The 144179-nt window shown below is 35.4% G+C and overlaps 1 protein-coding gene across 5 annotated transcripts; it reads right to left on the reverse strand.

Annotated features, from left to right (window-relative positions):
* Positions 1–21047: 21047 nt before the first annotated feature.
* Positions 21048–70755, reverse strand: LOC149532175 (protein MOS2-like). Of its 5 annotated transcripts, none has more exons than XM_089808580.1 (3): positions 68428–70755; positions 21854–22349; positions 21048–21725 (listed from the first exon to the last, which is right to left on the reverse strand). In XM_089808580.1, exon 1 carries the CDS (start codon positions 70601–70603, stop codon positions 68507–68509), a length of 2097 nt encoding a protein of 698 aa, XP_089664706.1. In that variant the 5' UTR covers positions 70604–70755; the 3' UTR covers positions 21048–21725; positions 21854–22349; positions 68428–68506. The 5 variants fall into 5 exon arrangements, with proteins under 5 accessions (XP_089664706.1, XP_089664705.1, XP_089664707.1 ...); XM_089808579.1 differs by adding an exon at positions 35835–35889 and having other exon boundaries at positions 21048–22349; XM_089808581.1 differs by adding an exon at positions 44912–45043 and having other exon boundaries at positions 21048–22349.
* Positions 70756–144179: the final 73424 nt, after the last annotated feature.

Here is a 144179-nt window from a genome sequence, read left to right on the forward strand (position 1 = left end):
GTTCACTAGGGCTCATTGAGGATTGCAAGAGGGACCTACTAAAGAGTTTGAGATGAAGGATTTGGGACTTATGCACTACTTTCTAGGCATGGAGGTGTGGAAAACTAATGGAGAGATTTTCCTTGGTCAAGGGAAATATTGCATTGAAATCTTGAAGAAATTCAGGATGGAGAATTGCAAAGCCATGTCTACACCCATGATCATGAATTAGAGGAAGGTAGATACATCTAAGGAGAAGGATGTAGATCCCACCTTATATAAATAGTTGATTGAGTTGCTTACGTATTTGGTCAACACTAGGCCAGATATAGCATTTGCAATAAACTCTCTTAGTCAGTTCATGGTTGAACCAAAGAGAACGCATTGGACAGCAGCCAAGCATGTATTGCATTACTTACATGGTACAATTGAGTATGGGATCAGATATGTCCAAGGTGAAGGTATCAAGTTGATAGGCTATACTGATGTAGATTCGGCAAGAAGTACAACGGACAAAAGGAGCACTTTAGGGTGTTGTTTTAGTTTGGGATCAGGAGTTGTATCTTGGTTTAGCAGGAAGAAAAAGTTTGTGGCTCTGAGTTTAACAGAAGCAGAATACATAGCAGCTAGCATGGTGACATGTGAAGCTATATGGCTTTGGAAGTTGTTAGTAGCCTTGTTTGATCAAAAGGTTGAGACTACTGTGATACATTGTGACAATCAGAGTTTCATCAAGTTGTCTAAGAATCCAGTGTTTCATGATAGGTCTAAACATATAGATATCAAGTTTCACTTCACTAGGGATTGTGTACAATGAGGTATTGTTCAGCTACAATACATACCTATAGATGACAAGGTAGCAAACATTCCAACGAAGGCTTTGGGGAAGGCCAAATTTATCTTCTTCAGAGATAAGATGGGTTTCATGTAGAACAGCGTCCTTACTAAGAGGAGTGTTAATTATTGGTAGTTGGATAGCTATTATTTCTGACCCAAAAATAGCAGTAGTATTTATGGGTAGTTTGGGTAGTTGTTTGTCCACTAGCCGAGAATTAGTAAATGGTTGTTATGAAAGGATAATTATTTACTAATTTAGTGATTTCCTTTGTGGGCACCTTGCAACCAATTCTATTATTGGTTGTTGAGTTGTCTTAATCTCAATTGTTGGTTTGATTTAATCTCAATCATTGGTTTTCCAATAGAGTAGTATAAAAAGGGGTCATTGGGTCATTTGGAAAGACAAGTTTTGTAGAAGCATTTGCAGTGATAGAAAATTGTCTTGCAGTGGTAGCAAGGGCACAGTGTTCGCATGGGAATAGCAATGGAGAATATCAGCAAGAGAAATTAGGAGGTTGTCGGAGTTCTACCAATGAGAGGCAAGGAATTTTGTATCTCTAAATTTGTTGAAGTTTAATAGAATTCCTCATCTATAAAACTGGTTTTCCCTTAGTGGTTCTTCCGAGGATAATTTGTCCAAAAATATTGTGTTATTTCTTTTTGTATTTTTATTGGTGAAGTTTTAGTTGTGTTATTTTTTGATATTAGTTGGAAATTTATTTCCAGTAGTTTAATAATCGTTTACAATCGAAGATTAATAATCAATGAATGCAATAGTGTTAATCTTCATAGCTCCTCTAACAGCATAATTCACTGAAGAGATTTTGGGGATCTTTAAACATTTGCATTTTTATATGAAGATACCTCTTCATTCTGTAATAGTTGGAACCTCTATTATCTTCATTGATGCTAAAAATATATAAATGCCTAACGGACCTGTCAATTTTTATACTAGACACATTAGTTCGCATATTTTCCTAGGAAACTATATTTCCATTATCCTACAAATGTATCATATCTAAGTTTGCGTACATTTTTCAAAAAGACATTGACATCTAATTATGAAAAGGTCCTACCAACCTAGAATTATTTTCTTTAGAACTTAAAATTCAACCAATACACTTGGCCTCAGGTACGACTACAAGTGAAAGGATAAGAATATAACTCATCACTCGATGGCAGATCAGTGCAAATCTCTAAGAATTTGAAAACAAAATATTCAAGATTTGAGTAAAGCATTACGAATTGCCTAGCTTATGAGAAAGCAACCTCAAAGGAATAGACTTTTATCAACCAAGCTACCAAATAGTCATATTTATTATTAGAATGTAGAGGACAAATTTCAAATTTCAAATGGCCCAGCTATCCTCCTTACAAACTGTTCAATTGACCAATTTTCAAAAAATCGAAAACATCATAGATTTTTCTGAAAATTTTAGCATTTGGTCTTCATCATCTGCATAGTTTGTAGTCGAAAACAACAAAAAAATTTGAAAAAAAATCTTACATTTTTGTGAATTTGGGAAAAAAAAATTGACTTTGTTTCTCTTTAGCCTGTCCTAATTTCAAATAAAATTTTGCAAAAACCAAAACCATCATAAATCACAAGTAAAGAGTTCAAGCTTAATGGAATTGCAGTGAATTCTTGACTATATGTGGCTTTTGCAAAATGAATTTAACATTTATATTACAATTCTACAAAGCATAGAATGTTATTATCATTTGTCAAAGTTGTTCTTGTAGCCCTTTTCTTTACAAGCATAAAACTATTTTTTCGTTTAAACAAGAAAAATGGCCTTCTCCAAAGGTTGGCTCATTTTTAAAGATGCGGGATCTAAAATTGCTTGCCCCATAAATCAGCATTTCTAGCCCAACATTGGGTGTATCATTTTCAGGCAACAACAATTTTCTGACACACTTGATGCAACTTCATTATTGACACCCTTATCAATGATTTTCTTGTTTGTTGGGTCTTCTTTTTTAAACAAAACCCTTTGAACAATTTTGTAATAGCTTAAGATTTGACAGAAATCTTGACAAATCTATTTTCTTAAGAAAAGTATCACACATGCTACACTCATGGCATGGTTTTTGGATTAGAAATCATAGATATTTGTTTTACTACAGCATTAATATTCACCGGTGACTCTATGTTGTTGAACCCTTATGCTCATAATTTACCACCTTTTTCTATATTTATGCAAACCTGAGTGTTGTACCACTAATTGATTTTCATATTAACACCCTCCTCACTTTCACAAAGGTCGTATGCACAATACAAGTGCCCCTACATGTGCTTGTCATGTTTGTCAAATGGACCCGCGGGATATATCTTGCCCAAATGCTTTTATGAACAGTGTAACAAATGGAATTCTAAAGCAAAACTAATTAGATGTCAGTTCAGAAAAGAAAGGCTTGCAGAAGTGTGCAAAAAATGAGCGATGCCTAGATGAGATGAAAAGAAATCAAGAATAGGAAGCTCTACTTGCAAAAGAATAAGCCGAGAAAAGAATTCAATTGTTTAAGTAAAGGTTTTTTTTTTTTTTTTTTAAAGCTTTCTTCTCACAATAGGAGAAATTGAGATTTTCATAGGGGCATATTTTCTTGCTCCTTAGTCCACTTTTTTATTATCAAGAATAAAGGTAAGTACCCAATGAACAAGTAATTCTATCTCCTGGATCATTCGGCTTTCATGTTAGATATGGTCCTATTTTCAACGATCTTCATAATTATAATCATGTGATTTCAATTTATTGATTTCATTTTTTAAGGAATTGATATAATTTTTTTCATCTTCTTATTATAATTGTGTATGTATTTTATTTTCAATATTATCCACATTGTCTTGATATTAGATATGATTCCTATAGCCTTTTAGAGGATTGGTCCATATAATGTTCTTGGTTCCATGTTATGCCTTATGATCTCGATTGTTGGAATTTTAGATTTAACATCTTATTAAAACTATTGTATATTATTCTATCTTCTCTATGTCCTCGTATTATGTTCAGACTTCATGTTATTGATATCCAAGGGTTTGTTATCCCTTATGTCTCGTATGTAGACAATCTTCTCATAGGAGATTATATTTCAAAAGATTAAGTATGGAAAGGAAGGTTATTTTCCTTATCCAATCTATTTTAGGTATATTTATTCGAGTTTATATGGAGGCCCACGTATATACCCAAATAAATATACAAGGTATTGTCATTCTACTAATTCGTAAAGTCTATGTTTTTTTCATCTAAAATACTTGTGTTCAAGACTTCAATGTATAAAATCACTTAAGTACCCCTATTCACCCTCAATGGAGTTTTCCTACTTGATATCCATATATTTTTATGCATTGCTTGTTGCTCTTCAAATTTATCTCTTTGTATTCCTCAAATAAATTTGGGATTATGAGTTATCTTACACTATTGCTTTCAATATTACTATGATCTATTGATTTGCACCTAGTTGTGCAATTTCATGCTTTTATAGCATCTTTTTATGCCCATGTTGGTACTTTATGGTTTTATACCAATGATTTATATGAAGTTACTTGGATCTTTTTTGTAAGTTGCATAGGGAATCAATTTTTCAAGGTTAACTATGAAGGTCCCCTTAGTATAATTGATACACAATTTTCTTATCTACCCATGGAGTATAGCTGCTTCCTATAATAGTGTGCACTTACTTTATATGGAGTTTCCCTTCATTTGGTTCCATATGTTCCACTTTGAAAGATGATATTTATATGGAGTTTCCCTCCATTTGGTTCTATCTATTCCACCATGAAAGGTGATATTTATATGGAGTTTCTCTCTATTTTGATCTATCTATTCTACTTTGAAAAGATGAAATTTATATGGAGTTTCCCTCCATTTGGTCCTATTTGCTCCACTCTGAAAGATGATACTTATATGGATTTTTCCTCAATTTGGATATACTTGTTCCTCATGAGGAGGATGTTATTCTTGGATTTTTCCTCCAATTTCAGTTAATTTGACTCATCTTGAAGAAACTATACTCTTATTTGAAGGCAATATGTTGTTAATACTCATAATCCTTCCCTTTGGTATCTTAAAAAATCATGATATGATAATATTAATGCGATAAAAATGTCTCTCATATTAATTAATTCAAATACTAATGTGATAATGCTTTGCATGCTTCATTTCTTAGATCATGAGTCGTGCAGGTTATGGAGTCATGACCCATTTACATGTAGTGAAATGGCTCATTAGTGGGTTGTCTATATCTACATGATTGATGCATTGTTGATGCAGGTTTCATTAGTTGGCCCTGTCTGTGGTCATGTGTGCATTAATATATACCTTTCATGAGAACACCGGTCAATCTTTTCAATCAATTTGTCCTTTTGATATTTTGGAGCATATGATTTATCTTGATATCAAGTTAACTCCATTGTTGTGTGGTGACATGTCACATTTTCATTTCTATTTTATTTTTTCTCTATGAGGGTTTTCTTATCCTTATTCAAAAGGATTGCTAATTTGAATATCAGATGAAAGCCTCATAGTTGTCTTTTTTCTTGTGTCTATTTTTCAGGTAATCAATCCAGGCACATACAAAAAATTATTATTTGCATATCTTATGCACCATGATTCAACTTGAAGATGTAACACATTTGAATGACCTATCCACTTCTCTTGGCTCTACAAAGATCTACCCACACTCACAAGAGACCTCTTGCACAATTGAAGACATTCTCAAAGATCAAGTTGTTGATATATTGACAAAGCCACTTTCTAGAGAAAAATTAGAATTTCATTGTAAAAATTTAGGTTTAATACCCTTTGATGTAATCTCCCCAAGTAAAGGTTAAAGGGAGATGTTAGAAGTAGTAACCTTTCCTTGGTTGTATTTATTGATTTAATGGGATAAACCAAGGTATCCGTCATATAGTTTGTTAGAAATAGTGATTTGTCCTTGGTTGTATTTATTTATTAATTGGGATAAACCAAGGTATCCCTTATGTAGTTTGTCCTCTAGTCCACATGTGAAGGACGTGTCATTTACTTGTCCTATTGTCCATGTTTGAGGACAACTCATTTTTTGTAATTCCTTTATCAAGAAAAATAGGTATTCCTCCTTAAGAGGATATTGACACTTGTTATGCACACACTTATGAATGTGGCAAGTGTTCACATGGGAGTTACTAAATGACTCGTCTTCTCACCTCTATAAAAAAGATGCTCATCTCTCATCCTATACAATACACCATCACTATGTAGTTCTTGTAATAAACCTATGGCTCCATTTTCCATCTCCCTCTCTCTCTTCCAATTCTTTAGGCACTTGCCTCATTCATAAGTGTGTGCATAACAAGTGTCAACATCCTCTTAAGGAGTAATAACTATTTTCACTAATAAAGGAATTGCAAAAAATGAGTTGTCCTCACACGTGGACAATAGGACAAGTAAATGGCATGCCCTTCACATGTGGACTAGAGGACAAACTACATAAGGGATACCTATTTTATCCCAATTAATTAATAAATACAACCAAGGACAAATTACTAATTCTAACAAACTATATAAGGGATACCTTAGTTTATCCCATTTAAATAATTGCAACCAAAGAAAGATTACCACTTCTAACAAAATTGATGCTCATCCTATAGAGAGATACCTGTCTGCAAAAAAAAATGAACTTATGCTTCCAAATATACAAAGTGTGAGAGATGTCTTTGAGTGGAAATATTGAGCGTTGTAATGTAGAATATGAAGGCTACGAGATACCTTGGAATTGAAAAGTAAGGCTTTGCTTGAAATATAAAGACTAAAGAGATGCCTTAGGGCCCGTTTGGTTCATGGATTTGAACAAGAATTGGCATTCATAATTCCTAAAAATTTCTAATCTGTTGTTTGGGTGTGCAAAATCATAATTGGAATAGAAAAAAAAAAATTAGAATTTGGTATACCCTCAAATCTAAGATTTGGTCTTCCATCTAAATAGGTGGAATTGCTCAAATTCTCGTTCTAATTCCAATTTGACAAAAGTGAGCATTGGAGATGAAATGAAATCAAAATACTTTCAAGTTTGCCTGACATGTTTCAAAACAAATTTGTGGAGGATGCAGAGAAAGCTTGCAACAATGACGATTCAAATTAAAAGAGGACTCAAAAAACAATCAGATTTCTAGTTGCTCAGTTCAATTATGTCTTTTCTTTTCGTTTGTGTTTTTTACAGTCATTGTGTATGCTCTCGTCATCGTCAATGCTATTAGAAAATATATTAGTTTCTTAGGGGTAGTAATTGTTTTTGTTTGAGTTCTCATTTTGTCATCTCAACTTGACATCATTACCACATCATTTTTTTTGAGTTTATAGTCAAACCTGTCTGTAAATGTTTACAGATTCATGTGGTTTACAAACTTTCAAAATAAAATGCAAATCAGGAAAAAATTACTTAAATGCAATCATTTTGTTTTGTTTGAGTTTTCTAAAGTGTTCCACTAAACCTATCCAACATAAAATCTCCGCAAATTTCTTGAAACCATAACATGCCAGACTCTATCAAGAGCGATCTTCCAAGTTGAGAGCATACCCCTATCGAATCCCAAGTCTTCAAACATCTTCAAATCCTTTGTTTCGTGTTGTGAGAATTGTTTTGTCAACATAATGATATGGCTTCAAATTTGCAGGAAAAAAGACAAAAAATAGAAGATTCTCATAAAGAAAGAAGAGAGACTTGTGACCATATTTATATCAATTGTATTGACTTTGGACAAGTCATTGCACTCATGACATTATGCTCAAACTCAACCCTCTCTCCAACAGATCTTTTGCCCAAAAAAATCCTCTTCCTTAAGTTGAGTATGTAACCTTTGTTTAATGTGATGGTCTTCTTTGTTTTCATCTCAAATTGAGGGTATGTAAAATTTAAAATATGCTTTTTTGTGTGATATCTCAATTTTAGAAATGTACAACCAAATGGAGGAAATGTCTTTTGGCATTATGAATTCTTGGTGAACCAAATGGTCCCAAATCAAATTCCCAAAATCGTAATCTAGATTTTAAGTTCCAGAACCCAAATCTAGGATTTTGAATGCCAATTCTCAAATCATATTCCAACAACCAAATAGGCCCTTAGGGTAGACAAAAAAAAAAAACAGTATATGAGACATACTTCTAGCACTATAGACATGAAGAAAAAATACAGAAAATGCTGCTCTATATTTTAAAAGTGCATTCTAAGTGCAGCTCCCATAGAAGAATATTTTGTTGTTTGGTGTATGTTTTCTCAGTTGTGAATGAAAAGGAATCTGAAGTAACGAATCCCTAGCAGACATATAGTTTTGTCAAGATAAGTTTGTATGGTCTAACACCTTTTAAAAGCCATTCAAAGAAGCCATTTCTAAAGAAGAATGCATCGCAAAGACATTTTTCAACAAGTGGTGATCTCCTTAGATTTCAAGCATGCTCAAGCGGGAGTAGCACTAGGATGGGTGACTTCTTGGGAAGTCTCAGTGCTTCATCCCTGTGAGCATCACCTAGATCCAATGAGTGCTAAGTGTTCCATTTATTCTCATGAGAGATGGATTCATGTTGAATCACTACTCATGAAACATGGGTCAATGAGTTTGACTCAAAATCACATAGTTAAATCTTGATAGCAATATCACAATTTGACTTGTGGAAATTATCTCCTACTTATCAATTGATGAGCTTAAGGGGGCTTTCTAATGAATGTTTCATAAGGCACAATACTTGGTGAAGGCTTTGCAAATGGGGTTGCAAGCTTTGGGTTTAACCTTGGAGGAAACTCTGTAGTTAAGCACGCTCAAGCTGGAGTAGTACTAGGATGGGTGACCTCCCAGGAAGTCCCAGTGCTTCACCCCTGTGAGCATCACGTAGATCTAATGAGTGCTAAGTGTTCCATTTAATCTCATGAGAGATGGATTCATGTCGAATCACTACTCATGAAACATAAACATAGATCAATGAGTTTGACTCAAAATCACACAGTTAAATCCTTATAGCAATATCACAATTTGACTTGCTGTGGAAATTAACTCCTACTTATCAACACGAACATTAGTTTCAAACTCTTACTATAGAAATTTTCAATAGTTTGGGGGATCCAAATGCAATTCAAGCCATCTTTGAACTATTCCTTATGTCTTTCATTAATAGACACCCTACTATTCGGCAAGCCTAGAGACTTTGAAGGGGGTGTGGCACTCTGCCTGTAGACCGCCCCTATCTATATAGATAGCTCGTAGGGGCAACGGTATTGTGTTGGTTAGGCCTGGATTGAAGTGCCTTACTATTCGATAGGCTCACTGGTGCAAAGTCTAGCATGGATGTTCTAACAGGATGGAAGGACCCCACTTAGTTCAGTGGGAGGAGTTAAACTTCAATTATCTACTTCCATTTTTAGGGTTGTGAATCTGATGCAGGAGCATCCTAGGGAAGTTGGCAATCCTGTATGTGGAGTTTGGTTTTGACTCGATGATGGGAGTTGATGTTGCTCAGTCATCTCTTGGAAATTCTTGGTTTGAATATGTGTGGTTTTATCAAGGACTCGGTGACTGAAGGGACTCAGTGATCTTTGTGGTGCTTGACTGGTGTCCTACTAGGTGAAACTCGTGCTCAGTGATCTTTGTGTAGCTCAATTGATCTTTAGCTCAGTGGATGTTCAGTTGCTCAGTGGTTCTAGTGTTCTTTCACCGAGTGGTTCAATGGCTATTTGCTTCACTCCGTTTGTATCATTGCTCGATGGTTTGGTTCACTGGAGGGTGCAGTCTTGGTTGTTTTGGTTGACTGACCTATGCATTTAATTTGTGTTGCATAGATCATGACGTGGATAGATCTTGGGATATGTAAGGACCTATTTTGGCCTTGGTTCTTTCTCATATGTGTATTTAATGATCGTTGTAAGTCTACTTAAGGCATATTGTGTTTGTCTTGAGTTCTAGAAGTTTCTATTTGCAACAGGGCGACTTGCGGTCTTGCAGTATAAAGGAAGGGTTTGGGTAGTGTTGTAGGCATGTAAGGAGGAAACGGATTGTGAGAGTTGTAAGTGGTGAGAAGAGCTAGAAGCTAAGTGTGGACTTAGGAAACAAGAGAATTTCTTGGTGGCTTGCAAGCACAAGTTTAGATTCTTCTTAGGGTTTCTACCAAATTGTTGTCGTGTTACAAATCTGGACTAGTTAGGGTTAGTTTGGATCTTGCAAGATCTTGCAAACCTATAACTGTAATTGCTTAAGTATTTGGCCATAACCGGAAAGAGCTTACAACCTAGCACATTGCATGTAATGAGTTGTTATTGAATAAAGCATTGGATTTCTGTTATATCTTGCTTTGTGTTGTGCTTATGCTCGTATTGTTTAGTAGCTAGGTTGGATAGTCTGCTTTTAGACCTTCCAACGTAGTGTGTGTTGCATTAGAATCCTCGCCCAGACAAATTTGACGAGAGCAATTCATGGCATGTGAACAACAATTCAAATATAGGCAGTTTACACAAGCAGCACATGAAATGGCAAAGAAATTCAATTGCTTCTTGGTTTTATTCATCCAATGCCTCTGTTATTGTTGTTCATCAAAGCATCCACGCTCATTTTATATCATCTACTAGTAAGAAGTTGTCTCCTTTCCCCACAATGGTTTTCTTTCCAATGTTAATTAGTAGTTTTTCCCCTTTTCACAAATAAGATAGCTTCTTGGTCTAATGTTAAGAAAGTTCCGTCTGGTTTATTATTTTGTTTTGTGTAGGAAGTGTTGTTGCATGCAAACAACATTTTTCCATTTATGCTTTGACTCTACTTCTTTTCTTGAAAAATCTTTTGCTAGTTGGTGCATGCTCTTAATTGCACTCACTTCAAATTACAAGATTTACTGATAACAGAATTGTCATAAGCTATGTTACTGGGATTGCCAGATTTATGGTTGGGCCCGAGTTCAGTTCAAACCAAGTTTGGATGTGGTTGGATTCATGGTTCTCAAGGTTGTGCAGGCAAGTTAAATTTCTTTATATTTGCTCTAATGACGGTTTGTAAAACTCCCCATGACAATTATTAGTTATTTTTGGCATAGTTTTTGGAAAAGGAATAGTTGGTCTGGCCTGCACACCATGTCAAAAAATGATAGTGTTGGGTCAAGCTTCCACTGCTCAATGTGTTTTAAACAATGGCCCTTGATTGATTAACACCTCCATGACAAGTTCCAAATTATTAACAATAGGAAGTATTAATATCAAAAACAATCGGAAGTACTATATTTTAAACTATGTTAATATTGTTTTATTTTAATAATTTAATGTATTTTTATTTTTAATAACTTTAACTTGAATAAGTGAAAAATCGGCAGAGTAATTAAATAAATATCTTAACAAACCATATAGGAGAAGTACTATTTTAAAATTTTGTTAAATTGTTAAAATTATTTTATTTTTAATAAGAATAAAATAGAGTAATTTTAAGTTGAATATTATATTGCTTAATTTATATAGATAATACACTTGATTGTAATATTTAATAATATATTTTTATTTTAAATCTATTGGAGACTTGGTGTGTACATAATATATATGACTAGAAGTTCACAGTATTTTTGGTGTTTATATGATACACTATGACATTCTAATCATAATTCATGCTTCTTGACTATATGCTTCTTGACTATATATATATATTGATTTAACAAACCCAAAAGTTGAGAGCTCACTCGTAGTGTAGTGTTGAATTGGGGTGACCATATAGGTCTTAAGTTCCACTCTCACCTACCAAATATAGGTGGCATGGCCCACTTTGCCTATTTTTTAAAAAAAAACCAAAATCCATTTCAAAATTTTGTTGCACGCACCTACACGCGTGCATGTACACACACACACCCACACACAGATATATATAGTTTTGTAATAACAAACGCAAAACCTGAGAGCTCACTAGCAGTCTAGCGGTGAATTGGGGTGACCATATAGGAGGTCTTAAGTTCCACTCACCTACTAATATAGGTGGCCTGGCCCACTTTGCCTATAAAAAAAATTTTTTAAAAATAAAATTTAAAAATTTAAAAAAAAAACCATTTCAAAATTTTGTCTTACCAAGATTCAATTTCTTTGATCATGTATCTACAACTGAACTCGAATCGGCAACTTACCCTTAAAGGTCTTGCAATTCAAGTTAAAGCATGCCCAAAAGTTCTCTTGAAAACCTAATGAAGAAGGATTCCTAACTGCTATCTTGTAAGTCTGAAATTCTAAGCTAGCAGCCACTTAGGTTACTCAGAAAATTTATTGCAATCTTCAAAATTGCTCTCTTCAAACTGAAAATTGTTCTAAACCCCTTTGCTGTTTTAGGTGCCAAAGAAGGGCAGAGATAATGCTCCAAGAACCAAGTGTTTTCCTCCTTGGAAACCCATGCCTATGGGGTGAGTTGTATGGCCTCTTGAAGGCTATTATTTGCTAATAAAGTTCTTGTGCACCCCTGAAAACCTTCGTCATCTACAAGTAAAAACCCTTGCAAACTTACCAACCATAGCTAAGAGTAGACTTTCAATCACTAAGGCCCAGCAAGGAAGTAGCTCACTAAAAAATCAGTTAAAACACTTAAAAATTGGTTTTTTACGCTCAAATGAAACCCCTGAAACAATATTTTCTTCCACACCCTTGGTGGATTTTTCACCATTACACATTATCACCTATGGAGGTTTCCGCCTCCATGGGTTGCTTCAAAATCCTAAGGTTTGACCAAGCTCCACTCAAGAGGCAGAGAGAAATAATCAACAAAACATAACCAAGTTTTAGATTAAGGTAAAAACAAGTTTTGAAGGGGCCCCAAAACCCTTTACATTAAAAAGAAAGATATACCATGAAGCCCTACCAAGTTTTAAAAGGACCTGAAACCAAATGAACATCTAAACCAGGTTTTACTGGGACTTGAAACCAACAGATGTGTCCAGAAAAAGCAACCAAAAAATACACTGGAACCTAGAAAGTAAGCAGACTGGAAAGCAAAGCAACCAGAAAAACCTCCCAGACTAGTAACCAACGAGCCAGTGCCACAACCTGCTTACCACCACAAAAAAACCAGTCAGAACAGGGAAACTTAAGATTTTACTTTTGATTTGAAGTTTCCCTTACGCGACCGAAGGTTCATATCTAAAGGGGGAGCAAAATGCTTAGATCTCTTACTCTTAACCGCTATCCACCCATCCTCAATCTTCGCAACCTCAGAGGAAATAGAATAGTGGAACCCGAGGGGCGCCGAAGCCGTACCAATCTCCCTATGAGAATCAGACAACAACTGGCTCTTAGGAAGAGCATCTGAAACAGGGGTAGAGACCACCTCCTCTACCACCGGCTCCAAATGAACGCCAACAGAGACCTCAGCCACAGAATCCACAGAAGTATCCAAGGATTGTTTCACCATATAGTGCTCAGAAGAGGCTCCTAACCACCAAGAAGGTGGTCACCTTGATTTAGACTTCCCAACAACACACCTAGCAGCAATGTGACCAGTCAAGTGGCAATTCCTGCAACGAAAGGGGATACCTTCCAAATCCAACATTTTTGTCGAAGAACCCCTCTAGGAATCCAAGAAAATCGCCTCAGGGAGGCCCATAGAAACATCCAACTCAACAAGAAAACGCGCACAGGTCAAGTGGAAAATATCGGACGTGTCAGAATCCACATATAAGAAATCACCAATAGCATTCCCAATAGTTTCAAAACATAACCAAGTTACCTCTATAAGCCTTCTACAATTTCTCGCACCCTACTTAGGGTTTCCCCTTTTTACAGTTTTCTTTAGTTTTTAATTGCTCTTTAAATGTAATATTTAAAGTTGACTTTTACCCTATCTTCAATGGCTCCTCTTTCTCTGTCCAGACAGAGCACCAAGTCGTAAAACCTTTCTCTCTCCAAAGAGGGCACCAAGTCATAGGACACCTCTCTCCAAAGTAAAGTGCTACTCATAGCACCTCTTTATCTCATATGTGTACTTTTTTGTTTGAAAGAATAATACTTAGGCTAAAATTGTTTAAACTTGGCAACTTAAATCATTTCAAGGTAATCACTGATACACTGATTCATGGATCTTCTATCCATCCTGTTAGTCCATGAAGACCCGGTGATACAATTGTATCAGAGCACTTGTTTTACTAAGGGAATTTGAGTTTTAGGTCATCAAGTTAATTGCATCTGCTAGATTGAGTGGCACAAGAAGCTTGGCACCCTTTGAACTTGAAAATGAATCAAAGATTATTATTTTTGGAAAAAGAGGGGTAAAACTTTATTAAGACGGAAAGAAATACAACAAGGAGCTCTATCCTGAGCAACAAGTTCGTCAAATTATTGCACCATCTCAAAGGGAAGTTGCCCTCTATCCATAATATTACAGCTCGAAGCATGACTAGAAGCCCATTTGGCTAAACAATCAGCAGCCCTGTTCCATTCACGAGGAATATAAGTAAACCTAATGACCTCAAAAGAGTTATAAAAGAGAATAATTTGATCAACAACAGTGGCCAGTTGTCAAGTAACATCCTCAAACTCCTGCGAGGAAAGCAAGTTCACCACCACTTGGGAATTAGCCTCACGAATAATCTTGCTCCATCCCCGCAAGCAACATTGTTCCATAGCATATAAAATAGCCTGAGCCTCCATGAGATTGTAAGTGTAATCCCCCTTATGTACTAAGAAAAAGAATTTAACTTCACCATAACTGCAACAAGCCACTCCCCCAATACCAACAAGGCCTGGATTCCCTCGGGAAGAACCATCAATGTTAATTTTCAAAACTCCATGGGGAGGAGTCCAATGCCCATCCCGATCCACCCAACCTTTCCTCTGATGTCGAGGTTGCCTGGACACTCTTGGATACCTTTGAGCTGCAACCCCATCCTGAAGATCAAAATTGAGGCGATTGCATATAGCAAGATCAAGTGAATCCATACCCCCATCTAGCGCACACTTCACTTATATAGTTTCCTAAAGAGAAGGTGAGATCTTCCACCAAAGATGCATAACACCAAGTCGAACATCTTGGAAGATTCGACGATTCTTCGGAAGCCAAATATGCTAGAGCATGAACGATGGGCCAACAATCCAAGCAGCGTGGAGAGGAGAAGACTAGGAGGGAGCACTGCTCAAGCGAGCCTAGAACTCAAGCAAAGAGGGAGCATGCCTACAAGAGCAACCCCAAGCACTCCACCAAAGGTGCCATAGCTAAGTAGGATAGGAGCAATGGAAGAACAGATGGGAGACAAACTTCTTCCCATTACCACACAAAACACAATAAGAGGGGCCTTGAAATCCATGTTTACAAAGATTATCCCACATAAGACAGCAATTGTGAGCCACTAGCCACATGAAAAAATTGCACTTGGACCAAGAAACTTTATTCCAAACTTGCTTCCACCAAGGGACCTCAGCATCCTCAAATAATTGTCTATTATCTCCTAATACCCAGTAGAGACATGATATCTACCAGAAAAGTTACCCACCCAAGCCAAAACATTTGGACCTAGCAAAGAGGAACACTCTCTAGAGGCCAGAATCTGAGAAAGCTCCTGGCGATCCACATATGTGCCTCCAGGAGGTCAATCAAAAGAGTGCTTCCATCTGTAACCAACAACAAGTCTCAATTGATAAGGAGACTTGTAATGAGCCACTTTATCCCATCCAACGACATGAAAAGAATCACAAAGAGTCTAAAGATGAGGATACATGGATAATATGGATGGGAATCCATCCCAAGCATCAGACCAAAACAAAGCCTCAGAACCTCCCTTACATATCTAGAACAGACCTCTCTTGACTAACACAACACTAGTCTTCAGAGTATGCCAAACCATTGAGCCAGGACCTTCAAGAGGAAGTGCAAAAACAGAGCAAGGATCAGCACCATAAAAATATTTATGGGTGATAATACGAGCCCAAAGTTGATGTTGGCCAGAGCACCATCACCAATAAAGCTTAGCAGCCAAAGCTTGACTGCTCAAGAGAGTTGATCGAAGACCAAGACCACCCTCCTTTTTAGGCCTACAAGCAGTCTCCCAACTAATCAAGCTTCATTTAGTGTTACGCAAATTACCACTCCAAAGGAATTGCCGAGAAAGATCATCAAACTCCTTGAGAAAGTAAACAAGAGCAGCCTAAACCATGCTTCTATAAGTAGGAAGAGCTTGGATAACATATTGAAGAAGAGTAACCTGAGCAACAGTACAAAGCCATCTATAAGTCCAATGATTTACCTTATCCTGAAGCTTGGTATTCAAATTTTGCCAGAAGAGACGTAGCTGCCTAGAAACAACAATAGGGATGCCAAGATAAGTCAAAGGAAGCGACCCAATCTAAAACCACAGGGTACCAGCAATCCTGTGCTGAATAGAATCAGGAGTGTTAAAAAAGTAAATGGAAGATTTGTGCTCATTAACTTTTTGGCCTGAACCTGCCAAATAAATATCTAGAGCATGTCAAAAGGCTTCAGCTTCCTTGATCCTAACAAGACCCGCAAGAGCAGAATCATCAACAAATTGAAGGTGGGAAAGAGTAGGTAAGCTATTACCCCACCACCACCCCTGAATAGAATTATGGGACACCTGATACTTAATGAATCTGCCCGAGCCCTCAGCCATGATGATGAATATATATGGGGAGAGAGGGTCACCCTAGCGGAGGCCTCTAGAGGCATCAAATAGTTAAGAAGGTTGACCATTAAGAAGAACAAAAAAAAAGGCAAAAGTAACACAACTCATAGTCCAACTTACCCAATCAAAGCTAAAGTCAAAAGTAAGAAGAATACTCCTTAGGAAACTCCATTTAACTCTATCATAGGCCTTAGCCATATCCAACTTAACAAACATTGCTCTCTCCCTTGAAGTAGCCATAGAGTGAATAGCCTCAGTAGCAATAACCACCCCATCCAAAATTTGTCTTCCAGCAACAAAATCACCTTGTTCTTCTGAGATAATAATGGCGAGCCACATTTTAATTCTCTCAGCAATCAACTTAATAATAACTTTGTAAACCACATTACATAAGGCAATTCGTCTTAAAAACTCCAATTAATTAGCACCCTCTCTCTTTCGAATAAGAGTCAAAAAAGTAGACTTCAATGCCCGAAGCATTTGCTTGCTAGAATAGGATTCCTTAACCACCTCCAACAAATCATGATTAATGATGTCCCAAATTTCCTGAAAGAACTCAAACGGAAAGCCATCAGGACCGGAAGCCTTCCCCTTAGGCACCCCAAAGACCACCTCCTCCAGCTCTTCCAAAGATATTGGTCGCATGAGATAATCATTCATTTCCTAAGTGATAAGGGAAGGAATACAAGACAAAATAATATTTTCTTCATTATCAACAGTAGGAGAGTCCTCAGAGAAGAGGGTAGAAAAGTACCGAGTAGCCTCCTAGAACAAAGCTAGCAAGGAAGTCAATTGGATACCTTAAGAATTAACCAAAAAAAAGATATTGCTCTGATTCCGATGAGATTGCACCATTTTATGGAAAAAGGCAGTGTTTCGATCACCTTCCTGGAGCCAATCAGCTCTAGCCTTTTGCTTCCAAAAAAATTCATCTTGGCATTCCCATTCTTCTAGAGCTCTAGAAGCAAGGGATTCAGCCCTTCCAAGATCCTCCGAGAAACCTCGATCTCTAATCTACCTTGTGATGACATCAAGATCCTCCTGAGTAAGCCTCTTCATAGAGTGAAGGTTCCCAAAACATTGTTTATTCCATTACTTGAGGAACCTTTTAACATATTGAAGCATTTTAGAAAATGAGAACATAGCAGTACCATATGCAAGAGCGCCATCTTTCCACCAACATAAAACAAAATCATGAAGAGAGGAGTCACGAAGCCACATCAACTGGAACTTAAAAGGAGGATGCTTTGGAATACAAGCCCCAATAGCAAAAAAATTGATTGGCCAATGATCAGAACCCCTCCAATCTATGATTTCTGAAGAGAGAGTAAGGATGCCACTAACCCAGAAACAAGAAACAAAAAATTTGTCTAGATGTTCTAAGATAGCATCAACCCTAGTCCTTCGATTATTCCAAGTATAGAGACCATTAGAAGGCTTAACATCAAAGAGATGCAAAAGTAATATGTGTTGTCAAAGAAGAGCAGAAGAAGGCCCCAATCTAGCCAAACCACCTTGCTTCTCGAGACTAAAAACTGAATTGAAGTCCCCTGCTAACACCCAAGGATGAAAAGGGTGACAATTTCTAACATATTGAATATGCCTCCAAAGTTCATCCTTCCCCACAAGATTAACAAGTGCATACACATTAGTAACCATGATTACCTCTCCTGAGTCTAAAGCAAAAGCCACCATAGAGAGAGTTGAGCAAGAAGACACCCAGCCAAGGGGAGAAATTTTTTGCGGATCCCAAAACATAGCTAAATCACCAGCACAGTCCATAGCCCCAACACATTGGCATTGCCCATGAGTCCAAATACTAGAGGCATGTTAGACCATAGACTCGACAAAGAGCTTAGTCTCTTGAATACAAAAAACATCAGGAGAATGATCAAACACCAGATTCTGAATAGCCTTTTGTCTAGGGATTCTATTCAACCCCCTAACATTCCATGAGAGAATAATCATCATTGAGTAGAATGGGAAAAATGAGCATCCAATGGTTTCACTGACCTAGACTCTATGAATATATCTCCTATGAGTTTAATCTTCTCTTGGTCTGTTTTGCACCCACTCCTTAGAGGAGTAAAGGAAACCCCACTTAAAGGGTCTATGAATCAACCCCAAGGGGAGAGGAGACCACTTACCCTTACTTGATGCTAACACATCCTTAACCAAGTCGACTAGAACAATGCCATTATCCTCTAACACCGTAGGTGTTACCACAGCATATGACACAAGAGCTACAGGGACCTCACAGTTCTAACATACCACAACTTGGGATGCCCCACAAGCGTTGTTAGGTACAAGTCCCTCATCTGGGAAAACTAGGTCAAAAGAGACAGTAAGAGGAATACCCTCCTCTAGAACCATACTATCTAGCACCTCAAAGCGATTAAAACTCGTATTAGATATTCTATCTTTCAAAGGCCTCTTCTAACTATGCCCCTTAGCTCGTGGGCGAGCAGAGGTAAATCCATCCTTATCCTGCATTTGAGCCTTTCCCTTTCCTGTAGCATCTTGTTGATTCTTCCCTTTGGTTGTATTATCCATCTAAGGTTGTCCTTTCCCTATAGTATCTGCCAAACCACCAGCATTGCCAATCGTAGAACCATCCACTCCTTTGGAAGTCAAGTTACGAGGACACTAATACTATAAATGACCATACTCCTGACAAATCCGACATCGGAAAGGGAGGGATTCATTATCTAACTGCTGCACCCAAGAAGAAGCCCCAAGACAAATTTCCAAAGAATTTGGTAATGGGTTATTCAAATTAATTTCAACACAAATTCTAGCATAAAATAACTTTTTTATCGAAGGATTGATGTGCAATCGCAGTTGGCTTTCCTAACAAAGCAGAAATTTGTCGAAGGATGTATTCTCGCTAGAATTCCAGGGGAAGGTGAGGCAAGCGAACCCAAACAGGCACTATTGAAGGGAGATCCTCAACAAAATTAAATCCTGAATGCCATGGTTTGAAAAATAATCCCACATGGTTTTAAAAATAAGGGTCTCCTTCAAAAACACGATCATGATCAGACATGCAAGAGAATACCAAAAAAAACTAGCCATTCCCTGCCAGCATGATCTCCATATCGCCTTTCACCTGCCATGAGCGACGAATTCATGCCTCAAGAGTAGATAGGGAAATCCAGATTCCAAGAAATTTGCATATCAAAGCATGTTTGGTCCAATATTCAATGTCCTCCATCACAGCCACTACGAGAATAACCAGAACAAGGCGATCATGGCTACGCGGAAAACAATCATTAACTTTTTCATCTTGGAGCTCTCCCTTGAATAAAACGATTTAGATCTCATTGCATGCACAGTTGGAGAAGAACCATCTGTCCTCCCCAATGCAGGAGAAATCCCAAGCCCTGCCAAGCAAACAATAAAAAATCCCAATCCAAAATTATCTGCAAAAGATTTCCAAAAACCAAACCCCACACAAACTTTGTCCAGCAACCGGCAATCCAAAAAGAACAAGGAAGAATATTAGTAAAGGGCAGACAACAACCACGGGCTAGGGATTGTTCCCTAGCCCAGCCGGCAACCACCGCTTCTCATCGCCTTATTTAAATTAATTTCATTGAGATTTAAATAGTAAACTTCTAAATAGTGACAAAAACTAAAGGATTCCACTCCTGAATCTATATATACAAACTCTCAAAACATTGTTTCCCACTTCAATCACAGAAAAAACAGTAATATATGGTCAAGAACACAAACGTTATGTACAACTGAGCACATCAGAGAGCATGTGAACACTATGTAGAGCCAGAGAAAACATTTAAATCAATGAGAAACTCCAATAAGAGCCTGCATCCAAGGTATCCAACGGAATGTCCTCAAATTTCTATTAAGTGACTTCATTTAAATAAATTGTTAAAGTTGTCCAAAATTTAATATTATTTCAATAGGGATGACTTTAATTGATTAATTTAATTATAATTTTTTAAGTAGATAAAATAATAATAAAATAGTCACCTTAATAAAATCTCCAGCTGTGACAAATATCTAATGAGACCTTGCAATAATTAAATGTGGGTCTAATCTTCTAACTAGAAAGTGAAGTTCTTTATAAGGAGGCTTGCTGACTCTAGTAAGCATACTTGAGAGATCTGATGTGAATTTATGAGAAGCAAAGGGCTGGAACATAGAGTGGATCAACAAGGGTTGGATGAAAACCTATCTCGTTCTGAAGGGTAAATTTGCTGTAAGTTCACAATTGGGCCAAATTTGTTAAGCCTCTATTGCAGACGAATCTTTACAGATTTAGGGTTTGATTCAGATATAAAGGAGTAAATATTTCACTAGGACGTAATATTTGTATTTGAACGGCTTATATTTCCAAAGTCTAATATTATTTATCCAGTGATTTCCACGTTTATAATGATATTTTGTCTGGGATGGGTCAATTCATGAGTAAAACATTAGTGATGTGTTTAATATAGTCAATTGGTATCATTAAAATATAGTTTGACTAAAAAGATAAATTAAGATCGAAGAGACCTAAGGTTTATTTTAATGTTTGTGTAGAATATTAATGATTGACTACGAATCTTTGTAGAAGGCATTTAATATTGATCTTAAGAAGATTATTAAAGATATTGAAATAGAGACTTTGGGTGACAATCATCCACTCCACTACCAGAGAGGAGTAGACTTCTTTGATTAAAGATATTGAAATAGAGACTTCAAGTGACAATCATACACTCCACTACCAGAGAGGAGAATTAGTGCAGAGAATAAAATTAGTACGGCACAATCTCATCTCAAGGGATATCTAAGCTTCAATGGAACATATTTGGCTATCAGGTTCCTCAAGCCTTAGACAGCTAGTGGTACAATCAAGCTGAAGACTTTGACATAACAGGAGCTTCCAGTGCTGGCTCGAGATCTTTCAACATCAGTTTGTGCAAGAAGCAGTTGTTGGGGTGTAAATATTTTACAGACTCATCCTGAATCTATCAGTATATCGCACATCTGTCATTCTTTCTATAAAATATCTGCTGTTGTTTCAGTGCAAGACATTCATTATCAGTGAATATTAAATCTTTAATCAAAATTTCGGAAATTTCAATACAAAACTGGTGCCAAATCATTTCTGCTATATGAAGTTGCTATATCCATTAGTCTATGTTTAAGCATTCTCCTCCTGGTATTTGCCGCAAGTAAAATTCAGAATCTATTTCTTTATAATCTGCTCTCTTCTGGAAATCAAAGCAAATCTTCTGTTTGGTCAAATATGCCACCTCTGTTATGTTTTGTACACAAATTCTGTATGGCATATATGAAAATCTGAAGCAAGCATAAACAGAAAACCTGAGTTTGTCAAAGAAACTCAAAAGTGAATACATTGACCTGTTAAACTAGAGAGCGATTTGTTATTTTTCTATTATCCATATTAGGAGATATCATAGTAGTACCAGAGCTGCAATTCTTGGCGACCCTTTTGAATTGATTGCGTGCTTGGAAAAGGTGGTCACAACCAGGAAAGTAATTTGATATTTCCCATTATGTCAAATATCTTTTGGCCTCACTCTATCAGAGCTGTATCCAAGGTGCAAGGATTTTAATATTCTTTTTCAAAAATTGATAAATATTTATTTTTCCAAAAATGATTTTAATATTCTTAAATTAATTTTATTTCCTCCCATTCATATGATTCTGGAGAGAGATGATTAAAATGCCTTTAATGGCACTCTTGCCATCCCCTATTGTGGCCGGTTCTCAAAAATGTTAGCTTTCTAACCTCCAGAAGTTCAAATTGCTCAAATATTGAGAAATTCTAACCTTTCAAGACCTTTTTGATCCAAAAAGTCAAAATCTTAAATTCACAAAAGCTTAGGATTGCTCAAATGCTGAGCAATTCTAACTTTTGAAACTCAACTGCTCTATGCTGTGACATGCGAACTCACCTACCTGAAAGAGAGAAAACATTGATCAAATCAGTAACAAAGTATAATCTTTTCTAACATCCTCCTAATGGATGCCAAACAGGAGAATATGTAACAGAGTATAAAAATTCATCAAATCATAATGAAAGAGGCTTTTTGTGAAATATTATAGTTGAAAATTGCTCCTGTATAAAGGTATGCCACATATGGAACTGTGAACAAAGGGCAGTGAATTGTTTACAAAATGACTTGAAGAGGATACCATTTCATGGAGATCAATGATTACAAAGTTTGCAGAAAATGGATTTGGCGAATGGACTATACAAGGTTGAAGCAGAACTTTGCAACAGGAAATATTTTTGGATGATACGGTTAGATTTTTTGGTTGACACTTGACGCATATATAACTGTGATAGCATAGACAAGGCCCACAGCCTATCTTATCATAATGACAGTGGCTCAAATGGATGTCATCTCATGGACTTAAAAGATTGCAGGTTGTGAAAATAAATTTTAAAAAAATGTTGATAAGGCTTTGGAAAATTTTCAATCAAATTCAATTAGCAGACTTGAAGCCATGTTTCACAGTCACCCCCATCTTCTGTGCCAAACTGAAAGCTTTGAAACAGAGTATGAATATCCATCTAAGCATAATGGATGCCTAAGCTTCTTAGATTGACTTAAGCGTGTATAATTCTGTGAGCTTATATATCTTTTGCGGAGCTGTTATTACTATTTGCCTTAGTCACAACTACAAGGTTCAAATTTGAGTTTGGGTTCCGCAACAATAAAATTCAGATGAGGTTCGACAAGGAGAGAAAAATCAAAAAAGAAATCAACATTAATTTGCCATGTAGATTTAATTTTAAAAATAATATAAGTCTATAGAAGTTAAAATATATTGTATATTAAATTTTAATTATTAAAGATTAATACTTCAAAATAAGATTAAATATGAATCTATTAAATGATAATTAAATAATTAAAAAATGCCTGACATTATATTTTAATCTACTAATGTTATTTTTCAATAAAAATTTAATAAAAATAAAGGAATATTAAATTTGTTTATAAAGTCAATCATACATAATTAAAATGTTATTCAACACTGCAAGAGATAAAGAAAAATAGATAAATAAATAGAAAATAGTCAACCCCTAATCCAAAGTAACTTCACTGAACAAATTCATGCGAAAGTATGTGTTGCTTGTGGCTCATCCCTCTTCCCTTGACATTCATCACACACCACAAATGAAATGATTGGCTAAGCTCTTTAGCTTTAAAAACCTATAAGAAACTCCTTACTGAAAACATCTTGCACAAATATAGTCTAATTAAAAATCTGGTATTTTCTCCATACAAACTTTGACACAAATCTTGTGAATTTCATACTCATTTTACATGTTTGCCGAATTTCAAACTTCAAGAATGAAATTTGACTAACCCTGTGACTCAACTACTTGCCAATGACTATTGTTGCATAAATTAATGATATTGACCAGTGAGAATTACTTATTAAACATAAAGATAATAACTGACACCAGAATCATATGAAATTGCTCAAAATGATGAAACAAGTCATCCACAGCTCAAGACAACAATGGGATAATATTTTATTATTATTTTTAAATGGAAACAATTTGCTTCAGATCCCAATCACTATAAATTTGTCTCTAAGGGTGACTTCACAAATTTGCAAGTAGGCACAATGTGATATATGAGGATGATATTCTTGATGGCAGACTAAGGTGGGATTGAATCACTACTGAAACTGAAAACCACCTTCAGCCTCCAGCTTCTGGCAATACAAGAAGAAATCAAATAAATTCCGTGATGATTTACAATGCCCAGTGAATCTCCTTGAAAAAGGCTCCAAGAGAAACATCTGGAAGATTATTATAGGCCATATATGATTTTGATTGATAAAGTGACTTAAGACTTTATTTTATTATTTTATCTCACATCATTTATAATCAAGGCATCTTTATGACTGTGATATTGCTATCAGGATTCAACTATGTAGTTTTTGAGTCAAACGCATTGACCCATGTTTCATGAGTAGTGGCTCACAAGAACCATCTCTCATGAGAATGAATGGAAAACTCGGCACTCATTGCATCTAGGTGATGCTCCTAGAGGCGAAGCACCCAGACTTCTCGGGAGGTCACACATCCCTATACCATTCTAGCTTCATGATTAAGAGTGCTTAAGTTGGAGTAGTGTTGGGGCAAGTGACCTCCCGGGAAGTCTCAATGCCTCGCCTCTATGAACATCACCTAGATGTATGCTGAGTGTTCCATTCATTCTCATGAGAGATGGGTTCTTGCGAGCCACTTCTCATGAAACATGGGTCAATGAGTTTGACTGAAAAACTACACATTTGAATCGTGATAACAATATCAGAATTTGGCTTGTTGTGGACAATATCTCCTACTTATCATCCTTATTAATTTAATTTAATTTTAGGACAACTTAATATATTGAGGTCATCACATAGAAATAGCTAACATTTTGCTTCCTAGATATGGTGTCTGGCAATTGTGGGGTGTTGTTCTCTGGTGTTACCTTTTGCTTGTGGTGTGATTTGGTCTCAAGCTAATGCCTTAAATGCATATTGGTCAATGAGCTGCATAGTGACAGTGTCACATTTTAGGTTCAAAAGGATGTTTAACCGTCTCCAAGACCACACTTAGAGAGTGAACTTGTTCTAGTTTCTAGTGATCTTTATGACAATGGACTGTTCAGGTCTCAAGGGACAATTATGGACGATTTCTTGTAGAAATAACAAGGTCTGGTGGTGGATGTGGAGTTTCAGGCAAGTCTGGAAAATCTGCTTCTTCATTCAGTTCCTCAATTTGAAGAAGAAATGGAGAATAAACGAGCCAATACTTCTAAGGTGTGGTACAAGGAAGCATTTACTAGAGCAGAGGACATTGTTTCTGTTGAATACAAGAATTTTAGCACTGATCGAACACATTCATGCTCTTGATTTGTTCTGTAAGATACAATCTTGGTGATGATAAGCTTGGTGTTTTTCCACATAAAGTTGCCTTTGAACTTGGAAGTTATTAGTGAGTGTTCCGTTCCTATTTTGGAAGACAGGAATTTTGTACAGCTCTTGAGATTCGCCAAGGTCAGAAAAGGTTTAAATTTCACAAGCTAGGGCTTGTAGAAGCATCCAGGTCCACAAGCACTCTCCCATCGGCCAAGAACACATCAGATTTGCTTTCAATTAGGTTCAGTGTTGGGTTGTCTCTCTAAACAGTTATCTCCAAAATCAATTTGATGTAAAATAAAGCAAAGTTGGCAAATCTATGGCCAATTAGAGGTTTGGCCTGTATAAAAATAAAAGTTGGTTCCAGGAACCCCAAGGACTGCCACCACATTTCAATTCATACTAAAATCTCCAACAGGTTGTTTTGGTTGAATAGAGCATTACCAGCAGCTGTGGCTCCCCTCTTTGAGACAAAAGATGTGATCAGAGGCTTGAAATGAGTGAAGTTTGCTCCTATTAGAGTCGAGACCTAGAGTGAATTCGACAATGCCTTGCACTGGAAGAGCAAGAGATGAATACAAGCTGATAAAGACAGAAAGAATGTCACTAAATGAGGAGCATTTTGTGTTTTATTGCTTAGAATGAGCAGGAGGAGTGATTACAAATGTGGTTGCATACTAAGATGAGCATTGGGAATAATCTGTGTGGAATATGCTTGCTTAAATCTCGGAATCTTTCGAGACATTAACACACCGCAAATACCTGTGGTATGTTGTGATGGAGTTTTAGTTTTTGCAAAAATTTAGGACATCCATTTGAGAAATAATGTTAGAAATTTTTTGCTAAACACCAATGAGTTGATTGCATCCCAGTTAAACAATTTCCCCCCAAACTTTCTGGTCTTGTAGTAGTCAAGATTAGACAAAGCTTTATCGTCAACATCCAATACAAAAGCATCACTTTCATCATCCCCCCAATTCTCAATTTCCTTGCAGAACTTACAGTTTGCTCAATGACCGCTGCTAAGTCTCATTCATAATTTCCATTCAGCATAAATATTCCCCTACATATTCCACACATTCGTCTGGAACAACTTTCAATTCTGAAGATTATTTGCTTCTATTAATCTCCAGCTAAAGCAATGTAAAGTAACAATAGCCTGAGATGATTCAGCCATGATTGAACTACAGAAGAGCAGATTTTAAATGGAGACACCATACTAACATTGATGGCAACAAGAAATTGATTGAGAAGAGAAGTCATTGCACGGAAAAGAAATCAGTGGATTAATTAACTGCGACAATAATATTGAAAGAATGATAACAATATGTCGTTATATATAGGGATCGTGTCTGAAGGGGAGATTGTAACTTTTAGATATAACATGAAAGAAATATTACAGTATGAACAAATCAGAACATAAATGATTCATTAATGAAATATGTGGATAAGATGAATAGTTAAGATAGGCATGGACAGAGTATTTACTATGGTGAAAGCAGTAATCCCGTCATGAAGAAAATATACAGGAGTCAATATACAGGCACCACCAGTCATTGTGAGCATGACGATAATAGATGCCTGTGCATACCTTAATAAAGAGTAAATTTGATGCATCTATAAAAATAATGATCACTATACAAGGGTTGACATAATCCAGTGAAGAGTCAAGTTTATATATGAATCAAACAATATCAAATTGCAATTGGAATACCATCGTGAGTGTGGAGGAGAAAGAGACAGGGTTTTACAGCAGATGAAAATGCCAGCACATCAAAATATATCATTTGGAGTATCTGAAGTGAAATCTTCTGGTAATGTTAAGGGGATAAAGATGGGAGTGGCACAACAGAATGGATTTGACTTTGTTACATCACCAGTTAGTGGACAAAGACCCGATTCAGACTATGCATCTCCCATGGCCAAGTCTCATGCATGAATGATGGACTTATTACAGTTCGATATACCGTTTCAAAAGTCAGTGATATTGATTGCATTTACACACAAGAAGCGAATTATGTCGTCAATCATGTACATGCAAGGAGTAAGAATCACAAATATATTACTCAGTTGGAATATTGTTAAAATGAAACCAGCAGGGTCTGATGCCGGGAGATATAAATCAAGACAAAACTACAATCACTAAAAAATATTGAATTAGCAAGAATACAAAGGTTGCGATTATAAGAATCAAGGAAAATGACTTAAATTAAATAAGTGCAATTATAATTAATGAGAAGGTATTATTTATTTTAAAAAGAGATGACTTTTCGAAAGAAAAGTCATGACTTCCATTGGATAGAATATAAATATGAGATATTTGAAATGAAGAACAAGACATATTTGAAAATAAGCAATTAGAAGAACATTTGTATGGAGGGATAAGGAGCTCAAATATGACTTTTTATATATATAAATATTATATTTCAATGATTTATAAAAGCCTTTGCTTTTTTATTATTTAAATGGCATGGAGATTTAAACTGCAGTTGATTCGTCCTTTATAATCATTTTTTTAATTCTATAAACAATTTATGTCAAAGAAGTGGACAAGGTCATCTAATGGCATTTTAAACTCGATCATCACAAATATTGTGAAATATTTAATTGTTTCCGAATTTGTGTCTAGTCTGTCTCCCCGACCTTATGAGTTAAAGTGCAATCTAGACTAGTTTAGAATTGTGTATATATATTTGATCCGTCGCGTCTTGATTATTAAATTGCTTATAGTTTATGTGCATAGAACATTATAAAGTTGTACATTATAATCTTCATTGTAGCTGACTCTATTGCTCGAACTGGTCTTTTTATCATTTAAGTATTGGATTTATATTTGAAGTTAAAAAATCTATAACTTCCTTCTTACAAACCTCAAATCCATTGTTTAAAACCTTATACAATTCATTCAATTCAAACACACAGCATTTGGTTTCATTTTGATCGAGTTTGAGGACCTTGTCAGTCGGAGAACTCCAAAGCTTAAATTTGCTATAGAAAAGCCTTTAACCAAGCAGTCAGCATTTGAGGTGAAGGTCTAACCACCTGGGTGTAGCGGAGCCTTAAGTGCAGGGGGATCAAAAAGTATTCTCATTCATTGGCCAGAACTGATTTGAGTATCGGAGAAGTGGCAAGCTCTTCGATTTCCAATCTGCAATTTTGGGAACAAACATGTTGTAACCCAGCCAAATTCAAACCACAAGCTGCTAAAGTTGCATCTTTGCCAATTATGAGATTGGGATTGTGAAACACCAATCATGAACTTTGTCATAAGACCCAATCATGAAATCACCAAACAGAGCAATTTAAAACACTACATTTTGTCCCCGCTTAGTGACCAATTTAAAACACTACATTTTGCCACTTCTTTAGTGAGCTGATCACCTAAAGGATGAGGTACAACAATGTTGCTAAAAAAATGTAGAACATGAAATATGCAAAGTGCATCAGATATCTTGAAAGGGATACTACAAACGATGGAGAGGTCAACTAGGTTAATGTTGTTGAGGAAGTGGTGCAACAGTTTATCTGCCAAAGATATTATATGTTTGCAAAAAATATAAGTGTTAGACTATCATGCTTTCAACACTGAGAAATTTATATGGGATAAGGCAACATGTTTTTTTAATAATCATGATAAAGGAAAGGGGGGAATTGCCATTCTAGTGGATCCTAAATGGTCTGATAAAACTGATGTAGAAGGCTCCTCTCCTTGTCAAAGGGCCCAGTGGATTACCTTTACTATAAAGGACAAAATTATTTGAATTTGTAATGTTTATGCTGCTAATGATTACAGAGAGAGAGCCACCTATTGGGATAGGTTAGTCAATAATCTTCCAGAAGCTCATTTGGTGATTAGGGGTGATTTTAACATGATTGAACATAGAGAGGATAAATGTGTTGGGTCTATTCTTCTATGGAAAGGCAATGAACAATATTTCTGAACCAAACTTACAAGGAAATTGAAAGCGGTTGAACCTGTGGCAGGAAATGGGGGGGGGGATACCAAGATATATGGTATACCTGGTGCAATAATCAAACAGACAAGGAGAGAGTTTACTACAGATTAGACAAAATTTATACAGAAACTTCACATTTGTCTTTTATTCATGAAGCAAGGCACTCACCAGTTTGAATATATCCAGCTCGTATTTCTGAGCACTCTCCTATCACAGTAGTATCAATCTTGGAGAGCATCCCATCCACACAAATGAGTAGGAAACACAATTTGTTTGAACTCAAATGTGTCTCTGCTTCAGGACCAAGACTCACTTAATGCCATCAAGATGACTACTAGCCTTTTCAAACTCTGTAATAACAATAAATCACCTCGAGATATGTAGAGTAATTTCGTGGATGCATGGAGGAGTTATTCTAGATTATTGATTAAAAGAATGCTATTGATAAACATTGTGAAGAAAATCAGTTGCAAGGGAAGCTAAATGATACTGACAAACAGTTACAGAGTCTAGGTAATGATGGGAAGGTAGAAAAAGATCTCATGCAAATAAAGGGAGAACTTAGGAAATTGCAGAATTATGAAATACAAGGGCAAAATATCAAAGCTAGAATGAATTTGTTTCACAAAGGTGACAGAGGTACTAAAACTTTCTTCAATCTTATCAGAGCCAAACGAAAAAGAGAATTGATACAAGGAATTCAAGTCAACAGCTATGTTAGCAGAGATGATAATGAAATTAGAAATGCCTTCTATGAGTTTTACAAAATCTTAATCTCATCAAAAAATGATACCAATAATCATGCAGCACTAGACAAGTGGCTAAGTTGATCCCCAAGAAAGTCTCAAAGGAAGATTGCAAAGCTTTAAATTGTTGTATTGAACTAAAGGAGATAGAGGATGCTATCAGATCAATGGCTAATTGTAAATCCCTAGGATTGGATGGTCTTCCAGTCGAATTTTACAAAGAAAACTAAGAGTGGATAAGCAGTGAACTTCTAGCTTTTTATGGGGATGCCTATCAAAAAGATCTCTAGGAAATGACATAAATAAAGGGGTAATCAAGTTGCTTCCTTAAGGTGCTGACAAGACTCAAGTAAAGAATTGGAGACAAATAACTTTGTCGAATCTCTCCTACAAGATTATTGTATAAGTCTTAGCAAGAAAGATTATAAACATTTTAAGTAAGATTATATCTATTGCTAAACTAGTTTTATCAGGGAAAGATACATTTTTTAAAAACCTGATTACTAGCTGAGAAGCTATGCATTGGGCCAAAGTTGATTGTCAAAATGTTGCTATGATTCTCCTAGTTTTTGAAAAAGCCTATGATAGAATTGAATAGCCATTTGTGGTTGGTATGTTACAGGTGTATGGTCTTCCCCCTCGTGCAACTGGATCTCCGCTCTTTTTAAAGACTCATCCACTATTGTAGAGGTTAATGTGATGTTATCAAAGTCTATTCTTCTCAGAAGATCTATAAGATAGGGCTGCCCCACTGCATCTGCCTTATAGCTGCAGATGCTTTATCTTACATACTCAAGAGCAAATGACTTTGGACCCCCAGTGAAAGGTATCACTCTTCCTAACAATGAAGAGCTTCTGAATGCTCAGTTTGCTGATGATACTGATTTGTTCCTTGAGCTATCTGATGCCAATTTTGATAATGTGATGGCAAGACTTCAGTTCTTGTGTGTGGCATCTGGTGCTAAAGTAGCACCTCATAAATCCACAGTGATTGGGTGGACCCAAGTAGCCCCTTCATGGGTTATTGGCAGAGGATGGCAATATGTTGGAACTAATTCTATTACCAGAAACCTAGGGATGCCATTTTCCATTGATCCCTCTACTAAAGATATGTGGGCATAGATTTATTCAAAGATTAAGCACGTCTTCCCATGTCATTTACTATTCTTCTTCCTAGTTGTTTGCTAAGTACCAGTCCAATAAGTCAAGAAAGATTTTGAGAGACTTCTTATGGGCCGATGGGATGGGTGGCAAAAAAAACATTGCGTCAAGTGGGATTGGTGTTGTAGACCTAAAATCATGAGAGGCCCGGGTCTTGAGGACCTAAGAGCTCATGGTTTTGCTCTTGCCTCCAAATGGATTTTTAATGCCACTCATGGGGATGAACCATGGAAAGTTTTGGTAAGAAATAATATTTGCAGATTTGTTATAAAAGGCTAAATATTGGAAAATATTTCGTTATGTGACATCATGTTTGAAGATTTTGAGTTGAAAATTTTTGGTTCTAAGGCGTTCATGTCTCTCTGGTAAGCATGGTCTCAGGTGAGGGGATTTTTATGTTCCAAAAATGTTGTTGATGGCCCTCCTATTTTCACAATATCTGATAAATTTATTTGGTGGAGGATTTATCTTCACGATAAACCACTAGCTCTCACACAAAGTTGATCTGCAAAAACCTGGAATAAAAAAGGTACTTCATACATCAATGACATTCTGGTTGACAATCATTCAAGATATTGAGAGGAGCTTGGGGATAAATATGATATTCCATCTTCTCAAAGAAAAAACTTATATTCTTATTTCTAAAGCTATTAAGTTTTCTTTTTCCTGGCAAAGTTATGGATAGCAAGCAATTCTTGATGCAATTAAAATGGTCTGATGGGACTGTATTAATGGATATCTCGACTAAGCAGATTTATAACATTCTTAACAATGACACTGCTATATTCAATTGGATCAATAGCAGCTGGGGTCTTAACTGGGCAAATCTTAAATGGCACTTTATTTTTTATTTGTTATGGCACTCACATCTTGAACCAAAAAAATCCTGCTTTTGTTGACTCTTGTTGTTAAAGAAATTGGCTATTGGGAATGTGCTTTCATATTGTTAATGTTTTGCCCAGAAATAAATGATAAAAAGCAATAAAGAAGAACAAAAGATGCAAGAAATTTATCCTAGGAAAGCCCTTCCACTTGAAGGGGAAAACCCAGTCACACCAAAAAAAAAAAAAAAGAAATCTTTTATTGATTATAAATGTTCAAGGACAATGCTTTCCACTCAATGTAGTATATCATTTTACCAAACAATCACATATATAAATTGAAATGAGAGACTCTTCATATTACACTTGAAGATCTCTTCAATTTCCATATACAAGACTTCATGTTTCCAAATGTATGACTCTTTGCATGACACGTCTCTCCAAATAATATTATCATAAATATATTTTCCAGCTATTGACACAATATTATCTCTATTTCAACATATGACAAAATCAGAGATAAAGATCTCTAGAGCAGCTACAATTTTCAACACTCCCTCTTAGCAAGAGAGATATTTTAATACAGCAAGCACACATAGCTGGAATCAATGATAAAGTTCTCATCACGTAGTTTCTCATAAAAAACATGTTATCTCAGCATAGCATAATTCACCATAGTTACTTCATAAAATTAAAGTCATGGAGTCAGGCGGATGACTTCCACCAAGCCTATTCACAAAGGGTGGTCCACCATACCTTCTCGCTAAGGGTGGAACGAGGGATTTCACCTTAGACCTCTCCCACAGAAGAATGCATTTCCATCATGCCTATTCGCAAAGGACGGATCCTCCATACCTACACACAAAGGGTGGAACAAGGGCTTTCACCTCAGACTTCTCCTTCATCACGGAGGGTGGATCCACCATACCTACTCACAAAGGGTGGAACAGGGGATTTCACCTTGAACTTCTCTCACAGAGAAGAACTCGTTTACAAGGGATTTCACCTTGAATTCTCTCATAGAGAAGAACTCATTAACAAGGGATTTCACCTCGAGCTCCTCCCTCTCAGAGAAGAACTCATTAACAGCATGTATAAAAATGATTGAGATTTCATAAACACTCCCTCTCAGCAGGGACAGCTTTGATCACCTCAATAGGATAGTTGATGTAATGTCCCTCTGAAGCTGATACATCTACCTCTAAATATCATTTCTAGTATACGATGTCATTAAAGCAACATCCTCATATTCATAATCTCACCTCATCTCATTGCTTCTTGTTGCATCCTACAACCTAGAGAGATTAATAAAATCAACCTATCACAAAGAGAGATTAATGTTAAAATCATACGCTAATCAATTTTCAAGATATAATCACACAATACTTATCTCTAATCACACACAAATATGAATTAATACACAAAGATGATTCATATCAACCAAATCTCCAAGTTCTATCTTTGACATAGTCATGAAACCATCTAGGATAACCTGGTTAATAATCATAGCATCTATCATAATATCAAGTCATAATACATATGAAACATATATATATAAATAAGGACATTAATAAAGCTCTCTAATGAATAAAAGACACCAAATACATAACCTACATGTACGATCAATACCAAGTTAAATAACTTTTGCCCTTACATAACATAGATATTACCAATCAGCAATTCTGGGAACCTCTTCTTTGCTCGATGGTAACACCCACCCATTCAAAAACTCAATCTTATAGAAAACAAAAGCCATAGGAGTCATTGAGGGAAGGCTAGAATGGTGTAGGACCCATCAAATAGGTCTAACAAAGTCTACAACCTTCACAAATAAAATCATCGTCATCCCAATTCAAAGCATCCAAATAATATACAACAACGCAACTAGTCAGAATCCCCTACATTCAAATTTGAAGGACCCCCTCCCTCTATTGGCCAATAAAATGTTTGGTTCTAATTAAGCTTGTATGAATCAAATGGCAGTCATATTTCCCACAAAGCTTCTTGTGCTCTTTAGAATCAAATCCAGTATGAATTTCGACGACGTCCAAAACCTTGTGTTTTATCTCTTCCTCTAATTGACTAAAACCCCCAAGCCACCTCGAATATCTGGCATTAGCCCCTTCTAGATGAAGGCTTCTCAATGTGTCCTCCGTATTGCCGCATCTAAATTTATATAAATGCCTCCTCTTATTAGTGCAAATAGGCCAAATGAAACGCGTATAATGCCCACCCATAGGCAAAAGATTGAAAAGCGAGGATTGAATAATTTCTGCTGCGATGCAAGAACAAGACTAAACATGAAGGCCAACCAATATCAATTACAAAGAAAAGGAAGAGAGAGAAAATGAAGAGCCCAATGATGAAATCCAACGCTGATTCACCGAGTAATAACTAATGACTCTGATAAATACACGAGCAAGAGTAAAAAGGGAAGCTTGAAAACAATGCAAGATGCAAAATCATATCATCAGGCAGTGAATGTTGGATGTTAAGTCATCACAATAAATGATAAACACTGAAAGCCAAGTCATCATAATGAACGGTGAACGCAAAAGAAAGGAGCATGCAAGCAATAGCACTCAATGCCTTTAGCATCTCGAATACCCAATGGCTTCTGAAGATGCTCTCCCAGCAATGTAAAGATATTTTTCTCTATTTGGTTTGTTTTGATAGACACAACTTCTTCCATATTTTTATTCTTTTATCCATTCACTTGCAAGAGAGGAGACAATTGCAAAGCCACAACCAAAGGTTTTAAAGCAAGCAGCTCTCACTTTCCCTATTTACTCATCCACTTTATCCTGCAATGTCACAACATCCCCATAGGTGGGAGCACCAACCAAGCTTGTGCCTACGACTGGATCATTTTTTACGAAAGAGCCCACAATGCACCACTTCTGCCCTATCCGAGGGTGAGTAATGCCAACACTCCCTTCATAGTTTATCCAATAAAACAAGGAAAAGAAACATGAAAATAAATAAATAAAATCCTCAATTACCCATCCTTCACATGATACAAACACACACACATACTACAATATGCAAGAATTTAACACAAGCAAGCAATGAACAAGAACATAACCATGGCAATGGAGATCCTATCTTCACAAAGGTTATGGTAAATGAAAGTTGAGACGAGCTAAATCCTCTCCTTCTTGCAACTCCAAACTTGACTTCTCTAAATGTAGAGGATGGGTGAATAACCTTCAACACTTCCAAGGGACTCTAAATAGCCTCCAAACTTATCTACCCAAAATAGCAATAACTCCAAACTTGACTTAAGTCTCCTATGGTCTTCCAACTTGCCCCTATCATAAAGACAACCTTTTAGAGTGGAAACTTAGGTAACCTCATGGAGATGATCCAGTTTCGCACGAAAGGGAAAATGAGATATTTTAGGGGTCAAAAATGTTGCTAGAAAGTTCTAAAAGTGTGGAAAAGGTTCCTAACCCATACACATACAACTTGAGCACTTGAATTAAATCAAATTTGGCCTCTAGGATCATTTTAGGACCTATACAAGTGGCTTCAAATATTTGATCTTTAAAAACCCTAAGGATGTAACCTTTCCACTAAACCCCAATTAAGGAGATTAATCTAGGTTACTAACTAATCCGTCTTAGATTAACAGGTCACTCTGCTAACCCTAAATTGACATGTGGGCACACATGCATATAACAAGTGTCAAATGGCACAATAAGATTTACTTTTACATAGCATTCGACATGTCACAAAATACCGAATGATACACACATTCAGATTACAATACAAATTAAACACTTGACAAGGAGGTTCGAATCACTTTATTGGATTCAACCTTAGACTTACAGTTTGCACATAGGCTCAATTACCGATTCTCCAATCAATTCCATGGTTAACTATCCTGCACACTCAATTCGAATATTAGTAGTTCGATAACAATACATTCATATATTTAAACCAAATTTGCATAATCAAATTGATCAAAATATTAAAACTTTCATTTAAATAACCTTTCTCATTTTTGCACACATATTTAATCAACACTAATTACATAATTTAACATATTCATAATTCTGAATCATTTACTAAAATACACCATCATAATGCATGCCTATACATTAAACATCAAAAAACATGATTAAAGATTTTTCAAATAAAATATCACACGACATAATAATATAGATAATGTCCAGTCCATCAAATAATGTCTAAACATATCAAGTCATAATGTGTCAAAATATGATGTATCAAATGTGATGTGATGGATTAGGGTGAGGCCTCGCAAGAGTGATAGATGGTGCCATGTGAGTATTTGATGTGATGGTGTGTGAGAATGTTATATTAAAGATTGAGAGTAAAAGTATGAGTAAAATCTATTAAGACATAGAGTTGATGTACTAAATTGGTATAGGCATATCAGATGCTACTAGTTACTTCACAATTAATTATATCGTTGTCCACATTAGATTGTCTTCCATCTCAAGGTTGGTGCCCTTGTTGTAATCTTAGGATTGTTTCCCTTTTGTATCTTTCAGCAATGATCTCTAGGCAGTTTATTTGAATGCATGTAAATTCTCCTTCTAACGTTAACAAGATATATGTGCTAGTACATTATTTAATGGGTTTGATCCCCACTACGGTTTTTCTCCTCACAGGGTTTTTATGTAAACAAAAAATGGTGTTGTGTGTTATGTCGTTGCTATCTTCTATGTATTAATGTGTATTTTTTAGTGCCAGGTTTTTGTGGAGATGAGTTTTTTAAAGCATAAAGTTTAATCCACAATTGATTCACCCCCCTCTCCCCCACTCCTTATCATTCCTAATATTTATCACTTATATTCAATGTTTTAGATTTATGTGAGTATCACGAGACGCATTCTAGTGAGAATAATGAACCAAATGTCTAGGAGTAGGATCCTAAGAAATAAATGGATGAAATAGAAGAGATTTTGGATAGAAAAATTGGTATAAGTACAAGAGCTAAGCAATATCATGAATATCTTATCAATTGGAATAATAGACCAATGGAGTATTCTTTTTGGATTTTTTAGGCTAAGGTAAATCATCTTAGTTTTTCCCTAGCATCAGAGTGAAAGGCTCACTTTTCAATAACCTTCAGTGTCTAATGAAGGAGCACCTTGAGTTCTTGACAATCTTGTACTATCTAAATATATGTTTGTTCTTATTTTCCAATTTGTTATGTCTCTAAGTTTTCTTTGGACATGTTTTTGTTGAAATTTTTGTCACATATTCTTGAAGTCATGTTGGACCTTTATCTAGAACCACAACTTGATATATTAACTCATTGAAGATAATTGTTGGATTCTTGGTGGGACCTATTTGTTCTACATGTTTCATGGCCAATTTGTGCTTTTCAATCTTCTAGAGTTATATTTTGATCAATGAAGCTTAATGGAACACATCTTGATGTTCTTGGGTCCTTGGTCAACATCTCTCTTGGATCAATATCCTTATTTCATTAAATTCTAGGAGGTCCATCTGATTCAGGTCTCAACCTATATTCGTAATATGTTTTCCTACTCTTGGGGGAATGCATTTTTCTTTTTGTCGACAAATCGGCTATCCCATAGCTAGAGGTCCTCTGCACATTTTAAACAACACTTCTTTGACATGATTAATGATTTGCCAATCATAAAATACAAAATCTAATAGGTTACCAAAGAAATATAGAGTGCTTCAGATTGAGGATTGTTGATGTCTGATAGCTTTGATCAGATAAACCTATGAATAATTATATCTGAGATATAATGTGTTCATTCTATATGAGATATAAGGTTATTATTATATGAGATAAATTTATACTAATATATATATATATATATTTGTTATTTTATTAATTATATAATTATTGAATAGACATGTCCCATGCAGAGACATGTCTCTTCATAGCCTTATTCCCAACATAAATGCAAGGGAGATTGTTGCATTTGAAAAACACATACCAAGAAGACAGTGCTATTACATTTGCAGTGGTCCTTTGGAAATCAACAAGGATCATACAAATTGCAGACAAAATACTAAAAGCAATTTGAAACAGATATACAAACTTTTTTATTGTCATTATCTAACCAGGCTCTGATACCCTATTAATGTTTTACCCAAAATGAATGATATACAGCAATAAAGAAGAAAAATAAGAATAAAAGATGCAAGAAATTTATCCTGGGAAACCCCAGCCACACCAGAGAAATATTTCTTTTATTGATAATAAATGTTCAAGGACAATGCTTTTGACTTGAAGCAGTGTATCATTATACTAAGCAATCACATATATAAATTGAAATGAGAAACACTTCATATTACACCCGAAGATTCTTCAACTTCTACATACAAGACTCTTCATGTTTCCAAATGCATGACTCTTTGCATGACACATGTCTCTCCAAATAATGTTATCATAAATATATTTTCCAGCTGTTGACACAGTCTTATCTCTATTTCAACATATGACAAAATCAGAGAAAAATATCTCTGTCATGTGGGGATCAATCCAGTTTATTGCGATATTTGTGGCTGTAGTAAAACTTTTGAACACCTCTTTTTTTATTGTAATTTGCTTGTTCAGTTTGGTCTCATTTTCTTCGCCGGGATGTTAATTGGAACACTAAAGCTGGTCCTTCATGGCATGATTTTATTGTTGGTTATTTTGATAATTTTGACTCCAAACTAAACAAATTTTGGCTTGTGCTTTCCACTGAGGTCATATGGTATCTTTGGAGAAGGAATGAGGAAGTTTTTCAGAAGATTACGAGGGATCCTACAGAGTTTAATTTTAAACTCACACATTTTACATAATGTCACAGGTCTCCACTGTTATAGAGATACCCAAAAACGGGTTTTAAATCCTGGACAGAGGAGGTGCTATGATCCTGTGTAAAGAGGATATTCAATCTGCTCATTACTTTGATGCCTAAACTAATATGCTGAATCAAGAATAAAGAACAAAATGAGAAAGCTGGACCTAGCTGGGAGGATGTGACTGTCATTCCTATGATATTAATCCACCTCTTCGAGCTTATGATTGTGTTAAAACAGAGTAGAGTAACAGTATTATTGGTCCATGGGATCAATAGCTGATGTTTATCAGTCTTTATTTTGTCTTTCTAAAACAATTGTATAATTTCTATATGCTCTGTAACAGACCTATTTCATATACTATCAGTATATCCAGTCAGTGAAATGATTGGGGTAGTGATCCATAGTACAGTGATAGACTTATTATTTTTGTTTCTGAGTCAGTCCAACAACTCTCTTGTTATCTAATTTTACAAACTATCTTAATAGAAAAAAAAAAGTACTGCAAAATTGAAAGCGAGTAAGTGTCAAAAATCAAAGGAAACTATTTTGACAAGAAGAATGCTTCAGTAGATGCAAGGGGGTCGGAAGAAAAAGCTGAAAAAGGATAAACATATTCCCCCTCTTGATTTTGCCCCCAACCAGAAGAATAAAAATAAGGAGACTGAGCCAAAACTATCACATTAAATTTTCAAAAATGGATGATTTTCAGCTATATACTTACCAAGTGGACCCCCAGAAAGGTTATTTTCACTATTCATCTGAAGGATTTTCCCACCCATTTGTATAAAGCTATATTGAAAATGTGTCCCAAAAGAGACTTCCAGCAACCTTGCATCAAGGAGTTACGCATTGTTGTGGAGATAGAGAAGCCAATGAATGAAATAGGCCACAAATTTCCTATGGGAAAACCTCAAGCGGCGCATTTGTGCTGGATGTGCGCTAGCGTGGTGGACACGCACTTCCATCCTAGGACTAAATCCCCATTGGTAACCCAAAAACAGCTAACATCTAAGGGGCCAAAGTGCAAAATAAAAATTAGAATGGTCATTTAAAATATAGAATAGATGCAGATAGAGTAGTAAGTAGAATTCTATGTTGATAGAGATATGTTTATTCAGGGCCTCACAGAATTATTTGAGCACACAAGCGGTCACCTCCTACCTTTCCTAGGCAGGAGATGTTGCAGTGGTAGACTATGCGCACCTACACCAAGCAAGTCTCTAGTGAACACATACAAGATGCCTAAGATGCATATAGCGCTCATGGAGAGTAGGATGTCGATGCAATGTCCTTCAATCTCCCTTTGATGGAGATGATTGGGTGGCCCTCTGTTACATCCCAAATTTTGATCTTTTAAAATAATCTTATAGCCGTTGTAATGGTTAGTTAAAAACTCTCGGATATCATGATCTTGTGAAATGGAAGTTATGATTAACCGAATTGATTCATGTGAAAATGATTTGTTAGTTGATTATTGTTATTTCGACTAAACATGAATGCTTATATTTTAAGATAAGTGTTAGTGGTGATTAGCCGTTGTGACAGTTAGCAGTTATTGTGTATTCTTGACATTTCAATTCAAAACAAGGAACATGTTATTATTGTGGAAATATGCACTTTTGGTTGCAGGAGCAAACAAAGGGGGGAAGCATTGCTAAACGGGATTTAAAGAATTGGGCACCAATTTAGTCCATCATCAGACCATCAGGTATGGGTTCTAACTAATTTGGTGAAGGATTTAACTGCTAGGCAACGAAGTATACCTTGGACAATCATGAGTTACTTGGTCGATTCTTAAAACAAGAGAAATATTAAACATTTAATATGTTGGGAGAACTATTAACTTTGTTTTATTTATGAGACTGTGGAATGGTCAACAATTGTAACTTTATATATATATATATATATAATGACATCACAATTTGCTAACATCTATAAGTTGCATCTACATGTATATATATATATATATATATATATATATATATATATATAATCTGTTGACGTGATTTTATAACACAGCTCCACGTGGAATCATTGTCATAAACATGGTCAATACTATAGTTGAGGTATGGTAATATGATCCCAGAATATTGCTGGAAGGAATTATGGAGAAAGAGAAGATCTTCGGCTCAGAGCAATCGCATGTGAAGAAGAACATGAATTATTGTCTTTAGTCCTCAGCTGCGGGGAGAATAAAATAAGGCCTCTCGTAGCTTCTTCAGTCAATTGTGACAAGCATGCCTCTAATCTACCTTGGCCAAGGATTTGGATGGGCAAATGAACAACCTGTTCACCACTGCTTGACCTGACAACTAAATATACTTTGATAATAATGAGCTGACGTGAACCAAACAATTCTTTTTAAATGTTCATGCACTTGAGTTACTGATTTACAGTTTGATCTTGCAAGGATACCTCTTCTCTTCACCCATTTATACTTGACCCGGCTGGTCTTGGGTGCATCTTGGGAGATTGCTGGTAACTATGTGCTCTTTATCAATCAGAATTTATGTATACCAATCTGATTCTTATCTCAACTGGTATATGGCTAATACCAGTGTACAAGTCAGATATATACGTTGAAAAAAATGAAGGAACCATCCTTATGCGTAATGTACAATATTATGTGTTATACAATATTTGTTCAATAGTCCTAATGGGACCATTTCGGATCAGACTCTATGGGTCTGTACTAGCACCCAATATGCATAGATAAAAGAACTATTGTGTATAAAGGAGAACAATGCTGATGCTTATCAGAATTCTTAATACATCTTGAGCCTTCGTTACGGCCAAGATACATAACCAAGATCATGGCTACACATTATCATAATGTTCCTTCATTCAAAAAGAAAAGATGCATCGTAAAAGGCATAGCATATGAAATATGAAATAAGACTTGCGAAATGATTTCATGACCTGAAATGCAACTCATAATCTGTTGACGTGATTTTATAACACAGCTCCACGTGGAATCATTGTCATAAACATGGTCAATACTATAGTTGAGGTATGGTAATATGATCCCAGAATATTGCAAGGAATTATGGAGAAAGAGAAGATCTTCGGCTCAGAGCAATCGCATGTGAAGAAGAACATGAATTATTGTCTTTAGTCCTCAGCTGCGGGGAGAATAAAATAAGGCCTCTCGTAGCTTCTTCAGTTACAAGAAAGGAAGCTCGATCAAGGCCAAACATCGGTTACAAGAACTTCTCATATTTTTTCAAAATTTAAATGAGTGATGCCGATATGAAGGTGGCAGATGCTCATCGATATGAAGCCATAATTAAAACATAAAGATTATACTTCTTCATGGTTTATATATATATATATATATATATATATATATATATATATATATATATATATATATATATATTGTCATCATGCTATTGAATTCTACGTGCACACGCATATATATATATATATATATATATATATATATATATATATATATATATATATATATATATATATATATATATATATATATATATATACACAGATGCTCATCGATATGAAGCCATAATTAAAACATAAAGATTAAAGATTATACTTCCTCATGGTTTATATATATATATATATATATTGTCATCATGCTATTGAATTCTACGTGCACACACGCATATATATATATATATATATATATATATATATTTATATATATATATATATATATATATATATATATATATATATATAATTAATTATGGCTTCATATCGATGAGCATCTGCCACCTTCATATCAGCATCACTCATTTAAATTTTGAAAAAATATGAGAAGTTCTTGTAATGATGACAATATATATATATAAACCATGAGGAAGTATAATCTTTATGTTTTAATTATGGCTTCATATCGATGAGCATCTGCCACCTTCATATCGGCATCACTCATTTAAATTTTGAAAAAATATGAGAAGTTCTTGTAACCGATGTTTGGCCTTGATCGAGCTTCCTTTCTTGTAACTGAAGAAGCTACGAGAGGCCTTATTTTATTCTCCCCGCAGCTAAAGACAATAATTCATGTTCTTCTTCACATGCGATTGCTCTGAGCCGAAGATCTTCTCTTTCTCCATAATTCCTTCCAGCAATATTCTGGGCTCATATTACCATACCTCAACTATAGTATTGACCATGTTTATGACAATGATTCCACGTGGAGCTGTGTTATAAAATCACATCAACAGATTATGAGTTGCATTTCAGGTCATGAAATCATTTCGCAAGTCTTATTTCATATTTCATATGCTATGCCTTTTACGATGCATCTTTTCTTTTTGAATGAAGGAACATTATGATAATGTGTAGCCATGATCTTGGTTATGTATCTTGGCCGTAACGAAGGCTCAAGATGTATTAAGAATTCTGATAAGCATCAGCATTGTTCTCCTTTATACACAATAGTTCTTTTATCTATGCATATTGGGTGCTAGTACAGACCCATAGAGTATGATCCGAAATGGTCCCATTAGGACTATTGAGCAAATATTGTATAACACATAATATTGTACATTACGCATAAGGATGGTTCCTTCATTTTTTTCAACGTATATATCTGACTTGTACACTGGTATTAGCCATATACCAATTGAGATAAGAATCAGATTGGTATACATAAATTCTGATTGATAAAGAGCACATAGTTACCAGCAATCTCCCAAGATGCACCCAAGACCAGCCGGGTCAAGTATAAATGGGTGAAGAGAAGAGGTATCCTTGCAAGATCAAACTGTAAATCAGTAACTCAAGTGCATGAACATTTAAAAAGAATTGTCTAGTTCACGTCAGCTCATTATTATCAAAGTATATTTAGTTGTCAGGTCAAGCAGTGGTGAACAGGTTGTTCATTTGCCCATCCAAATCCTTGGCCAAGGTAGATTAGAGGCATGCTTGTCACAATTGATCAATAGAGGTCAAAGTGCTAGCTGACAGATGGGAGATTGTTGGAGGAGAGCCTCAACTTTGTCTTTTGCTTAGTTGACACTCTAACACCGGAATGCTCGGATCGCTGGACTATGATGCCTCAAGCCTAAACCCGAGGTAGGGAGGGCCTTTCTTGTAAGAGATTGTGTCGGGATATGTTAAGATCCGCAGTTGGGAGGTTAAGACTATGTCAATGCTTCTCCTCTTCACTAGATGTTGAGGCTTGCACAACACATCAACAATTATTACGTTACATGTATGAATTCTTAATCTTTTACTTGTACATACTTTATATGTTACTTTGAAAGTGCATATTTGTAAATATAGTTAAAATTATTAATTTCTTTCAAAATGCAATTGTAGAAGTTGGTTATGGAAGTTATATTAGTTGTCTTTCACATGAAATGGATATAGTCGCTACTTAAATTCTGATTTCTTATATTTGTATAATAAATTCAGATGATAGTTTTCCTTTCTATATGATGGAACGGATTTCAACTACTTTATGTCATTCTGTTATGATATTCGGTTATAATTTTAGAATATGCTCTCTATTTTCAGCTAGTAAAAATGCAATGTTACACCCTCGTACACCACAAGAGTTGGAGCAGGGGAGAGTTGCAATTCCCTTGATGAGGCTCATTATTGTCACATCCCAAAATTTGGCTCCATTTGAAATGTTCATATAACCATTGAGGTTTCATGTGAAGTCTGTTGACAGGTAAAATTAGTTACAATCATGTGAAATGGTAAGATGGTTAATCGTTATAATTTTATACGAAGATTGGCATGCTAGCTAACCGTTATGATGATATTTTAATGCTATTTGGAAAGTTGGTTATTCATCATGAATTCATGGGAAGTGAAAAGGCGGTTAGCCGTTGTGATTATTTATGATTAATAACTTGTTATGGTAATTATTATTATATTGAAGAATGTGATTTAATTGTGGAGAATTTCCTTTTAGGGAACAAGTCAAAGGGGTGGAAGCATTGTCAAAAAAGAATTGGGCACAGGGGCACCATCATTGGGCAAATAGGTATGAACCTTGAATCACCATAGCTAAGGGTAAACAACTAGGCAAGCAAGAATGTACGTTGGACAATAACATGAGCTACTTGGTCAAACATATAAAACATATAGCTATCATTATCAAAATTCTCGTTCAGAACCATTACCTTTGTTGTTCTATGTTGGTGTCTTCAGTTTCTTCATCATTATATATATACACATATATGTATAAAGGTATGATGCCACCATGATATTAAATCTCCAAGCTCGTCTCTATTAGCATATGTATAAATATATACCTGCATATATATACGAGAGGATATTCGGTTAAGATAAATCATAATTCTCCAAATTACACACATTTATAAATATACATATTTTAATAAGCACGACCTTAAACATAATGATAGTGTGACGACATCATTTTGAAAATAACACACGCACACACACATATATATGCATATATATATTTATTGACATTTGTTTTAATAAACTTTCCAAAGGAGCTCTTTAATATTTCAGATTTGTAAATCTTTATGTGAGGCGTCAAATACACTTGACGCTATTTCTTTCTTCTTGAATCGGTTAGCCAAGAAGATGATGATCTTGTTTATAACTACCATCTTGAGTCATGGCTTCAGTTTAAGCTCTCTCTTGCCTAAACATATATTCCACTACATTCCTTTCTTTTCAGCTACACATTCATACGGCTTCCTCTCTTCTCTTTGTATTGTTACTCTTTCCTTTCGGCTCCCGATATTGAATGTGAAAGCGAGCTTGTTGTTTTAGACGGCGACTATATCAGGCATCCACCTTGGCTATTCAAATCAATGAGAGTCGGCCAGTCAAGACTACCCGAATTCATTCCATAATTGATCAAGTTATGTAGATAATTCTATTTTCTTATCTGATATATATTTATCCGAAATCTAGGTGCAAGTTGGTTTTAAGTGTGGCAATGTTATTCCTCAAGGCATGTCTGTGATACAAAAAGATGAATAATGATCAGTTCATTCAATCAAGCTTAACATGTATACTAACCTGTTTGAATCAGAAACATAACAGATATGCAATGTGTGTATTCTTATTCATGATCAGCTTGTCCTTTATTTGTGATAATATAATCTTCTGATTTTAAAAGAGAGAATTCCTTGACTCTCAAGGACGGCTTAATGCTAAAAATAAATTATCATCTTTACATCAGCTGAGTTTCAGCAAATGAACTGTTAATGGAAGGATTTTATTAATGAACAAACACCAAGGACTTATCTTGGCAAAATAGCCAAGAAAGAGAGTAAAGAGGTAAAGAAAGTTCTGCAAAAACAAGGAACGGAAATCAGGTTTGTAATGATAACTTAATCACTCAAACTTAAAGAACTTTCCAATAAGCTCATGTTTGTCCAATATGTACCCTGTTGCCAAGTCGAGTGGTGGAATTAAGAACCAGAATGCTCAGCAGCTGGACAAGATGTTCCATGTCTATCCCAAGTAGGGAGGGTCTTTCTCAAATAAGATTTGTGGGGATATTTTGAGGGTCCGTGGTTGGAAGGTTAAGACCCTGACAATTTTCCCCTCTCCACAAGATGCCAAGACATGCACCAGACAAAGATGAGTTATGCATTCAAACATTTGTTGGTAACAGGTATTTTACTTTTATGATGTTTTTGCAAGTAGAAGACATGATGGATTGAATTATATCATTAAATCAGTTAATTCCTTTGATGAAAGCAATTTTTCTCATCAATGTAATTGGTAACCAATTAGATCGGTTGACCTTCCAACTGAACATGAAATATATCTATATGCAAGAGATAGGTTTATCTGATGGATTGTTATTTGTCTTTCATTTATGTGAATTATGGAAATGAACGTGTCTTCTAACTATATGTTATTACCATAGTTAGCAATAGAAAGAAAGGGAATGATACAGTAGTATTTGATGACCTAAATGATACGATGGTATTTGATGTCCTATACGATACAGTGGTATTTGACATCCTAAATAAGACAATGGTATTTGATGCCCTAAATGATACAATGGTATTTGTCATTACGATAAAGTGGTATAGCTATTTGTTCCCCAAGCGGTATCTATGGACTAACCTGGGTTTTGCAAAAGCATCCCTAGATGGATTTCAGTTTTGAATTCTACGGTATGGAGATTTTAAATTCCTTGTTAAATTCATTGATGGTGTCTTCAATTGTTAGTTATGATATTTCTATTTAACTTATTGTAACCATTAATCTCCTTCACATGAACATAACTGATATAACTGTCTTCCTATGAATATGAAGTAATAATTATATTTCTTTGATATGCTACTTGTTAGTTAAGACCTGAAAACAGTGGTTGGTGCAATTATGATAATCATAATGGTATTACATGTTGTCACCACTAGGAAAGGTTCCTAGCTTCAAGTAGGCCTCATCTATTACAGACATGGACGAGCACAACACCGTGTTTGCTTGGAATTGGAGTATGCTCGCTCATATGTATCATGACCTCAAGCAGTATGTTCAAGATGAGTTCCATAGTTTACTAGCTGCACACTCCTTCAAGTGTAGACCTGTGAGTATATCACCTGCACACAATTGATAGGATTGCTCTGTCGATTACTAGTCACAATGTTAATATTTCCTTCTCAATGGTTAGAATTCCTCTTGAGGAAAGTATATAAAGGGGAAAATTTGATTTGTTGACGACATTTTAGCCACCAAAGAGGGGACGACAATAAAACAAAGAAATAAGCCTCTGGCCAGGGAGATAATTGTTGTGATTTTTTTTCACACCATCGCCCAGTAATCATGGGACCCTTGTTTCTGCAAAGCAAAGGTGAAGTGATAAACACTGGTCCACTATGGTGTTTTCCCCCGCCATGCACGGGATGCATTTCAACACCCAATATGGATGGTCAGACAAAGGAAATCCTTGACCCTCTCAAAACCTCGCTCTCCCAACTTCATGTAGCACACTTTTCCCCTCGTCCAAGATTTGTCTGTTGTGGATGAAATTCCATGACCTTGCCGAAACTGCACTCTCCAAAGTTTGTGGAGCACATTTCCACCCACGTCAAGGAAAGCCTCTAGCAGATGAAAAATCCTTCACTCCATAAAAATTGCGCTCTTCGTATTTCTTGGGTCAGGATTCTCAACCCGTCAAGGATTTTATCGAAATGAGGTAAATCCTTTATTGCTTAAAATGTGCGCTCTCTGCACTTCCTACTACGAGATTCTCTCCCCATCATGGATTTTGTCCAAAGGAAGAAAGTCTCTCACATGCCCAAAATCTTGCTTTTCCTCTCTTGTGCAACACAATTTTTACCCTATTGCGGAAAGTCTTCCAAAAGAAGAAGTATTTTCCATCCCAAATTTGTTGTCGAGAAATACAAAAATTCAAAACAATTTGGAAAAAAAATGGAAAAAATCCAAATGGGAAAAAAAATTAAAATGTGGAAAACATAAAAATCCAAAATGTAGTGAAAGTTCCGAAAGGCCAGAATTTCGAAAATCCAAATCAGAGAAAAGTTTCACAAAAGTTAATAAAATTGGAAATTTGGAAAAATTTAAAAATTTAAAATTCTCGATGAAAAAAATTGAAAATCCAAAGTTGTGCGAAAAATCCAAAAGGTAAAAAATTGTGAAAATCCAAATGGGAAAATTTTGGAGATAACTAGAAAATTTTGGAAAAATCTAGGACAACGGAAAAAGTCATACAAAAATCCACAACGTTGTGAAAATTTTGAAAAATGTGAAAATTGCAAAATCCAAATAGGAAAAGAATCAAAGACACGGAAAATTAGAGAATGTAACATCCCATTTTCCCGGGTCTTATTTAACAAATAAGATACTCAAGAAATACAGTTATCACTTCAATTTCATAGGAAGTCAGTTAACTCAGTTTCGATCATATGAAAAGGGATTGACAATTAAAACAGTTAATCAAAGTTTCTTAATGAAGAGCTGAAAACACCAACAATGAAAATTGATTTAGAAGTTAAAAACCACATACCATGAAATTTGAGATCAAAATCAAAACTAGGGATGCTTCTGCAACCACCCGAGTTAGTCCACATATACCACTATAACAATATCACATGATGACTATCATCTAAAAACCACTATCTCAAAATCAAATGATGATTACAATTAAATACCACTATATTTAAAATTAGGGCATCACATACCACTGTATCAATTAGGGCATCGTTTGCCATTGGTTCATTTAGGGCTTTCAGTTATCTCGGTATCACTTAGGGCTTCCAAAACCATTGATTCAAATAGGGCTTTCGATACCACTAATTCAATTAGGGCTTTCAATACCGCTATATCATTTAGGGTTCCAATTATCACTGAATCATTTAGGGCTTCTGATTCCTTTCCTTTCGATTACTTAATTGTTGCAGGAACTCAAGATTAGGAGATATGCTCATATAAATGGAAGTTGATATATCAATTTATCAAATAATTCTATCCTTCGCATCTAATTGTAAAAATAACTATAATGATGATATAACTCAATTATTCTTACCTTCATCTTGCATGTACATCATAAAAGTAAAGATACATGTTCTGAGAAAACAATTGGATGCATAGCTTATCTTTGTCCGATGCACATCCGGCAACTTATGGAGAGGTGAAACATTGTCAGGGGCTTAACCACCCAACCTCGGACCAAATCTTATCCCCACACAATCTCTAACAAGAAAGGCCCTCCCTACCCTGAATAGACAAGGATCATCTTGCCATCCACTGGACTTCCTGGTATTTAACACTCCATACAACTTGGCAGCAGGATATTACAACAACAGGATCAAGCATGAGCTATTAATAATATTTGATTACTTGATTTTGGTTTCCAGGTTAAATCTACACCTCTTCACCTTTCTTTGGCCTCATTGCCAAGTGAATTCCTCGATGTCAATATATTCTAAATATGTTTGGAAAATTTATAAAAGCATGTGCATTAATGTGGGTTTATGTAATCAATCAAGTTTGATACAACTGCCAAATGAATTCATAAATGGTATATACTCAGGGATACTCGGTGTATGATCTCGTATACATTTCAGATTACAAACAAATAGTATCATAAATTGATCTCCATTTATCATGCCCAGCCGGCTATGGATGGATACCAAATTCAAGAGAGAAGGAATTTGAAAAAAACATTTTTAATTTATTCTCCTCCCTATCATTATGCATTGGCTGAAAAATAGATATTCATATGCATAGATATTGATTATACAACTCAACTGAATTCTCTATCCTCTAAGTCCAGAATTCAAGTATTCTCATGATTATTCAAATTTAAATTCAAAGACAAGAAATCAGATTGTTTATAAAATTGACAATGGTTTTAACATTCAGACTAGGAAAGAAAAGGTCATGAATATGCAAACCCCTTTGCATTATTATCGCTCTATCAATATGTACTTGACAGTAATCAATAAAGAGGAACTATGAATCATAGATGCATATGTCATATTTCTTATAAACGACTACAGTCAGCACATGCACGGTAAGGAAGGACTTCCTATGAACTCTGTTGGCGTTTAAACATGACTCGAATTAAGATAGCAGTCAATATAGACGTGGCTCCTCTGTCTTTGGCTGGAACACCCCCCCCCCCCCCCCCCCCCCCCGGGAAGCAAATCGCTTTACCCACTAGCTCTGAGATTTGATATGCAAGCGAAGATGAATCAGGAGTACAAACAGAATGAAACAAGAGTAGGTGAAAATGGAAGTTTCAACTAAAAAGGGTCTCACGGCTTAAATGAATTTGTAGCAAAACATGGAGGAAGGTTCATCCGCTGAGTTGATACACGGCTTACTGTAAAGAATTCCAAGACTCCTCGGCTATCATTGGTTACAAGAAGACCATAATCGATTCAAATCCCACATAATAAATCGATAAAAAAAAAGAACAAAGAAGAGGAGAGGAAAACATTAAAAGGTTGGAAGATTATAATTCGAAAATTATAATAATTCAAATGTTATTATGTTCCGAACATTATTATAATCTTATATTTATACATACATGTAAACATCACTTTATTAAGTTATAATGATGCCAAATCATTTTTATATTTAAATATTTACTAAAATAATATGATGAAAGATAAATTAAAATCTTTTAAGATACGTTTTATATTTTTAACCCAATTATTTTCTCAATTTATTTATTTAAATAGCTCATGCGGGTCCCACAGATGTATCATGTTTCAAATCGCTAGGTTCTCAACCCATTTACTCAGTGATGGTGATGCTCCTGCCTAATTCTTTTCTGACAATGCTTCCACCCCACTGACATGCTCCCTACAAAGAAACTCTCCATCGTTAAATTATACTATCATAATAAATTATTTAAATAATCACAACGGTTAACCATCTTCTTAATTCCATGAATTCGTGATTAATGATCAACTAACATGTTATCTTCACTTGAAATCATAACAACTAACTATCTTACCATTTCGCCAGATTATAACAAATTAAACTGCCAATTGACTTCATGCAAACCTTAACGGCTATATTTCAAATTAGGTCAAAATTTGGGATGTAACAGAGAAATTTTAGAAGATGGAAAAATCTTGAAAATTTGGAAACTTTTGAAAACATCAATCTTGTGAAAATTTTGAAAATGAAAAGGTGGAGAATAAATTGGAAAAAAGAGAAAATTGAAAAATAAGGGAAAAATTTTCAAGGATTGAAAATAAGGCAGACTTTTAAACGATTTTCAAGATGTTTTTTCAAGAATTTTTTTGGATTTACATAAAGATAAATTAAATATTAATTTTTATTAATATTTAATTTAATTATTTTTGAAAAATAATCCAAAAATAAAATATTGGAAGAAATTGAAAGAAAATTTGATATTTTGCATTAAATCATGAAAATTGATTGAATATTAACATTTAATTAATTAAATCCCATAAAAATCAAAATTGGACAAATTAGGACTTAACTTCATCACAAAGTCTAGGAGCATCAAATTGGAAACCTTTAGAAAAGCGGGAGAAAAAGCGACAAGTGGCACAAAATTGGAATCTTGGTGACTAAGTAAAGCAATTGCCTAATATTAGCCTACTACTTTAAAGGCAGCTTTTTGAAAGACAACCTACATAAGAAAACCCATTCACTCATTCCTTCTCACACAAAAATTTGAAGAGTGAATTAAGAAGATAAAAGACTGAAATTTTAGAGAGTTTGGAAGGAAGATTTCTGAAGAAAAAAAATTGTGATCATTGAGAAGAAAGAAAAGGAATTTGCTTGACATTCGTGAAAGAGAATTTTGAACTTCATTAGAAAGGAACTTTTTTAGTGAGTTGGATAAATTTACATGTTTCCTGAGAAAAGCAAAAAAAGTGAATCCCGAGGAGAAAAGTGTAGAAATCTCGACAAAGTTCCAAAATCTTGATAATTTGAAGGAATTATTCTTGCTTTTAATGCCTTTCCATACTCATGTATGAAAAATTTTCTATTTTGTACAGAGGAAGAATGGTAGAACCTCGAGCAACAGGACAAACACGTGGAGAGTTGATAAAGAATGAAAGGAGAGGATTCTACCTCGAGTCCAACATCATGTCAAAGTGGGCAAAAATTGGAGATACAAGCCTTGGTGGCCTCAATTTGAAAGAATTCAATTGGAGAATGTTTGGATACAATGACCATCATCCTATGCACCAATCAAAGAATGTTTGGATACAACAACCATCATCCTACGCACTTAGCTACTAGAATTGTGAGAAGTGGAATTGTTGTTGCAGCTGGTTTCCCTCCAGCCTTTCCACATCCAAAGTTGATCGTGGAATGTGCCAAACACTATAGTCCCAGAGACAGAACAATCAAGGGTTCAAAACAAAATATTCTCGCAGATTTTTATCTAGCATCTATAACTGAAGCATTTGGGATTCCTTCACACCCAAGAATGGTGACAAAAACACACGAACAAGCACTCAGAATTTACATTGTTGGAATTCAGTTCTGTGAAGAAATAATCAACAAAAGATGGTTGAAAAAGAATAGATTGCATCATTCCAAGATTCCTAAGGAACTAGTATGGCTTGACTTGCAAAGGGAGTACAGAGATGATCATGATGCTTAGTCGCATTTTTGGCGTCTCATTCCTATAGATTTGAGTCTTGGATGTGGTACTTCGTTGGGCTAGACTCATAAGTAAAAACCAAAATGAACAATTGATGAATCTAGAGCACACAAGAAAGCTTTACATAAGCTCTTACATCATCTATATGCTAGCACGAAGGATGAATTACGATGGACTAAGATGCAAAGGGTCAATTGGGAGCAAAACCCAACACTTGAAAGTTCATGAATGCTACCCGCAATTGCATTTGTACTTCAGGGATGATTATGTAAGGGTTAATGATGCCTTTTCCATGCACATAGTGAGGACTCTACAAAAGAAACTACATACAAGATTGTCAGTTGGCACGAAGAAGTTGGTGGAGGACTATGGCGCTTGGTTCATCCAATTTCCCACCTTTTCATACATCTTACTTCATGAATTTTCCATGGAGGCATACAAACTTTTGAGGTATCCAATAGATAAGATGGTCTTGTCAGAACTCACTCAGCAACTCACAGTCTATGATAAGATTCAAAAAGGGAAGAGGAAGTTAGGACTGCACAGATATCATCGGAAAAACTGAAGTGTGCCCATGTTTGAAGGCTACAGAGATATCATCGGATGAACTCCATTTCTTTTGTCTTCCCCTTTATCCAAGAAGGTTTGATTTTGATCCCTACAACAAGATCACATCAATAGTGGGATCAAAGTACCAACATAAAGTTCACATTAAGGATTTTTGGGCAAATACTATGGATGAGCACGAGATTAGAAAGAAGATGCATTCAACACTGTCATTTAGCATTATCAAAGCATGCAACATATTCTAGGTTTCTGATCAAATGGAGGAGGATCCATATGTGATGCGAAAAGGATTCAATCCAGAAATGACAGTTCAGCCATATGATTAGAAAAAGAAAGAGGTTACAAATCTGGAAGCTCCTTCAAAGCCAGTCTTGGATTTTACAAAGTTGGTGATTGAGCGTAAGCTTCAAAAGCTAGTTGCACCAGCAAATGGATTCATGTATCGATTAATTGGTCATCGACCACTTAGGGATGAACGACCAAGGAAAATATCTGAAGTGAGTATTGAAGAAAGAGGAACTTCACTAGAAGATGTAGGAACTAGGAAGGGGAAAAGGGTAGCACGAGAGAAGCATCCCAGGAGTGGGACAGATGTCCAAGAGCCTCAACAGAAGAAGCAAAAATTTGGAAATGCTCCATTTTCTCTAAGTCGCACTCCTAGTGTTTAGGAAATAGAAACGTTTGAAAGGTAGGAAGTAGAGACAAGCATAAGGAGATTTGAGCAAGAAGAAAATTTTGTCAAGCCAGTACATGGTAGATTGAGTATAAATGCCAGTGAAAAATCCGTGCAAGGGAGAGGAAGAGATCAAGATAGAGCTATGGAGGAAAGTCTCGCTGCAATCTTAGAGTGAGAAATGGAGGTTAAGGCTGGTCCAGAAGAGGAAGAAGCTCCTACAGTAGCGATACAGATTCCAAATGTTGAAGTCGCAGCTCCAGAATTGACAATGGATAGTCCAGGCGGTGAAGAGGAGACCAACATTCAAGCTGTCCAAAGGAGAGAACAATAGGTGATACCCGAAGACCAAAGTATACCCATTCCAGAATGGTTGAAGCAACGAATTTAGAAGAGTTAACAAAAGGAAGTTGATCCAGCAATTGAATTACAAAAAATTTTGGACCGAGCAAACCAATCTAAAGAACAAGAGAGGAAAAAGATTCACAAAGGTTGTAAGAGGAGAATCGAGGTCCAAGATGTTGCAGATTGCAACTTCTACAGTTGACAAGGGTAAAATTGCTCCAAATCAGTACCATGTCATGGAAATAAATCTTGGTCGTGCCTCCTGAGAGAAGATCGTAGAAGAATTTGATGACTCTACGCAAGCTTTGAAAGATAGATTGAAGAAGCTAAAAGATAGATACCAAAAAGAGAAAGGAGAAATCAAAGTCTTGTGTCAATACATCAACCTACCTCATCCAATAAGAGAGGAAGGTCCATCACTTGTCCCTCCGACGAGTGTTTCAGCGGAAGAAATTGATGATATTGATAGGATCAAGCGGACTGCTCAAAGTTCATGGGTTGGGTTGAAGGAATTAAGGAGGAAGCATTTAAACATGCGGAAGAATTGGTGCAAGTGCAAACTAGGGCATTAGTTGTAATCCCTAGGATCCAGTGCATGGAGGAATCATGGGAAGATGAGCCTATTTTCCAAGATGAAATGATTTCCGATATTTAGAATCTGATGGAGACCCCAACCCAAAGCAAGCATTGATCGATGGTCAAGTTATTAGTGAAGGAGATGTCTATGATTTCCTTCAATGGTACAGTGCAATGATCACAACTAAAGAAATGTTTGAGAGCTTTGCCAAGGAATCTGCTCAATGGAAAAAGGTTGCTGACAACATGAGGCAAGGGGTGTCCAACAAAATTGCATCCTTGTTGTCGCAAAGATTGGTAGAGGATGAAATGACAACGGACAATTTGAAAGTCAAGTTGGAGTTCTTTCATGAATGTTTTTTTAAAGAATGAATGATGATGGTATTCCTTTGGGGGAGTATCCTAAGCATTGCCAAAGCATGTGGAGATGGATAGCATGATTGACATGTTGCATTCATGACTGTGTTTGTCATTGATGACAACATAGTATGGTTAATGTGAAGACTGGTAGAGTAGTAGACAAAGATCAAGGTCATATGGATGGAGAATTGATGGTCAGGTCAAGCGCGGTTAAGGATGTATTCCACACTATGTCCTAATGATGAGGTCAAGTGCACATACAAAAAATCAAAGATATGCTTGATTTATAGAGAGCAGTACACAAACAAAGTTCTTTAGAAGCAATTTCTGATGGTTGGATTATATCTCCTAACAGAGATAGAATCTTGATGTGCAAAGATGTACAGTGACAAAAGACAGCCTGATGATGACGTCAGCGAGTGCGCAAGGTCAGGAATCATGTGAGAAGTTGTAAAGATTGTGAGCCGACAGTGTTATGTAATTGCGAAATAATTAATTATCTTAATAAGGCCCTATTATAATTAATTGGGAAAGCCTCAAGGCCGACTCAAGGAATTGTTTTGAGAACTTGGTATAAAAGAAGATATTTTCCTTGATTGTAAGGATGTAATTGTGAGTGAGATAGTGTCAACAAGAGCAGAGTATTTGGTAAATGCGAATAAGATATCCAAGGGATTATTGGATGCGAAGTTGGCGATTTGTTGACAAGATCAGAAGAGGAAGTCTGGTTGACAAGACAAAGGAAGTACGAGTACAATTCATTTCTATTATTCTGCAAGGAATAATACGGAGACCAGTTGGACAATGCATTCGGTGGTCTTGCCCTTGAAGCCATTTAGACAATGGGTCCATCTGCCTTCTACAACTCCTAACAAGGTTGGCACAACTCCTAACAGGGTTGGAATCTCCTAACAAGGATTTATAGTATCCTAACAGGGATTGATATGTACCGAATGCTTTTATTGACTCCTAAAAAGGTCCATCCTCTAACAAGAAATATTTATATTAGGACATCATTTTGTGGGTACCATCCTCACTGGGGTTTTCCCTCTGATAAAGGGCTTCCCTAGTTAACATATCTGGTGTTATTGTGTATGTGTATCTTGTTATGGTTGTTGATTATATTGCTCATATGGTTAAGGATTAATAAGGTTGATAATTGTTATAATAGTTGGATAACTAATTCACACCCCCCCCCCCTCTCAGTTATATTGGTGGACCTTTCTAACATATTTTGAGAACTTTTTCATCTTCTCAAATACCATGAAAACAACTTAGGACTTGCTATCAAATTGAGAGGAAAGCTTGGGAAAGGCAGAAAGAGCAATTGCAATTATGGAATTCAAATAGGAATCAACACAAAGCATAAGTACAGAAGAGGTAGAGATGGTGTTGGATCGATTCCATGCCTTCAAGCTGGCGAATCAAGGATAGATGCATTTAATGCATAGTGGGTGTTTTTAGTGGTCATTAATTGCACCCCACTCCCTTCCTGAATGAGCATGCATAGTGGGCATTTATTACCTACTATAGTAGTGGATTCCTTATTGCATTGATGCGGATTTCTTTTCTTTGCCCTAACCCTAGTTAGGGCTGATGTGGCACGATTTGGGCCATTGGTTATTGTGATCATCTGGGCCATCCATTGTAATCGAGGGCCTATTTAAAGGCCTCACTCCTCATTTGTAAAGAGAGGATTTTCTAAGATTGTTGCTATGAGCTACTGAGATTATTGAGTTTTCATTGAAGCTTGGTGAGTACTTGATGTGTCTCGGTGCTTGCTTTTTCTCTTAAATTTCCCTCATTTAGATTTAGTTTAGTTAAAGTGTTGTGATTGTAATGGAGAAGATGATGGTGTATTTATGAATTCCTTTGGTTCATACTTTTGACGTTTTAGTGATTCTAAATTGTTGTGCAAAATTAGCTTGAACCCTTTTCATGCATATGTTTAACTTCTATCATTCATATATATTGTTCTTTATGATGGTGTATGTGGTGGTTTGAAAACCTTTTACATAACCCTTGAAGATTACACCAATTCAAGTGTAGTTGTAGTATAACTTGGCAAAGCGAAGAGCAGTAAATTGAGGGATTTATCCACCAAAATAACATCTATTGTCATCACTGCACTTAGGATTAGAATAGAATTTCAAACCCTATCCCATTTTATTTTTGCATATTTCATGAAAAACCATAAAAGTGTTTCATTGCAAAAACTTTAGATAGCTCCCACATCTAATATGGCTTGAAACGACTCTGAGTAAACACACATAAGGACCCTTGTGATCATCAGCAAATCACATCAACCACCGAGCTTATCCACAATCATGACCTGACATTGAAGGAACCTTGGAGTCATCGTATGATCTTCTAAGAATCTTAGCATACACGAGATTTTAGTCAAGAGAGGATAAGATATTTCGATATTTTGTTCTACTATTTGGTGGGTCATAAAACACGCATCAACAATAATGTCTGGCATATTCAGAACTAGATGAAGAAATACAGCTAGCCTAAATAAAAGAAGCTACCATATATGGAGAATGGAATTGGATCAATCTACCCATCCGATGCTTTTATTTACTAACAATGGCTTGTTTCCTAGGTGGGTAAAAATATAGATAGGTGCTGACCACTCTGGACACTTGTTGGATAAGGTTATTGATAAGCAAGAAGAGACAGCTTGGTCATTAACTAGGAGATGCTTCCATTTGTTGTTCTATCAGTAGACGCAGTGTTGGATTTATCCCAGAAATCAATAATAAATAGAAATAAGGAATAGCCAAAAGTTGTAGGAGACACAGAGAAATATCCTAGGAAAACCCTTCAAGAATGAAGGGAAAAACCCAGCCACACCCAACAAAAGATCATTTTATTGATAATAAAAGTTCAAGTGTACAATGCCTTTCACTTAATGCGATATCTAAAACATAAAGAGAGACTCTTCACCTTCCAACCGAAGGTCTCTTCAATTTCCAAAACATAAATACAACTCTTCGTATTTCCATGCCTTAACACATGTTAAATGACATGTCTTATATTTAATATTACAATTTATCATAATTGTCCTTTATAGCTGAAGGTGAGCATAACAGAATTAACGCTCAGAGATAAAGATTTCTATTGCAGCCATAAACTTCACCACTCCCTCTTAGCGAGAGAGAAATCTTTAGTGATCAGTCACACAAAGATGTCAATGATAAAATCTTATCACATAGATCCTATAAAATTCATGGAATCACTCAACACGAAACCCCTGCAAGAAGCACAATCAAATTTCATCACAAACTTTGTCATGGAATCTCTCAACATGACACTAAGAGAATCAATTCACTTATTGTTAATAATCATGGAATCACTCAACATGATAGACCTCTAACAAATACTCATAATCATGGAATCGCTCAACATGATAGACTTGTAAGAATCACAATTAAGCCTTTAATCACAAACTCTCTAAACATGAACTATTATGGAATCTCTCAACATGACATCCAACACTCATCAAGGAGTCTCTCAACATGATGTCATCATGGACTCTCTCAACATGATGTTCACTTCCCAGAGTGCAGGAGTTATCATAGCTCATTCTTAAAATCTTACTTATTCACACAAGAATAGAAATAGGCATAACAAAAATAAGACTTAGTTCCATTAAGTCTCAAAGTTAATCATACCTAGCTTGTTTCTAAAATAAGAAAATTTCAAATGCATAAAATCACAATTAAAACTCTTTTCCAACAAGATTCTCAATATCACAAATATTAGTAGCATGTACAAGAAAGGCAAGGATGCTATAAAGACTCCCTCTCAACCAAGAACAACTCCCTCTGAAGATGAACATCCTGTAACAAAGAGAGATCATAAAATCAACCCATCACAGAGATTATTGCTCTACACTATTTCTAGTCATGAAATAAGGATTCAAGAAAATGAAAGACTTATCTTTGATTGTCTTCAAAAGGTAAATTGAATAAAATTATAGTCTTCCTTCCTTCTAGTGATAACATATGAATAGTTTTCATTGGTTCAAACTCTTGAAGAAAGCTTCAATCTAAACGTGGATGCTCTTATTGGTAACACCCAATAGTCTTCTAAATCAGTAGCCAGATTTGCCAATAAGTCCAAATGAGTTGTTCTTAGATTCTCAAAAGATTCAACATTTTAGGGGGTGATATGGTAAAATATGTTGTTCCTCCAATAATCCTCTACCTTTCTCAAACAAGTCATGCTAGTCTCCTTGCACAGCCACATGTATCCCTATACTCAAACCATTTAGGAAAGTCTTGTTCAATATTCTTCTCATAAACAAAATGCGATTCTCTGACTGTAGTTCGTGCTAGCAAATAATGGCTATCCCCTCTGTAGTTTAAGCTAACAAACTTGCCAATACTGCAATTATTTTTGCTTTTGATCCCACCAAAATATGGCTATCCCCTCTATAGTTTAAACCGATAGACCTATCAATACTGCAATTATTTTTGCTTTTGATCTCACCGGACTCCTCGTTCAAAGATTTCCTATTTTCATTCATCCATTCTAGGCATCCCAAATAAGCCATACTTATTCACCCCTGTAGCTTGCACCATCGAGGCAACACTTGTGCATGCAAGGGATATCGCGTTCAAAGCTATTTTAGTTGTCTTTTCTGTCCTTGAGCCATGCTTTTTCCTCTAACATCACACAATCCAAAAAATATATGTTGGCAGCGTTATCATCAAATGCACGGGATGAAACGGTTGACAAGAGCCCAAAAGTAAAATGAGATGCCACTCTTAAAAAAACTAACGTTGCCAAGGAAGAGAAAGATCTTGACAATAACATAACTTTCTCTGACATCCATATTAATAAATCAGATTAAACAATACAAGATCATCAAAAATAGATATCAATGATTAATCCTTAGATAAGAAATAAGTTTTCAAAACTGAACCGAAAAGAATGATATGCAAAAACATAAAATTATTCAAACATAATATTGAAATAGTGGAAGGAATACTTATTTGACATCAATGCCAGGTGAGAAAAAAATGCTCAAAACAAGATGTCAATGGTTACCCCATCCTATAAATACCACGCAATGCATCATCCTACACCTCTGAGATGCTTCGTCTACCATTCCCAGTGATCCTCGATTTCCAATCTCAATCATCCCTCTATTGCTATTGAATGAAGAGTGATCATGTAGATTGGTTCAATCCATCATCTGGCATCAAAACCGCCCCTAATAACCTATTTGAACATCGTCCACAGCTCTACTAAAATTCATCTATAGAATAGTAGGGGGCTCATAAATTTAAAAAACTCCCTATTATTCTATGGGTCTCACTTGCTCAAGGCTACGTTAGCAACAAAATCCTCCCTACTTATTGTCTTGGCTCCTATGGCTTATACCCCTCTCGAGTTAACCCCCTTCGCATAGTAGTTCTATATATAGAGCCAAAGTGAGTGAGTAGAAACAAGGCCATTGATTGCACTTCTTACAAAGGAAGGCCCTTATCAAAATGGGATTGGAAGCCATGCATAATCATGGCATAGACTCAAAGGCAAAAGACAATCTTTGGGTGTCAACAAGCCACTGCTTATGGACCATTCGAGCTACGAACATGAGTATAGTAGGTGTATTGGTAGGCACACCTCTAATTTGAAAGCTGATAACAGTTTCAAGATTGTAACAGTGCAGTATTTTGTTATGCAACACTCTTATTGTCATCAAATCCAGCAATGTAGAAGCTTGTTATCCACTCGTAGACACTCTAATGTATCTAAATCCACCTCTTTCTTAACACTGCCGAAATAAGCTACCCTCTCCTCAACAGTGTCGTTAAGCCGGTTTAATGCCGGCCAAAGGAAGTAAGCTCTACTTTTTGAATGTCATCTGACTAATGGATATGCCTGAAGAGGGGGTCAGTTTGGGCGTGGATGATGATTGTTTGTTCAAGATCCAAGAGCCACTCCTCTTATTACATTGATCCTGAGTAGTGCCTACCTATTTAAAAAGCTCTAGTGACATTTGATGTAGAGATAAATTCAACGGAAGCAAAAACAAAAAGGAACCAACACCAGAAAGAGATAGATAATAATATTCTTCTAATTAATTCATCAAATGAACAGTATATACACTTGCTCTCCTACAGATTTCTTCTTCCTGTAATTTCGTATCCAAAAACTTGACCTAAACCTAAACCTAAACCTAAAAACTCTATTTATACTTGCTAGGACGGTCTATGGAACATTCTAGATTATTACAAAATAGGAAGAACGGCTTACATAATACTCTAGATCAATATAGAATATGGAAGAATGACTCCACAATGGTCTGAACGAATCCCAAGAAAAGATCTTATCCTAATGATGAAATCAGGATAAATTCCTCCAGTCAGCCCGTGCAAAAATCACGTCCAAAATAACTTTATGTGAGTGCTCCTGCAGCATACCCCTAAGAAATTTTATCTCAAGCCCACTTGAGATGAGCTCTTGTAGAGTGGTACCCTACTTCATGATATCTTGTTCAGTCATCCACACAGCATCTACATCCAAATAACCTTTGAGTTTTACCAAATATTGCTTGGACTCCCTTCCTCTTGTCTACTTTATGACTTTGGTGTTAAGTATCCTTTCTAGCTGTGGTGTCTCCTGAAATGGTAGATGTTGAATGTTCTCTGTATCAGCAATCTGTCCTATACTAATTTCTTCATTGAGTGCTTTGAATGGTGTGAGGTCTGCTATGTTGAAGATGGGAGAGATGCCAATCTTAGGTGGTAATCGAATATCATAAGCATTGGTTCCAAACTTCTTCAATATTTGACAAGAACCTAGTTTTCTCAACATAAGCTTGGTAGATTTACCTTTTGATAGCCTCTCTTTCTTGAGATTTGCCCATGCTAAATCTCCCACTTCAAATTCTAAGTGTCTCTGTTTCTGATCTGCATACTTCTTCTACTTGTCAGAGGTTTGTTGGAGTTGTGCTTTGACTTCATCATGGATTTCTTTTATGGTTGTAGCAAATTCTTCTCCTTGGGCACTAACTTGTTGCTGTGAACTCATATCTCTTAACTCGAAGATCCCTCTAGGATGAATTCCATACACCACTTGAGATGGTGACTTTCTTGTACTTCTATTGATGGAGTCATTATATGCAAATTCAGCTTGGGGTAGGATTACATCCCATTTTGTTGCATATTGTCTTGTGAGTGTTCTTAACAAATTGCCCAATGTTCTATTAACTACCTCTATTTGGCCATCAGTTTGAGGGTGGTAGGCTGATGAGAATGATAAATTGGTTCCAAGTTTCCTCCATAAAGTTCTCCAAAAGCGTCCTACAAACTTCACATCCCTATCTAAAACTATGTTGAGAGGTAGCTCGTGAATCCTTACGACTTCCTTGAAAAAGAGATCTGCTATATGAGAAGCATCATAGGTCGACTTACATGGTAAGAACTGAGCCATTTTGCTGAACCTATCTACTATAACAAATACACTATCATGCCCCTTTTGTGTCCGTAGCAGCCCCATTGCAAAATCCATCGTTATGTTTTCTCAGAGTCTAAGTGGTATTGGCAAAGGTTGGTAAAGCCCTGCATTTGTAGTCCTTCCTTTGGCCCTTTGACAAATCATACATGTTTCTACAAAGTTTCTAACATCAATCTGAAGTTTAGGCCAATAGCAGTACCTTCTAACCAATTCTAAGGTTTATCCAAACCAAAATGTCCACCCATTGTTCCACTATGCTTCTCTTTGATAATGTTTGTCCTCATTGAGCACCTGGGTACACATAGTTGTCCTCCTTTGAAAAGAAGTCTGTCTTGTATCAAAAAATCAGGAAAATCAGCATGGTATCTTTTTCACCAAACTCCATACATACTTTGTAGATGTTGCCAAAATCTGGATCTGCTACATACATGTCCTTGAGTGCTTCAATTCCCACACTTTCTAGTTGTATCTAGGAGACAATCAGATTCCTTCTACTAAGAGCATCAGCAACCTTGTTTGATATGCCCTTCTTATGCTTGATGGTGAAGGTATAGGCTTGTAAATACTCTAACCATTTCATGTGCCTATGACTTAATTTGTCTTGGCTATTCAGAAAATTAAATGTTTGGTTATCGGTATACACAACAAACTCCTTTGGCAACAAGTAATGTCTCCACCTTTTGAGAGCTTGAACCAATGCATGCATTTCTAGGTCATATGAAGAGTATTTCTGCTTGGCTTCATTGAGTTTTTCACTTGAGAAACTAGTTTTCCTTCTTGACTAAGAACTGCCCCTATGGCAACCTTGCTAGCATCACATTCTACTTGGAAAACTTTGTTAGAATCAAGTAAAGAAAGAATTGGCTGCTCACTAACCTTTTTCTTAAGCAATTCAAAAGCTTCATTTGCTGATTAACTCCATGCAAACTTACACTTCCTTCCTCCTTTAATAGTTTCTAACATAGGAGCAAATATATGACTGAAATTTCTTATGAATTTCCTATAAAATGTAGCAAGACCATGAAAGCTTCTAACATCTCCAACTGTTTTTGGGGGTGGACGGGATAGTATAGCACTTACCTTATATTTATCCATCTTCAAGCTACCTTTGGAGATCACAAAACCAAGACATGTCAGCACCTCTTGCATGAACAAACACTTTTCCGAATTTATTACCAATTTCTCCTCGTGAAGTCTTCTCAAAACCATGTCAATGTGTTCTAGGTGTTCTTCCTTTGTCTTGCTGAAAATTAATATGTCATCTAAATATACTATGATGAACTTGCCATTGAAGTCTTTATGTATTTCATTTATAAGTCTCATGAAGGTACTAGGAGCATTAGAGGGTCCAAATAGCATTACCTTCCATTCATATAATCCATCATTGGTTTTGAATGCTGTCTTCCACTCATCTCCAGCTCTTATCCTTATTTGATGGTACCCACTATTTAAGTCAATCTTGGAGAAATACTTTGCACCTCCCAAACAATCAAGCAAATCTTCAATTGTTGGCATTGGAAACCTATATCTGATTGTAATCTTATTAATGGCTCTAGAATCAACGCACAACCTCCAAGTTCCTTCCTTCTTGGGTGCCAAAACAGCAAGTACAGCACATGGACTTAAGTTTTTCGCAATCAAGCCAGAATCAAGTAACTCCTTTACTTGTCTAGCAACCTCTTCAATTTGTTAAAGTGTCATCTTGTATGCAGCCTTATTGAGTAAAGTAGCTCCAGGAATGAAATCAATACAATGACTAATGTCTGGTATAGGTGGTGAAGACTTTGGCATACCTTCTGAAATCAAACCCTTCATATTTATCCAAAAATTCTTTCACTTCATTTGGAATTGCCTTCTTTGTTTCAGCTTCCTTTCTGTCATTTCCAATGGGTTCTTGTGGTTGTGGGTTAGGCATCAAAAGAAAACAAGGCTTAGGTTCATCCTTCATGTCCTGTAAGAATTCTTTTTTATCAACCATCATAATTTTGGCTTCCCTCTCTTTATTTTCTTCCACTTCTTCATGATCAACAAATGGAATCAATCTAATCACCTTTCCATCCTTCTTGATGGTGTATATATTGAGTTTTCCATCATGTTGTGTCTGCAAATCATACTGCCAAGGCCTACCAAATAATAGGTGGCATGCATCCATGTCAACTATATCACACAAAATTCTGTCCTTATACTTTCCAATTTGAAAATCAACCCATGCTTGCTCATTTACAAGAGTTTGTTGACCCCTTGTTAGCCATGAAACCTTATAAGGAAAAGGATGAGGTATTCTCCTAAGTTTTAACTTCTCAACCATCTCAAGAGAAACTAAATTCTCAATAGATCCTGAGTCAATAATGACTTTACATACCTTACCTCCAAATTTGCAAGCAGCCCTAAAGATAGTTTTCCTTTGTGGTGGTTCCATGGTAGTAGGCACTTTCAAAAGTGTTCTTTTCATCATTAAACTTTCTCCTCTTTCAAGTACACTATCTGAGTCAGCCATCTCCTTCTCTTGGTATTCATCTTGTACCAAATGTGTTCTCCTTTCACCTTGTGAACTTGAACTAGCTCTATCCAGACACCTAGATGCATAATGTCCCTCCTTATTGCAATTGAAACAAATGATCAGACTTGCCCTTCTACCACCAAATTCACCTCTTGAGTTGCCTCTTCTACCTCTGAAATTTCCTTTGCTTTGACTGGTTTCTTGCTTTATCTCCTTATGATCTTCATGGTTTTGTCCTCTTCCATGGAAATTTCCTCTTCCCCTTTGATTTCTTCCTCTTCCTCTGCTATTTTGTTCTTGCCTTCTTTTCAATTTGGCTTCCACCTTTAATGCTAGTTGATAACATTTTTGTACTGTATCAAGACACAATAAATTAAGTTCTTCTTGAATGTTCAACCTCAATCCATTGAGATATCTAACAACTTTTACACTTTCACATTCACTCTACTTTGCCCTTAGGCTTAATTTTTGGAATTCTTCAGTATAGGCTATGACATCTAGCTCCTTTTGTCTTAAACTTTGTCTCCTTTGATGAAGTTGGATTTCATAATCCTCGGGTAAGCATGTTTCTCTCACCTTAGCACACATCCTTTCCCATGAAGTTATCATGTTCTTACCTTCTTTGACCCTTTCTCCTTGAGTGAAATTCCACCAAGTGAGGGCTGGTCCCTTCAACTTTGACTTGGCAATTTTTATCTTGTCCTTTTCTACTATATTTTCACATTCAAAATGATTGTTCAAGGCTTTTATCCAATCCACAACAGCATCAACATCCATCTTTCCCGAGAAGATGGGTCGGTCACCTTTGGGATCCTTCTTGCCAACTCTTTCAAGGGCTTCTATGAAGTATCTCTGGTTTGCAAGTAAGTTCACAACCTCCTGCTCAGGGGCATCCTCTTCTTCCCCTTCTTCCTCTTGCTCTGAGGAAACCTTTGCTCTCTTTTCCATCCGGCCCTTCAGCTTCTCAAATTCATCCAATAACCACTTATTGGTTTTCTCATGTCTTGCATCTTCTTTGCTAGTTCAGCATTGGTGACCATGTTTGATGTTTTAGCTTCTGACTCTGATCCAGACATAAAATCCAATTGCCTCAGGAGCTTTCCCCAACCTCTGATACCAAAAATGATGCAGAGATAAATTCAACGGAAGCAAAATCAAAAAGGAACCAGCACTAGAAAGAGATAGATAATAATATTCTTCTAATTAATTCATCAAATGAACAATACATACACTTGCTCTCCTACAAATTTCTTCTTCCCATAATTTTGTATCCAAAAACTTGACCTGAACCTAAACCTAAACCTAAAAACTCTATTTATACTTGCTGGGACGGTCTACGGAACATTCTAAATTATTACAAAATAGGAAGAACGGCTTACAGAATACTCTAAATCAATATAAAATAGGGAAGAATGACCCCAGAATGGTCTGAACGAATCCCAAGAAAAGATCTTATCCTAATGACAAAATCGGGATAAATTCCTCCAGTCGGCTCATGCAGAAATCACGTCTAAAATAACTTTACGTGGGTGCTCCTGCACCAACATCCATCTCCTTATTATAGAGTCCACCAAACTTGATCAGAGTCCATCAAACCATCACATGCGAATGTGTATAATAACTCAAGCACCAAATGCCATTACCCTAGCTCTAAAACTTAAATCTGAGTTGGATAGAGAAACAAATAATGGAAAAGTAAACAATATGAAATCAAAACTGATTTTGCTAAAAGATCGTTGTAAGCAAAAGAACTTTCCTAATTGTTGTTATCAACTAGGCTCTGATACCATGTTAGAGTTATCCCAAAAATCAATGATAAACAGCAATAAGGAATAGCCAAAAGTTGCGAGAGACACAAAAATGTCCTAGGAAAACCCTTCTAGAATGAAGGGATAAACCCAGCCACACATAAGTTCATAACAAAAGATCAGTTTATTGATAATAAAAGTTGAAGCGTACAATGTCTTTCGCTTGATATGATATATATATATATATATATATATATATATAAAGAGAGACTTTTCACCTTCCAACCGAAAGTCTCTTGAATTTCCAAAACAAAAATACAACTCTTCGTATTTCCATTCCTTAATGCATGTTAAATGGCACATGTCTTATATTTAGTATTACAATTTATCATAAATGTCCTTTTCAGCCGAAGGTGACCATAACGGAAATAGCACCCAGAAATAAAGATTTCTATTGCAGCTATAAACTCTACATTCTGTAAATAATTGTTATTGTAATTGTAATTTAAAATCCATATGACATGATGGAAATATGTTATTTTGTTAATTGGTTGTTGGATTGGCTGCATGAACAAGGCAGTTTGATGGGACCTCGGTCATGACAACATCACAAAAGGGCCACAAGTTGTGGATTCTTGTGGATAGCTTGTGAGTACTGGGAATTCCCTCCAGATTGTACGGATATGATAAAAGGAGGAGTGTTAGGACTTCCTTAACGATGCTGTCTTCGTCTGAATTTTGATATAGGCGGTCTAAGAACTGTCTTGATGTCTTTTGCATATAGCAGTAGGAACATCTATATAAGTTTTCCATTTTAGCGCATTAGGATTCTCGCTTTCTTCTGCTATGCCTAATATTAGGCAGTTAGCTCAGTTTATATTCATTTGCCTTTTGCTGCTTCACAGAGCAGGGGGGCCTTAACAAAACCCCACAATTTTTAATCACAAAAAAAAAGATGACTTTTAAATCATAGGGTTAACTTCTATTTGAATAAAAATAAAAATAGCTGGTCCCATAGGCTGCTTTGGCCTAGCGGACATTATTAAAATCTCTCATTCATTCATTCAAAGAACTTAGTCGTATCACTGGCATTTAAAATGTTTCTAGTAGTTTGCATAGTTTGGCAGAAATTTAATATTAATAACAATGCACATCAATCTAGATGTCCTCCAAAAGTGACAATCTAATAAAAAATTTAAATGCATTTGTTACACATTTAATATTTCACATTCAAAATAGAGGGACTAGCAACAAAGCATGTTCCCAATAAACACATATTTGGTCAAGCATACTTTGAGCGATAATCTGCAGAAATGATATTCAGGATAAGTACCAACCTTTGAGCAATGTTAAACAACATCAGAAAATAAAGTCATGAAACTTCAGCTTCATCACTAATAGTGCTAACGACCTTCATCAATAACCAAGTTCTTCTGGCTCCCCTACAAATTCAGCTATATGATCAAGCGACAAAGTTAGTGTCTCATAGGTGTCCTCTTTCCGGACCAACCCAACTCCCTTATCTGAATCCCTCTCCATGAGTTTTCCCACGACACCCCTTTGCTTTCCCTCGACAACCATAACTAAACCACCTCTCTTTGGTAGAGCAGTCTCCAAAACATCCTGTTTTACTCCTTGAACAACCATTCCGTTCTCATCCATCAACAGATCACATGTAGTCGGATCCACCACATCAATGACTCTGCCCTTTTTCAAGTAGAGCTTTCCTCCCTGAAAATCTTTGCTAATAACTCTGACCCTTATGTGACTTGACAGCCAAGAGATTGGTAAAACACTTTCGGGAATTACAGTCTTAAACCTGCTCTCTTCATTTGCCTTATTCTCAAATTCAGTCTTCCCCCTATCTTCGTTGGCTCGCTTCCTATTACTCTTATCACTTGATTCCCTCCGCTCTTCCTCACTTCTTCTGTTTTTTCCCTCCTCCCTGTCATAGTAATTTGGCCGCTTAGCATTTCCCTTCCTATCCTGGTATTTGTCTTGCATAGCATCCTCCTTCCTGTCACGATTATCTTCTCGCCTAGCATCTTCTTTCCGGTCACGGTAATCATCCCGTCTGCGATCCCCCTTCCAATTGTCCTTTTCGCCCTGATGTTCTTTATCCTTGTATACGTCCGACTTTGTACTCTGCCTGCCCCAGTCCTCTCTCCTCTTGTCATGCCTCTTCTCATCCTTACTGTCATCGTTGACAGAGTTTCTCTGCTCTCGGCTCCTATATTCCCTTCGAGAGTCCCTAAGTTCCATATCCTTTTCATCCCTGCTACGATAATCTTCCCTCCTATTATGTCTGTCATCCCTGCTTCCATAGTCTTCTTCTCTCCTATTATGTTTCTCACCCCTGCTGCCAGAGTCCCTGTCCCTGTCTCTGTCTTGGTCTCTACTCAGAACTGTTCCGTTCTCTTCATCCTTATAACCCTTTTGAACCCTTACATCCCTAGACTTCCGCTTACCATCGACCCTCATCTCCCTAAGCCTGCTCAGACAATCCACTTCCTCCAAGGAACCAACATCAACCACATCCCCCACACCCACAACCACCTTCTCCTCGCTTTTGCAGAGCCTCATAACCACACGCTTATCACCAGAACCATCTCCCAAAACTTCAGTAACCTCACCCCTCAACCCGACATGTCTGCCCTCTGCAATAAACATAATCTTCCCCACAGCAACACCCTTCCTCTGTCTCTCAACAAGCTTCTCCCCCACATTAACAACATTCCTGACCCTCCCGTCAGACCCAGGTGCGGCAACAAGGTCTCTATTCCTGCCCTCCCTGCTCTCACCGGGCTTCACAAATCTCTTGGGCTTATCCACGGGTGGGGCGGGAGTAGCCCCAAGCCCCTCTCGCCCCACCCTCCTCACATACTCAATTGGCATTACAGGCTCCTTCGCACGCCCAATCGGTTTCCCTTCAGACCAGCCCATACCCCTCAAAATAGCAGCCCCAAAGTCTTCCACGGGCACGCTCGAATATGCATCAAACGTGGCCTCCTCAGGTAACTCACCAATAGAATCCCGCAATCTTCTTCTTTCTTCCTCGCCAGAATTCATTAACCCTGAAACACCCGAATTATTGATTTGCCCACTTTGATCAATCCCTTTGATCCGCTCCTCTCCATTCTGATCAATTTCCATGGGAACAGCAGCACGGTTTCTGAGATTCAAGCCATATTCTACATTGGAATCCTCAGAGTTTTTCAGATCTGCTTCCGACTCGAATTGCAGCTCGGTATCCTTCATCTGAATGTTCTTCATCTTTTTCTCCGGGCGCCATGAGTTTTCTAGTTTGGGGATGACCTTCAGCTTCTTTATTGGCTTAGCGGGGTCGAATTCGTTCACAAATTCCGGCCTTCCTTCCTCCTCGTGAGATTCTTTATTTTCCGATGGCTTTGCCTTGGGCTTAATAGATGATTTTGAAGGCAGGGAGAATGAGAATTTTGATGTTCCCTTCGAATCGGAGGCCCTTTTCTCTGATTTTTCGCCATCTGATTCCATCGAAGTAAAATACCCAGTGATGAAACTTGTAGATCGCGGGTACCCTACAGAGCTGTTCAATCCTCCAGAATCAAGCCTTCACTCGAGATGAGATTCAAATACTGCACAGAATCGCAGGCCTGTCAATTTCATTCCTCTAATTTTGGGTTTTCATATGCCGTGCGTAAAAACGATAATATCCTTTATAATAATTTCGAACTAAGATGCGTAAAAACGATAATATCCTTATAATAATTTCGAACTAAGAGCAAGAGCAAGGCCTCATGCAAATGCTAGGCTTAATTTAGCTAGTAGTCATTCATCGCCTCAAAAGGCTCAAAAATGTATAAAAAGCATAGATTGGATCGAAAAGACCCCTTTGCTGCACTCAAAAAAGACATAGCAGCCTTTAGCTCTCTAGGGGAAATAATGATAATCGGGGATTTCAATGCTAGAACAGCAAACAACCAAACTCTCAATCTTAAGGCGAGTTACAAGGAAAGCAGAGACCCAGTTTGGCTTGAAGAAGAAGGGACACAAAAATGGGAAAGATCTTCACAGGATAGCATGGGGAAAGATTAATCATTTTGGTGCTGAATTACTAGGCTTATGCTGCCTATATAACATGGTCATATGTAATGGTTTGGAAAAGTGGCCTAAATCAGGTGGAATCACATGCAAAAGATACAATGGACAAAGTGTTGTTGATTATGTAATATGCTCGCAAGAATATGTTGCAAAGATAATTAACTTTGAGATAGAGGATTGCCCCATGGAGCTAAAATCTGATCATAACCCCATCTTGATAAGGGTGGCCACTCACTTTAAAGATCAACATATTCTCCCAAAACCTTTACAAAAGAGGAAGATGATTCCGATTGGCAAAGTTTTAATGACACAAGAAAACCATGCTACTTTCCAAAACTCTCTTTTGCAGCTGTCTAGGGTTCCGGGAAACCATTTCGAGTCTGATAAACAAAATTTCATGGACAAGGATAATCTCGTTCTTACTATCATTAAAGCACTGGAGGAGTGTAAAAGATCTAGGGCCATAAAAGAAGCCAAGAACACTTTTTCGGCCAATATGTGGTTTGATGAGGAATGCAAAACAGAAAAAAGAAATTGGAAAAAGAACATAAATAGAGAAAGTAGAAAGGAGTATGATCAGCTGATTAAAAAGAAGAAAGAAGAGTATGTAAACAAGAGAAGAATCGAACTGATTAATCTTGGTAAAAATAGCTCCAAAAAGTTTTGGAAAGAGCTTCAACAGAGAAAAACTCAGATAGAGAACAACATAACAGGAACCAAATGGCTGGAATATGCCAAGACTCTCTACGAGTGTGATCTAGGAGAACGTAGAACCATGGAAATACAGACTACAGGGGAGTTATTCAATGAAAAGGATATTATTCAAGGCATAAGGAGGTTAGCTGCTGGTAAAGCGCAAGATATAGATGGGCTTTAGGCTAAATACTTAAAATGGAGTGCTGAAACCCTCACACCACACATCACTAAAATTCTCAACAGTGTCAATAGAGAAGGTTTTCTTGTAAAATGGACAACAAGTGTGGTGATCTCACTCCACAAAAGTGGAGATATAAACAATCCTTCTAATTACCGAACCATCATGATCAATCCACTATTTGGCAAGTTATTTGGTAGCTTGGTAGAACAAAAAATCAACAACTGGGCTGAAACAAAAGGCAAACGTGCAAAGAGGCAAGCAGGCTTTAGACCGAAACACTCTACTATAGATCACGACATCACTCTTAGACACTTGATTGAGAAAGTTTGGGACACTTCGGAGAATGAGGCTTTTTATTGTTTCGTGGACTTTAAAAAAGTATTCGACACAGTGCCACGTGATAAATTATGGGATAGAATGGAAGAGTTGGAAGTTCCTAAAGAACTTAGGTCAGCGGTTTACAGATTATATGAGTAGGTTAAAGCTAAAATTAGAACGACAGAAGGGTTATCAGAAGATTTTGACAGCAACATCGGGGTTAAGCAAGGGTGTCCTCTATCTCCAACATTATTCGGGCTCTATATTGACAAGTTAGAAGAGTGGATAAACAAGACCAATGGTGAGGGGGTGCAATTGGCCCACTTTGTGATAAGATTTCTCTTATATGCAGATGATCTCATAATTCTTGCTAGAACAGTTAAAGGTTTGAAAGAGCACTTGACAGCACTAGAAATTTTTTGTCATGAAGTAGGAATGCAAGTTAACACTAGCAAAACCAAAATTATGATCTTCTCACTGAGGAAGAATAGGAGCATACAAGACGAGTTTCTGTTTGAAAATAGCCCACTTGAGATTGTGGAAGAGTACAAATACTTGGGCATCGATTTTCATAACAAACTCAATTGGGATACTTGCAGATCAAAAAGGATCCAAGGGGGCTAGAAGGTGTTATACTCTTTACAAAACAAGTGCAGGAATGCAGAATTATGGGATTGGACGACCATGAAAACTCTTTTTGGTTTGTTGGTCACTTCGATTATTCTATACGGATGTGAAGTGTGGGGAGGTAGTATGTCCGAACAGAAATGGCAGCAAGTAGAAAGAATTCAAAAACACTTCATCACATGTAATCTTAAAGTCAAGACCATAGTTCCGTATGAGATCCTTTTGGCGGAGGTGAGTTCCTTTCCATTAGAAGTCGTTGCTTTGGTCTGGATGATAAGCTATTTAAAGAAAACCCAAGGTCTGGAAACACATCGTTGGCCCAAGTTGATCATAGAGGAAAAACTTGTGAGGCAGAAAAGCACATGGATGAAGCAAAATGACAAATGGATGCGAAAATGGGATATCAACATCCAAACTTGCTCAAATAACATTATAGAAATAAAGAAGTTTGTCAATGAAAATTTTTGCAATATTCTGTGGACAAGACACATAGGGCAGAAAAAATCTTATTACATTAAAGAATTTAATCCCACTTCTAGTCATGATGAAAAGGCCTATATAAGAGCACCTATTAACTGGAAAGCAAAAATGTTGATGGCACAACTTAGAACTAGTTCACATCAGTTGTGATGTGAAACTAGTTGGTGGCAAGTTCCAAAGGAAGAGTGGGCAGATAGAACATGTTTATTTTGTAATATGGGAACAGTTGAGACAGAGCAACACTTTGTCAAGGAGTGTCTGGCTTACAATGACATTAGATCTAGTTATACAAAAATACTGCAGAACAAGGACTTCAACTATTTATTTGGAAGAAGATCAAGTGAAGAGAGCAGCGGATTTGATTACCAAACTTTAGAGAAGGCAAGACAAGTTAACCAAAACTTTACAACTCACTAGTTCCGCTCCTAACTCGGGAGGGTGATTGCATAGGTCCCATAGACTACTTTAGTCTCATGGACGTCATTAAAATCTATCATATCATATCATTTAGTATTTTTAGAGTATTTTCAAGAATATTCTTTAGTAGTTTTAAGAATACTTTTTAATATTTTTAAGAATATTTTGGACAATTTATGATCTCATGCCACAACTAATATTGTTGCTAATAATTTTAATATTAATTTTTTTAATAAAAATTAGATAGAAAATTTAGTGGTTAAAAAAATAAAATAAAATTTAGAAACAAAAAATAGAGGGAAGTAAATTTATGATGACAAATGGAACTTTTTCAATAAGCAGCCACTTGTTTATTTTGAGCCCCCTTTCTTCATAGCTTATTTTAATAGTCACTCCATAAAAATAGGAAAAGATTCAATATTATCCTTTTTCCACAATATTAGTTCGCTATAGGTTCACTTGAGTGCTTAAATTTCAGTATAAAACAGAGTTAAGTAGTCATATGAGAACATGGTGTAAGGTTGGGTCCATGGGCACTTGCTTCCTTAAAAATAGAGCATCACTAAGACTTTTTAGGGACATTTAAAAGGAAGCAGTCCCATGAAACTTATATGCCATTTGGCTTTAAAAAATTAGCTACTATATTTGAGAAAGCTTGTGGTTCCATGAATAAAACTTATGAAAGATTAAATAAACTAGCAATTGTGCAAAAGGTACATGGAAGAGATATTTAATCATAACCATGATAAAAATCTTAACTTTAACAATAATACTAACCATATTCGTATCTTAAGCTTTACCTTAACACTATGCCTAATCAAAATTATATCTGTAATCATAATACTAATTATGATGCTTCATTTCACCTACTTCCTACTAGCTTTCAAAATAAAAATAAACCACAGAAAATGAAAAAACACTCAAAGAGTAACATGAATGCCAAAAAATATTTTTTATTTATTAATTATATTACAAATTCTAGGGCAGTAATCAACAATTGAAAAGTTATGTTTAAAAAGACATGACAATTGAGAAATATTCAATTCAAAGAAGCCAATCAATTCTAATTAATCTAGTGTTAATTTGTATTATAAATAGAAGAAGAAAAATTTACCTTCATTTATTTTTTGAACATAGAATCTTGTGGTGATGCCACAATAGATCATATAGAATATTTTAGTGCTTATGTAGCTATACAAAATACTTTTTCCATTTCAAGAAAGTCTCCACATTCATATGTATCATAAATATCATTTTAAACCAAAATTTAGTTTCCAAAACAGAATATGTTAAATTAAAATTAATAAAGTATTTATATATTTAAATAACAAAAATATAAAATAATTATAATAAAAAATAGAATTAAAATTGAAAATACTAAGCATAATAGAAAGAAATAGAAATCATAAAAATATAGCAAGTCTTTTTCATTCTAGAAAAGCATGAGCATAGAAAGAACATAGATGCACTGTCGCTAAATTCATCAAAATAGAAAATAGAAAGAGCAAAAACTCAGAAATAGAAGAAAAAGAAAAAAAAGAAAGAAAATTAGAAAGAATATAAACTTAGAAATAGAAAATTAAAAAAGTTAGAAACATAAAAATAAATTTAAAAAATAGAAAGAGCAAAATCTCAACATGGAGAAAAAAGAAATAAGGAAAGTAGAAAGAACACAAGCTTACCTTGTGTTCCCATGTGGTTGCTTAAGTGGGTTTTATGCTTAAATTTAAGCAGTTAAGTGTTTCCGTGTACATTTAATATTGTCTAAAAAGGATTATTTAGAATCTTTAGCTATTTTGGTGGAGCAGCTATTATTTAGCAATTGAAATTAAGCTAGAGGAAAAGAGGAGGGGCTGAAAATAAGCAATGGATGCTTATTGCCAAAAATGCTACATGGCTCCACAAACTCATTTCCCTCTTATTTTTTAAGATTTTATTTCTATTTTTTGTTTGTAAAATTATTATTCAATCAATTAATTTACATTTCAAAATCTCTGCTTATTTTTACGCACCAAAATATATATTCATGGGCCACTAACTCCGCAATTAATTCCTTAAAAAATTGAGCAGCCACTGCTAGCCAAAATAAGCTAAGTAGTGGCATGGGAACATGCTCTTAGAAAGTAGAAATAACTGCAAGGTGCTTCTCTAATGTAGGAAAAACGAGAATAATGGAAAGACAGAGTCTTAGATAACATTATGTTTCTACATTAGCAAGATTTCAACAAGCCCGTTGGAATATTTTCTCTATGTCCATAAAATTTAGAAAAATCTCCACACATACATGTCATTTGTAGATTATTATCCAAAGCAAAAACCTCATAACAATTTCTAAGATACCATTAGAATATTTTCTCTACTTGGTTAATTTTAACAAAATCTTTGCATTCACATGTGCCCTAAATCTCTCTGTTTTAAAACATAGAAAATTAGTTTCTAATTTGGAGTATGTATCATGGAATTCACATAGACAAAGCTAAAACTATGAATATAATCGGTACACAGGAGAATACAAGGAGGCTTGAGCACAAGAAATCAAGAGGGTTGAAAGGAATCAGACTACTTAAATTACAAGGAAGCCCTAATGCCCTTGTGGAGGGAGATGTTGATTGATTTAATGATGATGAGAAGCTAAGTTTAAAGCTGATGTTCGTATATGATAAAATGGGAGATCTAGAGCAAAGGACACATTTCTAGATATTTGTTCATAATTTAATGGTTGGTCATGGGATGAAGTTGTTGCCATTGTGGATTTAATGACAATTGAATCTGTGTATGTTCTGGTGCTAGGAGATTGGGTGCAAATAAACGGCCTCTAAGATGAAGATTTTACTGAAGTTAAATGGAGGATTCATTTTTTTATAACCATAACCATGAAACCATAACCCTAAATTGCAATTCATCACCCATCCTTGTTTGCAATTGTACAAAGAAGTTTCTTGCTTGTAGATGGATGAAAATAAAAATATACAAAAAAAAAAAGACAAGTTAGGGAAATTTCTTTAAAAAATTGGAAAGCCAAGCATTATCCATCCTCCTACTCCTTAGCACCAAATAACCCCATATTTTCACAATATTTACAAAAACTATGTCAATGAGCTAGAGAATTAAATTCCAAGTACAAAAACCAAAAACCCTCAAAGTCAACGACGCTTGACATTTTTCTCATATCATTCATCTCCTTAGGTCGTCCAACTCACTCAAGCCAGGCAGGGTTAAGGTCTGCATGAAAAAGGTCATCCTTCCACAAGCATAAGAAAATGATGTACCGTATACATGAATGGATATGATCATCCTCCACTTCCAAAAGGTCCAACCCTGTAGTTTTTGAATAGCCTACAAAATACACAATGGTGGCCACAAGAAAATAGAAAAAGACACATTTTCTCATAATACGCTACTCCTACAACTGCAGACCCTTCCGAGTGTCAGAATTATCGATGAATGGTTTAACTTGTGTCATGCAGTGAAGTGCGGGAAGATCACACCAAGACACAACATCAACCAATGAGAAGATCACACTACGACATGAAATCCATGAGAAAATAGGAATTGATAAAAAAACTAATATTCTCTTGAGCCAAAATTAGAATAGAAGGATCAATGGAGAAGGTTGATTCAATCATCTTGTGGGACATTTAATTGAGTTTAAACTGTTGATGAACAATGTTAAGTTGTTTTCTTCAAACTTTATTTCTTTTCAAATTGTTTTGGCAGACTATTTTGGTAGGAAAAAGATGAGCAAATTATAGACAAGTGGCAAAATTTTCTCCTAAGTTGGTGTGGCTATTTCCAGCCCCCACCCATTTTTCACCTACTCAAAATAAAACATCTAAAAAGTAGGATCTCCTATCTTTTAGGAAAATATTCCCATTAAAGTTGTAGCCCCCTCAAAAAAATTCATGGGACCTCTTGTTCCTTAAATATAGAGCCCAAGCCCCCTCCATGGGACCCCTGCCTTAGACTTCTCAAAACATAAATAGATAGATGATTTTCTATTTTAATCGATAGTTAATTATAGAAGTTTTTAAAATTATTTCAAGTGAAATTTTCTTGGGAAAAGTTATTTATTATTATTTTAGTCTTTTAAAGTTTAATTGTATAGTGCTTTATTAGTACTTGACGTAGTTGTGATATTTTTGTATTTCATGGTTTTAAATTTATCATTTTACATGCAAGATTTTTTATCTTATATAGACTGGATTTCATGGCTTGTAAAACATGATAGTTTTTAAGAGTTTTGATTACGTAAAAATAGGTTTTAAAGGACCCGAAACCTTTAACAAAGTATCTGAGAAATAATAACATAAAAGTTTAGAGAACAAAAGGCCTTAGAGCCAAAAGAGAACCGACAGAAAAAGTCATAAAATAGGAGGCCAAAGTACAACTATGCAGTAAAAGACAGCAAAAAAAAGCAAAAACACAACTTTTGGATAGTATTTAAGAGTTATTAATGTGATTTATATCATTTTAACTCTTATTGTAAACCAATATACTTTGATAATTTTTAGGATTTTTAATACTATATAATATTTTTATTAATTTAAATATTTTATATAGTATAATAAAATTATTAAATGAAAACTAAATTCATACTGAAACTAACCAAAGTACTAAGCCATTATATGACACTTGTTAATAAAATATTATATTTTAACGTGTTAAAACTAGTACAAATATGTCTCCAATTGAAATTTTGTTTATTAGAGTGTTAATAGTTTTATTGTTAAATTATGACTAGCTTCATAAAATTAGTGTTTGAGAATTTTCTTTTTCAAATTAATTGGGATCATGACTTTTCTCAACAATTTAGAATTTTAAGTTCTTTCATCTCTATAATCACTTGACTACATTTTTTATGTCTGGTCTATTTGAAATGTTTGTATTTTTGTACTTTTATTATATTGAACAATTTGTCTCTACATTACATTTTACTATGTATTTTTTATTTATAGTGGTTATTTGGATACTTATTGCATTAATTTAACAATGTTATTGAAATAATTGTTGATGGTGACTAGTACTCTCAAATGAAGTCATGAAATTATCTTGAATTTTTAATGAGATAATGAATTTCCTTGTGAATGATATCAAATTGATATATTACTTCATATTTTATTAAATTTAACAATAATCGTGTGTGGTTTAATGGTGTGTCCTTGTTGCTGATTTTTTTGGTCATACTGTAGATTTAAAAATATGCTTAAGTGCTAAGCACGAGTTGCTTGGAAAACCTCATGGCATGAAGTTAGGGGCAATCTAAAATATTAACAAAGGTTTTTTTTTTTTTTTTTTCTATTTAGATTTTTCTAGCCCAAACCATTACTTTATTGTTATTAATCATGCTCCATAGTTTACCATAGTTGTTTTCTTCCTTTCAACCTTGATATTTATAGATTCTAACTAAACCAAACTCAAAATCCTAGTGTCTGTTGAATTCTCTTATATTCTCATTACTTATGAGGTTTTTTGCACTCCTTGTTGAACCCTTAAGTTAGTTCACATTTTGTGAGTAGAATGAATTTATATGTTTCTTACCCATAAAGATGGTTATGACTCAAAGTTGATCTTGAATAAAATCCAAATTGTACGAGATAAGTGTTTGACCCAACAAGCATATTGTATTTATCTTCTCATCACATATCTACATTGTCAAAAAAATTAATCGTGTGATTTGGAATTTCCCTTTAATAGCTAAGACCTACCCAATTTGGGACGTGTGTTTGACAATAAATAAATCACTATTTAAGGCAAGAGCCTACAATGAAATGGTAAACTGTGAGCCTCTTATGTGGGAGGTCTTGGGTTTGACACTACTTGAACTTAATAAATAATAATAATAATTAATCACAACACATACTAATAAATTAATCTTGGCTTTGGCCTCTTACCTATCAAAAAAAATTATATCATTATTGAGAACTTGGAGGGATGCATAATAGTTAATAAGAAGAAAGTGAGCCAACAAATTCATTACATTATCAAGCCTTCTAGGTGTATAAACTAATATGTTAGCAAGAAACACTAATCTATTTAAAGAAACAAAGCATTAACTAACAAGATCAATATAACATATATGAGAGACTAAAGAGGAACCCCTAATTAGGAATGTGAGCCAAATGAATAGACTCTCCCAATAAGAATTAGCTCTTTGCTTGGTAGATGAGTCTAAGTAAAGGATTGGTATGTATGCTCAAAGGGCTTCAAGTTTACTTCAATGGATGTTGGGATTTGGATGTGGATGTATGTAAAAGGTATGGATTTTGGATTCTCAAAATAACATTATAACTTTAGCTTAAGGATTGTGATGAAATGGCTTGGGAGGGGATCCAATTTATAGGCTAAGGGCTTGAGGGTTTGAGGGCTAAGATGCAAGGATGGGGAAAAGCTCATGGAGGGCTTAGATTGCATGAGAGGAGAGCACATGGATTGTGCTTCCTTACAACCAATCAGGGAGTGACACATGTCACAGGATGAGAGGATGGAGGAAAAGGCAAAGATGAGTCAACAAAGGAGGCTCAAGGGATAATATCTTCATAAAAACCCTTCATAATGGCTTGTAAGAGCAATGAATGGGTTTGTAAGAGTCTTTTATGGCTTTGTAAGAGCATTCATGGTTGGGTGGTTGGGATATTTTGGAGGGAGTTGAGATTGTTGACTTTGCTTGGTTTAGGAAAGTCTTAAGCTTGCTTAGGGAATGTGACAAGGTTAGGGGGTGGGATTAGAGATGGTTTAGGATTAGATTAGGGATGTTAGAGATGGGCAAGTCTGGGGATCTCTGAAGAACTGATGTTGACTTCTCTAGTATCCTCAATTAGAATAGAAGACACCTTTGGTCGATTATCTTGGGGAGGCAATGCTAAATCCTCATGTTCTAGTTGTGACTCTGGATTTTCTTGTTGAGGGGTTCTCTTCGCTGCCTTAGCTAGTCCCAAATTCACCTTAGTTCCAGTTTTGGGTGTATCGGAACTAGGTTGGGGATTTTCTCCAAAATACCCCTTGGGTTCTAGCTTATAGATATAGGCAAAATCTGGCTTTGTTTGCATGTGAGGAATTTCGGCTCCCATGAATCTCAGAAGCACTTCCTCTGATGTGAACTCATCAATGTGTATGACGCTTTGTTGGTCCCAATCTATGAGTTGTGGATGGGCGAGTGGTAGGTCAATGAAATGGATGGATAGTTCTTGGAGAACAGAGTCTCCGAGGAAGATTTGGTCTGGGATATCGTCGTAGGCTCTCTTTTCAACTTCCTTAGGAATGTCTTCGATTTCAACATGGTCGCGGTGAATGTTTGAAAAAGCGTGACTATTCTTATTGGTGCCCCAGTTGTGGGTATGCCAAAGCCAAGACCTGACTTCGATTCCCACTTGTGTGCGTTGATGGGGCACTGCATGCCTCTTTCTTCTGGTCCTAGACCACCACCTTGATAGTTTCATTTGTCAGTGATGAGCTTATGTTCTTGGGGATACTTCTGGCTAAAGTGATCAAGGCATGCTTGATTTCTTGGAGGTCCATCCTTATGTAACCAATTGTTGATATCTGGAGTGAGCTCCTCATGAAGAGGGATTTTCGAGGATACAAAGGTTGTTGGGCCAAACTGTTTGTATCAAGGAGGTGGAATCTCCTTAGCTTTGTGATATGTTGGTCGTCCATGGGCATGTGGATCAAGTGGGAGTGCCCTGACAGCAAATGCATTTGACAGACTATACTCTCCACAGCCTTTGTTATTAATCTTCACGGTAGATAGGGTGGAGGCGAGGATGGTTTCTAGGTCATTATAAGTGTGGGATGAGCTGGCAATGGCTGTGCCAATATCAATTCCATGGCAATGGTTTGCATATGAAGCTTCAACTGCATTGCAGTAAGCAAAGGGTTCTGGATCGGCATGGATGGTTACCTCAGTGCCCTGATGCATAAATTTGACACACTGATGGTAATTGGATGGAACGGCTTTCATGGCATGAATCCATGGGCGACCAAGGAGGATGTTGAATGGTAGTTTTAGATCAATAAAATGGCAGAGTGTTTCTTGGATGATTGGCCCAACCTTGATTGGCAACAAGATAGTTCCTTCTGTGGTTCTTTCCAAGTTGTCATAAGCTTTGATGGTGATAACCTCACTCATAATATCTGCCTCAGTATACCTAGCTTGTTTTATGAATTTGAGGGTACAAATATTCAAGGCTGATCCATTATCTATCATTACTCTTTTTACGACAAAATTGGATACCATGATGGCTATGTGAAGCGGAAGAGTGTGATCTGGCTCAACCATGGGTATGTCGGTGGGTTTGAATGATAGGGCACATGAGGATGAAAGGTGTCCAACAAGATTACGAAAAAATTAGTAGTGTTGATATTTGAAGGGACACGGGATTCTATGAGAGCACTGTCAAGGATGTTCTTGTACATAGGACTAGTGTGGAGGAGGTCTAAAATGGAGATTTGGGCTGGCATGTTCCCAAGGTGTTCCAAGATATTGTATTGGATTTTGGACGGAGCTGATGATACTGCTGGGGTTGATAGTGTTGATGGGACTAATGGGGCTACGATGTGCAATCGCGCTCTTCGAGTGGTGGCTACACACTCATTGTTTGGGCCTTGGATATTGATAACATTGATAGAAGGCTCTTTCTCAGATATACAACCTATGAGGCTACCATAGTCTATGTAGGATGTAGTGTGGTCATTGTTCTTCCCATGCAGTTGGTTTGGCTGGTGGTTGTTGGTATTGTTGTTGTTGGTTTGGATAGGTGCTTTTCCAGGATTTTGGTTGTTGTGAGGAGGAAAATCATTTTGATAGATCTGTAAGCCTGCATTGGGAGAGGTTTGGGCACCAACAGTGATTTCTTTTCAATCAATGAGGTCCTGCACATAATCTTTCAGTTTCATGCATCTGAGGGTGGTGTGACCTTTTACCCTATGAAATTTGCAATACTCATTGTCTTTGTACCATGCAGCTTTGGATTGGCCTAGGTCAATTTGTTGGGTAGGAGGAAATTTGATGAGGTTTTCCTTAGTCAATTTTTCAAAAATGACATCCAATGGCTCACCAAGGGGTGTATAGTTTCTAGGTGCGGGTTGGAACTTAGGCTTTGGTCTTGTAGCTACATTGATGGCATTAGCTTGATTGCTAGACCCTTGAAAGTTGGGTCTTGGATTGTGGCTTTGATAGCTTTGGTGATTTCGTTGTTGGTAGTTGATAGCTTGTTGATTGTTTGGTTGATACGGTGGGTTGGACTGATTTTGGGAAGGACCAACAATATTCACATATCTTGTATCGGTAACCCCATCTGTTGCAACGTGCTTGTTTTTGTTCCAATACCTAGAGTTGTCATTGGAATGTGATTGATTTTGGTTGGCTTCCTTGTAAATCTTGACCACACCATCTTTAATGACTCCTTGCTCAAGGATCATTCCTTTCTATTTGATATCTTTGTAGGTCTACAAACAGTTCATGGTCATGTGGTGAGCCAAGCTAGGATGGGCATTATCAATAAACATTTTCACCAAATGGCGCTCTGGTAAGGTGCAAGATATGCAGGTGCTAAGGGTTTGCCATCTTTGCAGATATTTGGGAAGGCTTTCTTCGCCTTTTTGCTTAGTGTGGACAAGATCAACTATGGATAGTTTTGTTTCGACAAGATGGGCATATTGGGCTACAAATGCCTTAGACAATTCAGCAAAGTTTTTAATTGTGTCATATGGGATTCTATAAAACCATTCATGAGCTGGTCTGGCCAAGCTTTTGGGAAAGAGACGCAAGAGGAAGACGTCACTGTATGCCACTTCTTGGTAGTGCATGTAAAATTCTTTGATATGTGTGACAGGGTCCCCTTTTCCTCTGAATTTGTCAAACTTGAGTATCTCAAAGTGTTTGGGAAATGGTGTCATGGTAATGGCTCTGTCAAATGGGTAAGGACACACATTCTCAAACTTGAAGGTTTTCGGATCATTTCCCTCCTGGATGTTCTTCAAAGCTGTCTTCATGGCTTCCCATTCTGAATTGATAGGTGATGGCTGGGGTGCCCCCAATGTAGGAATGCCCTGAGGTAGGTATGTGCTAGATGGGGCAATGGAACATGGATGGCTTTGAGGTATGGGCTGGTAGGGATTGTACATTGCTTGGGCAACTGAATGGTGAATGATGGGTTGCTGAGGTGGAGGTGGCACATATTGTTGCATGTGTTGTGAGGCTTGCTACTGGTATGGGATTTGGGATTGGGATTGAGGAACATAAGCTGGCTGTGGGATAAATGGATTGCTTTGTGGAGGTAAGGTATAAGATGGTTGTGAAGCTTGGGGAAAGGATCGGGGAGCTTGTGGAACTTGACTTTGGATTTGAGGAGTTTGACCAATATATGTGGGTTGTGCCCCCATTTGAGAAGGTATCTGCATGGCAAAAGAGGGCAAGTAATTGGTGGTTGGTGGTGGTGGATTTCCTCCTAGAAGTGGCATAGAAAAATAGTTGGTAATAGGAGGTAATGGATTAGTTGGTGGTGGAGGTGGTGGGAATTGAAAGCTTGGGAATGAAACTGATGGGGTTTGATAGCTTGGTGGCTGGGTTTGGAAGCTTGGTAGAGTGGTGGTAGGAGCTTGGGTCACTTGAGAGCTTGGCAGAATATTAGTAGTAGCTTGTGGGGTTTGATAGCTTTGTGGAGTGAGGGCAGTAGCTTGTGGATTTGTGGCTGATGGCACTGAGCTCCAAGGACCTAGTGGAAATGATGGAATTGTGCTATGAGCTAAGGCAAACAAGCTGGGGGTGATGAAAGGTTGATTACTTGGCCCCATGGGTGGCATCCTGGTTGTATATTGCTAAGGTTGGCCAAAGATGCTAGCACTAATTTGGGAGACAGGTGGATTTGGAAGGCTGGGTTGGAGAACAGCAGCAACAATAGTGAAGGGAGTGAATGATGAGGTGTTTTGGGTGAAGGGGGTTTGGGATAGAGTGGTATGGACCAATGGTGGAGTGGTGGTGGTTGGATTGGTTTGCGGAAGGGAGATTTGAACTTGAGTGGAGGCTGGTATGTTTGGGTTTGTTGGATCATATGGGGTGGGTTGAGGCTCTTCTTTTGGCACATATTGAGGATAATTTGAATCATAAGAGCCTATGGGTGGTGGGAGTTGTCCAAACAATGGGTGAGATGGATCTGATAAGGGAGGAGGTCTTCTAAAGTCGAAGGCTCCTATGTTGTCCCTTCAAAAGTTATTCATGATTGTTTCTTTGTTTTTGTCTATAATGGCGTTCACCAATACTGCATTTCTTGGTTGGTTCATGAAAGCTTCAATGTCAGTAGGTGATGGTATAGTGTTCTCTGGGCTGAAGGATGGTTGAGTGCTCAAGGGGAGCAATGCTATTTGATCCAAATGATAGGGCTCAATTGTTTCCTTCTTCTTAGCTAAGTGAGTGATGGGTGGCATGAAAATGTAGAATGTTCCTAGGGATGAGATGCAACAATGCTGATGGATGCAAAGGGGGAAGGCTTTTCTATGCAAATGATTTCCTAGGTTGAGGCAAAGCTATATGACAAACCTAAGGAGGATTGGGTTGGGGATTCTAACTTCAAAGATATGTTGCCAAAGCATGAAAGGTCTACTTTCCTATGTGCAAGCTTGGTGGTGATTGTGTCAACTTAAGGATGGACTGATGATCCTTTAGGAAAAACACGAGATTGACCACTTGTGGATCCCAACCTTTAGCTCAAGGTGATGAGGGATAACAAGTGATAAAGCTAGATTATCCTAGACAAAGCTCTGTCAGAGGGATAACCTCGGTGAGGCTGGTGGATTTGCAAGATGATAGGAATGGAAAACCTTTGGTAAGGTGACAACAATTTTGAAGGCTTGGATGTGAAAATTAGGCTTTTTGGGATGCTAGTTAGGTTTGAGGGGATTGGTTTGATTCTAAGGCAAATATCTAAATGAGATGGATGAGCTAAAATGCTTAATGGGATAACCTAGAATGGCTAGCTTACCTACAAGGATGAATCTAAAGTGAAGCTTATGCAAGAAGATGTGGAGAAACAAGGGGGTCTAATCATAGAAATCATGCCTAGTTGGTAAGGCATAAGCAGGGTTAACTCTTGGATGCTTGCTAAATTTGATAGTGCGATCTAACCAGGCATCTTGATGGGCTTCGTCGGCAGCTTTGTCTTCTGCTTTGTGGAGTTTGGCAATTTGAGGGCTTGGTGTTACTTCCTTTCTCTTGGCTGAAATTTCTTGGTATGCCTGAGAGGGCTTGAGTTTGGCTTTGTGAAACTTCTATTTGGATTTGGATTGTTCTTACATAAATTCTGAATCTACTTGGCTTTGAGAGATCTTGGTTGTTTTTCTTCAACTTGTTCAACTTCTGAAACAGGCAATGACTACACTAAGTGTGCCCTAAGCTAGGATTGACCAAGTTTGGCAAACATTCATTCAACAAGTAAAAAATCAAGCAATAGATAGGAACAATCAGATAGAAGTTTTTGATTCTCAGAATGTGATACTTGCGCCACGGAGTGTGTATGTTCTACAAATGTTTCGATTAGTCACTTCAAACACATTAACATCCTAGATGGTTGTCTACAAGGCTTACAGTTGGTTTAGCTAAGGAGTCCTCAATATACCCAAGGTACGTGAGGCCCAAATCCGTAGATAAAACCAAAACATTGTCACACAGTCGAGAGGAGCGGTAACCCACTTCTCCTCTTTCACTTCTCAAGGGTATAAAGTTTCTTGAGGCTTAGCCCGAGTGACAAAATCTTGATTCCAAGAGAGATGTCTTTGGATTCACCTCCCGATCTTTATACTCCACTGGAACGCTGGAGTTGAGGTCGTCCTAAGGGGTGATGAAATCTCCAAGCAGGCCTCCTAAAACTTAAACAAGATTTTGGATCCTAATCTTATGCACCCAAGATGGCCTCGAAAGATGACAAGGGGAGATAAGACTTGGATGATCTTGGGCTAAAAGATAGAATTCTTTTCCAACTGACGTTTAAGTTTTCTAATTTAGACCTTGCAAACACACATGTTTAGGATACAAATGTTCAATTCCAACTTGAAGCGTTAACAAAAGTAAAATCGATCGAAGAATGAATACAGTAAGAAGATTTAGGGTCAACAAAAGTAAACTCGTGCGCCCAGAGGCCCTCCACGTCAAGTATTGATTGATTTTTCTTTAAGACATTCAAGATTGAGTGGGAGTTTGTTTTAAGCCCAAAACAAAGATGTGTGAAATTCAATTTTAAGCGCATGCTCGGAGGCCCTCCACGTCAAGATTTGTTCAATTTTTTTATGCTCAAATGAAGTGTTAGCGAGACTAATGTACATTCAAGGAATTTTTTAACTTAGAAAAACTAATAAAAACAGCAGTAAGTGGAGTTTGGTTTTTGTGGAGCACTTAACACCCTCTTAGGTAGATCCATCCCCATATATGGCGCTGAGATTGCAACCAATGGTTAGGATGATGGGTGATTAAAGGAGGTGAGTCCAACAACAAACTCACTCAAAGCGTCTTTATTTGGTTTTTATAACTTAGAAAGTTTCTAAAATGTGGATTCTTTTTATGCCCCAAAAGATGAAGTGTGAGATATTGTAATGATTAATTGAACTTTTGCATTCAAGATTGTGTTTGTTGTTTTAAGCATGCATTCCAAGAAAATTTTGATTTTAATCCATGGCATTCAAGATTGATTTAATCAACATACATTCAAAGACAAGTGTTTAAACATTCAAGTTTATTTTAGCAATGTGCATTCAAAGATAAGTGTTTAAACATTCAAGTTCATTTTAACAACATGCATTCAAAGACAAGTGTTTAAACATTCAAGTTCATTTTTCAAGAGCATTGAACCATGTAAGGAGAACTTACAAGAAACATGGTTAGTGGTTTCATAGATGCTCCAACCTGCAAAGCTACAAAAGCCAATTTGATTAGTCACCCAAAAATCTCAAAAAATTGAAGCCTAACTATGGGGAAAATAAAATCAACTTTTTTTGTTCTTTTTCATAGGCATAAAAATGTTTAGAAAAATTCATACTCTATGGAACCACCAAAAGTTAAAATTTGATTTATACTCTTTTTTTAAAAAATAAAAAAATAAAAAGTGTAGGAACAGAGATGTTAAAACAGAAATGATGATGGTGTAGATAGGCAACAATAACTAGGCGGAGACAACAGTTAACCAGGCAGAGATGCCAAACTACAGAGACGCTAAACTACGGAGACAACAGTTAACCAGGTGGAGATGACAGTTAATCTAGCAGCGCAAAAAATATGAAACCAAGTAGAGACACTGAACTGTAGAGATGACAGTTAACTGGAGGCGGCGGTGGAGATGACAAACAACCAGAGGCGATGGTGGAGACGACAGACAACCAGAGGCAATGACGAAGATGACAGAAAAACTAGGCAGAGGCGCTGAATTGTAGAGATGATAGTTAAGGTTGCGGAGACGACAGTTTGGTGGCGGCGCAAACAATAGGAGATCAGGCGGAGACGATAGTTTGTCGAGTAAGGATGACAGTTGATTTGGCGGAGATGACAATTCACCAGGCAGAGATGCCAAACTGCGGAGACGACACTGTGGAGACGACACTGCGCGAACAAAACTAATGGGCGCGGATTTTTTCAAAAAAATTATTATTTTTTTGGTATTTTTTGGATTTTTGAGGATATATTTTCTTCCCAAATGCATCCTTCAACTTGCAAAAATAAGAGAAACACCCTACAACCCACTCAAACAACAAAAAATGTTAGATTGTTAATGCAATCAGATTTCCACAATCCATGATTTATAATGCTGAGTTTCTGGAATAGATTGTGTAGAGATTTTTCATCAACATTTCGAATCACACTACGCGGTCCATCATCAGGAAGAGAGAGCAAGAGGTGTCAAGAGGTCTTTGTTGCTGCTCCTCTCCTCCTTCGGAGTTTGGGTCTTCTTTGTTGAGTTAGTTATGCCCTCCTCCTTGCCTTTTCACCTTTTGTGTGGCTCGTTCGTCCTACGTTCCTTTGTTGGAGTTCTTGCTTACCTTGTGTTTCTATCCTTTTATTCACTTTTCAAAATTTACTCATACTTATATATGACTTTCCCTTGTTACATATATGATACTATATTTCATTTATATATTTGTTTTGCATTCTCTTGCTTTTTGGTGTAATATGTATCTATTTCCATGCGTGGGTTGTGTATGGGGGTTGTTTATTACTTATTTATTTATTTGTTTTGCGTTTGTTTTCTTCTAGTTGTGATATGTGCACATTATATATATATATATATATTCAATTTTTGATTTAGGATGGGAGTTTATTGATATTTGGACGCTAGTTTATATTATCCGCATGCATACCTACATAAACATATATATAGATATGTGTTTGTGTTTTTTATGTTTTTAATTTTTACTTTTATTTTATCTTTTTATTATTTTTTAGTCTTATTTTTTGATTTATGTATTTATTTATTTATTTTTGCTCCTACATAAAATGTTATTATTTTATTATTAATGGGTAGTATTATAGTGTAGTTATTATTGCATTTTTGTGGCTTATTCACTTGTTGACACTATGTATTGGTTTCTGTTTTGTTCTCTTATAGGTAATATATTCTTCTACTATATTTTTATATTTTTACTTATTCTACCTCTTACCTTTTGTTTCCTTTTTGGAGTTTATTATCTTGTCCTATTTATTTTCTTTGTTATCTCTCTTGGTGCTTTCACTTTGTGTCTTGGGTGGTTTTGTCTCTCCCCCATGCTTGTTTTTTTGTCTTTATTTTATTTTACTTCTTTTGACTTGCATTGGGGCGTGTGCAGTCCCTCCCTTCCAGGTCTCCTTAAATTGTGACCCTGTGCCAAATCTGCATCTTACATAATTTGACACCTCTTGCTCTCTCTTCTTGATGATGGATCACGTAGTGTGATTCAAAATGTTGATGAAAAATCTCTACACAATTTGTTAGATTGTTAGTTTACAATAACGAAACATGGATTGAATGACCCATAGCGGGGTCCCACCGGGTGTGCCAAAATGTATACACTAATATGTTAACATGAAACACTAATATTTTTAAAGAAACAAAGCATTAACTAACAAGATCAATATAATATATATGAGAGACTAAAGAGGAACCCCTAATTAGGAATGTGAGCCAAATGAATAGACTCTCTCAATAAGAATTAGCTCTTTGCTTGGTAGATGAGTCTAAGTAAAAGATTGGTATGTATGCTCAAAGGGCTTCAAGTTTACTTCAATGGATGTTGGGATTTGGATGTGAATGTATGTAAAAGTATGGATTTTGGCTTCTCAAAATAACATTATAACTTTAGCTTAAGGATTGTGATGAAATGGCTTGGGAGGGGATCCAATTTATAGGCTAAGGGCTTGAGGGTTTGAGGGCTAAGATGCAAGGATGGGGAAAAGCTCATGGAGGGCTCAGATTGCATGAGAGGAGAGCACATGGATTGTGCTTCCTTACAGCCAATCAGGGAGTGACACATGTCAGAGGGTGAGAGGATGGAGGAAAGAGCAAAGATGAGTCAACAAAGGAGGCTCACAGGATAATATTTTCATAAAGACCCTTTATAATGGCTTGTAAGAGCAATGAATGGGTTTGTAAGAGTCTTTTATGGCTTTGTAAGAGCATTCATGGTTGGGTGGTTGGGATATTTTGGAGGGAGTTGAGATTGTTGACTTTGCTTGGTTTAGGAAAGTCTTAAGCTTGCTTAGGGAATGTGACAAGGTTAGGGGGTGGGATTAGAGATGGTTTAGGATTAGATTAGGGATGTTAGAGATGGGCAAGTGGATGGCATTTAATGAGGGTGGGTGAGTTAGTAGCTAAGCTTGGTTAGTATGGGTGGATGGGGTGGATTAGGCTAAATGGAGGATTAGAGATAGGCTTAGGATGAGGATGAAGACCTTCTAGAAGAGTCTAGAACTTCCTAGGATGAGGATAAAAGGTTTTTAGGAAATAAATAAAGTTTTATTTATTTCATGGGTTTGGGTTGAGGAGATATTCATTAAAACATTTTTAGTAAACATGAGGATTAATATTTAACCTTAATTAAATATTTTGAGTTGGGATTAAGGGTAGAAAATGATGAGATTAGCCTTTAATCAAAATTAAAGAAAGATTAGAAGATGTTGGAAGAGGTTAGTGGTCTTAAGGAAATTGACCAAGTTTTGGAGAAAAAATAAATAAATAATTTATTTTGGAATTTTTGGTCAATTTATTAATTAAATAATTAATAAATAAGGAAACAATGTTTAAATAAGATTTAAACATTTTTGGGAGGGATTCCTTAATTAAATATTTTTAATTAAGATAAAGGGATTTAATGACATAAAAATAAATAAATTAATTAAATTAATAATTAATTAATAAATGATGATGTCATCAGGGACTTTTTCAGAAAATAAAAATACTTTATTTTCTAAAGGATTTTTAGGTGTCTACACTAGGAATATGAATAAACCACTAGAGGTACCTCTTAAAGAAAATCCTTATCATCTCCAACTACCTCTCGAAATCTTTCCTTGGTTTCCAATACCACTTAGGTTGCTACTAAATATTCCAACTTTCAATAAATGGCTTTGTTAGAGCACCCAATAAAATAATAAAAACACTTTACAATGTAGACAATAACCACCTTCAATGATGTTATTTCACCAAATGTGAATAATAAATTAAGACATGAGGTATGTTATAATAATCAAACGTCTTATATGAATAAAAGAGGTGTCATGAGACATGAGTAACCATTATATCACTACCTACTACAATCACAACCCTTAATATCCATATTCTTATTTATTTAGTGTTTTGATCAATTTTTGAATTGTCTAATACTTCCAAATACAAAATTGGTGCATTTTGATGTGTTGGTTGTGCATTCAATACATTTTGGATTCATGTCATTTTTTATGCATTGTATGAACAGAGTGTAAGTGGTTACAATGTATTGTTCTTGAAATGATATATCAAGAAAAACTAAAAATTTCAAAAAATTTTTTTTCTCTAAATTACATAAATATATTTTATTTCGAAATATATAATAAATTTTATTTTATATATATTTTGTATATGCTTAATTACCTATAAATGTAAATGAACCAATAAGCATGAAAAACATATTTAATCACGGATCCCAAAAAAAAATTATTTAGTGTTTTTTTTTTTGGCAAAAGTGGGCTAGCCACTGAATATATTTATTAATAAAACTGGTTCAAAGAGCTCAACCAGGAAAGAACTAGAAAGAAAACCTAAAATCATTGCTTATGTACAAATCTACATAAAGATATTTGTCGATATTTACAATAGATATTATATCGACAAAATCGAGGCTAATAAAACTATACCATTGAGAACTTTGTCCTGAGTCAAGCTTTACATCTAAATTTTATGAGCATGATAAACAACTTTCATATGCAATCAATGAATGTGATTGTTCGAATTGTTCAATAAATGAGTTGGGTTGATGTGTGTTAACAATGACACCATCACACCCGAGATTAGATATGAAATCGACCACTTTATTTCCTTCTTGCAGGGTATGTGATATGGTAACTTTTGAAAATTGATCAATCAAGTACTAAATTTTCTTGAAGATATATTGCAAATGCCATGAATAGGATTGTTGTTTAATGCAACTGTTAATAACCATTTGAGAATCGCCTTCAATATGGACTCTGTGAAAATTACCTGTTTTAAGCAGTGCAAGGCCTGCTTTAAAAGGGGTAGATCTATATTAAGTCAAAATAGAGATGCAAAGCAAAGGCCTTAGGCTCATCAAGAAAAAAAAAACACAACAAAGTTCCCAAAAGACACCAACAACAACACCACTACATATTCTTATCCTCCAACATTAATCTCTCTAAGGCCTCAGGATATTCAAAAAGTAAACCATCGGTCCCTCCAATATCCCAACCATTTACTTTCTCAAGAGCCCCTTCACAAACACATGGCCACTCTATTCCACTCTCTAGGGATGTGACAAAAGGAGACAAAATCCAAGGAACTACACATACTTGAAATATGTCTAGCCACAAAGGATAATTGCTAACTAACACTATCCAAACTCTATTTGTTTAGCATATCCAAAATAATTTAGGAATTTGAAACAAAAATTATCATTTGCCATCCTAAAGAGTATCCTCTTTGAATAATAATCTTGATAACAATAGCCTATGTCAAATTGTTAGAGTGTTGTCTTTTATAAATAGAAAAGAAAAAATCATCAACTCTAATGCACCACCAATACCATCATGTCCTAGATTCCCATTAGAAGAACCATTAGTACTAATCTTTAAGAGCCCCATAAGAGGAGGTATCCACTTCTTCTTTCTACAATTTTTTTGGTTAGCATGTCATGATCTTTTTTCCAATGGCACAACCCACTATACTATCCCCCAAAATCATTTGTGTATACAATATCATAGTCATCAAGATCAACAATTTTAAACATACAAATTTTCACAAAGATAGTATTTTGAATCATGCTAGTTATCTTCTACCATGACTAAAGAATCCAATTTGGAGTTACAAAAAAATCGTATGATTTCTTTCCATCCACAAGTTCCATATAATAAAGATAGCCCTAATAGCCCAATCCACATGAAGAAAATAAGTCTTCACTAGAGGTATGTCCAAACTCTCCCAAAATTCAATTAAGGAGGTGCCATGAAAATAAGTCTTCACTAGAGGTATGTCCAAACTCTCCCAAAATTCAATTAAGGAGGTGCCATGAATATATGCATATTGCCTTGCCTCTCACCATCTATATTAGATCTCTTTAGAGAAAGGGCATAGAAAAAACAAATGGGAGTTGCAATCTTTAACATGAAAACAAAAAAAAAAGTAATAGGGAGCCCCTGAAAACCTCTCTTGTGAATCTTCTCCTATGTGAGGCATTTCCTCTAAGTAACCAACTATAAGAAAAAACAATATTTGGGACAACAAGAGTTGTTTCATACCTTCTTCCACTAGGACACATATATCAAACCATGGAATTAACTACCTAAAATAACATAGCCTTCAACAAAAACTTAAATTTTCCCTTTTAGTTTGGGACCCCAAGCCAGAGTGTCTCTTTCTTTCAAGGAACTCCATAGCCAACCCTCCAAGAATTTAACTAGCTCAATAAGAACCTCAATAGAACCCCCTAGGACTAATCATATAGATCCTTCTAGTCAATAACCTCCACCTAATTTGTATGCCTAACCAATTTAAAATGATCCACCTTAACCTAGTCAACCTTAGTAAAGAAGTTTTAAAGGGGTTAAAGATGAGAAAAGATAAAACAAATAGGATGGTGACTTAGGGCCTCTTCACAAGGGTAGAAAATTTGATTTTGGAAACTTATACTTTGGTAAAAATATTAATTTCTCATCCCTATAACTTCTCCAATTCTATTTTGAGGTATTAGCAACATTCAAACCTTCATGTTCCTTCTTTTAGCACTGTGATTCCCTAGGCAAGTGCACAAAACTTGCCTAAGGCATCATTGGAAAAATAGAAAAAATAATTTTTAGGGCTCAAGGTTTATAATAAATTATTTACATGATGTCCTCTCCCATTTCACTCATTTCCATTATAATTCCATGGCCGAAACTCATGGAGAGTCATTTTTGTGTGGGTTGCCTAGGCAGGACCAACAAACAGGGCATTTCCAAAATAATTTTCAAAACCTTAACAAATGAACACTTGAAAGGAAACTTAATGAAAAAAAATGTACTATAATATCATGAAATAATTGAATCTAAAGTTAAACTACAACCATCAATCTGCTAGTTTGATCTTGCATTGCAAAAATTAAAAACTTTAAAGGGAAAAATGCTCAAAATTGTTTGTATTCAAATGCAATATATCTTCTTCCAATATCCAACCTTTTGATATTTATGCTTTCAGGTATTATAAGGCCTCCCAAGGTGTTGTTTCAGTTACACCAACCATTTCCCTTCTTTTCCATGCCATTTCAAGAAAAATGCAAAATTTGTTGTCAAGCAACTTTGCAAAGTTGTTAGTAACTTTGGCAATTTTTACATTTTTGATTTCTACACCCTTGAAACATTTTTGGATGGATATAAATAGGTCCAATAGAGGTTATTAGGCATACCTTAGCCTCCTAGCAACCAAAATACTCATTTTTTCCCTCTAGATCCCGCCTAGAAACTTTTGATAACTTAGCAACTTTTTACAATTTTTGACAATAATTGATCAAATTTGCATTGTAAGAGTTCCAAACACTTGGAAAAGATGGAAAATAACTATTTAGAACTTAGTTGAGTCATATTCCATTTCCCAATTACTTGCACAGACTTTGACCCACTTTGACCACCTAGTTTCCACCGAGAGTTTATTAGCACACTTAGCCAATGGCCTAAGCACACCAACACAACACAATGACTTAGATAGAGTCAAAACGAGCTTGAAAAAAATAAGAAAACACAAACCAAACTAAAAACAAGGGTTTCGGTTCCCTACACCATACTCCCCCAAACAAAAAGAATTCAACCCATCCTTGGCTTGAGTAAGGTGGGATCAATGCCCAACCTCTTAAAGTCTAATTCTTTCACCCATGTAGCCTTAACATCATCCTTTCCTAACCACTATACCAAGTGTTCCATGTAATATTTCTTTCTTTTCTTCTTGTAGGCTCTTCAGTCTAGGACCTTATTTGCTTGTAGGGGTGGAGTGAGAGGGAGTTGAAGATCTCTTGTCTCTTGAGTGATCTCAGGAATATTTTTAATGGCATCTATAGTTGGTCCTTTGTAAGAGACCAAGTCTACAATATTGAAGATATGAGACAATCCTAGGTCTACAGGAAGCTCCACCTTGTATGCATTATCACCATACTTGGCAAGGACTTGACCTCCTCATTTGCAGCTTGTGTGGTACAACCTTCTGTAACCTTTGCTTGTTTAAATGCACCATTACCAAATCTCCAACATGAAATTGAACTCTCTTTTAGAGGCATCCACCTTTTGTTTCAATTTTTTAGTATTGTCAAGTAGTGTCTAGCTGACTATTTCATGAACCTCCTTCATAGATTGGGCAAAGTTGTTAGCATACCCATGGCCTTATGCTCCATTTTTCAGGTCCCTTAGTTCACATATGCCTCAAGGATGTAAGCAATAAACCACCTCAAAAGGGCTCTTACCAGTAGACCTATTTATTGTGCCATTGTAGGCATATTCAACTTGTCCAATGAGTTGGTCCCATGACTACCCATACTCCTTTCTAAGGCACCTCAACAAGTTTCCAAGGCTCCTATTTATGACCTCTATTTGGCCATCAGTTTATGGGTGGTAGGCTGATAGAAATGATAAATTTGTTCCAAGTTTATGCCATAATGTCTTCCAAAAACAGTTCATAAACTTTACATCTTGGTCTGAAACTATATTGAGTGTTAGGCCATATATCCTAATCATCTCTTTGAAGAATAGATGAGTAATTTTAGAAGCATCATGAGTAGTTTTGCAAGGCAAAAAATGGGCCATCTTACTAAACCGGTCCACAATGACATAAATGTTGTCATATCCTTATCTTTTCTTGGGTGCAACAACAAAATCCATGCTAAGACATTCCCATGGTCTGCTAGGTATTGGAAGTGGCTAATAAAATCTATCATTAGAGGATGTCCCTTTTTCTTTTTGGCATACAATGCAACTCTCTACATATTTCTTGATGTACTTAGACATTCTAGGCCAATAATAGAACCTAGTGATTAGTTCATGAGTCTTGTTGACTCCAAAGTGACCACTTAGTGCCCCATTATGTTTTTCTTGAATTAAATTCTCCCTCATGGACCTGCTAGGGACACAAAGCTGACTGCTCTTAAACAAAAGATCATTTTGCAATGTATAATTATAAAATTCACCATGAAAACTATTCCTAAACTCCTTGCATACCTTGTAAATATGAGCAAAGTCCTCATCATCAACATAAAGGGCATTGAAGCTATCAATCCCTATGCTTTGGAGTCTTATTTCTTGCACTATGAGGAGCCTTCTACTCATAGTATTAGCAACTTTATTTTGTACCCCTTCTTTGTGCTTGATTGTGAAGGTATAGGCTTGTAGGTACTCTACCCACTTCATGTGCTTGCTGCTCAATTTCTCTTGAGAGTTTAGAAAGTTGAGAGCTTGGTTATCAAAACACACCACAAATTCTTTAGGGAGAAAGTAGTGCCTCCACTTTCTTAAAGCTTGTACTAGAGCATACAACTCTAGGTTATAGGAGAAGTACCTCATTTTGGCATCATTGAGTGTCTCACTATAAAAGGTCACTAGTCTACCTTCTTGGCTTAGAACATTACTAACATCACATTCCACTTGGAAGAGCTTGTCAAAACTAGAGAGCACCAAGGTAGGCAATTCTGCAATTTTCATCTTTAGTGTCTCAAAACCTTGATCAACTTGTGGAGTCCAAAGGAACTTTGTCTTCATTCCACCCTTGACTGTATCTAGCATAGATGCACATATCCCAATGAAGTTTCTAATGAACTTCCTATAGTATTGAGCCAAACCATGGAAGCTTCTCACTGCTGATGTAGTTCTTGGAGTAGGCCAACTTAGGATGGCATCTACCTTCTCTTGATCCATCTTGAGATCTCCTTGAGACAAAACAAAACCAAAGCAAACTAGCTCCTGCTTCATAAAGTCACACTTCTCCAAATTGATCATTAGCTTTTCATCATGCAATTTCTTGAAAATAATTCGTAAATGCTTTAGATGCTCCTCTTTGGTTTTACTAAAAATTAAAATGTTATCTAAATAGACAAAAACAAACTTACCAATGCAATCTGCCAAGACCTCATTCATGAGTCTCATGAAGGTTGATGGAGCATTAGGAAAACCAAATGGCATAACAAGCCACTCATATAAGCCTTTAATAGTTTTGAATGTCGTTTTCCATTCATCCCCTTCATTAATCCTTATTTGATGGTAGCCACTTTTCAAGTCTATTTTGGTGAAGTATTTTGCCACACCTCTTCAATTGTAGGTATTGGAAACCTATACCTAATGGTGATTCTATTAATGGCTCTAGAATCAGTGCATAGTCTCCAAGTTCCCCACTTTTTAGGTGCTAACATAGTAGGGACTGCACAAGGGCTAATGCTTTTCCTAATTAGTCCTTGGTGTAGGAGTTCTTGGATTTGTTTAGCAATTTCTTCATTTTGCTGTGGTGTCATCTTATAGGTAGCTTTTTTAGGTAGGGTGGTTCCTATGATAAAGTCTATTTGGTGGCTAACAAGTCTCTTAGGAGGTAGGGAGGATGGTTTCCCATCACTCACTATGTCCTTGTACTTCTCAAGTAGCTCTTTCACCTCACTAGGGATCTTTATTTTCTCACTAGCCGATTCATCTTTGGGCTTCAAGACCAAGGCATATCCAACTCCCCCTCTTTCCTCTAGGGTCTTTAGGAACTCCTTCTCTCCAATAATGGGCACACTTGGTGTAGATATCATCTCTCCCTCTTCTAGCAAAGATTGAATCTTGAATGCCACTCCATCTTTCTTGAAGGAATAGGAGTTCTTAGTATCATCATGTATAGCTTGACTATCAAATTGCCATGGCCTTCCAAGTAGAAGGTGGCATGAATTCATGGAATAATATCACATAGGACCCTATCTTTATACTTCCCTATAGTGAATTCCACCCATGCTTGTTCTCCAACAAGTATATGTTGTTCCTTTTTAAGCCAAGTGACCTTGTAGGGGTTTGTATGAGGGATTATTTTCAATTTTAGTTTGCTGAAAACCTCTTTACTGATAATATTATCAGTTGAACCCGAATCTATGATCACTCTACATACTTTCCCCAAGATTTGTCATCGGATTCTAAAGAGGGCTCTCCTTTGGCTTGGTTCCTCCTTAATCGACTCTTTGATGAATGTCCTCCTTATCATGAGGTTTTCTCCTTCTTCTGATTTAAGTGGGACCTCAGAGTGTTTATTGTTGCTACTAGACTCTTCTTGGACATAATTCACCCTTTTTGTACTTCCTTAGGAAGTTGAGCTCTTCTCCAAACACCAGTATGTAGGATGTCCTAGTTTTTGAAAATGATAGAATTTCATGGTAGCAAAGTAGGAGGAGCCTCTTCCTTGGTCACTGCTTCTTCCCCTCCAATTCATGTTAGAACTTCTACCCCTATTTGAGTTTCCTCTTCCAAAACTTCCTTCTTGTTAATCATAACTTTTAGTGTCTCCTTGGTGTTTGTAGTTTGAACCTCTTCCTCCATAGCCTCTACCTCTTCTATCTCTTCCCTTGCTTCTACCCCTTTGATTTGAATTTGCATTCTTTTTAAAAAAAATTTCTTCTACCTTTAAGGCAATTTGAAAACAGTTATGGACTATTCTAGGAGTCCACAAATTGATTTCTTCTTGAATGCTCAATCTAAGGCTGCCTAGGTACCTAGCCACTTTAATGGCTTCACTTTCTTGTACTCTAGATCTTAGATGTAACTTATGAAATTCTTAGTATATGTGGCTACATCCATGTCCTTTTGCTTTAGAATTTGCCTCTTCTTATGCATTTGGATTTCATAATCCTTAGGCAAATGTTTTTCTTTTATTTTAGTTACCATTGCCTTCTAACTTTCTATAAGCTGCTTGCATAGCTTCTCCATTTCTTCCTAGAGGTATTTCCACCGTGTAAGTGTTTCTCCTCTTAGTCTTGACTTGGTCACTTTGACCTTTTGTGCTTCAATAATTCCTTCACATTCAAAATGGTTTTCCATCTCTTCTATCCAATCCATCACCAATTCATGATCCATCTTCCCACTAAAGAAGGGAAGACCTTCTAGGGCCTTTCTTCCCAAGGCCTTAATAGCTTTCAAAAAAAGGCTCTTCATTGATAGGAGGGTCAAGTTTAGGGACAAGGTCTTCTTCATCTACCTTTCCCTTACCACTTGTGATGCTTTCATCTTCTTGATTCTTCTTAGTTGCCTCAACAACTTCCTCTAACTTTGCCTTCATTTCTTCCAAGGCTTCTTCTAAGATTCTATCTCTCTCTTTTTGTTCACCCATCTCTTTAGCTAGCTCTACATTGGTCATCATGGCTAACTCTCCAATGGATTCTAAGTCTAAAACATCTACCCACTTTCCCAAATTAGCTTGCTCTGATACCAATCTGATGTAACACAAGGTAGGTTGCTAGCACTTTGTCCTAACCCTCTTAGGAATTTCTTAGGCCTATGCTCAACCTAATAGGATTCTTTTCTCAACCCCAACCAATAGATGATCTTTATTAGATCCTCCCAAAAACTCCTACCAAGGTAACATCAATGAATTTCTTGCATGCTCCTTTTCAAGGCACTCTTCCTAGGCACCTCCATACACCATTTTGCAACCAAATGGTCTATAACTCCTTTCTGATGGGATGAGGGTTTCCACAAATCATGTTTTACCTTCCCTAGACTCTTGGTATCCTTCTTTGCAAGTTTTTAATACCCATTTGTTTCCAAGACCAAAACTATCCAAAATAGGCCTAGTTAATTAGGCCTCCTAGTTAGGAAAAAAAAGAAATATCTCAAAAATTCCCTTGGAAAGGTGGAATTTTTTTAAATTTATGAGTACCATTTTGGATTTTTAGGGTTTTAGGTTCTCAAGGTGTTTGTACAACAAAAAGCAAGAATTTAGCCTTAATACAAGGGTTTTAAGCAGAAATTGCAACATCACCTAGGGCCTCTTCACAAGGGTAGAAAGTTTGATTTTGTAAACTTATCCTTTGGTAAAAAGCTTCATTTCTTATCCCTCTACTTTATCCAAGTTTTTTTTGAAGTATTAGCAACATTCAAATCTTCATGTTCCTTCTTTTAGCACTGTGATTCCTTAGCCAAGTGCACAAACTTGCCTAGGGTATCATTGGAAAAATCAAAAACTTCATTTTTAGGGCCCAATATTTATAATACATTATGTATATGATGTCCTCTCCCATTTTCCTCATTTCCATGATGATTCCATGTTGGGAACTCATGAGAGATTCATTTTTGTGTGGGTTGCCTGGGCAAGACCAGCAAACAAGGTGTTTCCAAAATAATTTTCAAAACCTTAACAAATAAACACTTGAAAGGAAATTTACTGAAGAAAAAATTATAGTAATATCATGAAATAATTGAATCTAAAGTTAAAATACAACCATCAATCCGCTGGTTTGATCTTGCATTGCAAAAACTAAAAACTTTAAAGGGAAAAATGCTCAAAATCGTTTGTATTCAAATGCAATATATCTTTTTCCAATGTCCAACCTTTTGATATTGATCCTTTCAGGTCTTATAAGGCCTCCCAATGTGTTGGTTCAGTTACACCAACAATTTTCCTTCTTTTCAATGCCATTTTAAGAAAAATGCAAAATTTGTTGTCAAGCAACTTTGGCAATTTTTACATTTTTGACTTCTATACCCTTGAAACCTTTTTGGATGGATATAAATAGGTCCAATATAGGTTATTAGGCATACCTTATCCTATTGGTAACAAAAATACTCTTTTTTCCCTCTAAACCTCGCTTTACAACTTTTGGCAACTTAGTAACTTTTTACAATTTTTGACAATAATTGATCAACTTTGCATTGTAAGAGTTCCAAACACTTGGAAAAGATGGAAAATCACTACTTAGCACTTAGTTGAGTCATATTTCATTTCCCAATTACTTATACAGACTTTGACCCACTTTGACCACCTAGTGTCCACCCAGACTTTATTAGCACACCTAGACAAGGCTTAACCAAACCAACTTGGCCTAAGCACACCAACACAACACAATGACTTGGCTAGAGTCACAACAACACAACAAAATGACTTGGCTAGAGTCACAACAAGCCTCAAAACAAAAAACAAAAAACACAAACCAAACCAGAAATAAGGGTTTTGGTGCCCTGTACAAACTTAGGGCATAGACAACTCAAATCCAAGCCACCAATCTGAATATGCACAAATAATGAAAGATCAATGGGCAAAGACAACCCATATCCAAGCCTTAAATGCAACCTGTAAGTATAGGCCACTTACTACACTGCACAACTTGAAGACCCAACAAGTCATCATGCATATCCAAATCAAACAATAATAACAATATCATCATGAGACCAATCTGAAATATATCCTGAGTATACAATGACATCAAATCTCCAAATCTCCAAAATATAAAATGTCATAAACGCATAATGTTACCACAGTCAACATATATCACCAAATAAATCATGCCAAATCTATTCCAAATATATACCAATGTATAGAGCTCTTTAAGAGATTTCAGTTGACTATTCGAAGTCCAAAATCTGACTTTATATGCTCAAGTTATGCCCTAATTTGTATTGAAAATAAATAACATCTAACTTTTGGGCTCTTACAAACTGAAAAAATTTCAAAATCATACAATCAAACCTATACCAAGTTGTAGTTCTATGAATTAGCTTTCCAATGACTATAAGAAGTTCAAAATTTGATATCCTAAGAGAAAGTTATGACCATTTTACCAAGATAGTCTTTTTACCATTCTCAGTGCAATTTTTTTTGTGACAAAAAATCTGACAGGATTAAATTTGATGACTGTCACAAGCTGAAACAAAAAAAAAAGGCCTTGCATTTTCTCTCAACATGGTCAAACTAGGGCATATTATTTATCAAAATTTATGAAAAAACCAACTCGAATCTGATGGTAAGGTTTGTTTTTGCCCAGGAGGTAATTTCTACAAGCTCCTCCCTAAAACTTTCATTTAAATGAAACATCCTAAAAACCCCTTTTAACCAACAATTTTACATCCCCAAAATCTACTAATATCCCATCATAAAAACAAATCCAAAACCCGCAGATCTACAACAAATAACTTGCAAAATCCATATATCTTGCCCTTTCTTTTATCCTCTTATACTACTCATCAAATATTAAATAATTGCATCAAATAATTATCACAATATTAAATAATTACATCAAATATTATCACAATGTTACAATACAACTCATCAAGTATATTCTGTGAGAGTCTTTACATGTTGCACACCCATCTAAGTGCTCTTAGGTGCAACATTACATAATAAATAAAATAATACAATATAACAATATTACGAAATGTGTGCAACACACATAATCTCAACACTTTTATCTATAGTAAAAGGCTAGTGGGTATATATCTCCCACCAAGGTTTTCATCCTCTCATAGAGGGTTTCCATGTACAAAATAAATGTTTCATTAATGTATGCATTTTTGTGTATGTATGCTTCTATGTTACTAATTTGATCATTATGTTGTTATTAAAGCAAATGGTATAAAAAATATTTGGTGTAATATCTCAACAAACTAGTTGGAAAGTGTTAGAATATTTAGAATAACAAAGACTGGAAAGGTGGGGGGGGGGGGGGGGGGGGGGTGAATTAGTTATCCAAGGTCTAGATGTACCAATTAAACAAATAAACACTTAAACACTTCCAAATCTTATCATTCCATTGCTCAACCTCTACTATAAACTATTTACAAAATTAATTGGCTGTCTATTTGTTCTAAGAAATGACAGACTTGCATAATGCAAACTTAAATCAATAAAGAATCACAATAACATCCAAAAAAGTTTGACACTATGATTTTACATGGAAACTCAATTTGGAAAAAACTAGCAGCAACATGTCACCAATTTTCACTCTTCTAAAGAGAGCCTTGTTGAGAGTCAACCTAGTTAAAGGTTACAATACACACTATTAAATGTGACCTTGTTAAAGGATTCAATCACCCTATTAGGAGTGGCCTTCTTAGAGGACTTTAGAACATTTCATTAGAAAGTCACCTAGTTAAAGGATTTACATAGACTGTTAGGTCCTTATGACTATTAGGTCCACCTTGATTAAAGGATTTCAAATATTATTCACAATGGTTAGAAAGTAACAATAGGTTTGATTTGTTTAGTACAACTCACTTTGCATGTTTAGATATCTATTTAGCTCCTAATAATGACTCTTTTTCTATCCTCCTTTGTCATCTCAATATCAAATTCACTTGGCAACCCTTCAAGCAATCACCCTTCACTTATTCTCAACTCAGTTAAGCCTTTTTCTTAGATTCATTAGTCAAAAACATCAGTAACAACTCCATCTCTTTGGAACTTCTTTAAATGCACATAACTACTATGAGATGTATTCTTCTCTTCCACACACACATTCTAAAAATTTTCCTTTATGCCTCTTTAAATCAATAGTTCTGATCTTTTGCCGCTTAATCAATACTATAGATCTTAGGGTTCATGATTTGATCCATTAGATGCAATGTATCTAACCACCATTTTGTTCATCTCTTCTTTTCTAGAAACTTATCCTTGAATTTTTCTCTTAGATCATTTACCTAATCCTCTCTGAAAATTAAATGATCCAACTCATTGATCTTTATCTTAAACATGTTTTCCACATCCCAAGAAATCAACTTAGTTGGCTAGAAATTACTATTTCTCACAAAAAATAAAAATGATGTTCCTTGCCCAACACTTAGTTTTGATGCTAGGTCATCATTGAATTACTTGGTTGCTTGAAGATTCCTTGCTCAACATCAACATTGTCACTCAATAGGTACCGATGCTTGATCACCACTAAATTTACTCAACACTTACTGTGGCTCAGTTGACACTAGCATCACTTGCCATGTTCAAATGTTTTTGTTAGTCTTATACTCTGTTGCTTGGTCGAGCTTACACAAGAGATATGTCTTTTCTTATATTATCAAGACTTGAACATTACTATCTTCTCCTCTATCAACATGATTTAAACAATCACTTTGTCTTGTCAAAGTCTAAGTAATCAAATGTTCATTTGTAGTTTCTTCTTCATAACTCAATATTTCCTCTAGATGCTTTTGTTATGAACAAATCCTCTTCATCAATCAAATAGATATGACATTTAAATTAGATAGAAAAATGTCTCATTAATAGATTTGACATTAATGGCAACACACTAATTGTTCAAATTGTAGTTTCCAACAATCTGCCTCTTTGGCATTAATGACAACACCTCAACAAAAATAGTTGAAGAAATACTTTAGGCTACCATACAATCCAAAATTTGTATAGACTTAAAGTGACACTCTTAATGTATCGGATCTGCTATTAATATCCTTGGTTTCATTTTGATGCATATCTCTAATCTGTTAACACTTCATAATTGTCATTGAACTCCCTCTAAGTAATCACTCCCTCATACTTAACATGTCTCTACCAGCATCCAATTTCTCCCTCTTTAAAGATAATCTCTCCCTCTTTTATGTTTATGCAATCTCTCCCTCTAGTATATTTTGTACGATCTTATGTAATCTCCCCCTCTTTGAAAACAATGCCAAAGACACTATCTCTTGCTCATACATGTAGATAATTGCATGTCATCTTTTTATGATTGATATGTTATTCTATTCTTCTTCTTCACCACTACCTTAGAAAAGTCCTAAAGTAGAAATGTCTACATCAATGTGTCAGATAGTTTGGTCAACACATTTGATGCAATGCTGCTCTATAGCTTAAGTATCTTTGTTTAGGGGAATCAACCCCATTTTACCTCTAATATATTTATGAGCTTCCTTAGGTAAAGCTTTAGTGAACATGTCAGTAATTTTCTCTTTTGTGTACACATATCCAATTTTACTTCTTTCTCTTGAACTAGTTTCAAGTAATGATACTTGATAGCAATATGCTTTGTATTTGTGAGCATGATAGGGTTCTTTGATGTTTAATAACACTTGTGTTATCACAATAGATAACCAATAGATCAAAAATATCTTCCTTCATACCTTTCAACAATTGTTTGATCCAAATAATGTTTGAAAAATTTACTATTGCTGCCACATACTTGACTTCAACTGTTGATTGGGAAATTTGGTTTTGCATCTTACTTATCCATGAAACTAGTCTCTTTCTTAGAAAGAATGAACAATCACTTGTTCTTTTCTTGTCATCAACATTTCCTTCCCAATCAGAATCAACAAATACCTTTAGTTCAAACCTATTATGCTTCTTGTAGTATAATCCATAGTCTTATTCAGATATCTTAGTATTCTCTGTACTACTATTATATGATTGTCCTTAGGGTTTTTTTTTAAAATATAACAACTATCCCAATGGCTAATGCAATATCTAGTCTACTGTGAACAACATATTGTAGTTTACCAATCATTGATCTATATTGTTTCTAGTTCACATCAACAAAATTATCATTCTTAGATAGTTTGTGTCCAATAACCATAGGTGTTCCTACTAGTCTAGAATCTTCCATTCCAAAAGTTTTAAGTATCTCCTTGATATATTTGTATTGAGTAATGAGGATACCTTTCTATTGGAAATGTAATATAGACTAGGTGACTGGGGGGGGGGGGGGTGGGCGGGGGGCGGTGGGGTTGGGGGTGAATTAGGAACCAATAAAAATTTAAACTTAATTCACCAATTAAACATTCACCATGTAATCTAATCTAGTTGCATGCATGAAAGAATGAAAGCAATAAAACATTTGTAACACTTTGACACAATATTGGTAACCCAAAAACCTTCCAAAATAGAAAGTAAAACTGGGGTGGGGATGATACCCACAAGCCTAATGATCAAAGTATAAAGTTGGTCTATTAAGGCTTACAATTGGTCACTTCTAATGACTTTCCCTATTAGGAGCAAAAGGACTATTAGATCCACCTTGTTAAAGGATTTACAATATACAATAAAGTATGCACTATGTTAGGAGATTTGGAACAAGACTGTTATGTCCACCTTGTTAGAGGATTTGACTAATGCACCTGTTAGGATGAACTAGTGATTGATCTATGATCTGCAACTTTGATTTACTGAATGAGATTCCTTGAATCACAACAATCACTTGAGTGTGATAGATAAGTCTTTGCTTTTCCTTATACTACTTGTAGCCTTCTTCAATTTACACTCATCTACTTCTTACTAGTTCACATAATTGTTACATTTGGATATGATACAATGTACTACATATATACCAATCCACTTAATTACCTTCTTGAGTTGGCTAAAATATCAAATTCATCATAATTCACAAAGTCGACCCATTGCTGTAACTTGGGTTCTGAAGACAACTTGGTAATGTTCTGACACTCAAAAAACACTTTCAACACTTGACATACTCCGGTATTTGGTTGAAGTTGAAGCTCAGTCCATACTGATCACTTCAAGTAGCAAGAACTCAACCAACACTGTATGACTTGGTGAGCATTGAGAAACTCAGTAGATACTTAATCACTCGGTTGACACTGCATGACTCAGTAAACATTGAATTCACTTTGATAACATTGGAAATCTTGGTAGACTCTGCTACACTTGGGAAACACTCTAAATTGTCTCAAATTCTTGGTAGATACTATGAAGCTTGGTAGCAACTAAAGCACTTGGTTAGCACTACTAGAAGAATGATAAGCTCGGTAGCAACTATAAAGCTTGGTAGAAATGAAACCAACTAACTAAGTGTTAAGTCAGTAATAGAAAAATTGTCCTTAATGTTAATACTTACTTCATTTGATATACTTGTAAACCAACAAAGTGCTAGAAATAGATAATACTGAGACCGGGGGGGTGGGGCCGTTGGGTGAATCAATATTCTACAAAATTTTGCCCACAACTGAATATTGTTAATTACTTTATAACTTGCATATGAAAGTAAACCAACAATTTTGAACAATAAATATAACCATGCACATAGAGAACTCACAATACCATTATTTTTTAAACTTGGGAAACCCTGGACAAGGGAAAAACTTGGTGGGGATGATACCCACTAGATGATTCACTAAACAATAGGATCATGTTAAGGATATTGATTTTGTTAGGAGTCTATGAAGTACATATAGTGTCTCTAGTCCTTGTTAGAGAACTAGGCATTGTTAGAAGCCTCAACTCTATTAGGAGTTGCTTCAACCTTGTTAGGAGTTGGTAGAACAAATACAATGTATGCGAGAAGAGCTCACTACCCTAACATGCAATTATACAATTTAGTTCTTCACAAGAATAGATATACATACAATACTTTCTATTCGTTGTACTTCATACTTACTCTAATCAAATATCAAATGTAGTTCACACATCATCGACTTCACATCAATCATAGATCATACATATTTCACATAGTTCATCACGTATCATATACATTTTTCATGCTTATCTTCACAAAATAAGATCTTTACTCATACCTCACATCTTCATAGTTCTTTGCTTAATCAGCCTTCATGTCTTCACATGCTTAACATAATATAAAATAACTTATGTAATAATATCCACATAGTTGTCTCATCATGACTTAGTAATTATTTTGTCACCAAAATAATTCCTTAAGTTGTATGGTCCAATTCTCTGCTATGCTCTATTTTGCAGTTAAATACCTGTACTGGTATTTTAACCATATCTTGCATTGTACTATCTATACACATCTGCACACTAGTACATTTCATCATGACACTATCATAGAGCTTCCCTTAACTACACATGATTTCACTCTCAATGAGTCATTCGTACACATCACATCTGTTTTCCATGCTACTGCAAACTACCTAACACTTAGACAATTTTCTATCTCTAAATATTGAATACATGTTGCCATAAATGAAATGTTGAATACATGTTACCATAAATGATAACCATCAATACATCTATTTGACCATATTTCCAACAATCTCCCCCTTTGGCATTGATGGCAACATTTGGGAAAATTGACTAAGTCCAAAAATGATGTCATACATAGTATAAAACAAGTAAAAGTAACTACACAAAATTGCCTTCAAAACATAACAATTTTGTTCATGTTTTGATGGATCCTTACATTCCTTATATCTTCTTTGCATTGATATATAAGTACATAAGTATACTCCCCCTTACATATACAATATGCAACTTACAAATATATAATTTTCCTTCTACACAATACTCTCCCTTTGACATCAATGGCAAAGGTGTCAAAAACAAAACTGTATCAACAAAAACTGGGTGGTGTACTGCTAATCAACTTGATATCCTTGAAAAATAATCTGCATATAAAAGTTTTAGTCTTTCCACTTCCTTCTCCTAGTTCTCCTTTACTATATCTAAAATACTAATAAGTGCAAATAATGCATCATACACATTCTGACTAGCCATTGAATTATAATTATAAATACTAAATAATAGGATTCAAACTCCATAAAATACCTTAAAATTTCAATTTAGGGCTTCTGCAACTTTCCACTTCACAATCTTCACTTCACACTTCCATTGACTGTCAAATTGCTCTTCAATTCACTCAAAGACAATTCACATGAACAAATGGTACATATAATCTTGCTTGTGATCCTTAAATCAGTTCAAATTGCACTGCACATTAAATGAGTATCTACCATAGATTCAAATACTATCTTTGTTTACTAGTAAGCTTGATTTCTCAATTCCTACTCACTATGATCATATCAAGACTTGCACACTTGACCATAGCCTTCTCTCTATGTCCTTAACCTTTTGTTATCTGTGCAACTTCTAACTCTCTCTCTCTCTCTCTCTCTCTCTCTCTCTCTCTCAAACATTAGTCCTGGCCAAGTGCACTGCCTCTATTGGAACTGCTTAATTCAAGTAGGATCAATAACAAATAATTTGTGACTTCAATGTCTTATTAGGTGCATTGAAATATTGTTCCTCCAAAACTATGTAAGAGCTTTCTGAATCCGTAGCTATTACAAATGCTTCTTTGAATTTGTCAACATGTTCCTTAATTTCTTCCTTTTGACTGTTGTCATTGCCATTATCATTCCTTCTATCATTTCTGATGTTGTTCCTTTTGTTATTAGGATTCCTATTAAAGTTCCTTCTACCCATTCTACAATATCTTATTGTGTGTTTGAAATTATTACATAACAAAAACACATGTGCATTTCTTCTTTGATTAGTTCCATTCTAATTCTCAGGTGCTCTACAATTCCTTGCAATGTGTCCAAGTTTTTTACACTTGTAACATACACTAGTTCTTCTCTCCATTAGATTTCTCTCCATCATTGGATCTATTTTGTGATCTTCTTCTTTCATTACCTGTAGGGTTAGTATTCATAAACATTCTACTATTTGCATTATCACCATCAAACTTAGGTTTCTTATATTGTACTACCTTATGTCCATAACCATGACAATTATAACAATAGAAATTGGTAATGGGTTTAAAATACTTACCTATCCAATCTCTTTTCATGTGTCCAACTTCATTACATATTAAGCATTTACCTCTAAACTTACATCTTACTTCCTTGGGTGGTTCATATTGCTTAAGTTTATCAACTTGCTCTATTTTCTTAGGTTCATTATATTTTGCTAAAAAATCAACCAGTTCTACTTCCTTTGATACTTCAATAGATGTGTTTGCTTCTACCTTGCTCAGATAAGATTCCTTAGGGGATTCAATAACTAGATCTATTTTTCTTTTGATTTCAACTTTCTTGGCTGATTTCTCTCCAATTAGATATCCAAGTCCTGTCTTGTCATAAGAAGGCCTCTAGTGAAATATCCATTGATCTATCTTCTTGCTACTAGAATAAAGTTTCTCTAATTGTTGGTTAGCTTGTGTCAATTCTCCTTTCATAATGATATTGTACTTTTCTAATTCAGCATGCTCAATCTTGATAGTATCTAGTTCAGATGTAACTTGACTTAACTAGGATCTAAGGTCTACATTCTTAGTTTTTAGTTCAAGTTCATTTTTGCCACCATTTTTCTTAAGACTCAAGTTCAACAATTTTCAATTCATGTTTCAAAATCTCATTTTCTTTCTGGAGATTTCCTACTTCATCATTGTTACTAGTTTGCACAATTGATTCCTTACCAGATTTCATATCATCAATCTTATATTTTAACTTGCCAATAAAAACTTTCACATCTTCATACCTATCTTTCGGGTTATCTCTTTGTTTATTAAGAAGGTCAATTTTCTCAAGAGAATCTTCAAGTTTTTTCTTCAATTGTTCCATATCTTTAGGGATCTTACTCAAGTTGTTAAACTTCTTTTGAGTAACTAGGCTCTGATACCAATTGTTAGAAATAGATAATACTAAGAGGGGAGGGGGGAGGGTGAATTAGTATTCTACAAAGTTTTTCCCACAACTAAATATTGTTAATTACTTTATAACTTGCATACGAAGGTAAACCAACAATGTTGAACATTAAATATAATCATGCACATAGAGAACTCATAACACCATTATTTGTTAACTAGGGAAACCCTGGTCAAGGGAAAACCCCAGTGGGGATGATACCACTAGATGATTCACTAAACAATGGGATCCTATTAAGGATATTGGTCTTGTTAGGAGTCTATGAAGTACATATAGTGTCTTGAGTCCATGTTAGAGGACTAGGCATTGTTAGAAGCCTCAACCCTATTAGGAGTTTCTGCAACCCTATTAGGAGTTGGTAGAACAAATACAATGCATGCAAGAAGAGCCCACTACCCTAACATGTAATTATACAATTCAGTTCTTCACAAGAATAGATATACATAAAATACTTTCTGTCTATTGTACTTCACACTTACTTTGATCAAATATTAGATGTATTTCACATATCATCAACTTCACATCAATCATAGATCATACATATGTCACATAGTTCATCATGTATCACACACATTTTTTACACTTATCTTGGCAAGATAAGATCTTTACTTATACTTGACATCTTCATAATTCTTTTCTTATTCAATCTTCATGTCTTCATATGCTTGACATAATATCAAATAACTTATAGAATAATATCCACATAGTCGGCTCATCATGACTTATTATTTTGTCACCAAAATAATTCTTTAAGTTGTACAATCCAATTCTCTACTATGCTCTATTTTTCTCTATTAAATATCTATAACCATATCTCGCATCATACTATTTGTACACACTTGTGTATTGGTACATGTCATCATGACACTGTCATAGAGCTTCCCTTAACTATGCATGAGCTAACTCTCAATGAGTCATCTATACACATCACATTTATTCTCCGTGCTGCTATAAACTAACTAACACTTAGACAATTTTCTATCTCTAAATGCATAAATGAAATGCTGAATAAATGTTGCCACAAATGACAACCATCAATACATCTATCTAACCATATTGCCAACACAAAGAATTTCATCTCACCAAACATTGACATTTCAAATTCCTTCTTCATTTCATTAGCAAAAGTTTTACATAATGCTTCCTTTCCTCAAAATATGATATCATCAGCAAAAATTTCAAATAATAATACATTATTGTTCTTTTTAGTCTTCAAATATAAATTATTGTTATCATTTGTCCTTGCAAAAGAAATCTTCACCAAAAAATATGTAGTCTTGCATATAATGCTCTAGGGGTTTGTTTCAAAGCATATAAATCCTTATGCAACTTGCACATCATATTCTTCTTGTCAGGGTCAAAAAATCCTTCAGGATTTTCTATGTATACTTCTTCTTCAAGTATCCCATTCAAAAATGCAAATTTGACATCCATTTGATATACCTTGAATCCTGTATATGCAGAATATGCAAGCAATATTCTAACTCCTTCTAATCCTTCTACAAGGGAAAATGTTTCCCCATAGTCAACACTTTCCTCTTGTGTATATCCTTTGCATACCAATCTAGCTTTGTTCCTTATGACTTTACCTTTCTCATTTAGTTTGTTCTTGAATACCCACTTTGTTTCAATAAAATTTTGTCTTTAGGTTTGGGTATGAGAGACCATATTGTGTTCCTTTCAATTTGTTAATTTCTTCATTCATAATTTGTATCCAATCTTCATACTCAAAAGACTCTTTCATAGATTTGGGTCCAAACTCACAAAGTAAGCATGAATCACTTTTGAGTCTTTTTCTTGTCACGACACTAACCTCTTTATCTATAATGATTTGTTTAGGTGCATGATGTTTTCTCATATATTTTGCTAACACAAGCTCTTTCCTTCTTTGTTCTTCAATAGGTTCATCTTGAAAAATAATTTCAAGCTCATCATCTCTTTCTTGTTCAAGTTTTGATTTAGGTTCTCCACACTTGACATTTCCTACCTATTGTTCAAATTCCTCTATCTGTGACTCGACATCATTTAACTGTTGCTCTCCACCAATAGTTTGCTACTCGGCAACTGGCTATTGCAACTTTACATTCCCAGTCTGTTGAGGATCTGTGATGAGGAAGCTAGGGTAGACTAGCTAGTCTATGCCTGATCCTCTCTAGGATTCAAGTGTTCTCCAAAAACTTATGAAGTCTATAGGATCTCTTACTACTTAGAGAATCCCCTGACCAACCCTAACCTTCCCACCAAGTTAAACAAGCTCATTCTTCAACATCTCAAACTTTGATATTTGACACTTATTCCTTACATAGGCTCTTTTGGGTATTCTAGGGTTCTAACTCATTCCAACCTCCAACAAGGATTTTTGTGAGTTCCAAGATGATTTTGGATCTTTTAAAACCTTTACAATGAATTGGCAAGATTGGGTTTCCACCTGATTGCATATTTTCTTCACAATAGGGCTATTAGAAGAGCCTCCCAATTAGGCCTCCCTTCAGATTTGTAGGGATTATAACTTCTTCACCTTAAAGTTTCAACTCACCTTTCCTAAAGAACATCTACTACATTAGACCCATTCTCAAGGATTTTTAGGGTCTTAGGCTTCCAAACGGCCGTACAACATTAATAGTGAAAATAAGGTTTTTGGAGTGTTTTAAGGACTGTCTACTGTCGTCACTTTTTAGAAACCTTCCATAACTCAAAAAAACTTCTCCTCCTTAACATAGAATCTTATCATACTCCTTTTCAATCCCTCAAAAGGGAAAGACATTAAATTTCTTCCTTTTCTGTTGAGAGCTCTTTCTTTGCTGTTTGCTCTTAGCCAGGCATTGCCTAGCTCGTCTAGGGCTTGGTCAAACAATTTTTTGCACTCCTTTTTTGGGCCCCTACTTGCATGGTAATATACACTAGGGTCTGTAGTCCTAGAATCCACAAGGCCATGGAAATCCCATGATGGAAACAAGATCTACAACCCTTTCATTTTAAATAGCTCCAAGACTGGCAACACACAATTGCTTTTAAAGAAATTTACAAAACACTTATAAAACTTGAACTCAAATCTAAAATAATACATAAAAAATGAAGAAATAGAACTATACACATTGTATTATCACTAAAATCCACAAACACTTCACTACTGATTGTAAGAATTAACAAAAAACTACGACTGTAATGGGAATTCTATTCACAGTCTTCTGTATCTGTACTACAACAGCATAATAACCCAACCAAACCTTGGCTTAGGGTTTTTCAAGACTTAAATAGACTCCCCTTTTAGTGTATGGATAGGTTTTAGGGATTTTATTTAACCATTCCACAAATTAAACCTTTCTTTTACAAAGGGAAAAGTTGCTTAACAACTTTGGAGAGATTTTTGTTGCTCGAATAGTATTTTTTTCTCCTACACTTTAAGACCATTGTTGTGTCTTCTCAAAAAATTCTTGGGAGTTAAAAATTCACCAACTAAACCATCTAAGGCTTCCAATCTCTTAATGATGGAGATATCTCATGGTGATAGCCTTTTGAACAACTTTATATTGTTTAAGCAAGCTTTGTCCCTTCAAGCAAATAATCCACATTGTGAGTTTTTCTAATGCACACATGTGCTCATAGTGCAACAAAAAATCCTAATTCAACCTTTCATTAACATGGAAAACCAAGGATCTCATAATGATACCAACCTAAGGTTATGATACCATTCCCATAAAAAACCCAAGAGGAATCTTTAAGAACTATCCTAAGCCTAGGCACACAAGCATGAGTTAAAACTCTTATTGTACTTACATATTTCTTATGAGAAGTTCATCATACCAAAAATGAGATGGTGGGGGCCTTGGAAGGGTGCTCCTACACCAATCCACAACTTTGATTTCTTGTTTAGGTGGAGTTCCCGGAGTACTATCATTCACATATATGAATGAACAATAATCTTCAATTTTGTCTTATATTCGATTTCATTTTTTTCTGTGTATTTGTCAACTTTTACATTTGCACTTTCCACAAATTTTTTAGTATTAGAATTCAAACAGTTATAAGCTTTACTCTTGGTGGAATTTCTTAGGAATATACCTTCATCACTTTTAGTATCAACTTTTCCATTCCTATTGTCATTAAGTATTTATCATTTGATTATGAAAACTTTGAAATATTTCACATTAGGTGCATAACCACACCATATTTCAAAAAGTGTAACATTTGTACCTTTCTTGACTTGTACTTTGTTCAGAGTGTAAAAAATCATACTTATAGCTTCTCTCTAGCATTTCTGTGACACATTGTTCTCCATCAATAGTGTTCTAGCACAATCCATGATTGATCTATTCCTCCTTTCAACTATTTCATTTTGAGGAGGGATACTGGGTGCAAACATCTATCTTTTGATTCGTCTATCATTGCAGAATATGTTGAACTCATTGGAAATGAATTCACCACCTCTATTAGATCTTAAGCACTTCAGACTCTTCCTTGTCTCCCTTTCAACTCTGGCCAAATACCACTTAAATAATTGAAAGTGTCATATTTTTCTTTAAGAAACATCATAGTCATCATTCTAGAGTAGTCATTAACAAATAAAATAAAATATTTGTCTCCACAGTAGCTTTTAACTCTAATAGGTCCACATAAGTCAATATGAACCAATTCCAAAATGTCATCAAATGAATTTCTTACTCTTGAAACTAGACTTTGGCATTTTTCTCAATTGACATTGTTTACACATAGCATTGTCGGGTTTCTTCAGTTTTAGCAAACCTCTTACTCTTTTCATTTTACTAATGCTAACCAAATTGTCAAAGTTTTTCATGACATAATCATTTGTGCCATAACCAAATATCTTCATATTGTGCAAACAAACATGTCTCATAAGATAAATCTATATAGAACAAGTTACCTCTTGTTTGATCACCACTTCCAATCAGTTTACTGTCAACATCAAATAATTTGGCCTTTCTATGATGGAATTCAATTCTGTGACCTAATTTGTTTAATTGTAAAATACTCAACAAATTATAGTTAAGTCCTTCAACCTAGTAAACATTGTCACATTTGACTTTATCAGTTAATTGAATTGTCCTTTTACCTTTCACAAGACATGGAATATCATTGCCAAATTTAACACTACCACCCTTGTATGGTCCAATGTCCTCAAATTTATTTCTATCATCAGTCATGTGATTAGACAAACCACTATCAATTATGCATCTATAACTTTTGTTCACATAAGAGATTAAAGTAGTTTTCTCATCTTCATCAGAATCTTCTTTTATAGCAACATAAACTACCTCTTCATCATTACTATCAGATTCAACATAAGTTTCTTCTACAACAATATAACAAGATTTCTTACCTTTGTCCTTGTAGTCCTTATTCTACTTGAAGTCTCAGTCATCTTCAAATTCAATAGATCATGTTTGGATTTGAGATGTTCAATCTTGTCCTTCAGTTGTCCAATGTATACTTTGGAGTCTTCATATCCATCTTTGAGCTTATCTCTTTCTTTAGTAAGGAGATCAATTTGTTTAGGTGCATCTTCAAGGTTTTTCATCAAAGTGCCATATCCATAGGGATCTTAGTCAAGCTATTAAGTCTCTCCTAAGTAACTAGGCTTTGATACCAATTGTTAGAGATAGAGAATACTAGTGGGGGGGGATGAATCAATATTCTACAAACTTTTGTTACCAAATAGATATTATTTATTACTTTGAACCATGCATAAGAAAGTAAGAAAGTAATTCTAAATTGTAAGAGTAACCATGCACAATTAGATCTCATAACACCATTTTTTTAAAACTACAAAAACCCTGGCCAAGGAAAAACCCCAGTGGGATAATGCCCACAAAGATAAATAGAGATATATATTTCTTGTTAGAGGATGGACCATGTTAGGAGTATATAAACACATTCAATAAATAAGAGTCCTTGTTAGGAGACTTTGAATATGTATTAGGAGATTCCAACCTTGTTAGGAGTTGTGGTACAATGAATGCAAGAAGAGCTCACTGCCCAAACATGCACTCTCAATTAAAAGAAGAGATCACTACCCAAACACATAATTTATACTCTAAGTTCCTTGAATACATAATTATAGATGTTGTACCTTCTTTCAACTGATCTTTGACCTCAGCTCGATCTCCAATCACAAAATCAAGTTATTAGAAATTCACTTCTACATATGATACAAAACTTCGTATTGACAACTTTTGCATATATCTTCAAAAATTTCTTCACAAAGTTACTTCCACATAATTTTGCAAGATGTCTTTGCATAAATACCATGCCTTTTCACAAATTGTTGCTAGGTGAGCTAAGACCAAAATAAACTTTCCAAATTAGATTAAACATCTAGGATGTTGTCCCTAACTGTATTTTATAAATAAAATAATTCCTTTACCTTTCATTCTAATGTTCTATAAATCTTAAATATCTATTTTTCGTATGATTTGTACTAATGTCCAAGGTTATACACCTCATCATCAACATGTATATAGTTTTTATATATCTTCTCTCTCAAGAATAACTTCATATAAACAAGTTATACATAAAAAAAATACACTGTTGTAAACCATTTTCATACTTAGACAATTTTATGAGTACCCAAAAGCTAAGTATTTTTATTTCCGAGCTTATGTACAAGCATATTCATCATGTGTTGCTATTAATGACAACATTTACATATCAACATATAGCTAATTGTCAACATTTTGAGCATTACTATACAAGAATTCAAGGAGAAGTTTCTTGAAGAGAAAAGAAGGGACAAAATGATGGAAGAATTCAATAAATCTAACCAAACCCTTAAGATCAATAGTTGTGTTTAAGTGGAAAAAGATTATAATTACCTATTTAAGGAGGTTTAAGGGCTAATCTTAAAGAGGTTAGTAGAGCTAGTGAAGACCTAATAAGGTTGGAGTAGTTGTTGATGCTATTGATTGGTAAACTTTAACAAGAGGCTAAACATAGTTGTGAAGAGGTGAAGAGTGATTGCTTGAAGGATTTCCAATGAAATCAAAGAATAATATGACAATGGATGTCACTCAATGGATCAACATGGGAACCGAATTGAGATCTATATTTTCAAAGTGAGTTGTGTTAATCAGATCAATTTTCTATTACTTTCTAACCATTGTATCAGTATTGAAATCCTTTAACTAAGGTTGACCTAATAGTCATATGTATATTCTTTAATCAAGCTAGAATTCTAATGGAATGTTCTTAAGATCTCTAACAAGGCCACTCCTAATAGGGTGATTAAATCCTTTAACAAGTTCACATTTAATAATGTGTTTTGTAACCTTTGACAAAGTTGGCTCCTAATAGAGCTCACTTTAGAAGAGTAAAAACTAGTGACATGTTGCTGGTGGTTTTTCTCAAATTGGGTTTCCATGCTAAATCCTTGTGTGGATGTCATTTGAGACATTTTATTGATAATATTTTACATTCCACAAGATTTACTATTTGGATAGTGGACTACTAGGTTATGTTACTAAATGTTTAGTAGAGAGATCGAGCCATTGTATGTTTAGATTTGAAGTGGTTGAAAGTCCAATAGGTATATTTGGACCTTGTATAATTGAGTCACCCCCACCCTATTTATTCTAAATAATCTAACAATTGGTATCAGAGCTTTGGTGCTTGTAAAGAAAAGTTCGAAAGAGCTTGAAGCTAAAGATCAAGATGTTCAAAAAGGAGGTGCCAATTGAACAAAGAGAACTTTCCTACATGGAAGAGTTTGATGAAGTTTCATCTTGTTGGAAATATGGTTGGTTATATTTATTGATAGTTATCATTTATGGAAACATAAATTCAACATTTCATTTATGCATTTAGACCTAGAAAATTGTCTAAGTGTTAGATAGTTTGCAACAACACATAGATAGATATGATGTGTATGAATGAAACACTTTGAATTACCATATGCATAGTTGATGACAGATTTATGACAATGTAATGATAACATGGTTAAGTGCCCAGATGTGTACATATAGTATGCTGCAGGTTACAATTGAAATACCATTATGGGTATTTGACAGAGCGAAACAAAGCATAACAGAGAGTTGAGCTGTACAACTTAAGAAATTATTTTGGTGACAAAATAATTACTAATTCATGATGAGCCTACATTTTGGATATTATTTCATAATTTATTTTATATTATATCAAGTGTGTGAAGACATGAAGGCCGACTGAGCAGAGAATTACTTATTTGTGAAGTATAAGTAAAGACCTTATCTTGCACATATAAGTGTGTGATATGTGCTATATGTGAAAATTGTATGACATGTGAACTATTGCACAAATAACTTGAAAGAAATATGAGCCTTATGTGATGAAAGATTTGATGTATGATTAGAGAAAGTCTGAATTACAATAGTGAGAAAGTATTCTATATATATTTATTATTTTGAAGAACTTTATTGTATAAATGCTTGTTAGGGCAGTGGGATCTTCTTGTATACATTGTATTTGATCTACCAACTCCTAATAGGGTTGAGGCTTCTAACAAAGCCTAGTCCTCTAACAAGGACTTGAGACACTATATGTACTTGATAGACTCCTAATAGGGTCAATATCTTTAACAAGATCCTTTTGTTTAGTGAATCATCTTGTGGGTATCATCCCCACTGGGGTTTTCCCTTGGCTAGGGTTTCCCTAGTTAAAGAATTATGGAGTTATGAGTTCTCTATATGTATGGTTATATTTACTATTCAACATTGTTTGTTTACTTTCATATGAAAGTTATAGATTAATTAACAATATTCATTTGTGGGCAAAAGTTTGTAGAAACCGATTCACACCCCTTCTTAGTATTATCTATTTCTAACAATTGGTATCAGAGCCTAGTTACTCTAAAGAAGCTTAAAAAATTGACTAAGATCCCTATGGACATGGAAAGAGAAACCTTGAAGAAGCTCTTGAATAGATTGACCTTCTTACAAAAGAAAGAGATCACTTGAAAGACAGGTATGAAGATGAAAAAGTTTACATTGGAAAACTAGAAGACAAGATTGATGATCTGAAATGTGGCAAGGAATCAAATGTGTAGATTAGTGACAATGATGAAGTAGGAAATCTCAAGAAAGAAAATAAGATCTTGAAACATGAGCTAAAAATTGTTGAACTTAACTCGAGTCTTAAGAAATATGGTAGTAAGAATGAACCTGATATGGAATCTGAGAATGTAGACCTTATATCCTAGTTGAGTCAAGTAACATTTGAATTAGATTCTATTAATATTAAGCATATAGAATTAGAAAAGTACACTATCACTATGAAAGGATAATTGACACAATAAAAGAAATAGTTAGAGTAACTTTATTCTAGTGGTGAGAAGATTGATGAACAAATATTTCACCAGAGACCTTCTTATGATAAGACAAGACTTGAATATCTTATTGGAGAGAAATAAGCCAAGAAAGTTGAGATTAGAAAATAACCAAATCCAATTGTTGAATCCTCTAAAGAATTTGATCTAAGTAAGGTAGAATCAAGCACAACTACTGAAGCAACAAAAGAGATTAAATTAGTTGATTTGTCATTGAAAATGATGAACCTAAGAAAATAGAGCAAGTTGATAAACCTAAGAAAGATGAACCACCCAAGGAAGTGAGACATGAGTTTAGAGGTAGATGTTTCACATGTAATGAAGTTGGTCATATGAAAAGAGATTGCACATGTAAGTCTTTTAAACCTTTTAGTAATTTCTATTGTTATAATTATCATGATTATGGACATAAAGTAGTAGATTGTAAGAAAACCAAGTTTGATGGTAGTAATGCAAATAGTAGAATGTTTAGGAGCACTAAATCTGAAGGTAATGAAAGAGGGAGATCACAAAGAAGATCTAATAATCAAGGAAGATCTAATGGAGAAAAGAAACAATTTGTGTGTTACAAGTGTAACAATCCTAGACATATTACAAGGAATTGCAGAGCACCTGATAGTTAGAATGGAACTAATTAGAGGATAAATGCACCTGCATGTTAGTTATGTAATAACTTTGGACACACAATGAGGTATTGAAGAATGGATATGAATTATAATAACAAAAGGGAAAAAACAACAAAAAATGATAGAAGGAATGGAAATGGCAGTGATAACAGTTAGAAGGAAGCAATGAAGGAATATGTTGATGAATTCAAGGAACCATTTGTGAAAGATAAGGAACCATAAAGTTCTTATATAGTTTTGAATGAATAATATTTCGATGTACCTAACAAGAAATTGAAGTCAACAATTGTTTGTGACTCATCCTATCTAAATTAAGAAATTGTAGAAGAGACAAAGATTCAATTAGTTAGAATTGATGGTAGAGAGAGGATTAGAAGTTGCATAGTTAACAGAAGGTAGAAGAAATAGAAAGGAAGCTACGGTTGAGTGCACAAGCAAATATATTATCTTAGGAAGATTTGAGAAAGAAAATAAAGTTACTGGTAAATAGAGGCATTTTAAAAATTTGTGGTAGATACATATTTAATGTGTAGTGCAATTTGAAATGATTTAAGGATCGCAAACAAGATTGTAAGTACCATATGATCATGCAAAGTGTTTAGAGAAAATTAAAGAATGATTTGACAAAAATTGGAGTGTGAAAAGAAACTCTTCAAGTGTGAAGTTGCAGAAGCCCTAAACACAATTTTAAGGTATTTTATGGAGGTTGAATTAAGCTTTCAGCACATATAGTTAGATATAAAATAGCTAGATAGCTGGTTTATGATGTTACTGAAAGATCATGACATGTATTCACAAAATATTCATTTGCTTCTCTTGTTGATGATATATTAGGCACATTTTTGCAAGTCCCATAGAATGTGCTTCATGTTGAAGATATTAGAAGTTATATCCACTACAAGATTAAGATTATAGGAGATGAGGATATACACAAGGACTTAAAAATCATGTGTAATAATGACCTAACTTTGAAGTTTGAGTATGTGCACTTTAATAAGCTGAACCTAGTGAAGTATATGCTTTATAATAAGTTTGATAATTATGAATGGACCCGAATCATTCTGAGTAGGGTACATGATGAAATGTTTTGGTTGGGAGATGTGCATGTCACAATTGACAATGAACTAATTCACAAGGTCACAGGATAGTAATGAAGGATGCAATCCTGTAAATGAAAAGAATGTAAGGAAGACAGTTGGAAGAAACATGAAGTTTGATATAATTTAGAACAAAGGAGTAAAGCTATTAAGTAAGATCTTAGTATACAAGGTTAACCATGGTTAAAGGTTTAACTCAGTACCAACTCGATTCTTGCACACACCTTATGTAATGACAAGTCAGGGAAGGAAAGTGAATCTATGTGAGATAATTAGATTATAGTTGTTGGAAAACATTGAAAAATTGAAGAAGACTAAGAACACAATATTCAGATTTGAGTCCTTATTTACTCATTTTTTCCCTATGCAATAAAGAAGTTCCTAGGGATGACTAATGGGAAAGAAATGAGTGCACAATGAAGTTGGTGACTGGGAAAATAATTTTTTTGAAGCCTGAGATCTTGAAACTCCCAACAACTGAAAATAGGACTTGGATTAGGGACAAGGTTGACCTTGCCCTAGGTTAGGGTCGAGGTCATCCTTGACCTAAGTTAGGGTTGAGGCTGACCTTAACTAGGAAGGTAATCCTTGACCGAGATGTAAAAATCCTCAGTTTCATAGAGTAATTTGTTAGAAATAGGCTGGAAATAGAGAGAGAAAAGTAGAATAGGGGGAAAATAATTATATCCATGCAAAGACCCCATTGGGACTCAAAATCAAAGCCCTAATTTTGAGCACCATTGAAGAAATTTGTTATAATTCTTTAGAATAACTGGGGGGGGGGGGGGGGGTGAATCAGTTATTCAAGGTCCAAATGCCATAATAAAACTTTTTCTATTTTCTCTACAAATTCTTAATGGTGCATAATTGAACTTATCATGCATGCAATTTAAATATTGAAACAACTAAGAAAAGTAAAGATGCATCACATCATAACACTAAGAATTTGATAACCCAGAAACCCTCTAGGAATAAGAAGGTAAAACTGGGGTGGGGATGATACCCACAAAATAACTGCGCAATTGATTTTAACCACTTCTGATGGTCTGCCCTGTGAAAAGCCTGCCCTGTTAAAGGCTACAACACATTGTTAAATGTGACCTTGTTAGAGGATTTCACCAAACTGTTAAGAATGGGCCTAGTTAAAGGACTTTGAAACATTCACTTGGAATGTCACCCTGTTAAAGGATTTACAACATGACTATTAAACCAACCTAAGTCCATAGGTTTTATCTTAACTATTACAATTGCTAGAAACTAACAACAATGGCTTTGATCTGATTCAACTTACAACATATCTTGCAGATTATCGATCACACTTTAGTTCAATCCTTTGCTTGGCTTTTAATCACTTCAGTTCTGTTAGCTTGTCTTCCTCTCAAGCTTTGTTTCCTTGAATCTTCTTTACTCATCATACCAATGCAATCATATTTGTGGTCATCCAGCGAAACATAGTATTCTTTTTTCTCTTACTCCTTAGCACTTTTCTTCAGTAGCTCATGATTTCATACTTTCTCACCACCACACTACTGCTTTGTGACCTTATGACTTCTTAAATAGAAATCTGAAATATCTTTCTCGCTCAATTCTCCCTCTCCAATTTTAGGGTTTCAATGGATTAGGTAGGATACAATGTATCTACCCCATTTTCTTCTTCATCTAGAAAACTTGTCTAGCATCCAGTTGTATTTGCTAAAAACCTTTTTACATGGTGTTCTGTGCCACTAGCTCATCACTCTTATCTTCTATCTAGTTTACAAACTTCTAGGTAACAACCTTGTCGGCTCAGATCTAGTGAATCTTTGATTTTAAAATAATGCAGCAACTCGGCATTATTGGCTTACTGATACTTGACTTGTTTTGTGTTACTCGACACTTGTATCCTGCTCGACATCTATATCTTTACTCAGCACTTATTTTCATGCTTGACACTTGATGTTTACTTGGCACTTGTTTTCTGCTCGACACTTGATATTTACTTGGCACTTGTTTTCTATTCGGCACTTGATATTTACTTGGCACACTCTAAAAGTGAACTTTCTCGGCTTCAACTAAGAACCTGTTCGACACTGACTTGCTTGCTCGACTCTCTCTCTCTAATGAACTTAGTTAGACTTTACAAATGACTTAGCTAAAACCTTACATCTTTGATATGTTTCAGTGTGCCCATTCTCTACGTCTTAGAGTATGTCATCAATACACTTTTTCATTTATGGCTTAGCTAATCCTTGCATTTCATTATAACATCATAACTTCAACCTTTCTCTAGGTACTCTAGTTACATCTTATTGATTGCCTCCTCCTTGTCAATCAACCAATTGATAGTATTTGGATCACTAAAGCAATTGTCATTCCTGCAAGTAGCAAGTTTGACATCAATGACAAAACAATGATGGAGAACATTCTTTATCAGTTCCATTACTTTTTATGTATAATCTCTTCAGTCATTTCCAACAATCTCCCTCATGATCTTTTTTAATCATTTCCAACAGAAATTAAGTCTTATAAGATCTCTTTAATGCGTATGTACTAGGTTGTACTTTTGAAGCCTAAGAGGTGTTTAATGCTTCTAGCACCTTGTATTCAATGTTTCTATGCATCCCATGAAGTTAAATTACCATTCTGAGCCATTTCGTGAAGTCTCATTTTGAGCAATTGTCAAATCTACATTTTACCTCAATGTCAAACAGTGATAGGAGGCCATGTTTGCATATGAATATCTCGCATCCAGTAATGTTTCATGACTTTTCACTTTGGGAGTGTTTGGTGTCCATACCTGAGAGCCTATGTTTTAGATTTTGAATCATTTTGAATTCGTTTCACTAGGTTTTGAATCCATCAAAATTGGTCTTTTAATGTTGTCATGCTGATGCAATTAGTTCTAAATTCTAAGAAGCCTTGTTTGACAAGTTATAACTTTTGACCAGTTGACCTGAATGAGAAAATTCCTATTGTGTTGCATTTTAGGGGTTAGAGACTTCTTATGTTTCAAGTTTGAGCTTATGACGAATCCATTTGATCAATTTTCAAACACGATTCCAAATACAATTTCTAACTTTTTATTGGTGTCAGTAAGTGCAGATTGATCAGAACCCCTATTCGTGATGTCATATATTGAAATTCATGATAGGTGAGATAAAATAGATTGTACCATTACATTGTACTCTAAAAATAATCTAAGTGTGCCAATTTTTAAATTTTGATGAATCCGTCTGCACACTTTTCTAGGTCCATTCCGTTTGCAAAAAATGCTTTTCTGACATTGTTTCCAGTCATCAAATTTGAGTAGCCCACTTTGACCGTTTTCCATTTGTGCCCAACTATTTTTTATGAGCCCAAATAATAGATCCATACTCTACTTGTGATAGTGAACCAACACCCCAGTTTTTGTTTCCCCAAATATATATTTGCCTAATTTTTGAAGCCAAATCCGAATGCAATTTATTGTTTTCTAACATTTTTACTTGTAGGCAATTCTAAAAGGGAAACTTTGTTGGTCAATATCTTATGACCCTGAATTCATCATGAGACGAGATTTGATGAGGTAAAAGTATGCAGAACAAAGAATCAGTGTGCTAATTTTTAGAGCCTGGTTAGATGTTTGGATCAATTTTTGAGGCCAGTTAAAGGATCTCCTGGCATGAAATTGACAGCTGGAAAAAAAGGGGTAAATTGATTTTAAAAATGTTGAATTAATGATGAAGATTGATTCCAATTATAATTAGGCATTTAGTAGAATCAATTTGAGGATTCAGTTGTTCAAAAATGATTTTTTTTTAGCTGAACCCGCTTTGGGGCCTAGCTAATTGCATCATATTGGTACAATATGGGAGATGCTTTTCTATTGGCTGAGGTAGTATATAAATTGATTGGCCTATGTGCAAGCACTTCTACGATCAATAAAAATATAGAATGAGTTATTACATTTTTATGTAGATCTGTTATGGTCCTAGTCTAGATATTTTAGTTTTCTAAACTCGTACCTATGATTAATGGCCAAGTAGATATAAGACTACAGTTATGCTTCTGGGCCATGACAAAGGAGGACTCCCTAGCATAAGGCAATAATAGAACAAGTGTCATCCCCTTCCAATGAATTGTTACTCCCCATAACATGTGGCTATTGGTGACTAGTCATTTAGTGTTGCTTTGAGATAAACATTCTTTAACAATTTTTTTTTCCCTTCCATCAATAAAACTTTGATTAATATCCCTTTACAAGTCATGAGTAATGACAGGGGCTACATTCTTTAATAACAGTGATAAGACTAATCATCCTTAGTTTGTGATTCCTTTAGCCCCTTGTGTTCTTAATCGACATCAAGATTTTAGGGAAGAGTTTAGTGGCATTTGTGCCATAAAAAAAGCAGAAATGGTCTTATGCTTAAGGAGCAGAGGTAGCATGTTAAAAAGAAGACCTGGAAAAGATAGATCTATTATATAGATAGGGATAGATCTTCCTTCCCACTCGCACATGCCGACTGGACAAGAATAGCTGATGCCATTGTACTTCAAAATGAGAATGCATCACATATTATAAACATTTTGAAGAAAAGTTATTAATGAGAAGAGCTTTTTGTTGTGAGTCAAGTCCTCCTGGTAATGTGAAGGCTATTGCAAATGACATAGTTGCTATTAACACTGCATCTATGGTATTCTCAACTGCTATGTGTAAGGGAGTTCATCCTGAATTGTCACAATGATTGAGAGACTCCCTTGACACTAACGAGAACAATATATTTTTGAATATGGAAGTGAAAGAAGCCACCATTAATGTTAATGCTGCAGTCCATGTAAAAGGAGCAAGGAAGATAGAGCATATAGGAAAAGCCACTGTTAGAGAAGGAGCCGAACAGTATTTGAAAGGAGCAATCAAAGCTACCATCAAAAGGTAAAGACCATGTAGATGGAATGGTGGGCAGATAACCCCAAAGACAAGATAAGAAAAGCCCACACTAGCAGGAATGTTGAAGGGGCAAAGACGTCAGGAACAAAAGACAAACCACAAGTCAAATGAACCTCACGCAAGTGAATAAAAGGGGACACCCACAAATGATTAAATTTCACAGAGGAACACATAAAGAGACTTAGAAGGCACCAAAAAAATTGGGGATCCACATTTGCTTGCGGTCAAGTAGGGGAGACAATATGATTTTTTAATTAGCAAAAAGAGTATGAAAGCTGACCATGGCTTGGAAAAGCTGTAGCATGAAAAACCCACATAGGGGAAGCAACCAGCTGTCAAAATGGGAAGAGCTCATGCTAAGACAAGCCGCTCAGAGGTAAGAAAAGGACTATGTGAGGAAAAACACAGCAGGGGCCTAAAATTTGCAATCATAAAAGGAGATGCACGCCAGTTAGAGGCAACATCCTGAGCAAAGCAAGTTCATGGAAACAAAGACAACCCAAGCCGCAAACAAGAAAAAGACTAGCCACAAGTTAAAGGTCAAAGATGATATAAGAAGGGGCAAGACATTTGAAGAAATCTTGAACACACAGCCTACGTTGCAGGCAATGCTCCATGCAAGCCGATTAAAGAGAAAAAGAACGCGAACAAAGGGGAGAATAGTTTCAACGCAATTATCCCACATCACTTGTACAAGGGGGATTTTTATTCTTTAAATAGTAAACCACTCATATGGCTTAATGCCTATGAGACACAAGCCTTTTGGAAGGCAAGCTCACACGTGGGTCCCAATCGGCCATCTGGAGGTCGTGAAAAATAAATTTTAAACAAATCCATGAGACAAAGATGTTGATGTGGAAGATCAAACACCTAGATACTGACATGTGGATGATCCTACTGCTATCGCTATGTTGCTAAGGGAAAGATGCATGATGATTACCATGGAAACATAGCAACCAAGACAGATGGTGTTGATGTGGCGATGAGCGGGTGTTGACATGGTGATGACATGGTAGCAAATGATGAGGTGATCAGAAAAAAACTTGCTAGAATTTGGTGGTCACCATGTCACCACCAAAAAATGGGAGAATTTCTGGCAAGCGACATGGTGACTTGCTAGAAAATTCAAGAATCTAGTGAAGAGTTGGAAAGGATGTGTGAGTCCCACCCGAGTTCATTGGCCTATCAGAGATTTACAAGTGGCGCTTACCTAGAGAACCTACTAGAGATGTGACAAATGGCATTGTTCAATTGGTTGAGAGGATATGAGGACCTTTTTCAAACAAATAAAATAAAATCCTCTTTTATTTCAACAATCATGCAAGATTTGAAAATATAGTGTTAAAAAAGTGAATATTCTATAGTTTGTATTATAGAACTTCAGATTCTATAGTTTGATAGAATCTGAAGTGAATATTCTATAGTTTGATAAACAACCATAAAGTCTATATTAGGCTTTTGAAATTGCAATGGATGTTGAATGCAATCTGAAATATGGAGTTATAAGAAGGTGTACCCTTACTGTAGTATTAGAATTAATCCATTGTTTGAAGAGCACATGGAAGTTTCAAATTTAGTGGAGAATGAGTTTAATGATGACACACTCTCATACTACTGTAACAAATCAGAATATTGTTATTCCATTAATGATTTTGACTTTTCTAATGATGTTGCATTTTGTGAGCTTGAAGATGAGGTGTTTGATGGAGTTGTCTTTGAGGAGAAAGCGACACTTCATAGTAAGTTTTATGATGATTCAAATGAGGTAAAAACTAATTAGCATTTCAATTTTGAAGATACATTGTGTGGTTGTGAAGTGATTTAAGATTTTGATGATAATATTATGTGCGAATATAAATCTAATTGCTCATTTGAAATCCAACTGGTAACATTTGAGGAGATGCAAAGTCAAGGTATGAGCGATATATATAACTCATTTGATGAGGTTGAATATAAGGCTTTTGTATTTCCATTTGATGATGTTCATGAATTAGTTTGTAAAGATCAGTTTCAGTTTGATGTTGGTATTCATGAGCATGCTGATGTTCTCTTTCATAGTGAGCAAGAGGTTGAAGTTATGCCAAGTTTTTACATGCACTATGAAAGTAATGATGATGGTTTTGTCTTTCCAATTGAAGAAATTCATGATGTTAATTTGATTGGTGAAACTGATATGAATTCTATTCCCAACTTACCTCATGCATGTTTAGATGAAAACCAAGTATTTGACAGAGGTAAAAGCTTGTTGAAGTTTGGTGGCCGGGGGTCATCATTTGTACATAGTAGTAGTTTTCTTGCTTTCAATAAAGTTGTTCGAGAGAATTTTTTACTATCAGGTGTGTGGTCTACTTCTTCCAAAGATCTAAATCCTTTCCATGCCCACAAGGGACATGCATCCCCAGAAAGAGCCACTGTTGGGACTCAAAATTGAAGCCCTAATTTTGAGCACCATTGAAGAAATTAAGTCCTATAAGCTCTCTTTAATACATATGTACCAGGCTATACTTTTGAATCCTAAGAGGTGTTTAATGCTTCTAGCACCTTGTATTCAGTGTGTTTATGCATCCCATGAAGTTGAATTTCTATTCTGAGCCATTTTGTGAAGTCCCATTTTGAGCAATTGCTTAATCTGCATTTTTGCTTGTGTCAAACAATGATAGGAGGCCATGTTTGCATGTGAATATCTCACACCCACTAATGTTTCATGACTCGCTGCTTTGGGAGTGTTTAGTGTCCACACCTGAGAGCCTATGTTTCAGATTTTGAGTCATTTCAAATTTGTTTGACTAGGTTTTGAATCCATCAAAGTTGGTCTTTTAATGTTGTCATGCTAATGCAATTAGTTCTAAATTTTTGGAAGCCTTGTTTAATGAGTTATAAATTTTGATCAGTTGATCCGAATGAGAAAATTCCTATTGTGTTGCACTTTAGGGCTTAAAGACTTGTTATGTTTCAAGTTTGAGCTTATGATAAATCTGTTTGATCAGTTTTCAAATGCGATTCCAAATGCAATTTCTAACTTTTTACTGGTGTCTAAGTGTAGATTGATTAGAACCCCTGTTCGTGATGTCATATACTAAAATTTATGATAGGTGAGATAAAATGGATTATACCACTACATTGTACTCTAAAAATACTCTAAGTGTGCCAATTTTTAAATCTTGAAGAATCCGTCTGCACACTTTTCCAGGTCCATTCTCTTTGCAAAAAATGCTTTTCTAACATTGTTTCCAGTCATCAAATTTGAGTAGCCCACTTTGAACTCTCTCCATTTGCACCCAGTTATTCGTCATGAGCCCAAATCATAAATCCATACTCTCCTCATGATAATGAACCAACACTCCAGTTTTTCATTTCCCCAAATGTTAGTTTGCCTAGTTTTTGAAGCCAAATCCGAATACAATTTATTGTTTTCTAACATGTTTGCTTGTAGGCAGTTCTGAAAGAGAAATTTTGTCGGTCAATATCTATTGACCCTAAATTTTTCATGAGATGAGATTTGATTGGGTAAAAGTATGCGAAACAAAGAATCAATGTGCCAATTTTTAGAGCTTGGTTAGATGTTTGCATCATTTTTTGAGGCCAGTCAAAGGACCTCCTAGCTTGAAATTGATAGCTGGCAAAAAGGGATGAATTGATTTTCAAAAATTTGAATTAATGACGAAGATTTATTACAATTATAATTAGGCATTCAGTAGAATCAATTTGAGGATTCAATTGTTCAGAAATGATTTTTTTTAAAGCCGGACCCGCTTTGGGGCCCGACTAATTGCATTAGATTGGTACAATATGGGAGATGCTTTTGTATTGGCTGAGGTAGTATATAAATTGCTTGGCCTATGTGAAAGCACTTTTGTGATCAATAAAAATATAGAATGAGTCATTCCATTGTTATGGAGATCTGTTAAGGTCCTGGTCCAGATATTTCAATTTTCTAAACTCGTACCTATGATTAATGGCCAGGTAGATATAAGACTACAGTTATGCTCCTGGGCTATGACAAAGGAGGACTCCCTAGCATAAGGCAATAATAGAACAAGTGTCATCCCCTTCCAATGAATTGTTACTCCCCATAACATGTGGCTTTTGGTGACCAGTTATTTAGTGTTGCTTTGAGATAAACATTCTTTAACTAAAAAAATATTTTTCCTTCCATCAATAAAACTTTGATTAATATCCCTTTACAAGTCATGAGCAATGACAGGGGCTATATTTTTTAATAACAGTGATAAGTCTAATCATCCACATTCTATGATTCCTTTAGCCCCTTCTATTCTTAATCGACATCAAGATTGTAGGGAAGAGTTTAGTGGCATTTGTGCCATAACAAAAGTAGAAATGGCTGCATGCTTAAGGAGTAGAGGCAACATATTAAAAAGTAGACCTGGCAAAGATAGATCTATTATATAGACAGGGATAGATCTTCCTTCCCACCCGCACATGCAGACTGGACAAGAATAATTGATGCCATTGAACTACAAAATGAGAATGCATCACATATTACAAACAATTTGAAGAAAATTTATTAATGAGAAGAGCTTTTTGTTGCGAGTCAAGTCCTCTTGGTAATGTGAAGGCTGCTGCAAATGACATAGTCATTATTAACACTACATCTATGGTATTCTCAATTGCTATATGTAAGGGAGTTCATCCTAAATTGTCGCAATGATTGAGAGACTCCCTTGACATTAACGAGAGCAACATATTTTTGAATTTGGAGGTGAAAGAAGCCACCATTAATGTTAATGTTGCAGTCCATGTAGAAGGAGCAAGGAAGATAGAGCATATAGGAAAAGCCACTGTCAGAGAAGAAGCCAGCTAGTATTTGATAAGGAGAAATCAAAGACACCATCGTAAGGTAAAGGCCATGTAGATGGAATGGTGGGCAGATCATGCTAGAGACAAGATAAGAAAAACCCATGCTAGTAGGAATGCTGAAGAGGCAGAGACATCAGGAACAAAGACAAACCACAAGTCACATGAAGCTCATGCAAGTGAATAAAAGGGGACGCCCACAAATGATTAAATTTCACAAAGGAACACATAAAGAGATTTAGAAGGCATCAAAAAAATTGGGGATCCACATTTGCTCATGGTGAAGTAGGGGAGACAATGTGATTTTTTAATCAACAAAAAGAGTATGAATGCTGAGCATGGCTTGGAAAAGCTGAAGCATGAAAATTGCACACAGGGGAAGCAACCAGAAGTCAAAATGGGAAGAGGTCATGCTGAGATAAGCCATTGAGAGGTAAGAAAAGGACTATGTGAGGAAGAGCAACAGCAGGGGCCTAAAATCTGCAATCATAAAAGGTGATACACGCCAGTTAGAGGCAACATCCTAAGCAAAGAAAGCTCACGCAAACAAAGACAAACCAAGCTGCAGACAAGAAAAAGACTGGCTAGAGGTTAAATTCAAAGATGACATAAGGAGGGGCAAGACATTTGAAGAAATCTTGAACATGCAACCCACGTAATACGCAATGGTCCATGCAAGCCGATTGAAGAGAAAAAGAATACCAATAGAGAGTAGAATAATTTCAACACAATTATCCCACATCGCTTGTACAAGGGGGATTTTTATTCTTTAAATAGTAAACCACTCATATGGCTTAATGTCTTTGAGACACGAGCCTTTTGGAAGGCAAGCTTGCGTGTGGGTCTCGATCGACTAGCTGGAGGTCGTGAAAAATAAAATTTAAACAAATCCATGAGACAAAGATGCTGATGTGGAAGATCAAACACCTAGATGCTGACACGTGGATGATCCTACGGCTATTGCTACATTGCTAAGGGAAAGATGCATGATGATTACCATGGTGACATAGCGACCAAGATAGGTGGTGCTAACATGGAAATGAGTGGGTGTAGATGTGGCACAAAGGTGGTGATGATGTGGTAGCAAAGGATGAGGTCACTAGAAAAAACTCTTCAGAATTGGTGGTCGCCATGTCACCACTGGAAAATGGGAGAATTTCTGGCAAGTGACATGGCGACTTGCTAGAAAATTCAAGAATTCGATGAAGAGTTGGAAAGGATGTGTGAGTCCTAACTGAGTTCATTGGCTTATCAGAGATTGACAAGTGGTGCTTGCCCAGAGGACCTACCAGAGATGTGACAAACAACATTGTTTAATTGGTTGAGAGGATATGAGGACCTTTTTCAAACAAATAAAATAATATCCTCTTTTATTTCAGCGTTCATGCAAGATTTGAATGTTTAGTGTTAAAAAAGTGAATATTCTATAGTTTGTACTATAGAACTTTTTAAAATTTTAATTTTTTTTGGTTTTTTAATGCAAACTTGTGAATAGAGGCTTGAATTTCAAATGGCCATAATTGGAGCTATTTTTATTCAAAATAGGTGCTCCAATATACCATCAAAACTAGGATGATCTGAATTTTCCATTTCTGAGGTTAGTTTTCGCATAGGTGCTCATCGGTTCATGCTATAAGTTAATTTGTGATTTCTAGGGCATTCTTAGCAGAATGGTTTAAATTCATCATTGATCATCAGAATTGGTTATGAGGCAAATATAAAGGCTTGTTGAAGTCTGAATGTGGAGAAAAACAAGTTTAATCAGTTTTCTTGCATTTTAGAGGCCATTTTAACTGATTTTCACTTTTTACCTTGAGTTTATTTTAATATAAAAAATTAGTTATGTTCTTTCATCATCATGTTTTTGAGATATTTTATGCCTCTTAGAGAAAAAATGGAAAAGATTTTGATTCACCCATGGCAGAGAGAGATTAGAGAGAGTGTTTTCATTGCTAAGAGAGGGAATTTCAAGTGGACAGATGGCATATGTAGAGCAGATCTAAGAATTCCTTCGTCTATATCATTATCATTCTTTCTCATTGTACAGGTTCTAGTTTTGGGGAAGAAAAAGTTTCATTGCTGTGATACCATTAGGGGTTCCAATTTTTCACTATTAGACCATTGGTTCTAGTATTTTGATATGTTCTCATTGTTGTGACACCATATTCTTCAACATAATTCTCTTATATGAATAGTAGTAATGCAGATTATAGAATAAGTTCAGATCTATTTAGGTGTTTTGTGTTTTGATTTCATGCATTTGAATGTACTGTTTCAAAGAAATTAATATGAATGAGCCAAAATTTCCTTAGTTTCATTCTGATTCTCGTCTCCTGTCTCAGTAATCTATAGTCTTATGTAGTCTAGGACAAAGAACTAAGACTCATTTGCATCCCTTTAATGTTGTATGTCAGATTTTTTTTTTTTGTTGGAACAAAGGACCAAGTAAATGCTTGATGTGTTTCACACGGTTGCTGATTATTATGAGAACGATACTTCATAACAATGAGGTCTTTATGAACATCAATCTCTAATTTACAAGGTGATTAGATAGATTTGATACTTTGGTGTATGGAATACATCATTGATATCATAGATGTATGCATTTGATTCATGAAATTGCCCAATGGTTAAGGAACTGATCAGTTGCACGATCATTCATTATTATTGCTACATATTTGAAGTTTTTTTGAATTCAACATCATTTATCAAGTATTTTCCCTTTAATGTTGAAGAACCTAAATGTGATGCCCTCACTTAGCTTATGAACTTCATTGTTTTTCATTTAGCTACTGTAGATCTATGTCATTTCATGAGTTATTAGGAGATATAAGGGCTTTTATTTGCTTAATAGATTCAAGAATATGTTTTGCACTAGTACCATATTGATTGAATTTGAGGTCCACCTGCCTAGGTTTTGCAGAGCCTAAAGTGAAGAAGGGTCTAGCCTTATAGTTGGCTTGGTGTTTGAAATGACATGTTGAAAATGGGAGTTAGCTACCCCTAGATGTGTCTTGTTCTCATCGGGGTAATTGGAAACCTACAACATTTTCAAACACCAACAAACCCATTCAAGGTGCTTGACATGACCTTGGACCACTTGCTTGGAGGGGTAAATTCTCTTAACAGGGAAGTCATTTCATTTTAAGATGATAAATTAAACCCCCACTTTAACAAGAGTATGGACTCGATGCAAACTTTTGGTAAAGTAGATTGTAATGAAAAGATAAGCTTATTAAAATCAAAGGGACAAATAAATCCTCAAGCTCGTAGAGATTCAAGTCTTTGTCAACTCCAAGATCACAATAAGAGAGTCGTCTCCAAAAAAAGGGAAAAGAAAAAGAGTGTGATTATCTCACCCAATGAGAACTTGTGTCCCATTGTGAACCACACAAGGAAATTGCACAAGTGGAAAGATGGAATTGAATTGCCTAGTGAATGTGGCTACTCACTAGTCAACCCATCAAGGATTCAACCTCGAGAATATTCTATTCCATAAGAGTAAAACCAAAAAGAGATCTAATCTTTAGGACACCTTCAACCTTAACAGATCAAAATATTTTAAACTAGAGGGATCAAGAGATCCTAAAATACAAATCCATGCTTTTAGGGTTAGTCACTAATCCAAAAAGAGAGAAAAAGTATCTCGAAAAATTATATATATGTATTGAAAAGTGTATGTGTACAATAAGTGAGAAGACCATATATCCCTATTTTACAGTCATTGCTAACACTTTAATAGGAGCAATCACTTGAACGTAAAACATAAACAACTCCATGGATTATGTTTCCACTACAAGATGCCCCTACTAGAAGAAGATAGATCAAGGGAAATACCACATAAACATACAAAGAACACAGAAGGGATCTACCTACTGTGGGGTTAGTATGATTATATATATATATATATACACACACACATATATATGCATATATATATACATATATATATATATATGTATATATATATGTGTGTGTATATATATGTGTGTGTATATATATATATATATATATATATATATGTATATATATGTACATATATATATATGTGTATATATATACACATATATATATATGTGTATATATATATACACACACACACATATATATATATATATATATATATGTATGTGTATATATATATACACACACATATCTATATGTATATATATATGTATATACATATATATATATGTATATACATATATATATATATGTATATACATATATATATATACATATATATATGTGTGTGTATATATATATACACACATATATATATACACATATACCAAGAAAATTCCTATATATATACAAGGAAACATGTACACACAATAGCACAAATACAACATAACATGAAACAACATATGGAATAATAGAGATACATATAGAGGAATATTACAAAAGGTTTTATTCTTTTATCATCTTGTACCAATGAAGAAACAAAGATAATATAAAAGAATCTAACAATAATAATAAAAAATAGCATGGGAGAAGAACAATACGATAGATAAACATACAAAAGGGCCTCCACAAAAGACAAGCCAATCAAGCATGCTGCCTACTCTCCCCATGTCATTTTTTATCATTTAAGGAAGGTGGGTAACTCACAAGAGGGACTATATCCAACACACTAGGAATGATATCCAATTCCAAACAAGGATCCTCTTGATAATCACAATGTTCAATATTAGGTGTAAGTGTTGATTATGAGGAAAGCATATTAGAAAAATTAATGTCAATGTCAATAGTTTCATATTCATCATTAACATAATCAACATCATCAAGAGTATCTTCATTATCTAGATTAATCAAAATAGGATCTAAGATACAAATAGAATCATCAAAATCATGCAAATTAACATCATTATTAACAACAACTTCTTCTAATACATCATTCATACTTGTATCCAAAGAAGGTAAATTTTTTTGAAGAATAGAATTATGAGATTTAGCTTGAGCATGACACTTTTTACAGTGTTCATTAGTAGATTGGTTACATTTTTCCTTACTTGAAATGTGTTGAGAACTAGGAGGAACAATTATAGGATCCTTCATATAGGTTCTGTAGGAGGATTAATAGGATTTCTAGTAGAATGACAAGAAATAGGAGAAGCTTGATTAATAGAGGTACAAGCCATAGATGAAGGAGGTATGAAAGGTGTAAGAAAAAGACCACGGTTAAGATCCTTAGGAGGTAAGCTTAATTCAAGAATCTTCCATTGCTTATAGCCTTGATATGAATAGAAAAGATGATCAAGTCAAGCAAGACATGAATTAGGTAATGAAGGCCAAAAGAAGTCAATGGTAGTAGCATCCTTGAGCCTAAAAGTATGGTATAAGCTATGCTATCTTCACTTCATCATCATAAAAAAACTTAAGACATTTATGAATAGGTGAAGAAAAAACATGCATGACATGTAACCATGGTAAACCAAGCTTAACTTGAAATTGATTAGAATTAGGAACAACATCAAAGGTGGTGTTCATAATATTTCCACAAAGTTTGACCGGTAAATAAATAGAGCCAAATGATAGATAAAGAAAATCACTACAAGTTTGAATCCATACATCCAATTTATCATGAAAATCACATTTCAAACTTTTCATAAAATTATTTTCTTCTGTAATAACATTGACTAAGGAAGTAGGATCAACAAGACAACCATGAGTAGGTATCTCAAAAAAATTAGCATAAATATAAAGGGGATCATTAGGAGATTTAATAGTCTCAAAATAATCAAAGATAATAAAAAGTTCCAAGGTCATTTCCTCTTAGCTTGTTATCAAGTTTTAGGTTGAGGCTTCAATCTAGGCTTAGGTTTCAGTTGAGGTAGACATGAAACTTGAGATTGAAGTAGAGGTTGAGATTGAGGTGAAGACACAAATGGAACCACATGCTCTACTTGATTAATCACATGATTAAGATCACCCATCTTCAAATCATACACAATATCCATAGAAGATGTCTGAGTAATAGTATTAGTAGCATGTGCAGGTAAAGGATTCATTTAGATTTGTAAATTTTGATTGGTGGAGAAAAAAACTTATTCCAACTACCATAAAAATTATCAATAGAGAAAACATTAGAATCAATTGAGTCCTGAACCTTATGTTTTAAAGAATAACATTTCTTCATATCATGACCATTCTGGTGATGACATTGACAAAAGGCTTTCAGATCAAAACATTTAGCCACCATTGTAGTAGGTAAAAGAGGATAAATAGGAGGTAAACTAATCATATCAGTAGTTAAAAACCTATTCATAATAGATTGTAATGATTTAGAAAGAGGCGTAAGTGTATGATTCATCAAAAAGTAGTGGATGCAGAAGTGGCATTATGAGATGCAACATCAACTTGATCAACAACTGCATTTGCTTGTTTATTTATCTTGACATAGTTGTTGAATTTTTGAACTTTGTCTAGATTAGGAGCATTATCACTTTTATCAATAGGAATAGGAGCCATTAGAGTGGTGCTCTCAAATTGACTCACTTGTAATTGATAATTATGAAGCACTGCACAAAGTTGTTGAAAAGAAGTAAATTCAGTAAGCAAAATCTTATCTCTAATATCCTTTTGCAAATTTGAAATAAACATATGTTGAATATCAATATTAGGAACAAGAATGTAGGAAATATGAGCATGCAAATGCTTAAATATACCAATAAATATAGTTGTTTTTTCTTTAGAGTTTTGTTTACAATACATTAAATCAGTCAAAGACACTTGCGGGCCAATGTTGTTTTGAAATTGTTGAATAAAAATATTAGCAAGTTAAGGAAAGGAATGAATAAAATAAGGAGTCAGAGAACAAAACCATTGTAAGGCCTTGTCACAAAAAGTTTGAGCAAACAAATTTGCTAAAATCCTATGATCATAAGCATAATGACTACAAAGGATTTGAAATGTTTTAACATGATGAACATGGTCTACTTTACCATTATAATTCTCAAGATGATCATATCAACTTGCTAAGGAATAGGAGTATGAATAATATCCTAAGAAAAAGGAATTCCCATGTCACAAGTAGGGATACTAAACCTATTTTGAGTCAAGGATGCAAGTGTTTGTTGTAAATATGCTATAGTTTGAGCCAAATTGATAATTGTAGAATCATGAGAAGAAATAGGAGGAATAGAAATAGTAGGTAAAGTGTAAGAAGCTATAGGAATAGAAGACACAACTAGAGGACCACTGGGAACTACAGTTGGCATAGGAGTAGAATAAGTAAAATGAACATTATGATAAGAAGGTTATGAATCAGGAAGGGATACAGAACAAACACTCATAGGAATAGAGGGAACTATAAGGATCACCAAAAAGGAAGTATAAGTAGGAACACTAGGGAAAGGAAAAGAAAGAGGTTCTACACTAGTGAGAGGAGGAGTCAACCCTAAATATTGAGCTTCTTGAGCTAAAGGTTTAACATTGGAATGCATAAGGTGAGTAATACCATGCAAGAGATTAACACTTTGGTCACTATCTTGAAGAACTTTCTTAACATCTTCTATAGTTTGAATAGAATCTTGATTATGGTTTTCTTGAAGAAGCCAATTACCTATTTTATCAAGTTCATTTGAAAGTTTTTGGACTTGTTTTGGAGGAACTCTTAAAGCATCATCCTCATCATGAGATGAGTGAGAAGAGTTTTGCTCCATAAGAGGATTAGAATTAGGAAGAATCAAAGTTTCATCCAAAATCCTTAGGAAAGAAGAATACTCAGGCTCAAAGGTACCCATAAGTCTACAACTACATCTAACCCCTAGATTAGAAGTAGGACTAGAAGTAATAAAGCTCATAAACCAATCCAAGGAAAATAAACTAAACTATAAAAGAACAACATTTTTTTATTTTGAAAGAGATTTTGCAATTTTTTTGTATTTTTGAATTTAAAATGCAAGAGCATAAACTAAATATAATCTTAATGCAAGAAAAGACCTAATAAAATGAAAGGAAATTGAAAACAAAATAAGGCATCTAATTCCATAAAAGAAAGGGGGTAAGCATGTTGGGTACACCAAAATGAATAGAAATAAAATGGAAACCCTATTCACAACCCTAATTTCCGAAAGGAATAATCCAAATTGATTAAACATAAGAGAGTGTTTAATGCAGAAATGGATCATGTGATGGAAAATAGGGGGAAAAGAGGGTTATATGATCTTCCTATTGTGGGGGGAGTATATGCTTAAATCCTAAAATAGATAAAAGACAAATACTAACCTTGAATATGGAAAATGCTATTTTATGATGTTTATAAGTAGTTTCTAGAAAATTTGCAACCTCTTTCGGACAAGAAATGTTGAGATAGAGAAAAGCCATAAATATTTTGTCTTTTTGAATAGACCCTATTGGTAGGGCACAATCTTACCTTGGGGCATAATTGTACCCCAAAAAAATTGACCTTTACCTACACTGCTATGATGAAATTTCTATTTGTGGATCTCATAGGTTCGACAAAAAGGTATACAAATTTGCTCCCCAATTTGCTATTCCACACCTATATCTACAAGAAAAATGGTTTCTTTGTTGGATAGGGGGTTTTCCTCATTCAAACCACAGTTTGAAATTAACCTTAAAACATAATTGAAATTATAATATACATAAACAAAGTAAATGGAACTATTTACCTTTCTTATGTGGAAATCCTTATGGAGGATTCAAATCCTTGAATCCACAAGTATGGATGCTCCAAATGTATGTAGAATGTATGTAGGATGTCTTAAATCAATGTCATTAGATCCTCAACACCAATCTTGAATGTATCTTTGCATAGAAGAAGGCTTGTATGAATGTGGATGAAATCTTCAACAAGAGGGCTGCACAGAGATTGAATCTTTCAATGGCTAACAATGGATATCCTTAATGAATTGGATACTTGAATGCTAGAATGCTTGAAAGAACTTAACTTCATAGAATAATGGATGTAAAAAGGTAATAGTTCACCCAATATCATAATGCATCTTAGAGAAAAATGAGAGGAAGAGGCTTCTCCTAGAGAAGGTTGACCTAGTAGCATTAAATCCCATTTAAACTTAACCCCTAGGAATAGACCTGGATTAAATTTCATTTAAGAATATACTATCCTAAAACCCAAAACAACTGATCAGAAGTGGGAAAGGAAACTTTTCAAAGCCTGAGATCCTGAAACTCCTAAAAATTTAAAATAGGACTTGGGGTATGGATGAGGTTGACCATACCCTAGGTTAGAGTCAAGGTCCTCTTTGACATAGGTCAGGGTTTAAACCAAACTTGACATAGAAGGTCATCCTTTACCTAGAGGCCAAAATCCTTAGTTTCATAGAGGAGTTTGTTAGAAATAGACTAGAAATAGAGAGAGAGAAAAATAACAGGGGGAAAATAATCAAATCCATGCAAAGACCCATTCAAGGTGCTTGACATGACCCTAGACCACTTACTTGGAGGGCTAAACACTCTTAACATAGAAGTGCCTCCATTTTAAGATAATGAAAAAATATCATAGCTTATTCAACCTTTGGTGATGATGAAGAAGAGAAAAAGAAGAAATAGGTTGAGGAGAAGAGAAAAGACAAGGTAAAGAAGAGGAAAGAAGAAAGGAGAAAGGTACATAAGAAGCAAGAGGAAGAGAAGAAGAAAGAAACTAAGAGGTTAGCAGAGGAAAAGATGATTGAAGAGGTAAAGAAAAAGAAAGAAGAAGAAGAAACGAGAAATAAATAAGAAGAGGTAAAGAAAAAGAAAGATGAAGAGGAAAGAAAGAAGAATCAAGAGAAAGAGGAAAGCAAGAAAGCAGAAGAAAATTCAAAGAGAGAAGCTAAGAGGCTAGAAGAAAAATGAAAGAAGGTTGAGGAAGAGAAGAAGAGTGCTAAACTTAAAGTAGTTATACTCATTGCAGCAGAAACTCCAGTAGCAATAATAGTAGTAGTACCATCTGATAATGATGATGATCAAAAGGGATTAATTAGTTTTTTGAGAAGTTTTCCCAAAAGAACAAATCTGTGAAGTCTTTGGAGAAGACAGTAACTAAAGTCTTGGATAGAATACAAAGATAGTTTCTACAACTATAGCTAATCCAAACTTGTAGTCAAAAGAAAAGGAATAGGTGAAGACCTTTAATGAGGAATTCACAACTTGAGCTAAGGTAGCTTGAGTGCAAGCACATGCCAAGCATGATGCAACACTATTTGATACAGTGTGCACAAATGTAAGAAATGACTTAAATGCACTTGATGTAAGCATTAAGGAGTTAAGGAAACACATTAATAAAAGTAATAAGTTGTATGGACAATGCGCGTTGTCATACATGTACTTGATAGACTTTGAGAATCAGATAAAGTGTAAGTTGAGTGATCTTAACACACTCACTACAAAATTATAGCTCCTTGAGACCAATATTGAGGATTATAGAATAGAAGTGGAGAAGATCCACAATGTGATTAGAGGTTTGGATTATGATAAGGAAAAGGTGGCAAAAAGGTCCTCTACTCTTAGAGAAATATTGTCACCCAAGAGCATTTTGCAGAGGCAACTAGAGGAATGTCTTGCAACAAAGATTTCTTATGATAAGTTTTCCTATACTAACTTTAGCGTAGTTGAAGTGACATCTTATGTACTATGCATGCTAATAAGTATTTCTAATATAGTGAAGGAAAACTAGAAGAAGGAAGTGGAAAGACTAAAACTTGTATATGAATATTACTTTTCTAGGATATCAAGTTGATCAACAACAGGCCACACAATTTTTGTATAGAGTTTTGACACCTTTGTCATTAATCTCAAAGGGGGAGTATTAATTTAAGGAAAATTGTATTATTGTAATGTCTATATAAGGGGGAGTACATTAATGTATCAATGTAAGGAGTGATAAGGAATGTAATGATCCATCAAAACATGAATAAAATTCTGATGTTTTGAAGGCAATTTTGTGTAGATACTTTTACTTGTTTTTGTTATGTATGACATAATTTTGGGAATTAGCCAATTTTCCCAATTGTTTCCATCAATGCCAAAGGGGGAGACTATTGACAATATGGTTAGTCATATTTCATGATAGTTATCATTTATGGTAACATATATTCAACATTTCATTTATGTATTTAGAGTTAGAAAATTGTCTAAGTGTCAGTTTGGAGTAGCACAAGGACATATATGATGTGTGTGGATGAAACACTTTGAATTATCTTATGTGTAGTTGAGGATAGATTTATGACAATGTAATGATGACATGGTTAAGTGTGTAGATGTGTATAGAAAGTACATCATAGGTTACAATTGAAATACCATTACGGGTATTTGACAGAGTAGAACAAAGCATAGCAGAGAGTTGAATTGTACGACTTAAGGAAATATTTTGGTGACAAAATAATTATTAAGTCATGATGAGATGAATTTTTGGATAATATTTCATAAGTTATTTTATATTATATCAACTGTGTGAGGACATGAAGTCTGACTAAGCAGAAAATTACTAATTTTTGAAGTATAAGTAAAGATATTATCTTGTGTAAATAAGTGTGGGATATGTGCCAAATGTGAAAGTTGTATGATATGTGAACTATTATATGGACAACTTGAAAGAAATATGAGCCTTATGTGATGCAAGATCTGATGTACAATCAAAGTAAGTGTGAATTACAATAGTGAGAAAGTATTGTATGTATATTTATTGTTGTGAAGAACTTTATTGTACAAATTCATGTTAGGGAAGTTCTCTCTTCTTGCATACATTGTAGTTGATCTACCAACTTTTAATAGGGTTGAAGAAACTCCTAACAAGGTTGAGGCTTCTAACAAGGCCTATGTTTGAAGCATGAATGCTGATGATATTCCTATGGGAGAGTATTATAGATATGTTACTATGATGATATGTTACATTCATGACTTAGTTTGTCATTGATGTCAACATAGCAGTTTTCTATGGTATTCGACTGAAGAACAATGGAAAGATCAAGTTGGTACAGATGGATAGTTGAGTATTCTCACTATCTAAGATTATGGGAGATACTTTTGAGTATCTAGTATATGCAGTCAATGTTAGATGAATAAATGATAAGTTTGGAAGAAGTTATGTAAGTTTTAGTGATGTCTATTCTGAGATACAGCTTACAAAGGCATGTTCTAGTAAACTTGTTCTATCTCTTAGCAAAATTGTTATTTTAAGAATCAAGGTATAGGATATGAAGAAGATGTGTTGGTGATGACATGACTAATTTTTCTCTTCATAATATTATGTGTATAGAAAGATATTCAAGCTGCAAGGTGGAAGATTAATGTTATCACTAAGTGTAACATGTTCTTAATGTGGTCCTAAAATGATTAATTGAGAAGGTCTAATAGTTGACTTAGGGAATTTTTTTATGGACTCGATATAAAGGAAGGAAATTTTCCTTTATCGTGAAAGTGATGTGGATGATATTTGTAAGAAACACAAGAACAAAGTGTGAAGTTGAGCAGAGTAGGGCGGAAGTGAAGGAAACTTCATTGCTGAGGTTTTCCTGAGTCATCCGAGATTTGATATTTGGATTTGAGGTTTG

This window comes from Cupressus sempervirens, chromosome 11, assembly GCF_028749045.1.
Source record: "Cupressus sempervirens isolate cs-2001-9-10 chromosome 11, ASM2874904v1, whole genome shotgun sequence".
NCBI classification, from domain to species: Eukaryota; Viridiplantae; Streptophyta; class Pinopsida; order Cupressales; family Cupressaceae; genus Cupressus; species Cupressus sempervirens.

What these genes read in the sequence shown, in the direction of transcription:
- LOC149532175 (XM_089808580.1), bottom strand. Translation starts at nt 70,603, where the DNA reads ATGGAATCAGATGGCGAAAAATCAGAGAAAAGGGCCTCCGATTCGAAG.